Source organism: Eschrichtius robustus, chromosome 7, assembly GCF_028021215.1.
Source record: "Eschrichtius robustus isolate mEscRob2 chromosome 7, mEscRob2.pri, whole genome shotgun sequence".
Classification (NCBI taxonomy): domain Eukaryota; kingdom Metazoa; phylum Chordata; class Mammalia; order Artiodactyla; family Eschrichtiidae; genus Eschrichtius; species Eschrichtius robustus.
The window spans coordinates 9626014-9770192 of NC_090830.1; the positions used below are offsets into that span (position 1 = coordinate 9626014).

At 42.6% G+C, this 144179-nt stretch overlaps 2 protein-coding genes across 3 annotated transcripts; one reads left to right on the forward strand and one right to left on the reverse strand.

The window, feature by feature from the left end:
- Positions 1–1827: 1827 nt before the first annotated feature.
- ERO1B (endoplasmic reticulum oxidoreductase 1 beta) lies at positions 1828–65194 on the forward strand. 2 transcript variants are annotated; one of them, XM_068547563.1, is made up of 17 exons: positions 1828–2120; positions 13852–13971; positions 21247–21330; positions 26044–26085; positions 27667–27749; positions 33448–33521; positions 39228–39348; positions 39486–39532; positions 46769–46780; positions 48688–48714; positions 52260–52352; positions 52466–52712; positions 53854–53923; positions 56133–56219; positions 57226–57359; positions 62152–62208; positions 64863–65194. In XM_068547563.1, exons 1-17 carry the CDS (start codon positions 2019–2021, stop codon positions 64870–64872), a joined length of 1410 nt encoding a protein of 469 aa, XP_068403664.1. In that variant the 5' UTR covers positions 1828–2018; the 3' UTR covers positions 64873–65194. The 2 variants fall into 2 exon arrangements, with proteins under 2 accessions (XP_068403664.1, XP_068403665.1); XM_068547564.1 differs by lacking the exon at positions 46769–46780.
- A 5827-nt stretch (positions 65195–71021) lies between these two features.
- On the reverse strand, positions 71022–118095 carry GPR137B (G protein-coupled receptor 137B). Its single transcript, XM_068547565.1, has 8 exons — positions 117627–118095; positions 97997–98046; positions 89479–89701; positions 86725–86874; positions 84193–84321; positions 75386–75510; positions 73481–73807; positions 71022–73269 (listed from the first exon to the last, which is right to left on the reverse strand). Exons 1-7 carry the CDS (start codon positions 117993–117995, stop codon positions 73696–73698), a joined length of 1158 nt encoding a protein of 385 aa, XP_068403666.1. The 5' UTR covers positions 117996–118095; the 3' UTR covers positions 71022–73269; positions 73481–73695.
- Between the last annotated feature and the right edge of the window lie 26084 nt (positions 118096–144179).

Sequence of the window (144179 nt, forward strand, 5' to 3'; positions counted from 1 at the left end):
GACAGAGTACGTTTATATGAGGGAAAGAAGGAAACGGGAGGATAGAAAATATAGGTTTGGCAAAGAAAAGAAGAGGAGGGATGGAAAAGTAGTTGGAAGAATCAAGGAAAAATTCTTTTTGTTTTTAAGCTAGGGATGAACTAGACATGTTTGGAGGCAGGAGAAAGAGGTGCTGAAAAGGAATAGGACAGAAGGGCTGGCTTCTGGGCATGTGACCTGTGCTCAGAAGGGCACTGCCCTTGGCCTTAATGCTCTGCTGTCGCTGTCTTGAAATTCTTACTATTTTTTGAGCCAGGACCCTGCATTTTCATTTTGCACTATGAAAGTGCGTCATAAGATATATGTAGGCTGATTAATGCCCCCCAAAGGTGCCCACGCCCGAATCCCCAGATCCTGTAAGTATGTTACCCTATGTGGCGAAAAGGACTTTGCAGATGTGATTATGTTAAGGATGCTGAGTTGGGAAGATTATTTTGGATTATCTGGTGGGCCCAATGGAATCACAAGGATCTTTACAAGAGGGAGGCGGTGGAGTTAGGTTTAGAAAGAGAAGGCATGTGACAACAGAAGCAGAGGGAGTGAAATGTGACAATGTGATGCACGGTCATGAGCTAAGGAATGCCTGGCCTCTAGAAGCTGGAAAAGGCAAGAAAACATATTGTCCCCTAGAGAAAGCCTCTAGAAAGAATGTAGCTCTGCTGATCCAGTTTGGACTCCTGACCTCCAGAACTGTAAGATGATAAATTTGTTTTAAGCCACTAAATCTGTGGTAATTTGTTATACAAACGATGGGAAACTAATACACACTGCATAAATGTAAGGTGATGTATTACTAGTTTACTAGAAATCAAGGATATTAATAAAGCTAATAGCAGCTATCATTTATTGAACATTTCTTTTATTCTAGGCACCATACTAAGCCCTTTATGTTTATAATCTTATGCAATCCTAGAACAATGTTTCAGGTGGGTATTAGTGTGCTTACTTTATAGACGGACAAACTGAGGCTCAGAGAGGTTAAGTAACTTGTCTAAAGCCACATAACAAACTAGGATGTTTTAGAGGTGGGAGCTGAACCCAGTTATCACTCCAAAATTTTCTGTGTGTTCATCCCCATTCCCAGATTTTATTATGAACTTGGGTTAAGTCCCATCCTTTAACGTGTTTGTAATTATGTATGTAATTATGTATATAATTATGTTTGTACTTGTCAGCATAGGAGTGGGAGCTGGACGAGGCAGAGGACGACATCCACGTCTGGGGCGTGTAAGATGAAGGAGGAGCCAAAGCCATCTCCACAAGTCGCAGGTGGCTCATCCAGGCACCCGCGGTAGATGTGAGGCTACAGAAAAGGGGGTGAGACAAAGAAAACGCCCGACACTGAAAGTCGAAGAGCCGGTGTTTCTCATTTGCGTAGATCCTGGGCGAATCCTGGAGCCTCGCGGCCGCGCGGTGTCAACAAGCGATGACACAGGGAGGGACCCCTTCGCCCCGTTTCCAGGAGCAACTGCCAAGGGAAGGGGCGCGGCCTGCGGCCGGCTGCGGGGTAGGGCGCTCCATCCCACCGGCCCGCATCGCCTCTTGTTTTGGAGGCCCGCGTGGTCCCCCGTCATTGGCCGCCTTGGAGCCCGAGGCCCCGGGGAGGCGGAGCGGTCTCCGCAGCTGTAGTTCCCGGGTTCCCCTGCCGCCGGCCCCGCCTTCCGGCCTGAGGCGCCCTCCCGGCCGCGTGGGACCACAACTCCCACAAGGCCTCGCGGTCGGAGGGGGCGTGGCCGGGCGCAGGGGAGGCCGGGGGCGGGGCCGCCTGGGGGATGAAGTCTGGGGCACTGGGCTCGCCAGCCTCACTCACAGCTGCTGGGCGCCAGGCAGAGCGTCTCCAGCCTCCGGACGGGCGTGCAGACCTCTGACCCTGGAGTCTCTTGGCCGCCGGGAGTCGTCCGCTTGGGTCGTCGCCCGGGCCGCCCGCCGTTCTCCGGCCCCGAGGGGCCCGGCCGGCAGCTGCGAGGGGAGAGGTCAGCATGAGCCTGGGGGTCCGGCGGGCCGGCCCAGGGCAGGGGGCGGCGGCCGCGGTGCAGCTGCTGGTCACCCTGAGCTTCCTCCCGAGCGTCGTCGAGGCCCAGGTGAGCCCGAGTGATGCCGGCGCGGGGACCCCCGGCCAAAAGCCGGCGGCGGCAGCGGCGGCGACCGGGCCGCGGCTGAGGCGCGGGAGGGCCGCGGCCGGAGCCCGGCGTGGTTTCTGGCGAGCGGAAAAGATGGGGGTGGGGGGGCGGGGAGGGGGGGTTGAAACCGTGATCGTTGAGCCCAGGAAACGCCTGCGAGCCGCTCGCGGCGTGCGGGGATGGCGACACTCCTGGGGTCATGGCAGGAGAAAGAGGAAGATGGTGACGGTCCCCGGAGGTGTTTTCGTTTCTATCTTTCTGATGTTTAAGCGGCTGAGAGTGTGGCGGGAGATGGGACGGGTATGAAAACCTCCGCGGCTGTTATGGGAAGAGAGCACGCAGAGAAATGGGGAAGCCCTCCCCGCGGCGAGCTCAGGGGGGCGGCGGGCAGATGGAGAGGAGGTGACAGACCCCGCGGCCCTGCAACAGCCGTGTGGATCGCGAGGGGGACGAGACTTAACTTCCTCGACTTTCGGACTAGAGAGCCCCTCGCATCTTCCCTCGCTCAGGACCGCCGTATTTTTACCCAGCTTGTACTCTGTCTCCTAAGTGGCATCGCCAGGTGAGCCCAAGTACGAGACCGGGGGTCTGTGTCTGACCTTGTGGCTCCATCAGCAGTGAGGTGCTGGCTGGTAAATTAGGGTTTGGGGGGTCGTCTTTGTGAGGCGTATCTTACGGAAGGGTTCTCAGTATGCTGGAAATCAGAGGGTTAGCTTCCCAGAGCCTTTTGCCTTAAGAAAGGTGTTTGCTTCTTTTTCATACAGGAGAATTTGAATAGACTGCTGCCAGGTGCTCTCTTGCCTGCACCTGCTCCAAAGTGGCAAAACTACTAAAAGCAAAAAAACACAAAAAGGTGTCTCAGGTGGCCCGATAATGAGGGGAGACGTCGATTGAAGCAATTAATGCTGATTGTTAGGTAAAATTGAAGATAACTGAGGGTAACCGTGTAAACATGTTTTTCTCACTTTTTATTCAGACACTGTTTTTCATAGCGTTATGGTGTTCTGAATCCCGGAATGCCCGAATATTCAGTTTCTGTCCCTGTTTGAAGTTTTTTTTAAAGATTTTTTTTTTTTTTGGATGTGGACCATTTTTTAAGTCTTTATTGAATTTCTTACAATGGTGCTTCTGTTTTATGTTTTGGTTTTTTGGCTGCGAGGCATGTGGGATCTTAGCTCCCCGACCAGGGATTGAACCCGCACCCCCTGCACTGGAAGGTGAGGTCTTAACCACTGGACCGCCAGGGAAGTCCCTGAATATTTTTTAAATGAATGATTTGATAAAAATAAAAGGGGCAGACTTTTGGTTTGGGTGGGGAGGGGGGGATATTAAAAATGCAGATTCTCTGGGTCCGTTACCAGATGTTCTGACTTAAGGGATCTGGATGTGAACCAGGAATCAGCATTTTAAACCAGCCTTGCAAGTAACTAATGCAGTTACCCTTGTAACTATCTTTTAACCCCATTTGGAAACACTGAAATAGATAGTGGCAATCTGGGCATATCTACCAGACTTAGGAAAAGTACATTTTCCGAATTGTCTTTGGCAAAATTATTTTCTAGTTATTAGTGGGCCGTTTCTTTTTGAGTAGAATTTACATTTAGCTATTTTTTAAATTTTTGATTTTTCTCATTTTCTCTTTATATAGCATATATTAATTGTATACTTTATCACCAATGTAGAAGCTTCGTTTTAGGTTCCTATCACTAATTATGTGTATTAATGCTTTATAATTCCATGGGTACTTTAAATTTTATTATATCCAAGTGAATATATGTAATTTAAATTTCATTATGTCCAAGTGAATATATATAGTTCAATAGTTAAAGATTTGTGCCTATTCAAGGTAGCATTGTACCAAGCAGTCCTCAAAAATGAATATATATGGTTTTTGTTTCCAGTGGTACTTTCTAATATAGTGTTGGATCATATTTTAGATAGTACTTTAATCTGTAACATGTTTAAAAATACATTATCTCATTTTATTTGACGTATCTGTGGGCTGATTGAGGTAGCTGACGTTCAGAGAGCTTACATGATAAATATCACACTTGTTAAGTAAGTGAACAAGATTAGACTGGAGCCCCAGTAGGCTTCTTTCTGGTTTATACAGTGCATCTCAGTGAGCTTGCTTCTTTGCCGTATAGAAATAGAGCAGGGGGAGACCCAGGAAAATAAAAAGATGGAACCAAGCCAGTTCTTTCTCTTCTCTTTCATACACTAAATTGGAAGAAAACGGTGAAGAATAAAGGGAAGAATTAGATTTTTTTGAAAAGTACTTCTAGTCACAAGAAGTTAGTTAAGGAGATGAATATATTGAATGTTATCTCCTTACATTAAAAGCATGAAATTATTTTTAAGCACATGAAATGATAGGCATTTGTACATCACATACTCCATGTTTTATAAATGAAATGTAAATGTGCTCTGTAGTACGGCAAAACATAGGAACTAAAAACATAGTGCATACAAGTGATATAACAAGTTAATCTTCCTGTAAAGAAATAACTTCAGTCAGATATATTTTTAAATTTTTTAAAATGCATTTCTGAGGTGGCAGGAAATCAAGGAATACATAAAGCCGCCCCGCCCCCCAAGATGGAAAGCCAGAACCTTGAGACTCAAACAGTGCTGCTTCAGTCCCATTACCTTGAGGACCTCCCCCAAACTCTGAACACCTTGAGCTTCTGCTTTAACAACTACATGGAGTGGAGTGAACAAATAAAGCCTGTGTCTGCCCAAAGAGAGGGAAATAAAAGGAGGCCCCACCATAAAGCTTGGGCTCCACAGAGCTACATCTTCAATAACAAGGGTAAATGAGAAGTGAAACCCACCACAAGTAAGGGGAAAGTGAAGAAACTTGCTAGGGGAAGGGGAAAAAAAAACTGCCTTGAAAAATTTGTAACCATGAGCCAGCCCTTCTACAGGGCAAATTCATGCCACCTGGTGCTGGGAAAAGCTTTAAGTGGGAAATTTAATTTGTAGCAGCCTCAGGTTGGTACGCTCCCAGTTTACTGGTAAAAGCAAATATCCATTCCCTCTGGATGGATTTATTTTCAACCCAGGCCCTAAAGAATTCTTGAAGATAAAGTGTCAGGAAGAATAAGCTAATAGTCAAAAATCACAAAACACACAAAGGCACCATGAATGAGATATTAGAAATATAGATTATAGAAATAGACCTGTAATGACCTTAGATTTTGAAAATATCAGACATAATTTAAAATCACTGTGTTTAATGTGTTTAAATAAAGACTTGAAAGTATGAAAAGGAACAAGAAATTTTAAAGAATTACCCAAAAGATTAAAACATAATGAAGTAGAAGTTCTAGAAATGAAATTAAGAAATCAATGGATGGATTAAATAGCTGATTATACCCAGCAGAAAACAATGATTATTGCATCAGACAACCATTTTATGTCCTTTTCTTTCTACTTTACTCTCCAACACCTCCTTTTCCACCCTCACTTTTAGCTTCATACTTCACTAAAAAACTTGGAGTAATCAGAAGAATCCACATCTGTCCACCTACTAGTCTCTGACACACATATTTTGACTTCCTGTAGATTACCATGGATGAACCCTTTGTGCTCTTATCAAAGGTCAATCCCTCTACTTTTATTTTAGTCCCATTCCTTCTTTCCAATTCAAGGACATGGCTCGAGCAAATCTTCCCTTTCTCTCCTGGATCATTGATTTTTCCTTCTCTAATGGACAGTTACTGTCATCGTAAAACATGCTGTTAATTCTACTATTTTAAATTTCTCTCTTGACCCACCCATCTCTTCTGACTCTGCTCAATTTTTCTATAGAAAAATTCCCCTCTATAGAAAAACTCCTCAAAAGAGTTATCTTTATCTTTCCTATTCCAATCATTCAGCCCATTCCAGCCTGACTTTTGGCTCTACCACTTCTCCAAAACTGCTCTTGTCAAGGTCACTAATGTCTTCTTTGCTGCTAAAGCCAGTAGTTTTGGGAAAGCTAAGATTTAAAAACTATCGGCAGATTTTTTTCACAGCTCACCACTCACTGTCCTTGAAATACGTTTTTTGGTTTTTTATTTTTCTTTTTTTGGTTTCCAGGATAGTATACTTTTCTGATTTCTTTCCTGTCTTTCTGCAGGCCAGTCTTTCTTAGAATCCTTTGCTTGTCCCTCCTCTGTCCCTGACCGCTAATGGGTTGAACCTCAGGGTTCAAATCTTGTACTCTTTCGTCTGTCCACCTTTGTCATCTCATTTAATCTCTTGGTTTTAAATACCATCTATATAACTGACTCTCAGAATCTCCAGACTAGGATTCTCGGCTCTAGATCCATACATCCAAGTACCTTTTCAGCCTCTCCACTTGGGTAATTAATAGGTATCACAAACTTGATGTATCAGGAACCAAATTCCTGATTTCTTTTCCCTCTCAAATCTGTTCTTCCCACAGTCTGCTCCCCCTTAAACCTATGCTGCAGCCAAGCTGACGTCCCTGCTGTTCCTCAAACACGGCAAATGTGTTCTTGCATTGAGACTCTTGGACTAGCAGTTTCCTCTGCCTAGCTAGCACTCTTCTCATGTATTCATGTGGTTCACTCACTCACTTTCTTAGGTTTCTGCTACAGTGTCACCTTGTCTGCCATGTCCACTTACCTAAATTGTCGCCTTCCCTGACCGTACAATACAAAAGAGAAACCCTTCATCCTCGCCTTGTACTCCGTGTTCCTTTTAGCCTCTGCTTGAAACTCTTCCAGTGGCTTCCTGCCTCACTCAGTGTGGTGTGATACAGAAACATGCTTGCTCTTTGTCCCCTATTCCTGGCACGAAGCTCCTAAAAGCCTTGGAATTTCCTGAGAAATAGGGGTGCCCCTTTCAGTCGTAGCTGAGTTTATGCTAATGAGGTGACTTAGGTGGGAACCCCTAGAGAGCTTCAGGATGAGCCTGGTGCAGAAAGGCCAAGTGCTTAGAGGATTGGAACTTTCGGCCCTACCCACTGACCTCCAGGTTCCGGTGAGGGGTGCTGTAGATTGAGCTCTGTAAAAACTCTTAGAACAGTGAGATTCGATGAGCTCCCAGGTTGATGAACGCATAGGCTTGCTGGGAGGGTAGCGCAGAGGCACGGAACTTCTGCACGTTGCCCCCTCCACCCATACCCCAATCAGTATCTCTTCCGTTTGGCTCTTCTCTCTTGCCCTGTGCATCTCTTCCGTTTGGCTGTTTCTGAGTTGTACCCTTTGCGGTAAACCAGTAAAAGTAAGTAAAGTCTTTTCCTGAGTTCTCTAGGCCATTCTAGCAAATTATCAAACCTGAGAAGGAAGTTGTGGGAACCCCTCTCTATAACCAGTCAGCAAGTACAGGTGGCTTGGGGCTGGTATCTTAAGTTGGGGCAGTCCTGTGTGTCTACACCCTTACTCTTTGGGGTCTGCTCTAATTCCATGTGGTATCAGAATTGAATTGGGCACGCAGTTAATGTTGGAGAGGTGGAGAATTGGTTGGTGTGAGAAAACACCAGACTCAGAAAAGCCAAAATCTTAATAAAGGTCCTCTAATTCTCCTTTTACCTACTACGTAGTCTTCCTTATTGTTTCTCTGAGCCGTTGGGCAAGCTTACTGCCTCAGGGCCTTTGTATTTAGTATTCCCAATGCCTGGAATGCTTCTTCCTCTCCTGCCCCCCCTCACCCCCCCAAAAAAAGTATGGTTTGCTCCTTCCCCTCTTTAAGTTTTGCTGAAATTTCAGTTGGACCTTCTATAATTATCCCTCTTTAAAAATTTAGCAGCCCCGATTCTGTAACACCTGTCTCAATTCTCTGGTTTTCCTCCGTATCACTTTATTACTATCTGACAGACTCTATACTTTGGTCATTCCTTTTTTTTTCTCTTCTATGAGAATTCTCTTTCTTCTAATATTACATTCCCAGTAATTAGAACAGTGCAGGGCTTATGTTAGGCTCTCAATAAATATGTTGGATAAATGAATAAATGAATGGAAGAGAAGTGCAAATAAGTTTTTCATAATGAAGCCCAGAAAGATAACAGGATGGTAAATGTTTAAGAGAGCTTAAGAGACGTGAATAATAGAGTAAGAAGGTCTAATATGATGACTGGAGTTCCAGAAGGTTAAAATAGAATAGGGAAAAAGCAGTATTTTTACTGCATGTCAATATAAAAAAGACAACCCAATAGAAAAATGGACAAAAGATACAAACAGACATTTTACACAAGAAGAAATACAAATGTTTTATAAAACATTAGAACTTTGTACCTCATTAGTGCAAAAAAAAAATCAGAGACCCTTTCATGCTTACTAGATTGGCAAAAATGAAAGCACAGATTAATATAAAATATTGGTGAGGGTATGATTCAACAGTAACTCCCATCTGCTGTTGGTAGGGTTGTAAACTGGTACAACTGTTTTGGAAATAAGCCTGTCATTCCCTAGTAAAACTGAACATGTACTTCTAGTAATTCTACTCCTAAGCATATAACCTGGAGGAAGTCTTACACACATACACATATCAGGAGATATGTACAAAAATGTTTGTATACATTGTTCTTTAGCTGATTCTGGAAATAACCTAAATATGGATTGTATTAGTTTCCTATTGCTGCTGTAACAAATCTACAAACTCGGTGGCTTAAGATAACACAAAGTTATTATCTTATGGTTCTATGGCCAGAAGTCTGAAAATTGGTCTTAAAGGTGTGTTAAAGGTGTGAACAAGGCTGCATTCTTTCTCCCTTTCTCTAGGGGAGAACTGTTCCTTGCCTTTTCCAAGCTTCTAGAAGCTGCTGTGTTCCTTGGCTTGTGGCCTCTTCCTCCATCTTCAAAGCCAGCAGTGTAGAATCTTCCAGTCTTCCTCTGACTCTGACATTCCTGTCTCCCTCTTATAAAGAACTTTGTATTGGTTCCACCTGAATAATCCAGTGTAATCGCACCATCTTAAATTCCTTGACTTAATCACATCTGCTGAGTCCCTTTTAACATAGTCACAGGTTTCAGAAATTAGAGCATGGACATCTTTGGGGGGCCATCTCTGCTTACTGTATATAATAGATCAACAATAGAACAAATAAATTGTGATATTTTCAGAAAATGTAACATTTACAGCAGTGAAAATAAATGAGCTACTATAAAATTCATCATTTTGGATAAATGCCAAAGTAAAATGTTAGCAAAAGAAGCACATCACGGAAGAATTCACACATTAGATTACGTTCATGTTAAAGTTCAAAAACAGGAAAGGATAACCTAAGTACATTGTTTAGGGATACTTCATATGTGATGAAATTATAAAGAAAAGAAATAAACAAAAGTAAAATTTTTACCTCTAAGAGGAGGGAGATGGATATAATTAAAAAGGGACTTCAAAGATACTGGTGGTATTCAATTTCTATTTATTTATAAATTTTATTTAGATATGATTGACATATAATATTGTATCAATGTTAGATGTACAACATAATGATTTGGTATCTCTAAATATTGTGAAATGATCACCAGAATAAGTCTAGTTAACATCCATCACCATACATTATTAGAAATTTTTTTCTTGTGATGAAAACTTTTAAGATTTACTTTCTTAGGAAGTTTCAAATATATAATACAGTCTTATTAACTGTAGTCACCATGCTGTACATTACATCCCCATGACTTTATAGCTGAAAGCTTATACTTTTTAACCCCCTTCCCACATTTCACTGAACCTCCTACCCCAGCACCTCTGACAGCACTAATCTGTTCTCTGTATGCATGCGCTTAGATTTCTTTTTGTTTTTTGTTGTTGTGTTTTGTTTAGACTCCACATGTAAGTGAGACTGTATGGTATTTATCTTTCTCTCTCTCACTTAGTTCAGTATGCATTATGTCCTCAAGTTCCATCCATGTTGCAAATGGCCAGATTTTATTCTTTTTCATGACTGGATATATTGTATATATATATACCACATTTTCTTTATTCATCCATCAATGAATACTTGGGTCGCTTCAGTACTTGGTTATTGTAAATAATGCTGCAGTGAACGTGGAGCTACATGTATCTTTTCAGGTTAGTATATTTGTTTTCTTCAGTTAAATACCAAGAAGTGAAATTGCTGGATCATGTGGTAGTTCTATTTTTAATTTTTTTCTGGGCCCTCCATACTGTTCTCCACAGTGGCTGCACCAATTTACATTCCCACCAACAGTGCCCAAGGGTTTTCTTTTCTCCACATCCTCGCCAACACTTGTTACTTCTTGTCTTTTTTAATAATAGCCATGCTGACAGGTGTGACGTGATATCTCATTGTGGTTTTGATTTTCATTTCCCTGATGATTGGTAATATTGAGCACCTTTTCGTGTACCCGTTGGCCATACATATGTCTTCTTTGGAAAAAGGTCTATTCAGATTCTCTGCTCATATTTTAATCAGATTATTTTTTGCTGTTGAGTTGTGTGAGTTCTTTATATATTTTCGATATTAACCCCTTACTGCGTATGATTTGCAAATATTTTCTTCCATTCCATAGGTTGTCTTTTCATTTTGTCAGTGGTTTTGCTTTGCTGTGCAGAAGCTTTTTCGTTTGATGTAGTCCCACTAGTTTGTTTTTACTTTTGTTGCCTTTGCTTTTGGTGTCAAATCCAAAAAATCATCACTAAGACTGATGTCAAGGAGCTTAACACTTGTGTTTTCTTCTAGGAGTTTTATGGTGTCAGATCTTATGTTCAAGTCTTTGATCCACTTGAGTTAATTTTTGTGTATGCTGTAAGATAATGGCCCACTTTTCATTCTTGCGCGTGTGGCTGTATGTCTGGTTTTCCCAACACTGTTTATTGAAGAGACTATCCTTTCCCCATTGTGTATTATTGGCTCCGTTGTCATAAATTAATTGACCATATATTTATGGGTTTCTTTCTGGGCTTTTATTCTGTTTTGTTGATTTGTGTGTTTTTGTTTTTCTAGGTTTGTAATATAGTTTGAAATTGGGGCATATGATGCCTCCAGCTTTGTTTTTTCTCAAGATTGCTTTGGCTGTTCTGGGTCTTTTATGACTCCACACAAATTTTTAGGACTGTTTGTTCTATTTCTGTGAAAAATGCTGCTGGAATTTTGATAGGGATTGTATTGAACCTTTATACTGCTTAGAGTACTATGGACATTTTAACAATATTCTTCTAATCCATGAGTATGGACTAGCCTTCCATTTATTGTGTCGTCTTTAATATTTTTCATCAATATATTATAGTTTCCAGGACTTTCACCTCTTGGTTAAATTTTTTCCTAGGTGTTATTTTATTCTTTTTGTTGCAATGGTGAATGAATTGTTTCTTAATTTCTCTTTCTGATAGTTTGTTATTAGTGTATGGAAGCACTACACATGATTTTTGTGTATTGATTTTGTATCCTGGAACTTGTTTATTAGTTCTAACAGTGTTTAGTCTAAAATTCTTTAGGATTTTCTGTGTATTATATCATATCATCTGCAAATAGTGGAAGTTTTACTTTTTCCTCTCCAACTTGGGTGCCTTTTATTTCTTCTTCTTTTCTAATTTCTATTTTTAAAAATTTGGTTATATACAGTGTTTGTCTTAGTAGTAGCCTTTAAGAGTTGGAAATAAGTTCACGGTAATTTTGTATGCCTTCCTCCAACCCCTACACAATTAACATATTTAAAAATACTGTGGTTTACTAACTAAAAGTTAACAATTTAAGAAGAATTTGTAAGAATGAGCAGTCAGTGGGTAAAATATTTTTAAAGCCTAGAAAGATTTTTGGTGTGTATTTTGTTTCCTCTTTTCCCCCCTTTTATTATTTAGGGGCCTAGAATTTGAAGTTTTGTAAGCAGTAAGCTCAGAGCAATGGAATGAAATTTGGTGGAGTTAGTGACAGAATCTTAGTAAGTGGGATAGCAAAGCATAATAGAACTTCAGAGCCACAATTCTTGATAATGATTCCTTTTCTTTATCTCAAGATAATATAGCTGTAACTCTTTATGTTGTAAGGAGTTTGGCAACACATTTATACTCCTAGGGAAAAAGCGTGAGACAGAAACAACTGTGAAGTTTCCATTTTTTGATCATTCTTTGCATATATTCCTCCTGTGGATCACATGAATAACCTTTAACAGGCTGAGTCCCATTTTTGTTTTTAAATTTTAATTTTAATTGCAGTAATTGTAAGTTCCATGCAGTTGTGAGAAATAATACGTAAAAATGTCATTTACCCTTTATCTAGTTTTTTCCAATGGTAACATTTTGTAAACATACAGTATAATATTATAAATAGGACATTGACATTGATACAGTCATGTGTATCTGTTTTACTTGTTTCATTTGTGTACCTATGGATTAGTTCTGTACTCTTTTTTCACATGTATAGGTTTGTGTGTCCACCACCAGTCAAGATACTGAAAAATTTCATCACTGCAAGGATCCTTTCTGTTGCCCTTTTATAACCACACCTACCTCCTTCCTACCCTACTCCCCCCATCAAGCTCCCATCCCCTACTCCAGTCCCTAAGCGCTGGCAACCAGTGAGCTGTTCTCCATTTCTAAACTTTTGTCACTTCAAAAATGTTGTATCAGGCTTCCCTGATGGCTCAGTGGTTAAGAATCTTCCTGCCAATGCAGGGGACATCGATTCGAGCCCTGGTCTGGGAAGATCCACATGCCACGGAGCAGTTAAGCCCGTGCGCCACAACTACTGAGCCTGCACTCTAGAGCCTGCGAGCCACAACTACTGAGCCCGCGTGCCTAGAGCCCATGCTCCGCGACAAGAGAAGCCACCGCAATGAGAAGCCTGTGCACCGCAACCAAGAGTAGCCCCCACTCACCGCAACTAGAGGAAACCCGTGCGTGGCAACAAAGACACAACGCAGCCAAAAATAAAATAAATAAAATAAAATAAAATAGTTATTAAAAAAATGTTATATGAATGAAATCATATGGTATGTAACCTTTTGGGATTGGCGCTTTTTCGCTCAGCTTAATTCCATAAAGATTCATCCAAGTTGTGCATGTTAATGAGTCCCAGTTTCAAATTTAGCTGAAGAATGTTTTATGGAATTTTTAGACTCTGAACTCACTTTGTAAATATCAATTTCTCTTCTTCGATTAATGTATACTTTGAGTAGTGGATAAAAGTATAGATTTTAAAGTGCAATAGACTTGCGACTGAAGTCTCATGTCTACTTTGGAAAAATTATTTTAACCTTGCTAAGCCTTAATTTCCTTACATGTAAAATGAGGATAATGATACCATTTCTTAGGGTATTTAAAGAATAAATGAGTTAACATATGTAGTGGTCTTAGCATCATGCCTGTCACATAAGTGTTCCATAAATGGCAGTCTAAAAGAAAGACAGAGTTACTACAGCAATATTATTACAGCCTGTGATTTCTAGGTTAATCTTGGAAGAAGTTGCCTTAGCATTCCAATGACTATTTGGATTTTATATATGTTTAGTCAAGGGAGAAAGCATTCAATAGCTTTCTTTTTGATCGCTGAACAAGAATGTTTAGTTCTTCAGAATGGGTATATCTAATCCTTGTATTGCTTTTTGTTTAATTGACCATTGTAAAAAAGTGACTGCTTTAAATGTTATATATCTTAATCAGCAAATACTAGCTAAGTTGAATGCATAATTTGTCTTTTTATGTAATAGTACAGATTTGTTAAGATTGAAACATCAGTAGTTTACATCTTTTCAATTATATACATGTTTCCCCCTAGGTCACCGGTGTCCTGGATGACTGCTTGTGTGATGTTGATAGCATCGATAACTTCAACACCTTCAAAATCTTCCCCAAAATAAAAAAGCTGCAAGAACGAGACTATTTCCGTTATTACAAGGTATGGTTATAATTTCAGATTCCATTGGTACTAAAGATTTTTACATAGCTCTCTACAGGTGCGACTCTTGCGACTCTTTTGGAAACCCATTTCTATTCTTTTTTTTTTTTTTTTTAATTAATTAATTAATTTATTTTTGGCTGTGTTGGGTCTTCGTTTCTGTGCAAGGGCTTTCTCCAGTTGCGGCGAGCGGGGGCCACTCTTCATCGCGGTGCGCGGGCCTCTCACTGTCGCGGCCTCTCCTGTTGCGGAGCACAGGCTCCAGACGCGCAGGCTCAGTAGTTGTGGCTCACGGGCCCAGCTGCTCCGCGGCATGTGGGATCTTCCTGGACCGGGGCACGAACCCGTGCCCCCTGCATTGGCAGGCGGATTCCTAACCACTGCGCCACCAGGGAAGCCCCATTTCTATTCTTCTCAGCACTCTGTGTGTACCCTTTACCATTGGAATGTATTAAGTATTGCAGTGAAAACCTATTAGTCTTTTTGAACCCTAAGAATCTGAACTCCCTTCCTGTGTTTGGGGAATTTCTCATTGTTCAATTTGGGTTTTGAGGCAGAGACCCCTTCCTCTATAGAAGTTGAAAATGCCCAGTACTTATTTTATCAGCCTCCCTTGTAACTTAGGTTCTGTCATCTAGACACACCTACCCAGGCTCTGAGTTGTGCTGATGGCGTTGTTGTGTGCTGTCGTTGTGAGTGGTACACGGTTCCACAGCAGCATTTGTTGGGTAGCTCACTGTGACAGGTGGCAAAGCAGCCTGAGGATAGAAGCAGAACACCATCCGTAGTAAGACTGCAGCATTGGTTCTGAAGTCTAACAATAGTCCACTCTAGACCATTTCAAAATAACCAACGGTAGTTTAAAGGCAGTAGAATAACACAAATTCAAAAGAACAATGGTTTAAAAGCTGCTGTTGTGTTCTTGCTCTCAGTATTTGGTTGGGTTTATAATTTCTTTGATTTTCATTTTTAGTTTATTTTAAAAAGTAAGCATGATTTCCTTTTTTATCCTGTTACTGTATGGTTATCTTAGTCCTTTAAATTTTTTTTATACATTTATTTATGTATTTATTTTTGGCCGCGTTGGGTCTTCGTTGCTGTGCGCGGGCTTTCTCTAGTTGCTGCGAGCAGGGGCTACTCTTCGTTGCGGTGCACAGGCTTCTTATTGCAGTGGCTTCTCTCTGCAGAGCACGGGCTCTAGGCGCACGGGCTTCACTAGTTGCGGCACTCGGGCTCAGTAGTTGTGGCTCACGGGCTCTAGAGCACAGGCTCAGTAGTTGTGGTGCATGGGCTTAGTTGCTCCTCGGCATGTGGGATCTTCCCAGACCAGGGATCAAATCCACGTCCCCTGCATTGGCAGGTGGATTCTTAACCACTGCGCCACCAGGGAAGTCACCAGTCCTTTAAATATTTTTGAAGGTTAAAAAGTAAAACTTCCCAAATAGTGTAAGTTGTGCAGAAAGATAACAAAGTCAAGACCTAAAGATTTGGGAACCCATCCCCTTTTCCCATCAGCAACAAGAATATACAAAAAAGTGAATGTTTCTCCTCTATACAAAATCCTTTAGGAATACAGTTTCCATAAACTTATTTCAAAAAGAAATCTATACCTAAGCAAACTATTGTCTAACATTCTAGACATTTTACATACAAACAACACAGGTTCGAATAGCTTCTTCAAATTCCCACTCCTATGTCTATAAGTCTGTCTGCATTTGTAACTGCTTTCTCTTGCTTCCTTTCTACTGCTAGGCTTAACCATTTGAAATTGTTGCTTTTAGAGGTCAGAATGGTTGAATGTTGCCAGTTTCATATGGTTCAGTCTAATACAGTGAAGGAAGTGTTCGTTCTATCAAAGACCATCCCTTCACAGAACGTCCAGATCACATGTCCACTCTATGTCATGGCCCTCACTCTTTCACTCCTCCCTTTTGGGATTATATCTTCTGTTTCTGTATCCCCATAGGTCTGGTCAATAGTAGGCACTCAAATATTTGAATAAATGAATGAATATCTCATTGAATCTTTACACTGAAAGCCTGTTAGGTCAACATTATCCACATTTTCCAAAGAATAAACAATGGTTTAGGTATCCTAAGGTAGGGTACTTTTGTTGGCTTACAAACAAAACAGAAGTTTTATTAAGAAAAGGTGTGGAGCAGCTCACAAAATTGAAAGATAAGCTGAAGAAGCATATTTCAGAAAAGACAGAAATTGTAGCAGGAACTAATGGCCATTCTCTTCATGATACCGCCAAAATTTTGGATCAAATTAACCATTTTCCCATATTTTAATATTACACAAGAGTCAGATTTCTGGGAGAGAGGGTCTAAATTGGTCTAGGCAGGGTCATGTAACCCCACCACTTGACCAAAGGACAATTTGGTTAATAGTCCTGTTTGCATTTGCATATTGTTTCTCCAAGGGAAGTTAGGGGATGTTACAGAAGGAGGAAAAATGAAAGTTGAGTAGGCAAAAATAACAATGTGGTCCTTGGCTAGCCAACATACAATTCATTGTCATACATGCAATTTAAAAAATGTTCCAACCAACGTAATGAAATTACTGTGTATGTAACCGGAATATATTCATACCCCTTCCCAAAGGAGGGTAATGCAATGATCTAGTTAATCCAGTTAGCTTCAAGTCTAGGATATGTGGGTGCTATCTACTCTTCTTGTAGTTCTGTCAACCTATGAATTAAAAAAAAAAAACAAAAAACGGAAATTTGACGTAGAGTACGTTAGTGGTGGAAGAGGAAAGCTAAGAGAAGAGGTTAATTTTAAACACACATGATTCAGCAAGCAAGGAAATACAGGTAGAAGTAACAGTCTACCTTTGTCAACTGGTCACTTGGCTGCTGTAGCTTGTATTTATATTTTCTCTCTTCTATCCGTTACATTTCTTTATTTGCCAAGTATTTATCGAATAATTACTTTGTAACAGAGTGTATTCTAGGTGCTGTGGATACAATAGTGAATAAAACAAAGCCTCTCACCTTATGAAACTTTTTATATGATTAGGGAGACAGACAAACAAGTAAACAATAAAATAGCATTTACTTTATAATCATAGGAAATTACATGGGGAAAAATAAAGTTGGAGATAGAGGATAATGGGAATGGGGAAGGTAGGTAGCACTGTTTTAAAGAAGGTGGTCAGGAAAGGAAGGCATTCTTGCTGTGCCAGTTGAGCAAAGACCTACCTAATGTGAAAGAGTCAACCATGACAAGATCTAGAGAAAGAACATTCCAGGGAAGGGGAGGTGAACTGCAGGTATGAAGGCGCAGAGTGTTTGAAGACCAGTATAGCTGGAGGAAGGTGAATGAGAGGGAGAGTTGGAGAGGTAGGTAGGGGCCAGATTAAAAAAAAAAAAAAAAATAAAAGGGAATTCCCTGGTGGTCCAGTGGTTGGGACTCCACGCTCTGCCTGCCAAGTGCTGGGTTTCCCCTGGTTGGGGAGCTAAGATCCCACAAGCCACTTGGGGTGGCCAAAAACAAACAAAAAAAACCCTATGCTTTCATCTAAGCATTTAAATCAAAATTTGAGAATTAAACAATGACTTAATAAGGCCCTGTAGTTTTTGTGTTTTTTTTTAACCACAGTAAGGCTGTTGGATCCAAAGTGTGATAAGAAGCTATTGGAGGAATTTGTACAAAAGAGACTGTATGGGTGTGAGGCAGGAAACAGAGAAAGCACTTCCAAGGCTATTGCAGTAGTCCAGCTGAAAGATGATATGGATTTGGAATAGGCTAGTAGAGTTGGAAAAGGTGAAAAATGATCGAATTAGTGCCATATATGAAAGGTAACACAGCAAGCTCTTCTGATGAATTGAATGTAAGGTGTGAGGGTAAAAGTGAACTCAAAGATGATGCCTAAGTTTTGAGCATGTTACCAAAAATAAAATGTATATATCATGACCAAGTGGATTTCATTCCAAGAATGTAAAGATGAGGCTTTTAGGTCTTCAACAAGATTCAGTACACATTCCTGATTTTTTTAAAACGTTGACAAAGTAAGAATGAGGGATACTTCCTTAACATGATAATTTCAACCCTAACATCAGCACTGCCAGCGCCTTACTTCTGGGGAAACACTAGAGCAATTCTCCCTTAGGTCAGAAACCATGAGGAGGGGATACCTACTATCTCCTTTACTGTTGGACCATATTGGCCAGTATAGTCAAACAAGAAAAAACAACTAGAGGCATAAAAATTTTAAAAGAATAAATAAAGCTATCTCCATTTATAAATGACAAAGTAGACCTAGAAAACTCTAAATTATTAAATGAACACAAATAATAAAAAATGCATTAAGATAGCAGGTTATAAATTTAATATTGAAAAATCAATATCTGCATAAATACAAACAATAACAAGTTAGAAGATATAATGGAGAAGAAATCCCCATTTACATTAGCAAAAAAAGATAAAATATATAGGAATAAATGTATCAAGAAGTGTGCAAAATCTAAAGGAAGAACGCTTCAAAACCCTCCTGAAAGACATAAAACTAGGCTCGAACAAATGGACAGATGTCTTTCATAGCATAAAGATGTTAATTCTCCCCCAAGTTAATATATAAATTTAATGTGATCCCAATAAAAATACAAGTAGTTTTTTTCTGGAGCCGGACAAGTTGTCACAGGTTAAGTTCCCTGGGAAGCTGACTCTGAGACAGTGATTAGTGTCCAAGAGGTTAATTAGGGACAACTCTTAATTAGGAACCAACAGCATAGGGAAGGAAAAGGAAGGGAGGACATCAGGACTGGGCAAAGGGAGAAGTAAAGCTGTGATGCAGCCTCAGAGAAACCTCAGGTGACCCTTTGGGGGGTAGTTCTTAAGATGGGATAACCCCCCAGAGCTGTCCCTACTTCAGGGGGATGTCTAGGCCTTTATATCCTTACACCAGTCATTGAATGAAGGGCATTGTAGGAAGGGGTGGCACCACCTTGGACAAAGTGGCTCTCTTTAGCTGAAGTTGAATGCCTGCAGTGTTTCCAGGGCTGGGGTAAGAGCCTTTCCTTCCTGAAGGGTGACCTGAGTAGTGTGTTGCAGCGTCTATCACAACCCACTCCTTAACACTGTGTATTAGTTATCTATTGCTACATAACAAAGTAGCCTAAAGTTTAGCAACTTCAGCAAACCGAGAAGGTGGCATTTGAGGAAGACCTAAAGGGAATGAGAAAGCAAGCCATGTGGGTATCTGGAGAAAGAACATTCTAGGCAGAGGGAACAGCAAGAGCAAAGGCCCCGAGACCATGGTGTGCCTCATGTATTTGAGGAACAACAGAAGGGGCAGGAAACTAGGGAACCAGCCCACGGAAGACGTTCTCAGCCATTGAATTGGATTTTGAACTGAGCTGATTTTCAGAGGTATCGTATGTGGGGTGAGAAAGAGAAGAGTCAAGGATGATGCCATGATTTTGGCCTGAAGAACTAGAATAATGGAGTTGCTGTTTACTGAGATGGCAAGAATTACTAGAGGGTAGAGCACAGTTTGGGAGGTGATAATAAGTTTGAGGTGCCTGTGTGTGTCCTGTGGAGATGCCAGGGAGGAAGTGGATTTACAAGCCAGGCGCTCAGGGGAACCTGCAATTCCCAAGCGTGCCAGGCGATCTTAAGCTTCTTTGCCTTCAGACATCCGGATCCCTGTGCCTAGAAATCTCTTCCTCTAGGAAACTTCTAGTCATACCCATTTTATGTGTTACCAAGGAGGCCTTCTTGAGACCCTATAGGCACAGTTGACCACTCTCTCCTCATGTTGCCAGTCTATACCTGTTTTTGCCTCTTCCTTGTAATGTGGTTATTATTACTTCACCTAGCATGTATTTACTGAGGTGTCTATTATGTGTGCTGGGCACTGGGATAAAATAATGAATCAGGCAAAATCCCCATCCTTACAGTCAGGGGTGCAGACAATAAATAATATTCAAGTAGTGATAAGTGCTATAAAAGCATGTAAAACAGCGTGTGGGGTGCGTATCGAGCACTACTTGAGAGAGTCTGGTCAGAAAGGTCTCTGTGCAGAGGTGATATTTGAGAGAGCCCTGGAGGAGGTGAGGGGATCGAGCCATAAAAGACCTGGAGGAGCCACCAGCACAGGCACAGAGAAAGCCACCGTAAAGGCCCTGAGACAGGGAGGAGCTTGTTGTGTCCCCAGCAAGGCCATTGTGCCTGGAGGACTTTGGGAGGAGATAGGTCAGACAGGTGGGCAGGAGACCAGGTGATGGAGTGCCTGTGGATTTACTCTAAAGGTGAGAGGAAGCCACGGGATGGTTTTGAGCAGGGATTGGTATGCTCTGAGTTGTGTTTCAAAGAGATGATTATGGCTACTGTGTAGAGAATAGATGGTGGTAGGAGTAGGGAGACTCGCAGTAGTCGGGGCAGGGGCAGGTGGCGACAGAAGAGGTGGTGAGAAGCAAGTAATGAATTGTTTGCAGGGGATGAAAAGGAGGAAACAAGAATAAAACTTTGATTTTTGGCTTGGGCAATGCATGTGGATGTCCTATTGAATTACCGTCTTCCTGTTAGGTTTAGAATATGAAAATCCAGAGTTTGTAGCATGGTGAAATGTTCTGCATGATCTTGTCTATCTCTACCCTCATTCCCTGTCACTCTCCGCCTTCCCCACTAAAAGTCAGCTAAACTAAGTCAGCGCCTTGTTACCTTTCCACACACACGCTTCCGCCAGCTAAAACACTACCTCCTCAGAGACCTGCATCCACCAGCCCTGTTATTTTCCATCACAGAACTCTGGATTTTTGTTTGTAGCACTTGCCACAATTTGTAATTAAATCAGCATGCAAATATATAATTCCTGTTCCCTCCAGGAAACTGTAAGTTGCAGGGGAAAAGCGCTTTTTCTGCCTCTTTTTCCCCTAGAGCCTACACAGTGCCTGATGCATAGTGGGTGCTCAGGGCACATCTGTTAAGTGAGTGGGTGCCTGGGAGAACTCAGTCAGTGACGTGATGGTAAGAGCTGGGAGACATTAGAGTGTCCCAAAATGCTTTCCAGGCTCTGCAGATGAGCAGTGTGCTTGGACTTTATTCCTTTTTGAAGTGTCAGAGGACTAATAGCAGTCATTTATTTTTAAAAATAAGTGTTATACCTGGGATGTCTGGAAAACTTCAGTCATTTTAACTTCTGAGCTATATAGATGCCTCAGGATAGGATGCTTTTCCTTCACCACTGGGTCCCTGGAGCCCAGCACAGTGATACTTAGCACCGCAGGACTGTGACACACACTAACGCTCATTCATTCTTTCTCTCGAGGTCAACCTGAAGCGACCGTGTCCTTTCTGGGCAGAAGATGGCCATTGTTCAATAAAAGACTGTCATGTAGAGCCTTGTCCAGAGGTAAAATCAATTTTTTAAAAATTGAGAAAAGAAATGCTTTCTCTTAGACTTTTAGATAAGCACGAACTGTGCGTTTTAGGCTAATGTCAAAGCATTTGGACTTGTCATCCAATTCATATGGTCTCAGCTCTCTTCTTTTTAACCAGATTACAGAAGATTTATTCTGTACTTGCCAGCAAAATGGGTTTGAAGACAGTCTTGTATCCAGTGGTGTTGGTGACTGGATGTGGAAATATAGTCTGATTCTAAAATGGAGGCCTGTTCTAGGACTGGATCTGCAGTTGGCTCTTATTTCATGCTTTATTGAATCTGCATCTTGTTTCATGGGCAAAGAAAATGCTACTGGACATTAAGTTTCAAATTTAGAGTGGGAATTAGAGTACAAAAACTTGGGAAATTCAAGGCTTGGAGTTAGATCTTCCCTTGGTCTTGTTACATTGGGTGGGGGAAAAGGGCTGTCCTATTAGTAAGGGAATGCTACATTTTAGACTTTGTTTTTTGACATCTAGCATAATTAATTATATTCCTCTTCAACAGTAATTAGTTATTTCCATTTTACTTTTTGCTTTTCTTACCTAACCAGTAAGTCTAGTTTTTTGCCTTTAAAAACAGGAAAAAAACATCTGAACCAATATCGTTTCTAAACAGAAAATTAAAAAAAAAATTATTTACGTTTTCCTTTAAGAATAAAATGTTTTCACTTTTTAGTTTGAAATAATTTCAGACGTACAGAAAAGTTGCAAGAATAGTACAAACGATTCCCATATACTTTTTATCCAGATTCCCCAAATGTTAATGTTTATCAAGTTTGTTTTATTATTCCCTCTATATGTATATATTAATATTATTATTTTTTGAACCATTTAGGTATGTAACCAACATGATGATCTTTTACCCCTAAATACTCCAGTGTGTATTTCTTTAAAAACAAGATTATTAACCACAACATAATTAGCAAAATTGGGAAATTAACATTTCTGCAATACCAAAGTCTACTCTGTAGACCTTAAGCACACATCGCCAGTTGGCTTAATAAGGTGCTTTCAGAGTAGCAGCAGCAGCAACAAACTTTCTGATCCAGAATCGAGCCTTGCATTTGGATGTCATGTCTCTTTAGTCTTCTTTTAACCTGGAAGAGTCCCTCAGTATTTCTTTGTCTTTTGTTGTCTTGACTTTAATGAACTCCCTCCCGCCCTTCCTTCCTTTTTTCCTCCCTCCCTTCCTTAAAATACACCAGTTATTTTGTAGAATCCCCCTTATTTGGGGTTTTCCTGGTCTTTCCTAATTATTAGATTAAGGTCATGCACTTTGGGCAGGTGCACCATAGAAGTGATGTGTCCTTCTCAATGCCATATCAGGAGGCACATGATGTCATCTTGATCATGTGGTTATGGTGGTGTTTGCCATACTTCTTCATGGTAAAGTGGGAAAATTTTTTGAGACTATGAAAATATCCCATCTTTTATCATATTTTTGCCATCATAAGTTTTAGCATCCATTGATGATTCTTGCCTGAATTAATTATTTATATGGTGGTTGTCAAATAGTGATTTTCTGATTCCATTTCTTCTACATTTATTAGTTGGCATTCTACTGCGAGAGCTTTTTCTTTATTTATTGTATGTTTATGTCAATATATATCGTTACCATCATTATGTTTTTTAGTAACAGCTTTATTGAGACATAATTCACATACCATAAAATTCACTCATTCGAAAGTGCACAATTCAGTGAGTTTTAGTATATTACAGAATTGTGCAACAATCACTACTATCTAGTTGTAATGCATTTTCATCACCCCAAAAAGAAACCCCTGCCCATTAGCGGTCACCCTGTTTCCTACTCCCTCCTGCTGGAAACCACTAATCCACTCTCTGTCTCTACGAATTTGCCTATTATGGACACTTCATGTGAATAAAATCATACAATATATGATCATTTGTGACTGGCTTCTTTTGCTTAGCATAATGTCTTGAAGGTCCATCCATGTTGTAGCATGTATCAGTACTTCATTCTATTGCTGAATAATATTCCATTGTATGGCTATACCTCATCTTGTTTATCCATCAGTTGATGGACATTTGGGTTGTTTCCACTTTTTGGCTACTATGAATAATGAATAAATAACCAGGCACAAATATTTGTGTGGACATATGTTTTCAATTCTCAAGTATACTTTGGAGTGAAATTGCTAGATCATATAGTAACTTTAACTCTTGAGGAACTGCCAAACTCTTACCATTGTGCTGTACAATTTTACATTGCCTCTAGCAATGTATGTATGATGGTTCCAGTTTCTCTACATACTTGTCAACACTTATACTGTCTTGTCTTTTATTGTAGCCATGCTTACAAATGGCATCTCATTTTGGTTTTGATTTGCATTTCCCTGATATCAAGCATCTTTTCAGGTGTTTATTGGCCATTTGTATATATTCGTCAGAAAAATGTCTATTCAAATCCTTTGCCCATTTTTAAATTGAGTTGCCTTTTTATTGCTCAGTTGTGAGAGTTACTTGGTTTTGCACGATATGTGTTTCTAAGTTGTTTTTATGTTAAAATAATCAGTTATTTATTGTCTACAGTGGATTATCCTCTGTAGTCTTAAATTTCTAATAAGAATAAATGAAGGTGTTTATTTGCATGTAAATCCCCAACATAAGAAATCTAATATATGTATTTAAAAATTTCTGTCCCCTTCCCAGTGTCATTCTCTTTCCTTTCTTTCCAGAGATAAAAACTATCCCTTTATGTTGGTTCTTTCAACTAATGTGAGGATATTTGTATTTCTCTCTCTGGGGAAAATTCAGTAGGCGTTTCACATTGAACCCAAACTTGTCATGATACAGAGTTACAATCTGCATTCTGTAACTTGAAGTCTAATGTAATCGTGAGGCTCACTTAATTTTGTAATTTGCAGATTGCTTCATATTGTTAGTGGCAACAACAAGGTTTATTTCATGTTTGATTTTAGTTATTAAGTTTACATTTATCATTACCTTTTAATAAATATTTATTGGCTGCGTCGGGTCTTAGTTGGGGCACGCAGGCTCAGTAGCTGTGGCTTGCGGGCTCTAGAGCGCAGGCTCAGTAGCTGTGGCGCGCAGGCTTAGTTGCTCTGTGGCATGTGGGATCTTAGTTCCCTGACCAGGGATCGAACTGGCGTCCTCTGCATTGCAAGGCGGATTCTTAACTATTGGACCACTAGGGAAGTCCCCTATCATTACTTCTAATAATTCTTTTTTGTGATTTTTATGTTATTCATGATGATCATGTGTGGTGCCTATCCCCATATTTCTCAATAGCCTGTATTAAGATTTGCTTAAGTCAAGTTACTGCATTTACCATCAAACCTTTTAAAAAGCTGCTAGTACTTTGGTTTTAGCATATTTTATACTTGTTAGAGGACAACAGTAATGAGAGGGCATTTCATAAGTATTCCATATTTTAAGTTCAGGGTCTGATAACTGTAACTGCTACATTTGACTTGAGTTTTATAGTTTTCCCTCTTCTGCCTTCTGTTAGTGGTGCTAGAAAACACTGAGATGATAAAATATTGGCAGCAAGTAACGTTTTAACTATATGATATTGGGGGGAAATTTCTTATCATTATTCTTATTTACATTCTTCAGCCTGACAGAAAAATATTTATTCTGAATATTTGACTAAATTTTATCTATGAAACATGAAAAAGTTTTAATGGGTAATTTGCAATTAATTTGATAGCCCATAGATTCAAATGTTGGAAATCAGTTCCCTGGGTTGATTAGAGGATCAGCCTGGGATTGCCTGCTTTCAGATATGATTTTTGCTTAAGATTGTGTTTGATAAACCAGTTGTAATAATTCATAGATTTATTTAAGCCTGAAACTAATTATTGGTTTTACAGAAAAGAAAGACCTACGTGAAGTTCTTACATTGGTAAACCCTAGATTACCTAGATTGGTAAGCCCTAGGTTAATCATATGAGCCAAGGAACCTTTTATTTTTAATCTTATTGAAGTGTGCTTGATCTACAATGTTGTTAATTTCTGCTGCGCAGCAAAGTGACTCAGTTATACGTATATATACTTTTTCATATTCTTTTCCATTTTGTTTTTTCGCAGGATATTGAATATAGTTCCCTGTGCTGTACAGTAGGACCTTGTTGTTTATCCATCCTATATATACTAGTTTGCATCTGCTAACCCCAAACTCCCAGTCCATCCCTCCCCCACCCCCCCTTCCCCTTGGCAACCACAGGTCTGTCAAAGAACTTACTCTTGCTTTCTAGTATTAATTCAAAATTATCTAAATTTCAAATGTCAACTTAGAGCAGAAATTTAAATTAAGCATAATATGTTTCAAATAATTTTTAATTTTTAAAAAGCTTCTGTGGAAAGAAAGTTTATGGAAAAAGTGATTTTGCTAGGTTTTTTTTTAAACCTAAAAATTATATAACCTATTAATTACTGCATTGAGAGTTATTAGAGCTGATTTTGACACTCTTTGCTTCAGTTTTCTATACTATGATTTACAAGTCTGTAAATTGGGATAGTTCTTTACCTTTCACCTCAGGAGGTAGTATGAAAACAGAATTTGAATGAATGTATATTTTCTCCTCATGGACTAAAATAGCCTTTGAATTAGAACAGTGGCATTAAAAATTCGTGAAGAAATCTCAAAAAATATAAAGATCATTTTCTAAATTTTTGTTTTTGTTCTTCTTTTAAGAGTAAAATTCCAGTTGGAATTAAAGCTGGGAGTTCTAATAAGGTGAGTCACTTTTCTTCATTAAATATTTCTGCTTTACATAGTGAAACTTGCCCCTTACTGCTTGGTGTAGTTGCTAAAGAGAACCATGATATGGTTAGTTGGGAATAGACACATTTTTGTCTGAGAATCCCAAATCCTTAATTTTGTAGCAAGCAATGAGGTGTAGTGTATTCTTTACAATTAAACTATATAGCTTCTTTTGAAATACTTTAGTTCTGTTTTTAGAACTTCTAGAATAACTATAAAGTACTGTAGTCAGTGCCAGTTTACCTAATCAACAGGCATTTTGTCAGGCATGTATTTTTACTATTCTGTTTCAGCTGTTTTCAGCTATTTCAGTCATATTCAGGATTATATTGTATAGAGTAAACAATTATCAAGGTATTTTGAGCATAGTACTTTTCAATGGCATTAAAAGGTTATCCTTTTCCTCTTATGGGGTATGTCATAATCTACTTGGCCATTCATATGTTTTTAAATAACAGTGTATTTCTAGTTTTTCACTATCATACATATGTAGTAAAGATCATCCTACCCTCTCTCTCTGCTTCCCTGTGCATCCTCTCTCCATTTTCTTGTGCTCTCTACCTTTGCAGTCTTTTGTTTGCGCTCCCTCTTTTATTTATTTTTGTTTCAGATCTACAATAAATAGTATAAAGACAATTGAAATCCCTTCTGAACTCCTTCCCAATCCCATTATATTTCCTCCCTCCCTAGAGCTAGCCACTTTGCTGAAGTTGATGTCTATCCTTCTGTGATACTTTTTCTTTTTATATTGTATTATACATGTATCCACAAGTAATATATAGATCTGTTATACGAAATTTTAAAAAATTTTTAATATTTTGTATTTCTTCAAGTTAAAAACTTTTTTTTTACTTTATATTTTTATGTAGTATTGTGCTTTTGAAATTTTGTCTCTGCTAATATATGTAGATTTTGTTAATTTTAATAGCTGTAAAATATTCAGTTGTATAGATATTTGTATAATTGTGTGAATACCTATTCCTCTGTTGATGGACATTTCAATTGTTTTCAGGTTTTTGCTATCACAAACAATGACGCACTGGCATCTTTGTCTTTCGTCGAATTGTGCACATATGTAAGAGTTTCTCTAGGTCTATATTTAGAAGTAAGATTGCTGGGCCAAAGGGGATGCCTATCTCAACATTACAAGAGAGTACCAAATAACTTTCTAAAGTGGTTTTTGTTTTTGTTTTTAAATGTTGCTCTGGATATGGATTCAGCAGTGGGACTGCTGGCTCAAGGGTTTATTCATATTTACAGCTCTACATAAATATTGTTAAATTACTTTCCCAAGAGGGTCTTCTCAGTTCACATCATCACCAACATACCAATGCAAATTGCTACATTTTTAATGTCTTTGCTTATTTATTAGGTGGAAATTTGTGACACATTTTCATTTGCATTTCTTCCATGTGTTAGGGATTCTGATGATAGGATGTATCTATATTTAGTATACATCATCATTGACAAATCGACTCTTCTGCCAAAGGAACCTGAAATAAAGACAAAGGTAATAATTGTTACTAAACTTACATATTATGAATTTCTTTTCAGTACTTGAAAGTGGCAAACAATACCAGAGAATTAGAAGATTGTGAACAAGCTAGTAAACTGGGAGCAATTAACAGCACATTAAGGTAAATTTCATTTTAGTAGTATTAAGAAAATATTCCCTTGTTTATTTATGTTAGAAATCTTTGGTTTTCCTTGTGATTTTGATTAAACATTAAAGTTTCAACTAATCTTTGAAAGGAAAAAGTTATTCTTTATCCTAAATTTCATGATAGCTTTGCTTCCTCTTAGCTGATTCGTTCTTAAATTTCTAAGTCATCAGTAATGACTATTAAAAAGGAAAAATTTAGGTGATTTCTCATTTAGCAGGGTTTATGGGTCCATTCTTCCTGATTATTATGGGAAAAGGAACTTGAATCTCTTAGTCTTTTTAAAATAGTAATTCAATCTGTATGTTACATTTTGAATGATAAAGGTTTCTGTTAACATAAACTGTTAACGGTTCATAGATTTTTTTTTTCTGTTGACTTTTCTTCATTTGCTCTAAGTACAAACCTGCTTTTGAAGGCCAACATGAATAATTTGTAAGTGGTCTCAGATTATGCAGTATAAAATGACTGAGCAGATCTGCAGTTGTGAGTGGGGAAGGGAATATTACAGAAATTCTTTTTAATTTCCCTGTTAAGATTTGTCATTATGTACTATAATTGTTAAAGACAATAAAGTTAGTAGTTTTATGTATCTTATTTATTGACGAAAAATTCTAATATAGAAAAGTAGAAAGGATAATATAATAAACACCCATATATCCTCTACTCCAAATGAATAAATGTTAACATTTTCTACCATGTTTATGAGAAAAGAGAAATGCCAAAGATGAATTTGAAATCCCCTATGTTTATTCCCCAATCCTGTTTTCTTCCCTCTTTCCTTAGAGATAACTGAATTTGGTATGTATCCAAGTCCATGTTTTTGTTTTTAATTTATATATATATATAGTTTGTGTATATGATTTTATTTTTCCTTTATGTAAATGATATAATGTGATAATTAACATTCTGCAACTCTCTTTTTACACTGCACATTTTGATTTCTAGATATATCCATGTTAGAATGAGACAAATCTCTATGTTTTTTTAGCCGATAAATGGTTTTCATCATATAAATATGCCATATTTTGCTTATCTGTTCCCCTACTGATGGCCATTTAGGTTGTTTCAAATTTTTTACTTCTACAAATTGTGCCACCTTGAGCATCCTTGATAATGTTTTTTGTATACACTGGAAATAAAATTGCTGAACCCTAGGCTTGCCCTCTTGCAGCTGTTCTTCATATTGCCTGATGGCTTTCTAAAACACTTGTGTGGCTATGTATGGCCTCCAGCACTGAGAATTTGCTTTGTTCTCCACAACCTTGCCAAAAATTGGTAATGTTTGATAAGTGCAAAATAGTATCTCATTTTTGCTTAAGTATATTTTGTTGATTATTAGTGAGTTTGGGCATTTTTTCCTCTGTTTATTGGGCATTCCGGTTTCTTATTCATTCAACAAATGAACGCCTACAATATGCCAGGTGCTATTCTAGGATTATAGTGGTGTAAGTGGGAAACAAATTCCAGCCCTCCTGCAGCTTAATCCTAGTCAGAGATGTGCAAGAAACAAAGTTAGTGCTAAGTAATAAAATGATGATGAGTGCCAGGCAGAAAAATAATGCAGGGAAGAGGGAAAGAGAGGGCTAGGGGTGAAGGTGGTTGCACTGTTTTAAATTGTTGGTCCAAGAAGGCCAACAATTTGCCTGTGATAACAGGCAAAGTGCTCATGAAGGCCTGAGTCATAATATGGCTGCCTGGGCAGGTAGGGGGTGGGGAACAGTAGTCCAGGCATGCATATTGGTTAGTAAAAGGCCCTGAGGCCGGAGCTTGCCTAGACTGCTTGAGGAAGCACAAGGCCAGTGTGGCTGGAGTATAGTGAACAAGGACAAAGCAATAGAAGACAAAATCAGAAGATGCTAGGGATGGGATGGGGCAGGAGTAGGGTGGGGTGGAGATCTTGTAGCATCTTGAAGACACTTATTATGAATATTGCTTTTAAAACTGAGTGGAATGAAAAGTCATTGGAGGATTTTGAGAGAGTGTGTTGGAGAGCCAGGTGTTATGTCGTGGAAGCCTGCTTTATGTGGTTATTGTAGTAATCCTTGTAAGACGTGATGGTGGTTTAGGCTGGGGTCATAGCAGTGGGAATGATGAGAGGTGGTCAGATTCTGGATAGATTTTGAAGGTAGAGCTGAGCGTATTTGCTGAAGGATTGGATTTAGGGTATGAAAACAGACAGGAGCTAAGAATGATTACAAGATTTGGTTGTAAAAAAAAATGGAGCTGCCATTTACTGACCTGGGGACACCTACCGGAGGAGCAAGTTTGATGGGAAATTTTAGTTCAACCTTGGACTTGTTAAGTTTGAGCTGCCTGTGAAATGTCCAGCAGGCAGTTGGATATACAAGTCTCAATTTCAGGGGAGGGGTCTGGGCTGGTGATAAAATGTGGGAGTCATTCAATGAATGTGTGATATTTAAAAACCATAAACCTGAGTGAGATTACCAAGGAGAGAATATAAATAGAGGAGTGATCCAGGGACTGGGCCTTAAGTTATCATAAGATTTTGCGGTAAATTGCCTGTTAATATTCTTTGCTATCTTTTCCTCCATTGGGGAAGGGATGCATTTTTAAATTATTCTGTAGGCATTCTTCATATAATCTGATAATAATTCTTTGTTGCCTGTATGGGTTGTTAGGGCTTGTTTTTTAATTTTGCTTATGGATTTTTGTTGTTAAAAGTTTAAAAAATTAATAACTTCAGTTTAAGTTTAACACACACATAATAAAGTATACAAATCTTAAGTATAAAGGCTAATTTAATTTTACAAAGTGAACCAACTCTTTTAGCCACCATCCAGAACAATATACTTGCTACCCAGAAGATCACATTATGTACTTTCCTAGCCATTACCACCTTCCAGAGTTAATCATGATTTTGAGTTATGTTAGTAAAGATTAGTTTTGCTCATTTATATACATGGAATAATATAGGTGTATTCTTTTGTATCTGGCTTATTTTATGCAACATTATGTTGAATAATATTATGCTGGATGTCTTGGCCATTTCACAAAATATTTAGGTGGATATTTGCTGGTACATTTGGTATGCATTTCTGTGGAGAATATACCTAGGAGTGGAATTAAGAACTGTCAAAATGGTTTTCCAAAATGAGTGTACCAAAATACATTGCCGCTAGTAGTAGTGTACAGGAGTTCCTCATTCCACAACTTCTCCGACAATCGGTAGTGTAATTTTTTTTTTTTTTTTTTTAAAGGTAGAGGAATTGGGGACATTGTAAATTTATTTATTTATTTATTTATTTTCGGCTGTGTTGGGTCTTTGTTTCTGTGCGAGGGCTTTCTCTAGTTGCGGCAAGCGGGGGCCACTCTTCATCGCGGTGCACGGGCCTCTCACTGTCGCGGCCTCTCTTGTTGCGGAGCACAGGCTCCAGACGCGCAAGCTTAGCAGTTGTGGCTCACGGGCCTAGTTGCTCCGCGACATGTGGGATCTTCCCAGACCAGGGCTTGAACCCGTGTCCCCTGCATTGGCAGGCAGATTCTCAACCACTGCGCCACCAGGGAAGCCCTCAGTAGTGTCATTTTTAAACAGCTTTATGGAAGTGTAATTGACACAGTACACTGCGCCTATTCAAAGTGTGCAATGTGATGTTTTGCCAGGTGTACATTCACAAAAATCAGCACAATCAAGATGGTTATGTCTGCACTCCCCAGAGTTTTCTCATGCCCCAGTGTAATCCCTCCATCCCATCCCTTCCTGTCCCTGTTTCCCACTTCAAAGGCGACTACGTTAACTCACAGCACTGTCTTGATAGAAAGCCCTAGGTTAAGCCCAGGAGATTCTTCTGTAAGAAAGCCCTAGGTTAAGCCCAGGAGATTCTTCTGTAAGAAAGCCCTAGGTTAAGCCCAGGAGATTCTTCTGTAAGAAAGCCCTAGGTTAAGCCCAGGAGATTCTTCTGTAAGTACCGTGGCATCCATCTTCAAACTGCCTTTTAGAAAAGCTGGACTAGATGATCTCTAAGGTTCCTTATAACTTGTTTATAAACCAAACTGGGCCAGCTCTATTAGCATTAGATTAACATTCCATATCTTTTCTGCTACCATGGCTTTAGGCAAGGGTTAGATGAAACAATCCAGAAAACTTCATCAAATAAGTGTGCTAAAAGTTCCTCTAAGTTAGTCATATTGCTAATAAGAAAGTAGGCATTTATATCAAAACTGCTTTGTTCTTTACTATTTTCAGCAGAAGACTTATCTGATTAAACATAACTGTAGTTACCATTTTAGCTCTAACTAGAACTTAGGCATTCTTGTTTTATGGCATCATATATTTCAAGTGAGTCACCTATGATATAAAATTTTCCATTAACTTTTATGAAGTTAATTATATATTCCCATAGGAGAAAAAAAAATCCCATGGTAAATTGAACTGGAAATTTTTATTGGTAAAGTTGTCGTAGTGCGACCAGCCTTATATACTTCCTGCAGTCGTTATGCTATGCAGCAGCTCCTCAAATACAAAATAAATTATTGGCTGTGACAGTACCACATTTACGAATACCTGATTTATACTTGGTACATCATTTTTTTTTTGTTTTTTTTTGCCTCATTTTTTTTCCTTTAGTGTAGGGAATAAAGATGGGTATATATGCTACCATCATGTATTTAAGACAGAGAAGGTCTGAATATAGGTTAAAGCGAATATAGGTCAAAGTTTATTTGAATGAGTGTAGTTGTTCCTTTATCAGTTCTACAGGTCAGAAATCTTGATCATAGGACTTCCCTGGTGGTGCGGTGGTTAAGCATCTGCCTGCCAAATGCAGGGGACACGGGTTCGAGCCCTGGTCCGGGAAGATCCCACGTGCCGCGGAGCAACTCGGCCCGTGCGCCACAACTACTGAGCCTGCGCTCTAGAGCCCACGAGCCACAGCTACTGAGCCTGCAAGGCACAACTACTGAAGCCCACGCGCCTAGAGCCTGTGCTGTGCAACAAGAGAAACCACCACAATGAGAAGCCCGTGCACCACAACGAAGAGTAGCCCCCGCTTGCCGCAACTAGAGAAAGCCTGTGCGCAGCAATGAAGACCCAACGCAGCCAAAAATAAATAAATAAAATAAATAAGTTTATTAAAAAAAGAGAAATCTTGATCATAGATTTTGTTAAATGTGACGTAATGTGTAAAATGAATGATATGCTGTGATGAAAGTGACATTGGTGTTACTAGGGGAGTAGCACATTGGATGGAAGATCCTAGAAATGCATTTTTTAGTATTTTGGGTTGTATAAGTAGAGAAGCAATATGAATTAAAAGAATTATGAAAGTAAACTTAATTCCTACTTTAGGAAAAAATAATACATAGTTAACTGCAATTTCTAAGTCAACTAAAAAGGCCAGCCTGAATTTCGTGTTTAACTACATCTTATATATATTTGTAAATTAGTTTTCTGGTCAAAGTAGTTATCATTGAACTAGGGCTAAAATAGTTTTAATATAGTTAAGAAATATAAATCACTCACAGAAATAAATATCTGTCTTTTGTATAACTTGTTTTAATCATTCCTTCGTGTGACTGCTAACTGAATTTGTAACACCATCTAATTAATAAAGACGTGATCTCAGATTATCTATTTTTAGTACACTAGAATACAGTGTTAAAGTTTTCAACTCCAGATTTAATCCTTTTTCTTTTTTATTCCTCCTTCCCATAGTAATCAAAGCAGAGAAGCTTTCATTGACTGGGCAAGATATGATGATTCACAGGATCACTTTTGTGAACTTGATGGTAATAAAAGAAACTATTGTAATTACATTATTTTAACTTTAACCCTTTTAAGACCCTTAAATCAGTGAAGTTACAGTCAGAGTTATAGCTTAAAGACACAGGATGTTGTATGTGGATCTTATTATTCATAATGGTGTTTATTGAGAACCGATGTTCCAGGCCCTGTGCTAAGTGCCTTAAGTACGTTATTTCTTAGCTTTACAACTACCCTAATAGGTGTGTATTATTTTATATCTGGGGAAACTGAGTCTCAAAAAGACAAAGTAACTTGCCCAAGATCGCACAGTAGCAAGAGGCTGAGACAGGATTCAGTCCCAGATCTGACTGAATCCCAAACCTGTCTTCTTTCCACTGTGACACCCCACCTCCTATGGACCTCTAATTCAAGCCACTTAGTTATAGGTCTGTGACCATGTTACAGAAATGTTCACACTCGAATTAGTTGGAGGTCTCAACAAACTAACATAAAGACATCTTCCGATATCGTGGAGGACTCTATAATTTGACTTCCCCACAGCCCTCTTTCCAAGAGTCCCCTGAAATGGAACAAATGGTAGTTCAGTAATAACTACCACTTCTTTTAACAGAAGATAATTGACGTGACTCAAAATTTTTTATCTATGGGAGAATACTCCCAGTAATTGTGTTGAGTAGGCTTAAGTCATTCATTTGGCCTCTCTTTACCTTTTACCTTGGTATTGTTATTTTGTGATGGTAGAAAAGAATTTGGGGTTCAACCATGCATAACTGAAAACAGGAAGCAGAAGTTCTTCTGAATTTTTAAAGCATCTAGCGTGGTTTGCTTTCTAAAGATTTTTAAAAGATTCTTATGTAGAATTGTGTTTTTAATGCAGTCTGTAATGGAATAAATTACAGGTCGCTTCTACAATAGTATGGTAAATTGAGAAGATGCTGGGAGAGGGAGTGTTATTACCATGTTTTATATGGTTTCAGCAAGGAAATTGTTAAGACATCTGAACAAAGTTTTTTTTCGATATGATAATGGGCAATTCATAAATACCCCTATTATGGTATTTAGAATTGGCAACGGTTTTTTCAGAGCAAGCCGTTGTACCTGGGTAAGCACTCACATGGCTGACTACTCTTTCATTTGCTTTATGGTTGTCAATCTAATTATATTTGAGTGTTTAACACTCATAGTCACTTCTTTCCAACTTCTTATGTATTCTTTTATTAAAATATTCTGGATAGTGCTTATTTAACAGGTTTTCAGATTAAAAAATCATTTCTGTGAATATATATTTCTCTTTAGGTATTTAGTAAAAAATACTACTCAATTGTAGAGTTTACTTGCTATGATTAAATTGAGGTGTTCTATTACCTGTCATCAGTATAAATAGTCTTAATTAATTTTTCAATAGTAGCTTCTTAAATCGTAAAAGTGGAAGAGGTGTCCTATAAAAATTTCCATAAAATCATCCTTTAAAATTTTTAGGATTACATATTAAAATAACTAGTTGTTTTTATATTTTTAAAATTAATTAATTAATTTTTGGCTGCATTGGGTCTTCGTTGCTGCGTGCGGGCTTTCTCTAGTTGTGGTGAGCGGGGGCTACTCTTTGTTGTGGTGTGCAGGCTTCTCACTGTGGTGGCTTCTCTTGTTGTGGAGCATGGGCTCTAGGCGCATGGGCTTCAGTAGTTGTGGCACGTGGGCTCAGTAGTTGTGGCTCGTGGGCTGTAGAGCGCAGGCTCAGTAGTTGTGGCGCACGGGCCTAGTTGCTCCGCGGCATGTGAGATCTTCCTGGACCAGGGCTCGAACCCGTGTCCCCTGCACTGGCAGGCGGATTACTAACTGCTGCGCCACGAGGGGAACCCCTGTTTTTATATTTTATGTAATTCTTAAACACGTGAAACCATGCTACTAGTTGGATTACCACGATTCTCCTGGGTAGTAATGTTCATGTGTGTCCCAAAGATTTTTACCTACAGTTTAAAAAAAATACTATCAGAGTAGCTTTGGAGTCATTGTTTAGTTATTTCAGTATTCTAAAATCATTAGATTAGGGACTTCCCTGGTGGTCCAGTGGCTAGGACTCTGTGCTCCCAGTGCAGGGGGCCTGGGTTCGATCACTGGTCAGGGAACTAGATCCCGCATGCTGCAACTAAGACCCGACGCAGCTAAATAAATAAATAAATATTTAAAAATAAAATAAAATCATTAGATTAAAACAAAAAATCTAAAGAATATTCACCCCAGTTTATTGGAATATAGTCAAACACCCCTGCTCTCTGCTGTTTTGTTTTTGGTTTTGTCATTTGAAAGGAAGATGATCCTCATAGATCAAATAATAGGTTTTTAAATAATTCAGTGGTTTAAGGTAAGCTGCTCTCCCTACCTCTATTTTTTTTTTTTTTTGATATTGTTGTTATGCTTGGCTTGCTGCTTCCTTTGCTTCAGGTTTCTGCTCAAATGTCACCTCCTCAGAGAAGCCTGCTGTCATAAAAGAGTAACCACTTTCACGCTCTATCTCTTTGCACTGCTGCCTGCTCCCAGAGTACTAAGAACTATGTGAGAAACATTATTTAGTTTATCTGTGTGTTGTCTGTCTTCATCTAGATTGTGAGCGACTTGAGAGCAAGGACCATGTCTTTTTCTTCACAACTGTATCCCTAGTACCTAGAACACTGCCTGGCCATGGTTCATGCCCAGTAAATATTTGCTCAATGAAGTAGTTAGTTCATAAATAACCTGAACAGTGTGATAGATTTTTACTTTTATTTTTCCCCTTAAAACAGGTTCATTAATACATTAAAAATATTGCTTAAAACACTAGTTTCTAAATCTGGCTGTGTATCAGAATTACTTGGATACTTTATAAACTATAGATTCTCCTTGACTGAGGAAATTATGTTTTAATAGTGAGTTAGTAGCAGTTTGGGGTAGCAGTTGGAGATGGAGGCTTGTAGACTCAATCCTGAGTCCGTAACCTAATATTTTTTGTCTGTGTCCATAAGCAAAAAGCTTGCACGCTAAGTTGTTCTATGCAACCATTACGTATTAAGAGATATATGGGTTAGAAGGTGGGAAGGATGCCTGGCACCGTAGAGCATGCAGTGTGGCCTCGTAACACTAACACTAAGTTAGGACAGTGAAAAGAAAATTCAACTGGGGAAAAAAGGTGTACTTGAGGAGGAGGAAAAAATATTGGTTCAAGTTGGAATTCCCAGAATTAGGTATTTTGATTCAGTAGAAATTCTTTGAATCCTTAGGTGTTGGTTAGCACGGTCAAAAAGAAAGAATAACTTTGGAGCAGGTTTGTAGAGGGAGGAAAAAGAGAAAACTTTTTGAGGGAAGGACTTAGTGTAGGGATCCAAGAGCATTACCTGAACGTATGATACGGCTGTACAAATGGAAAGAAGTTATCGTTTGGGAACAATTTAATTATGATCATGTCACAGGTGGCCCTGGGACTAAGGATGGGTGTGTGTGTTTATAGGGAACCTCAGCCTGTGCATGCTTTCTCCCACATACGTTCCTCACTGTGGGTGTCATGAAATTCTTGTCAGTATAGGTCAGGGGGTGACAAACTTTTTCTTCTGTAAATTGGGCAGACAGTAAATATTTTAGGCTTTGTGAACCATACGGTCTCTCTTGCAACTACTCAACTCTGCCATAATAATGTGAAAGTGGCACATAAGCAAATGAACATGACTTGTGTTCCCATAAAACTTTCTTTACAAAAGTACACAGCAGACCAGACTTGGCCTGTGGGCCATAGTTTGCTGATACGTTCTGTATCAGGTTAACAAAACACCTTTTTCATGATTTGAAAAAGTATAAAAATTTTTAAAACAACTTGATTTGGGAATTAAGGGAATACACACTAAGAGCATTAAGTACGTAAGTTTACTTAAGTACTTTAAAAACTGATATAATTGATTTTACTCATGTGACTTTCTACTCCCTTAGAGTATATTTTAAATCCATGTACTTTAATATTTGAATCCAGGGTTGTTTTTTTTTCTTTGTTGGTTGTTTAGTTTAATTGGGTGAAGAGGTTGATACTAATTCAGTCTTCACATTCATAAATGACTGTATGTAAGTGTAGGCTTATGTGCGTGCACACATGTTCTTTATACACGTGTATATACATGTATATGTCTGGGTACATATTTAATTAGTATTTCTAAAGCTTATATACATAACTGAGTCAATTTTGCAAGTGAACTTAATTGAGAACAACTCAAAGAAATTTAAACTATACAACAGAAATTAGTGAATTGTAAAACTTAAAATTTTACTGTAAAATCCATATTTTATTAACTAAATGATTTGAGTTTTTATTTTTCAATTAAGATTTTTTAAATTATTGTTTTAAGTCCTGATCAATAAATGTCCTTCGACAGTTTCTGTTCATCCATCTGTAAGTTAACGTTTTCTGTGCTTTAACTTATTTAGTGGAATATCTGTGTAATGTTAGTGCTGGAAATAGAGCCAGGATTCTTCAAAATCATGTTTTCATTGTCTGTAAGTTAGATACCACTCATTTAGTAATGATAAGTTATGATTATCTTTGTACTCTTTATACATCACAAAAGTATCGGGTAGTTTTTGAAAGGCATGGATCAGGATGCTGGGCTTTCTTCCCTTAAGGTTATGGACCATCTCAGTCTACGGTCATTGAACGGCCAATGAATATTTTTGACTGATAGGTAATGAAAGCGAGAGGGGCCATATTTTAATGGCCGTGTTTGTCCCTGTTTCAAGTCAGGTGTCTATATACCATTGATTTAATACCGTGACACCAAAAATTAGGAAACATTTACGTAAAAGAATACATCCACGCCAACACACATAGCATTTCAGCTTATAGGTGGTATTAGCATAGATTTGTGAAGCATAGTCATTATAATTTTTCTGTAGATAGCAAAGCGTGTGCTTCCCTTTTCTACCCAGAACGTGACCGTTAAGACCACTTTTCTTTATCTTTTGTATCCCGCAGAGATCTCTATCAAAATGTTGTCCAAATAGTGGAGATCTAGTAAATACTAATTTGAGTTTCAACACAGAAAATGGTTATTTAATTTTAAATGTGTTAATAAATTCTTGAAGTTGTGCCTACTCACCAATATGTTAACCAATTAATATGTTAACCAATATATTAACATTGGTAAAAATAAATTTGTAACTTTTTTTTTTTTTACTACAACATTGTGTAACTCTATGAATGATCGAATTTGAATCACAAAATTACTGCACCATTTACTTCCTAAGTCCAAGCAGAAAGTATCAGGGAAATCTTTTTTTTTTTTTTTTTTAGATACAATATATGCAAACAAAATAAATGTTTCAAGTGTGTGTTTAGGTAGATATATACTTAGGGGGGCAATCACGTAAAATATTAAGAACAGGTTATGATTCTGTTAGGTCTTTTCAGTCCTAGTGGTTAAAACGTAAGAAATGATTAATGCCTCTAATGAGGGTAAAGCCTGTTACATTACGTAAGAGGGCATTGAGCGTCCAAAAGAAAGGGAGCGGTTATTTTTCCTGTCTCAAGTTCAAGTTATTATTAAGTCCTGGGTCAAGGACAGTCACAAGTGTGCTAACCACTCTACCGTTTAAGTTGGAGATGACTTGAAAGCGTAGCATTTCTCTAACCTTTGGATAGTCCTGTTTGCTTTGTAATGGTAAATTTTAGATAAATAGTGAAATGTGGATGGTTTTATGAATTGTTTCTTGTTCAGATGAGAGATCTCCAGCTGCTCAGTATGTAGACCTTTTGTTGAACCCTGAGCGTTACACTGGCTATAAAGGGTCCTCTGCGTGGAGAGTGTGGAACAGCATCTACGAAGAAAACTGTTTCAAGTAACTGGAGGGGGTAGGGGACGGAGGAGGATTGACTAGAGGGAGGGTGAAAGAAGGGGAATACTTGTTTCTCTTGGAAAAAATGACATCAAAACGTCAAACCATTTTACGTTTGAGTTGTGTATTTTCTTTTTCAGGCCTCGATCTGTTTATCGTCCTTTAAATCCTCTGGCACCCAGCCGAGGTGGGTTTTTGGTACATTTTCATGCTTTTAGAAGTTGTTTACAAGATACCTTTGTAATCATATGTTGAGAAAATTTTCAACTATTTTATATTTTTGCTTAATTTGAATGATCAAAAGTATAAGATTAGCTCATAGTTAGGTCTCAAGATTTCCACGTTTTATATAATTACTGTCATTTGTTGACTGCCTGATATGTGCCAGGCCCTAAACTAGGAGCTATATACAAAATAAATTAGAATAATATGAGCAATCCATATATACTAGAGGTTCCTGGGGAACTGGTAAAAATCTGAATGCCCAGGCCCTGTCCCATACCAGTTGTCACGGTCTTTGGAATTCGGACCCAGGCGTTGGTTTTTTTTTTAAGCTCTCCAGATGATTCCAGTATGCAGCCACTTTCAGAACCAGTGGCTCGTAGCGTGCTTCTCCGACTTCAGTACGCATACAAATCGCCTAGGAGCCTTGTTAAATGCAGGTTCTGATTCTGTAAGTCGTGGGTGGGACTCCCAGGTGATGCCCAAGTGCCGATGGATGCACGGCACTCCGATTCAGAAGGCGGCAGAGAAGTACCAGAAAGTTAGGTTGCCACTTTGCCACGTCAGGCTGTTGAGCGCATGAAATGTGGCTGGTGTGAAACTAAATTTTACATTTTATGTCGTTTTAGTTCATTTCCATTTAAAAACTGAAGCAGTATAAAATATTTTTGCCATTAAAGAGAACCTGATTGTTTTGGTAGAACTACTTTAACTCTTGCATCACAAAACAAATTGTTGATGTACTGCAGTGCATGTATACCTTTTACTTTTTAAAATGTGGATATTAGAAAACATTACAAATTTTTATTAGAAAAAGATTTTAATTACATACATGGCTGTTGTTATAGTTCTACGGGACAGCATTGTCGTACATAGTTGGAGGTTATTCAATATAAAATTATTAGGCATATCCTCAATCGGTTCTCAATGAGGACTCAAAGCCTGGGAGCAGCCCTGTGATTGACGTGCCATTCTAATGCTTTCTTTAGACCAGGATTGATTTAGGAGCTTGAATTTCCTGGTCTAGAGCCATCTCTTTAGGCATTTCTCAGAACCGGAGAGACTTAGGACGTTTGAATGAATGGGCTGCTCTCAGATGTGCGCTCACAGTATGGCCGATAGTCCTCCCAAATTCATCCTGAAACTGCTTGGGCAAGATAATCGGGGTGTGAAGAAGGTGTGCATGGCTTCTTACCCTTTGCCTCTTTTACTACTTTTACCTCATAACTTTTCCATTTTCAACTTAAATGTTTTTATTATACAAGGTTTTATAAAAATTGAAACAATGCAAAAGTTACATAAAGTAAAAAGGGAACGCTTCCCCCACCCCTACCTGCCCCCACACACTTTTTCTTTTCCGTAGTACAGAGTTTGGAAGGTATCCTTTCAGACCTTTCCTATGATCACTTACTCTTTTTTTCTTTTTTTTTTTTTTAACATCTTTTTTTTGGCTGTGCTGGGTCATCATTACTGTGCGTGGGCTTTCTCTAGTTGTGGCGAATGGGGGCTACTGTTCGTTGCGGTGCGCGGGCTTCTCACTGTGGTGGCCTCTCGTTGCGGAGCACGGGCTCTAGGCGTGCAGGCTTCAGTAGTTGTGGCTCGCAGGTTCTAGAGCGCAGGCTCAATAGTTGTGGCGCACGGGCTTTGTTGCTCCGCGGCATGTGGGATCTTCCCGACCAGGGCTCGAACCCGTGTCCCCTGCGTTGGCAGGTGGATTCCTAACCACTGTGTCACTAGGGAAGACCTTTTTTTTTTAACATCTTTATTGGAGTATAATTGCTTTACAATGTTGTGTTAGTTTCTACTGTATAACAAAGTGAATCATCTATACGTATACTATATCTCCCCATATCCCCTCCCTCTTGCGTCTCCCTCCCACCCTCCCTATCCCACCCCTTTTAGGTGGTCACAAAGCACTGAGCTGATCTCCCTGTGCTATGCGGCTGCTTCCCACTAGCTATCTATTTTACATTTGGTAGTGTATATATGTCCAGGCTACTCTCTCACTTCGTCCCAGCTTACCCTTCCCCCTCCCCATGGCCTCGAGTCCATTCTCTACTTCTGCGTCTTTATTCCTGTCCTGCCCCTGGGACAGGACCTTTTTTTTTTTCTTTTAGATTCCATATATATGGATCACTTACTCTTAAAGCAGAAAATATAATTGTTCATTTAATAAAAGCATCAAATCCTAAGAAATACTTCACTTCCAATGTTATGATAAACTAGAGACATGAGGCTGTAGGAAAGATGAAGAGAGGAAGGAAAGTGAATAGAGAAAAGGATAGAGGGAGGAAAGAGGAGCAGAGAAAAAACAAGTGTAGAAGAGGGAGACAAAAGACTAGGTAAGGGAGAGAAGGGGTCCTGGGTGATAAGTGGGTACCCCAGGAAGTAATGCAGTAGCTCTCGCTAATGCTGTTTATATGCTTTCTCCACTGAAACTGCCAATTGTCGATTAATGGCTGTTCACTATTTTTTTTTTGAATTTTTGAATTTTATTTTTTTATACAGCAGGTTCTTATTAGTCATCCATTTTATACAAATCAGTGTATGCATGTCAATCCCAATCTCCCAATTCATCACACCACCACCACCACCCGCCGCTGCTTTCCCCCCTTGGTGTCCATACGTTTGTTCTCTACATCTGTGTCTCACTTTCTGCCCTGCAAACTGGTTCATCTGTACCATTTTTCTAGGTTCCACATATATGCGTTAATATACGATATTTGTTTTTTTCTTTCTGACTTACTTCACTCTGTATGACAGTCTCTAGATCCATCCACGTCTTTACAAATGACCCAATTTCGTTCCTTTTTATGGCTGAGTAATATTCCATTGTATATATGTGCAACATCTTCTTTATCCATTCGTCTGTCGACGGGCATTTAGGTTGCTTCCATGACCTGGCTATTGTAAATAGTGCTGCAGTGAACATTGGGCTGCATGTGTCTTTTTGAATTACGGTTTTCTCTGGGTATATGCCCAGTAGTGAGATTGCTGGGTCATATGGTGATTCTATTTTTAGTTTTTTAAGGAACCTCCATACTGTTCTCCATAGTGGCTGTATCAATTTACATTCCCACCAACAGTGCAGGAGGGTTCCCTTTTCTCCACACCCTCTCCAGCATTTGTTGTTTGTAGATTTTTTGATGATGCCCATTCTGACTGGTATGAGGTGATACTTCATTTTAGTTTTGATTTGCATTTCTCTAATAATTAGTGATGTTGAGCAGCTTTTCATGTGCTTCTTGGCCATCTGTATGTCTTCTTTGGAGAAATGTCTATTTAGGTCTTCTGCCCATTTTTGGATTGGGTTGTTGGTTTTTTTAATATTGAGCTGCATGAGCTGTTTATATATTTGGGAGATTAATCCTTTGTCCGTTGATTCGTTTGCAAATATTTTCTCCCATTCTGAGGGTTGTCTTTTTGTCTTGTTTATGGTTTCCTTTGCTGTGCAGAAGGTTTTAAGTTTCATTAGGTCCCATTTGTTTGTTTTTGTTTTTATTTCCATTACTCTAGGAGGTGGATCAAAAAAGATCTTGCTGTGATTTACGTCAAAGAGTGTAATTCCTGTGTTTTCCTCTAAGAGTTTTATAGTGTCCGGTCTTACATTTAGGTCTCTAATCCATTTTGGGTTTATTTTTGTATATGGTGTTAAGGAGTGTTCTAATTTCATTCTTTTACATGTAGCTGTCCAGTTTTCCCAGCACCACTTATTGAAGAGACTGTCTTTTCTCCATTGTATATCGTTGCCTCCTTTGTCATAGATTAGTTGACCATAGGTGCGTGGGTTAATCTCTGGGCTTTCTATCTTGTTCCATTGATCTATATTTCTGTTTTTGTGCCGGTACCATATTGTCTTGATTACTGTAGCTTTGTAGTATAGTCTGAAGTCAGGGAGTCTGATTCCTCCAGCTCCACTTATTTCCCTCAAGGCTGCTTTGGCTATTTGGGGTCTTTTGTGTCTCCATACAAATTTTAAGACTTTTTGTTCTGGTTCTATACAAAATGCCGTTGGTAATTTGATAGGGATTGCCTTGAATCTGTAGATTGCTTTGGGTAGCATAGTCATTTTCACAACATTGATTCTTCCAATCCAAGAACATGGTATATCTTTCCATCTGTTTGTATCATCTTTAATTTCTTTCATCAGTGTCTTATAGTTTTCTGCATACAGGTCTTTTGTCTCCCTAGGTAGGTTTATTCCTAGGTATTCTTTTTGTTGCAGTGGTAAATGGGAGTGTTTCCTTAATTTCTCTTTCAGATTTTTCATCATTAGCATATAGGAATGCAAGAGATTTCTGTGCATTAATTTTGTATCGTGCAACTTTACCAAATTCATTGATTAGCTCTAGTAGTTTTCTGGTGGCATCTTTAGGATTCTCTATGTGTAGTATCATGTCATCTGCAAACAGTGACAGTTTTACTTCTTCTTTTCCAATTTGTATTCCTTTTATTTCTTTTTCTTCTCTGATAGCTGTGGCTAGGACTTCCAAAACTTTGTTGAATAATAGTGGTGAGAGTGGACATCCTTGTCTCGTTCCTGATCTTAGAGGAAATGCTTTCAGGTTTTCACTGTTGAGAATGATGTTTGCTGTGGGTTTGTTGTGTATGGCCTTTATTATGTTGAGGTAGGTTCCCTCTGTTCTCACTTTCTGGAGATTTTTTATCATAAAAGGGTGTTGAATTTTGTCAGAAGCTTGTTCTGCATCTATTGAGATGATCATACGGTTTTTATTCTTCAGTGTGTTAATATGGTGTATCACATTGATTGATTTGCGTATATTGAAGAATCCTTGCATCCCTGGGATAAATCCCACTTGATCAAGGTGTATGATCCTTTTAATTTGTTGTTGGATTCTGTTATTTTTGTTGAGGATTTTTGCATCTATATTCATCAGTGATATTGGTCTGTAATTTTCTTTTTTTTGTGGTATCTTTGTCTGGTTTTGGTATAAGGGTGATGGTGGCCTCATCGAATGAGTTTGGGAGTGTTCCTTCCTCTGCAATTTTTGGAAGAGTGAGAGGGATGGGTGTTAGCTCTTCTCTAAATGTGTGATAGAATTCACTTGTGAAGCCATCTGGTCCTGGGCTTTTGTTTGTTGGAAGATTCTTAATCACAGTTTCAATTTTATTACTTGTGATTGGTCTGTTCATATTTTCTGTTTCTTCTTGGTTCAGTCTGGGAAGGTTATACCTTTCTAAGAATTTGTCCGTTTCTTCCAGGTTGTCCATTTTACTGGCATAGAGTTGCTTGTAGTAGTCTCTTAGGATGCTTTGTATTTCTGCAGTGTCTGTTGTAACTTCTCCTTTTTCTTTTCTAATTTTATTGATTTGAGTCCTCTCCCTCTTTTTCTTGTTGAGTCTGGCTAATGGTTTATCAGTTTTGTTTATCTTCTCAAAGAACCAACTTTTAGTTTTATTGATCTTTGCTATTATTTTCTTTGTTTCTATTTCATTGATTTCCGCTCTGATCTTTATGATTTCTTTCCTTCTGCTAACTTAGGGTTTTGTTTGTTCTTCTTTCTCTAGTTCCTTTAGGTGTAAGTTTAGATTGTTTATTGGAGATTTTTCTTGTCCCTTGAGGTAGGCTTGTATAGCTATAAACTTCCCTCTTAGAACTGCTTTTGCTGCATCCCATAGGTTTTGGATCATCGTGTTTTCATTGTCGTTTGTCTCTAGGTAGTTTTTGATTTCCTCTTTGATTTCTTCAATGATCTCTTGGTTATTTAGTAACATATTGTTTAGCCTCCATGTGTTTGTGTTTTTTACATTTTTTTCCCTGTAATTCATTTCTAATCTCATAGCGTTGTGGTCAGAAAAGACGCTTGATATGACTTCAATTTTCTTAAATTTACTGAGGCTTGATTTGTGACCCAAGATGTGATCTATCCTGGAGAATGTTCTATACGCACTTGAGAAGAAAGTGTAATCTGCTGTTTTTGGATGGAATGTCCTATAAATATCAATTAAATCTATCTGGTCTATTGTGTCATTTAAAGCTTGTGTTTCCTTATTAATTTTCTGTTTGGATGATCTGTCCATTGGTGTAAGTGAGGTGTTAAAGTCCCCCGCTATGATTGTGTTACTGTCGATTTCCTCTTTTATAGCTGTTAGCAGTTGCCTTATGTATTGAGGTGCTCCTATGTTGGGTGCATAAATATTTACAATTGTTATATCTTCTTCTTGGCTTGATCCCTTGATCATTATGTAATGTCCTTCCTTGTCTCTTGTAACATTCTTTATTTTAAAGTCTGTTTTATCTGAGTATTGCTACTTCAGCTTTCTTTTGATTTCCATTTGCATGGAATATCTTTTTCTATCCCCTCACTTTCAGTCTGTATGTGTCCCTAGGTCTGAAGTGGGTCTCTTGTAGACAGCATGTATATGGGTCTCGTTTTTGTGTCCATTCAGCAAGCCTGTGTCTTCTGGTTGGAACATTTAATCCATTCACGTTTAAGGTAATTATCAATATGTATGTTCCTAGTACCATTTTCTTAATTGTTTTGGGTTTGTTTTTGTAGGTCCTTTTCTCCTCTGTGTTTCCCACTTAGAGAAGTTCCTTTAGCATTTGTTGTAGAGCTGGTTTGGTGGTTAATATTCTTAACTGTGTTTCTTCCACACTATTCCTGGCTTCCACAGCTAGCTTTCCAACATCTTTTTTCCAAAAATGAAATTTTCTGTCAGTATTCCACATGTAAAGCTAATCAAGACAGGGCTGCTGTGGAGCCTGAAAGGCCCAGCCTTCTGGACTCTTCCCCACGTCTAGGCAGCCCTATAGCCCCTGCGGGGATGCTTGCACTGACTAGAGTTTGGGAAGTGCTTTTATTAAGGTGAATATGTGCTGAGGAGCAGTAACTTAAAAAAGAAAAGTACTCCAGTCTGGAAACACATGTTCAGAGAGAAGTGTGCATAATGACTAAAGGAGTGACTGTATATTTGTTAATTATTGAAACTAGTGGTCTTTATGATTGTTTAGTTACTCTCTGATACTATTTATTGCATAAAACATGTGTGAAAATCTTTTACTCTTTGGCCTATATTCTGATTAAGAAGTCTTATTTGCAGGGTAACTACACACTGAGCAAGGTTCATGGTATAATAGTGTAACACATACTAAGTTTTAATCCCATAAATAAATAGGATTGGAATCTGAACTGTGTAAGACATTTTCTAAAATCCTGTCTATTATTTTCTCTTTTAGGAGAAGATGATGGTAAGTTAAAAGTCTCATTTTATGTTTGCTTCAAATGTAGAAGAAATGCCTTTAATGATCAAAATTGGATTTTTTCCTGTTTTTAATTCAAAAGAAAGTATCCTTTTTTTTTTTTTTTTTTTTTTTCAGAAAATAGCTACCAATCAATGGTGACCAAAAAAATAAGAGTGTTTTTTATAATTTAAAGTTACCCTATGTTAAGGACTTCCCTGGTGGCACAGTGGTTAAGAATCTGCCTGCCAGTGCAGGGGACACGGGTTCGATCCCTGGTCCGCGAAGATCCCACATGCCGTGGAGCAACCAAGCCCGCACCACAACTACTGAGCCCGTGCTCTAGAGCCCACAAGGCACAACTACTGAAGCCCGCGTGCCTGAATCCCGTGCTCCACAACGAGAAGCCACCGCAATGAGAAGCCCGTGCACCGCAACAAAGAGTAGCCTCCGCTCGCTGCAACTAGAGAAAGCCCGCACACAGCAACCAAGACCCAACACAGTCAAAAATAAATAAATAAATAAATAAATTTATTTTAAAAAATAAATAAAGTTACCCTATGTGTCAAGGGCACTGTGATGGGCATTGTAAAGGATAGAAAGATGTATAAAACATGCCTTCCCTCTAGGAGCTAAAAATATGTATAGTAGGAATGATAAGCACTGTACTTAAGTGATAATAAAGAAGTATTACATACATAGTACAACAGTAGGTGGTGTAGCTCTTCAGAGGTAGAACAGATCCTGCCTCACTGGGAAAATTTACTGGAGGAGGTGGCATTTGAGATGGACTTGAATGATGGACTGATTTAAAGCCAGTAGAATTGGATAGTGTGTGCTACTTGGATGACAGCATGGACCAAGGGGTTGAGAAAGGAAAAACAAGGCATGTTAGGGGAGAGTAGGAAAGACTTCATATATGGGGTAATTTAAAATTAGAAAGATGAGTAGAGGCCAGATTATTGAGGACCTTAGGAGCTAGACGTTTCCTGTTAGCATTTGGGGCTTTTTGAGTGAACAAGTGAGATAATGATGTTTTGTGTAAGAGTATCATCTCAGTTAAGAGTATGTTGAATGAATGATTCTCTAGGAAGATGTTTGTGTTGTTTTGCTAAGGGTGAAGACTCTCAGGAGGCAAAGTACTTCTCCACCATTTAATTTATCCCCTAGACTCCTTGCTCAGCTCGCCTATGTGTTGAGTTTTTATCATCATGCTTTGCTTTTTGCAATTAAAATAAAATAAGGATGAGTAAATTAGGAAGTATGTTAACTGTTTTTATCTTTATTGACTGCCATTTTTCTTTTCACTCAGAACAATATTGGGCTAGAAATAGTTCTTTTAGCATAGTACACAAGGAAGGCCCCTTCATATTCTGGTCGTTAACTTTTCTGAAGAATTATTTTGAAAATTAGGGAACTTTTTTATTATCTCTTAAAACTTAGTAGTTTTAAATAATTGAGGAAATATACTTAGGTTTATCGCTCAGGAAAAATGGAATTAATTTGATTTTCATATTAATTATAATTCACTTTTTTCCTGGAAGTTTTGAATAATGCTGTGGTTATCATCAAAAGCAAATTTAAGATTGTTTCTCCTCATACTTATGGGTATTTAAGCCTTCAAGTGAATAAGGTTTACATAATATTTTGACTGGAAGTTTTCTCAAAAATTTTACAAGTCAAAATGTCATTTGTAAGAACTTCTTCCTAAAACTACTTCAGTTACTTTTGGACTTTATTTTCTAGAACCATATGCCTGTTTTTCCATTACACATGAGCAGTGGACATATTCCTTAATCTGTCATGAGAAATATTTTATAGACTAAATTTATTCTTATTTATGAATGACCATTTAAACATTTTAACCCAATTCTGTGTGTGTGTATAATTTTGATTGTTTTTGTTTTGTTTTTTAGGAGAATCGTTCTACACGTGGCTAGAAGGTAAATTTAATGTCTGCATTTTAAATTTATTGGCGTCTTGCAAAAAATGAATTGATTTATTTAATATATATTTGTAAGTTTTAGGATTCATTAAATCTTGACAGTGTTTGAAAGAAAATAACATGTTCTAGGTTATTATAGTTTAGGATAAAATTATTTGAAAATTTTGAGGATATTGGTCAGCTAAAAACCAGTGTTATGGACATATACAGGGCAGATGCGGTCATCAGGGTTCCAGAACTGGTTCCCAGTCTTATTTCCATTCTGTATGTAATACTCATCCAAACTACTTTTCTAGTAACCACTATTGCAGGTCTGTTTTTTTAAGTAGAGGCATTCTTTTTGGAAGGAAGTACTTTTTTTTATATATGAAATTAAGGGAAGATGAATTTGAATTCAGAAGATTTTAAACATGTTTACACGTGTAGTCTAAACTTGTCTAACTAAAGGATAAAGTAATATAGATCCCAATATATCAGATACCTTCGCATTCTTATATTTTCTAGTGTTGAAGTTATGAAACGTTATTAATGGAAAGCTGAAACATTCTAGGCTTTTAACAACTTTGGTTAATAACTGGATATATGATGCTTTTAAGAAATTTAGCAAATTGCCATTAATTTATGAAACCAAAAGTTCAAATATATTAATGAAAGATAAGCAAGTTGAATGACACTGGAAAATGGATATTTCATAGCCATAACCTTATAGGAACTCTACTGAGTTAAACTAAGCACTTAATTCCATTTTATCTTTGTTAATCAGTCGTGTTAACTTATGAATGTGATTTCTCTTTATTTTTTAATGAACTTTTTTTTTTTTTTTTTTTTTTTTGGCTGTGTTGGGCCTTCGTTGCTGCACACGGGCTTTCTCTAGTTGCGGCGAGCAGGGGCTACTCTTCGTTGCGGTGCGCGGGCTTCTCATTGCGGTGGCGTCTCTTGTGGAGCACGGGCCCTAGGCATGCAGGCTTCAGTAGTTGTGCACGCGGGCTCAGTAGTTGTGGCTCGCGGGCTCTAGAGCTCAGGCTCAGTAGTTGTGGCACGTGGGCTTAGTTGCTCCGTGACATGTGGGATTTTCCCAGACCAGGGATCGAACCTGTGTCCCCCGCATTGGCAGGCAGATTCTTACCTACTGCGCCACCAGGGAAGCCCAATGAACTATTTTTGATGTGCAAATACTGCTAGGAATTATATTGATAAATGGCCAGTGTGGGAAGAGATGATCATCTTTGTTTAATTAGCTTTATTTTAAGAGCACAAATTGTGAAAAGTAGTATTTAGGTTAAAAGAGGTGGTCAGAGACTCTGCATATTGATAATGGAGGATGAGAATGGAATTTATGGGCAGTATCGGATTCTAGGGTATACTATATCAACCACTCTCCTAGTATCCTATTGATGGGAGTCCCTGAATACTGATAGATGGTCCAGCGAGCACTCCTATTTATGGGCAACTGGCTCAACTTTTCTGAGATTGAGTTTCCTGATCTGGGGCACGAGAGTGGCACTAGCCATCCAGCTTACCTACACTGTGAGTGTAGATGACGCCTGTGAAAACTGCTTTGAAAATCACTAAGCAATGTACAAATGCCAAATAACAGTGTTACAGTGTATCTAGCCCTTTTGTGAGAGAAAAAGTTATATATTGGTGTCCTGTAGTTCAGTTGATGAAAATGAATTTGAATGAAATTAAATCCAAAAGAGGAAGAGGAGAACCACTTTCTAAATTGAATAGTTGGATTTGCCAGGCATTAGGGCTGGCAGCAGACGGCAGGCGGGGAGCACCTCTCCAGCACTTTCTGCTAAGAGTGTTGTGTGTCTTCCTGGTGCATTCACTTGGCTCATCTTTTATTATTAAAATTTTGCTTGAAGTTACTGAATTTTCACAGTTTACAGGAGTACATATCTACTCCTTCCTTCCCTCTTACCACCCATCCCCTTTCAGGTAAGGGGCTTTGTGGGCTTTGCAAATTAGAATTCCCTCCTAGTTTTCATGTTCTCATTTTTAGGCATATGAATTTTCATGAGCTTTGCTTTGCCTATTTTCCCTTCTCTTGTCTTTAGATATTTCACTGCTTAGAGAAGTAGGTTGGAAGGAAGAGAAAGTGAACTTCAAATCTGATCATTTTGGTACTTGATAACAGATTTGATTAAAAGTTTTACTAGAGAAGTTAATACCTAATGTTTTATCAAAGTTATTCATATTGTTTATATCCATTGTTACCATAAACATTCAAATTTGGCCATATACTTTTACGAAGAAGCCACAAAATAGAACTGAATTTCTACCTTTTGGTCTCTATCCATGATGATGAGAATATTCTAGGAAGAATTCTGAATTAGGGAATGAGATCTCAAAATAATTATTTTTTCCTACTAGAAGCTACTTGCTTCAGAGCCATCTATGGTAGAACATAAAGGGGGAGAGTAAGTTGAAGATCTAAAAGATCCTGAAAGGATGCAAAGTAAGCCACATACATACTCTTAAATTTTTAAAATCCTTCAGCATATAAATGAGATTATTTCTTAGTTTCCACTGTTGAAGCCCATTTTTCCCCATAGGGAGAGTAAAAAAACCAAAAAGCAAGAAAGACAAAAACAAACTCTGTTGGGTGGTAGGAAAGGGGAAAAGCTAATTGTTCTGCATCTAGTGTGGATTCTTAAAACTTTTTGCATTTTTATTTATTTTTAAATTTTTCTATAAATATTTTCTAAAAATATTTCTTTTTTCACTGTGGTAAAATATACACAGTATAAAATTTACCTTCTTAAGCATTTCAAAATTTATGTAATAGCATTAAGTTCATTCACAATGTGTATTACTCTTATAATAAGAGAAAATATTTTTAAATGGAGGCGGGGGTTGGATAGGATGGCGAAATTATCTTGACCTCTGTTTTGAGCAAAAGCCTGTGTGGCTTAAGAAGGCTACATAAAATAAATTTCCATCATATTCCTGAACTCCATCTTGATATGGTTTTTCCAAGTTTTGGCTCCTTACCTGTGGAACCTACAGTTAAGTAGAATTAGAGAATTCCAGGGCAAAGGATTAGTAAGACACACTAAAGAATCTGGAGGAAGGAGAGAAATAGAATTCAGTCTCTTCTTCCTCCACTAACAAGTAGGTTGAAATAAAGAACATCTATAGGGAAGGGAAAAGGAGAAAACAGCTATGGTTATACCGAAGCAGTGACTTTATATCTGCTTTAGTTCAGCCTAAACCACAAAAAATCTGTGCTGTTGCCTTCTGGGTAACATGAGGACTTTTCCAAGTGCATCCATAGTGTTTGGACCTCCAGTAGCCCAGACATTTGTATCTTATTCTGCACTAAGTTATCATACTCAGTTAACTCCATTCTGAAGTCAGAATCTTATTTTATCTTCTAGTGACAGTATCTCAATCTAATTATTTTATATTAGTCCTTGATTTGTTTTTAATGTCCTCAAATCTTAACTTTAAATATAAGCCCGTGTACCTAATCCTCTTGATTCAGTATTTTTGTTATCTAAATGGATGTGATTTCTTTTTCACTATTTTTCTGAATAGGTTTGTGTTTGGAGAAAAGAGTCTTCTATAAGCTTATATCGGGACTTCATGCTAGTATCAATTTACATCTATGCGCAAATTATCTTTTGGAAGGTAATCAGATTTTTTTCTATTAGTATAAAAATTGTTGGGGAAAAATACATATTCTCTATAGAGCAAAAATCCTGTTTATTAAGAGTGTATAATATATTTCTCTTTCTCTTTAGAAACCTGGGGTAAACCTACCTGGGGACCTAATATGAAAGAATTTAAACGCCGCTTCGACCCTGTGGAAACCAAGGGAGAAGGCCCAAGAAGGCTAAAGAATCTGTACTTTTTATACTTAATTGAGCTTCGAGCTTTATCAAAGGTGGCCCCGTACTTTGAGCGCTCAATTGTCGATCTTTACACTGGAAATGTTAAAGAGGATGCCGACACAAAAACCCTTCTACTGAATATCTTTCAAGATACAAAGTAAGAATTGAATTGTCAGTGATCTGAAATTCTCCACTCTGTAGTTGATTGAGGTAGTTCTTGAAATACTGATACAACAAAAACTGACTCCTGAAAGTTAGTTAGGAAAAGGGAGAATTAGAACTGAGAAGGAAAGTGTTCCATAGAATGGCAGCGTTTTAAAAATATTTCTAAAAATGTTGACTGAAAAGCGTCTATAAAGCTTTGTTGCATAAACTTTCACACTTGAGAATAGGCTGTATTTTTAAACATGACTTTAAATTTTATGTAGTACCAAAATTTAATGCTACTTTAATGTTCTTTCTACCAATTTTGTATTCTTCCAGTTGCTACTTAAATTCAGATGGTAATATGTGCTAGCATAAGGATAGATTACCTAAGATGACATTAGCCTTACGTTCTACAGTATAACCCTAAAAAAAACATCCTGGGTGTATAAAACTGCACTTTACTGATTGTTAAAAATGAGCACAGAGGAGAGTTGGGTTAAGAAATGTCTAAGGTAAATTATGCATTAAATTTTTTTTTTAAAATTATTTATTTATTTATTTATGGCTGTGTTGGGTCTTCGTTTCTGTGCTAGGGCTTTCTCTAGTTGCGGCAAGTGGGGGCCACTCTTCATCGCGGTGCGCGGGCCTCTCACTATCGTGGCCTCTCTTGTTGCGGAGCACAGGCTCCAGACGCGCAGGCTCAGTAATTGTGGCTCACGGGCCCAGTTGCTCCGCGGCATGTGGGATCTTCCCAGACCGGGGCTCGAACCCGTGTCCCCTGCATTGGCAGGCAGACTCTCAACCACTGCGCCACCAGGGAAGCCCCTGCGCCACCAGGGAAGCCCTAAATTTTTTAAAATGTTTTAAAATGTTTAGAGTTTTGTACATTTTTTCACACAAATTGTTTTTAGTTAATTTTTTAGGTTATTTTTGTCACGTAATTTCTTCAAAACATTACGCTCTCATAAATTACAAAGCCCTCTTTATCTTGCTTTACTCTTTGATTGAATACTTTAAACTGTTTGCCACCTTCCCACATTACCAAACCTTACACATGAGTAAATTCTGAATTTTAAATATTTGTAGGGATAGAAAATTCTACCAGAGCTTGAATTTTCCATCTGTAGCTTATAATATTTTCATTTCATCAGGTCCTTTCCCATGCACTTTGACGAGAAATCCATGTTTGCAGGTGACAAAAAGGGGGCCAAATCGTTAAAGGTAAAAAGTTCTTGACTGGGGGACCGGGTGGGGAACAGTTTACTGGTTGTGTTTTAATCCTGTTCATCTAAACTTTCTTTCTCAGTTCTCCATCTTGTTGGTCTGATTGGATTTTACTATAAATGATACAGAAAGCTCTTTCTCAATTCCTTTCTCCTTTCTAGTTTGCCCAACTGCTTAGTGAATCCTCAGTCATACCTCTAATGACACCTTTGTAAATGTCTTTTCAAAAGGCATCATTTTGAAAGTTTTCTTACTTTCTTTTCTTTCATTTACTTATTGCTGTTTTGATGCGTCTTAAAAAAAATCATGCACTGTTAGACACTTTGAAGGCAGTAAATAGTATATTTTCTAATGTTTATTTTACAAAATGTTACAGTTTTGAAACTAGTATGTTTTTGTCCTAATGGACTAACATATAAGGCAAAAATTACCTGTTGACCTGTGATGTCAGAAGGAGACTATATTTTAGGAACATTATGCAACTTCATGTTACAAGCACTTGGTTCTCATTTGCTTGCAGTAATTAAGGAATACACTGTACCCTTACAGTGTTCATAAAAGTATTTGAAATTGACTGGCAAATAGTCTTCTACCACAGCTCCACAATTTTTTATATACGATTCTGAAATCCAAAAAGCTCCAAAAACTGGAACATTTTTCTTATGTTTGGTACAAATTAATTTATTAGCAAAACCTAACCTGAACTGGTGTAAGGATATTTGTAGTGTTTTTTAAAAAATTCTGCTTTGTATGAATATTCTTACATTTTGCTGCAAAAACAATCATGTATTTGATTACAGGGTGTTGCCATACACTCTGGTGGGGTGTTTCATAATATGTAGTGTTATGTACTATGTTACTAAAATCTCAAAACTTCTGAATTCTGAAACACATTTGGCCCCGAGATGTTTTAGATGTTGGATATGCTGCAAGAATGAATACACTAGTAAGAGTTCCTTGGTATTTCTGAAATGAAGTAATTTAGCCACAACTATATTTTAGTTTTGGAAGGTTGTTTTGTTTTATGGTTGTTTTAGAGGTATATTAGTATTACAGTATTTAACATAATGCTAATTCATTTTTGTAATGCTTCCTATTTTCTTAGTGTTTATACAAATATTATACTTCTGATCAAGACAACTATAATTACGTATCTTTTTATAGATGAGGAAGGTAAGACTGAGAACAGAGTAAGGTTTCACAGCTAGCTTTCAAGTTATAAAATGCTGGAAATTTGGTTTCCTATTTTTCAAAGGTGTAGAAAGGAGAATATAAGTCCGTTTTTCCATCTGCTCCAAAGAACATGAATTACATGAGAATGGAGAGCAAAGGAGTTTTTGTGTTCTGTTTATGTTGTCTTTCTTTTGGCCAAGGTATTGATTCCTCCAAACGCTTTAAGTTTTCAGGTGACTCACTCCAGCTCTTTGCAATAAACTGTTTACCTCGGTGCAATAAAATGATTTTTATTTTCTATGTTTGCCCTGTGAAAAAGATGAGGGAACTTTCTCTTAGCTAGTTTTGTCCTCAGAGAAGGTGAGACTCACCTTAGAGTCACAGAAACCCATGCACAGATGCCCATCTTAACTGTGTGGGAAGCTAATACAGCAAAAGTCGAGGATCCAGTAAGCAAGCATCCCTGGAGAAGTTGCCTTAGCAAATGTGGGGGACTGTGAGATCACAGACCCCTTGTATAGCCCTGTGATCATTGGTGCTGATGGAGTATATGCTATAAACATGGTGTGGTCCTAAGGAGGGAGATGGACACTGATTATTGTTCTAGGACCAGCTTTCTGATTTAGACTCACACAAAGCAATGCATCAAAAATAAATGAAACATAATATAGATGTATTTACCACTGGTTGTACACAGATATCAAATGGAAGCAGCAGTTAAGCGCCTTCAAAGTAAAAACCGTGTATTATTTACTTTGGTGTCCCCTGTAGGGTACATGTTGGTGCTTTGCGTGGAGTGGCCCCTGAATCAAAAGTTTGTTGAATTAATATGTAGAATGAATTTTATAAACTGTCATTAATGTTAGCTGTTTTATGTGCCATGTTGTGCTATAGAAATTCAAATACTTCTCTTCTTCATTGTTGAAAAACACAACTCATTCATTAATAAGCTTCAAAACTTTTATTATAATTCAGACAAATGCAGTTTAATTTTAAATGTCTAATTAGAATGAACATATTTTCTGCTTGTTAGGAGGAATTCCGGTTACATTTCAAGAATATCTCCCGTATAATGGACTGTGTTGGATGTGACAAATGCAGGTTATGGGGGAAATTACAGGTTTGTGTGTTGTCTTCTGTTTTGAAACTATTACTAACCTTAAGTTTCTCCACTGAGAAGTTGTTTTTATTTACTAAAATGTCCTCATTGTTCATTGAATTAGAGATCCAAAGTGTGGTTTTTCTGTTTTATTTATAAAAACAATTAATATTAGACTCTGTGTTATATGTGTATGTATTAGGATGTTTTTCCTATTATTGTAGGTTAATGATTTTAGGTTTATTGTATCTGTTTCTGTAGGTACAATCTCAGATTCATTTTTGAAGTTGCTGGTTACAAATAGAGTGTATTGATATTTTATATACCTATATAAAAGGTAAAATATAATTATATAAGAAATTTAATTATCAAATTTTGGTCACTGAATTTGTATCAATGATCAAAAGAAGGAGGCCCCCTAGTCACAAAATAGGAAAGTTCTGCCCAGCAGGCCCATTTCCCTAAATATTTCAGTGTAAAAAGGATTGTGTGATTATTTTCTCTTATCTTTTTACAAAGATGATATTAAGTCATAGAAAGTCAAGAGACAGAATTTTTTTAATGGAGGATACAATGAAATCAGATTTTTCTTTTTCTCTGTTGCTAATAATTGAGAAATTATTAAGTGTAGGTATCACTATACCTATAAACTTATGCTGATTTCTAAGTTTTGAATTGCTATGGGCTGTAAAGAATGCTTTCAAAGTTACATATTGAACATTGTAATCCTAATGTGATATTGTCTACATTAAAAAAAAAAAAGGCATTTTAGTAATTTGGAATAGTAGGATATGTATCCAAAAAGTGTTAAACTATTCAGATTTCCTTAACAGCTTAGATAAATTTATCATACGCATAATCTGTGAGGAAGTAGAAACTGTATTTTACATAGTTGAACATTTTGGTGAAAAGTTCAGTTCATATGAATTTCCTGACTTCTCATCACAGTGACTGAGTATTCCTTTAAACCTTTATAGCAGTTATTATTATATGAATTTAATTGAAAGTTTATCACTATTTTCTTTAGACTCAGGGTTTAGGAACTGCCCTGAAGATATTATTCTCAGAAAAAGAAATCCAAAAGCTTCCAGAGAACAGCCCATCTAAAGGCTTCCAACTCACTCGACAGGAAATAGTTGCTCTTTTAAATGCTTTTGGAAGGTAAGAACTGTTTTCATAGTGAAGAGTTTTGATTCCCCTGCTGGTTTCAACAAACTGCAAAGATCATCTTCTTTGCTAAAGTAGTCTGTTTTGTTTTGTTTTGTTGACAAAGAGGGAGCATTATTGTCATATAGCATCGCACCTGCACTCACAAGCCAGTTTCTCTACAGGTTACAGGAAAAAGTAATAGTTTCAAATTGCCAGCATTTCCCAGTTTGCCTTCTCAATTTTGTGGGGAAATAGTCTCCTAATAAAATTCTCTTCAGCTGGTTTTAACTTGTTCAAGTACAATAGCAGGAGTAAGGAGAGTTTGGCTCAGAAGGTGAGGAAAGAAAAAGACATTAAACCTTTCAGCTGCTCTGTGTCTTAATCTGAGGAGGCATTTTTCTTTCACTCATTTTTCCCCCATTGTTTTCTGTGTACATACATACAGTTTGCTTTTTGTTTATACCACAGATGGTTTCAAAAATAATTTGAATTTGCCTATAGAGATACATGCAGTACCAACTAAGTGAAGAATACAGAAGAGAAGGAAAAGAATCAGAGAAAGTCAGAGAAAACAATACTATACTGCCCTGGGAAAAAAGGCAAAGTCAAATCAAGGAAGAATTTTAAAAATAATAGTAAATAAAGAACAAAGTAATACAGAGATTCTTATGTTTTCTTAACATGCATTTTTAAGTTAAAAAGAGGCAGTTAAATTAAAAATAAATTAATTGCCCCTTCCCCATCTTAGTAGCAAAGATTTCATCTGTTGCTCCCCTGTATTTAAAGATGACCATGTAGGTTGAGATTTCAAACACAAGATAGACATAGAATGTCCACTGGTAATTGGTATTTCATGAAAAATTCAGTCCACCCACTTATGAGGCCTGTAGTAAGATAAAATAGGAGAAGCTGAATTAAATTTAAATTATTTGAAATTTAAATGAAACAAGATTTTAATCAATTTAAACACTTTTAATTGAAGAATAGTTGATGTGTATGTTACAGGTGTACAGTATAGTGATTCACAGTTTTTATTTATTTATTTATTTATTTATTTATTGGCTGTATTGGGTCTTCGTTTCTGCGCGAGGGCTTTCTCTAGTTGCGGCAAGCGGGGGCCACTCTTCATCGCGGTGCGCGGGCCTCTCACTATCGCGGCCTCTCTTGTTGCGGAGCACAGCCTCCAGACGCGCAGGCTCAGTAGTTGTGGCTCACGGGCCCAGCTGCTCCGCGGCATGTGGGATCTTCCCAGACCAGGGCTCGAACCCGTGTCCCCTGCATTGGCAGGCAGATTCTCAACCACTGCGCCACCAGGGAAGCCCTGATTCACAGTTTTTAAAGGTTATACTCCTTTTATAGTTATTATAAAATGTTGGCTATATCCCCTGTGTTGTACAATGTATCCTTGTAGCTTATTTTATACATAGTAGTTTGTACCTCTTAACCCCCCTACCCCTATGTTGCCTCTCCCCAGTGGTAACCACTAGTTCTCTATATCTGGGAATCTGCTTCTTAAAACATATTTAAATCTAAATAAAATTAAATTGAGAAAGAAGCAGATGTTAACTTCCTCAAAATTTCTCTGTGTCTCACAAGGAATTATTCACAAATGCAACCCTTCCAGCTCAGTTCTCTAGCTAGAGCCTGCTATTACCTTTTATTGCTCTCTAGAGAGTACTGGACTCAGAATCAGGTCCTAGCGTTCTGGAATCCTGGCCCTGCCATTTACTGGCAGCATGAGCTCAGGTACATCACTCCTTGGAAACTCTCCCAGCTTGTTTCCTTTCTCTGTATAATGAAGAGGAGTAAAAACCTTTCTCACGGAGATAACATGAAGATAAAAGAGGTCCTGTGTGACACTTTTAAATCACAAGATGCTACCTGAAGTCCATGGCAATGGTGGGCGTGGGGATGGTGATTTACAAACACCATTGGGTGTTTAGTGCCCTAATATTTTCAGTACTTAAAAAATTGTCTTATTGTTTTTATGGCTAGACTAGATGTGAGAAACCTTTCTTTTCTTAAGGGTAATGACACTCAGGGTGGGATGGTTACACAAACAAGGTACAGCCTAATTTAATCTCCCTTTTCCTCCCCACGGAAAACAAATAGCAGCCATCTGCTTTTAAAATCTCTTTTAAAATATTCATCTTTCTTTCCCCCTAATTATTAAAGTAATTCATGGTCATTATAGAAAATCTGGAAAAACATGTGAAAGTGTAATTTAGAAAATAAATTTAAAAATCGCTCATATCCCTACCACCTAGGACGATTTCAACATTTGGCGTATTTTTAATGTGTATTTTCCCACTACTTATACGTAAAAAATTTACGTACGTGTGTGTGTGTGTGTACATATTTACAGAGTTGAAACCATACATTTTGTATGCTTTCTTATCCTGTTTTACTTGGCATTACATTGTAATCATTTCCCAATATTATTAAAATTTTTTTCATAAGTTATTTTTTTCTTTTTTATTGAGGTATAATTGACGTACAGCATTGCATTAGTTTCAGGTGTCCAACGTCATGACTCAATATTTGTATATGTTGCAAAATGATCACCACAGTAAGTCTAGGTAGCATCCATCACCACACGTAGTTACAGAGTTTTTCTTCTTGTGATGAGAACTTTTGAGATTTACTCTTTTAGCAACTTTTAAATACATAAGCACTATTTTTAATATAGGCCAATATTCTATTACATGGACATAGCACAATTTAGTCATTCTTTTATTTCTTAGTTGAGTTTAACTGTTTCCTTCATATGTATTCTATACATTTCTTACTTTTTCCTTAAAAAATATTACAGTTGTTCTTAATAATTGTTAATGAGATCTGTTCATTGTATCTTCCACCTGATTATCAGTCCATTTAAATAGTAAATGATTTTGGCTTCACTAACACACAAAATTATCGTGTTGCACTTTGGGAGGGTTTGTGCATTCGTTCGTGTTAAGTGAATTGGTAGTTTTCTTGGTCTGACAACCTATATAATACAAGTCTGCCTCAGTTAGGGCAGCCAGGACAGCATTGCTTTGTCATGTGATGCTAGTGGGCGGAGACATACAGTGAGCTTCGTCTTGGTTCTGGCCAAGGAAGGCTGGGAAATGTGGTTTCTTTATCTTGAATACTCTGCAAATGTCTTTCCTACACTAACAGCCATTTTTTGATAGTTTCAACATTTATATCAAATGGCTTATTTTCCAGGGAACAAATTAATATACCTGTTGGCTATTAAAATATATTTTAGTATCCCTCTAAAAGTACCGGTAAAGCAGTAGGTAAATGCAGGTACGCTCTGTGCCTTTCTGTGTCTGTCGGAGAATAATAATAGGGAACGTGGAAAATCTCTTGTGTAATAAATTGTGAGGTCTGGAATGCATCTTCACAGAGACTCTGGTCCCATATAGTGCTGGCGAGTTTGTACTCCCCGCGTAAAAGGTAACCTACAGTTAGTTTGTACGATAACCTTCGAGTTTTCTGACCCTCTCCATTTTGTATCTGAATCAGACTTTGAGCGTACTTTTTCATTGTTTTTTTCAGCCGCTGCTCTTTACGAAGCTCTCTCTTCTTTAGTTATGGACCTTGGTTTCTACTGTATCTTCCTATGTATTTTGATAGGTTTTTTTTTTAAAACAGGTACTTTGAGGTACACAGCATATGATTTTACACATTTTGTTTAATAATCATATTGTCATATTGTTTTTTCGTAATAAGTAAACACTGTTTCAGTCCTCTAATATTCTGAGGATTAGAGTAAGAATTCATTTTCTGTTAATCCTACAACTTGTAAGAATATAAAGAAAATGGTTTTGAGACCATAAAGGACATAGATTTTTTTGAGAGGACATATGGTCTTGGGATCTGATGATCTGGTTAGAACCCACCTACTCTACTAGCTGAGCAACCCTGGGAAAATTACTTGATTTATTTGAGCCTCAGTTTTCCTAAAATGTAAAATCAGGGTTAATTTTATCTACCTTGTGGAATTTTTTTTAAACAATTAATGAGATGATATCTGTGAAGAGCTTAGAACATTGCCTACCATACATTATGCTCTCAATATAAGAAAAGCTCTTAAGTTCTTGAAGAAATGGGCTCAGTACTGCATTCTACATTATCTTAAGCTATAGAAAGAAAAACATTAGATTTTTATTGTATCAACCCTGAATTGTACCTAAGGATAATTGAGCTTACAGAATTCTTTTTTTATGATTTCCATTCTAGAGTTTTACTTCTGGGTCTGGGCTCAGAAGCATTTCATTCATTTATTCACTCAATAATAATTTATTGAACACTATAAATATGGGTGGATGGGGCGGGCACAGGGATTCATCAATAGACAGAATAAATAGAATCTGTATCTTTGTGTTAAAACAAATTAGTGTTTGGGTTAAAACAAATCCATGTTTGGGGAACAACAAGAAAGAAGCGGATTTGGAGAGTAGTGTGCAAAATGAATTTATAAGGCCAAATGTAAATGATTTGAGATTCTTTATTGCAATGAATTATCATACCACTGTTCCCATCATTAATCTAGAATCTGTTGATAATACGAAGCAACTGGCTTCCTTTGCCCCTTCTAAACCAAGACTAACGAACTACAGCTCTGTGTTTTGTCAGTCTTTAATCATTATAGCATACACATTTAAAAATGGAAGCTTCACTGGCCAGTGTTGTTTACGTCATGTTATTTTCGATTTTGCTTTCAAATTGTAGCCCATATAACAGCATCAATAATTTGAAATGTGTACACATCATATTAGCTGTGCTAATATGCTTTTTTTTTTCTCTCTTGTAGGCTTTCTACAAGTATAAAAGAGTTACAGAATTTCAAAGTCTTATTACAACACAGTAGGTAATAGAGGCTTTTATATGTCTAATTAGAGACATAAAGTGACTGTGTGAAGCCTTTTTAGTCTTGGACATTTCAGCAGAAGGAGACTAACCTTCAGACTTCAAGAATTCTGAACTCTTAAAGAGAAAATTCAAATGTTCACTTGAATATTTATGCTTCTTAATAGATTATCAATTAGAGATATTTGTAAATGAAATATACTTTTAAAACATGTAAACTGCACTAATTCTGTATTTAATTCCACGTGTTTCCATCTGTTGAATATTCTGCTCTTCCATTTGTTTAGAATTGGCTTTGTGCTTATTCTGTTCTTTATTTCCAGCTGTCAAACTTAAATGACTATGTTTCCATCTGAATAATACTGTTAACTAGTCTGTTATGGAAAAGGAGAACTAGGGAGCAAATGTTGCTTAGGGCAGGTATCAGTGAAAAAAATTTGTCAGTGATTTTTAAATGTATTTTTAGCCTTGCCTAGTTCTGTGTGTCACCTTCTGTAATATGGAAGTGTCAGCGTGATCAATGACCCTTTCAATGTATAGTTATAGTAGTTACTTAAGAATCCCCAAGACTTAAGTTTCATTGGTTTTTATTGAAGATTTTAGGTTGTGGTTGTGGTGTTTTGCTTTGGTCTAAAGGACCTGCTTCGGCAAAGGTGAATAAGTAATATCCCCTATGCTACCCAGCCAGATTTCATGTGCCTGCAGTGGGCTGGCTCAAGAGGATTCTTTACTTAGAACGTGTAAATCAGTTTCTATTGATTGTGTGTTTCTTTGCCCCTACTCCAATTTTAGAAATTTTTGTTTAAGAAAACAAACCAAAAAAAAAATTGCATAAATACTTATTTAACAGTTTCCATCTTATAAAATTTGAATGGAATTATATGGATTTATAACACCAAATGAAAACATTATATACACAAAACTTACCATTTTAAAGTAAGCATTTTTAAAGGATTTTATTTCAGAATACAGTCTATGCAATCCTCTCTCAATCTGATTTTCTTTGGTAGGGTATTTAAGTAGATAAATTAGTTCATACCTTCTCTAAGCTTCCCCTTTCCCCACCTTTTCTTTTTTAGTTCTTTGTATATAAATGGTACTTCATGTGACTTGTACCAACAGATGACTTCATAAGTCCTAAACTGTCATTTTCTAAACCTGGGATTTAAATATCCTTAATATTTAAAATATTGATTATTTTAAAAGGTGTTAGTATATATAATGTGATTAATTTGGAAGGTTGCATCTGTGTAGAAGTAATGCGGGTATCAGTCTTTCATGAAGTAAATAAGTGCTCTTAAACCCATATCTTATCCTGCCAAAGTCTGAACGTGTTCATTGATGATTTTTAGTGGCATATTTTAACTTGTATTTAGTTGGCTTATCCCTCTTTTAAAAATACTTAGCTGTCCCTTGGAGGGCTATGGTTTGAGGGAGTAAGATCTCACTATTTAATTATTTTCTTACCCCGTTTCTAACCTTTATAGACCTAGAGTTTTCATGTTGTTGTTGATAGTGGTGGTATTTTTTTTTAAGTTGAATAAAACAGGCTGACTTGGTTGGAGCCTCCTCCACTTTTTCTTTTCATTTTTAGGGATGCAAGTATTGTCTGGTGGGAGAGGGGGACCTTCAGGTAAATTTGTCTAAAAAGTGAATATCTAAGTAATCTTGCTGGTAAATTAATAAGAATTATTCTTAGTGTTTTTCAGAGTCTAAGAAAATGTGAATGTTTTGCACTTTGTCTATTATTACTGTAAGTTTAAAAATCTTTTTGGTAGTGTTACTTCACCGTTCCCTCAGTTAAAGATAAAGGCTATTATTTAAGCTCTATTTCCTGGAGAAAATCTTTGGTCGTTTCCATTTCTTGCTTCTTTCCTTTACTGTGATTTGTTTCAAGCTTAGTTAAAATTGTGTATTAGAGTGAGTTCTAGGAATTAAAAGATCTAGTTAGGGTAAAAAGTTCTTTTAAAGGTTTTAACAGGTCTTTCACTACCAAGAAAATAAACAAATGAAGTATTCTTAAGCTGAAATCTATTTGATTAACTTTATTTTACCATAAATTAGATTGTGATGGGCAGCCTACATTTTCGTGTATGTGTGTGCTTTTTAAATGAATGTGTAAGTGATAGGAATCTTTGTTTTGTGAGCCTGGTGATGTTTTATGGTCCTTGTGATATAAACTTTTTTTCCAACTCACATACCTTTTTGTTGTCAAGTGATACTAGAGTACCGACTGCATTGTGAAAATGCTTGCCTGGCAATAATACCTCTTGGCATTTTGTCTTTAATCTCATCACCTAATTTAGAAGTCCAACACTTGATAATATAACTTGACAGAAATGATTGTACCAGCTGATAAAGTAATGAAAATGCAGAAAAGGAAAATATTCCTTCCTTCAATGGCATGAGTTTATTTTTTTTTCTTAAGTGGCATCTATGTAAGTTAGAAATACTGTATATTAAAACTGGTAAATTTAAATGTTTCTCTTGTGTTGATTCTTAGATTATGAGGAGGATCAGACAGAATATTAGTAATGGTTTTTACAGTTTTGAAATCCGATAAATCCAACGTTTTATTTTGACATTTTAACATTGTGAATTACTCAATACTTGTGATCTCTGTACGTATGTGAAACACTGTGCCATGTTTTCCAGCTCTATCTAGGCGCCACTGTATATAAGAAGGGACAGCTCTTTTGATATCTGTCAGCATTGCCTTCATCTGGAAATTTGGGAACAGTTCACAGTAAACCTCTCAGCAGTTTGCACACTGAAGTACCTGCAGAAACCATAGCTATCCACCAAAATACAGACGGGGTGCATGGAACCATGGAAATTATTTGGTAAAACAAAACAACATAGACACACACCAAATTTATGTGTACTCTATTTTAAGTAACATCTACAGGTGCAGCTTTGATTTTGAACAGAATTCCAAATAATTTGCTGTTGTACCCACCAGATTATAGAAAATGTGAATTAAATGTTTCTGCCATCTTCCTATCTTGTTCTTTTTTTTCTTTAACCCCCTTTTAAATGTTTCCTCTTATGAGATGAAAACTTGGTTATAATTTGTGGCGAAGGGAGAAACTAAGTAGTCTGTGGTTGTTTCTTTTTAAAATCATCATTGCACTCATTGGCAGCCACTGTTGAAGGGCTTTGCATGGATTATTTATCTTCTCAGCAACCCTAGCGGGTAAGTACAATTACTTCTCTGTTTTTAAATACGAAAACTGAGGATAAGAGAGGCTAAGTAACTTATCCATAGTCACAAATTCTAGGTTGTGGGACTAGAATTTGAAACTAGAAAGCCTGACTCTATAGAGTCTCGGCTCAGAAGGTGGTGTATTTGTGTTAGTTTATAAATTGGCTTATTACCATTCAACTAAAAACTGGGGACTTCTGGCATCTTTTGATTGGTATTGAGTCATAAAGCTTTTTAAATATATTTTATTTTTTGAAAAGGTAACAACATTCATATGGTTCAAAAACCAAAAAATATACAAAGCTCTACAGTGGAACGTCATCCTTCTTGGGCCCAACTTTCTGTACTGGGCATCCTTCCCCTGCCCTCACCATCAGTAACCTCTGTGCTTGGTTTCTTATGTTTCCGTCCATACATTTTTAAGGCATATACCAACAAATACAAAAAGTCTTATTTTTTCTCTCATTTTTACCCAAAGAGTGGCATCATGTACATACTGTTTGCTTTTTTTTTTCCTCCACTTAGTTTTTCTTGGCAGTCTTCCCATGTCAATAGATAGCTTAATCACTTTTTTTTTTTTGGTAACTGCTTGGTATCCCATTATATGACTATGCAATCGTTTAATTAGCCAATCTCCTATTAATGGGCATTTGGATTGTTTCCAGACATTGTATTTATGCCATTCTTGTAGTCTAAATTCCCCCAAGTGGAATTTTTGGGTCAAAGACCATGTGCATTCATAATTTTGAAAGATATTAGAATATTGCTCTCCACAGGGGACGGCTGCCAATTCACACGCCCACCTTCAGTTGAAGGCAGTATCTGCTCCTCCACAGCCTTAACCAATACCGGTGTTTTTTTTTTTTTTAAATATACTTATTTTATTTATTTTATTTTTTGGTTGCCTTGGGTCTTTGTTGCTGCACGTGGGCTTTCTCTAGTTGCAAGAGGGGGCTACTCTTTGTTGCGGTGCGCGAGCTTCTCATTGCAGTGGCTTCTCTTGTTGCGGAGCACTGGCTCTAGGCATGCGGGCTTCAGTAGTTGTGGCACATGGGCTCAGTAGTTGTGGCTCACGGGCTCTAGAGTGCAGGCTCAGTAGTTGTGGCGCACGGGCTTAGCTGCTCCGCGGCATGTAGGATCTTCCCTGACTAGGGCTCGAACCCATGTCCCCTGCATTGGCAGGCGGATTCTTAACCACTGTGCCACCAGGGAAGCCCCTACCGGTGTTATTAAACTGGATTTTTGCTATTCTGATAAGGTGCAAAATTATGTATCAGTGTATTTTAGTTTGTATTTTTCTTACCATGAGTAAGGCTGACTACCTTTAATATGTTCAAGAGCCGTATTTCCTTTTGTGTTCATAACTTTTACCCATCTTTCTACTGCACTGTTGATCTTATCAATTTCTAGGAGTGCTTTATTTATTAGAGATGTTCATACTTTGACTGTAATAAGCTGTACTTTTTTTTTTTTCCAGTCTGTCTTTTTTTTTTAATTATTTATTTTTATTTATTTATGGCTGTGCTGGGTCTTCGTTTCTGTGCGGGGGCTTTCTCTAGTTGCAGCAAGCGGGGGCCACTCTTCATCGCGGTGCGCGGGCCTCTCACTATCACGGCTTCTCTTGTTGCGGAGCACAGGCTCCAGACGCGCAGGCTCAGTAACTGTGGCTCAAGGGCCTAGCTGCTCTGTGGCATGTGGGATCTTCCCAGACCAGGGCTCGAACCCGTGTCCCCTGCATTGGCAGGCAGATTCGTAACCACTGCGCCACCAGGGAAGCCCTCCAGTCTGTCTTTTGACTTTGCTCATGGTGGTTTAGCCATGGAGATTTGTCTTTATGCAGTCTAATGTATCAATGTTTTAGTGGCGTCCGGACTTTAAGTGATAATTAAGAAGGCCCTCTTCACTCCACAGCAATAATTCCCCTATATTTTCTTCTAGAACTTTTATGACTTTATTTTTTTAGATCTAAATTGTGACCCCTTGGAGTGTACCCCGGCATAAAGTGCAAGTTCAGGACCCAGGCTGATTTCTTCCCAGACGACGACCCATTGACTCCAGTACCGTTTATCGAGCAGCTCATCTTCTTTCCTCATTAGTTTGAGTTGCTGCGTGCATCTCATCTCAGATCCTGGCTTCTCTGTTTCATGGATCTGTTCAGTCCTGTACCTGTACCACAGTTTTAACTACTCAGGGCCGATGTTTTAATACCTGGTACATTGGCCCCCTCTTACCTCCCCTGCCCCCTTTCAAAATTTTAAAATGATTTTTTTAGCTGTTCTTGTTTGTTCCATAGGAGCTTTAAGAAAAAAATCCTTTAACACATGAATCATGCTAAAAACTCTGCCCACCTCAGTGTTTTCTCTGGAGGGTTGCCCTTTTAACCACATAATGTCACTGTTCTTTTAATTTGATACTTCACCTGATAAAAATCTACTTTTTATTATCTGTTGTTAATCATTTCAGTACTCTAGTTGCCAGCGCCCAGACAGGTGAGAGCAAAGAGACAGAACGTGAGGTGCCTGTGTAGACAGAATTTCATCTCAGTGCTTCTGTTTTAAGACTTAGTTCTCAAATCATTCTTAGAAGCTATCTTGCTATATAATCCTTATTTCCTCTTTTACTCCATTATGGATCCTTTGTCCAAAAGTTGGATGTCTGTCAAAGATTCATAACAAAACAGGCAGGGGCCCTTAAATGAGTATTAATCTTCTAAAATTAATATGCAGTGGATAAAAGTGCAAGTGCCAAGAAGTCACCTTAAAAAAGCCCCGGTGATATCTACCAGAAGAAACAGGATTTGAGTACTCACTCACTGCTCTAGGAGCTGGGCATATAGCAGCGAACAAAACACAGACAGATACCCCTGCCATCGTGTAACTTATGAATTCTGCAACCTCACTAGGTTGTATCTAGTTGATAGCGAGAATGCACCTAGAGGAAGAATACGGCTGACCCTTGAACAACATGGGTTTGAACTGCACGGGTCTACTTAACATGCAGATTTTCTTCAATATATATATACATATTACAGTACTGTGCGATGCGTGGTTGGTTGAATCTGCAGATTTAGAACCGGAGATACGGAGAGCTGATTATAAAGTTATATGTGGATTTCTGACTACTTGGGGGTCAGCCCCCCTAACCTTCACGATGTTCAGTAATCAACTGTGTATCAGTCGAAGAGGAATAGGTAACACAGAAACCTGTCTAGTGGAGAAGGTCCCCTCGATGTGAATGAATCTTAGTTGTCTGCTTGACAGTGCCATCAAGTTGTCACAGGCCGATTAAAATCAATTAAAATCATCTACCTACCACCACTTGGTCAGGGCAGAGTCTGCATTCACCATGCATCATTCTGATATCATTTAACTTTTCGTGCGGATTTCCTTCACAGAATATATCTCCAAATGGGTAAGTGTTCTGCTGTCCTTTAACAGGTTTTCAGGCTGCAGACCCGAAGCCCAGACTCTGGGCTAGTGAATGCACCAAGGGGATAGCACACCAAGGGTATACAGTAGCACAAATTGAATGGCGCTGGTAAAGCATTATTTGGTTATCCTAAACTCACCCTTTCTATACCTCAATCAGTGCCTTCAAGGAGCACGTATGACTTGGGACTGCAAAGAAACGGGAGGGACAGTTGTAGGTTAGCAAGGGTCCTGGGAAATTGAGGGTCAGAGTCAAGAAAGGTCAGAGTGACAGGGCTCAGCAGAGAAGAGAGAGGGATTCTGAAGCTCACACAGGCTGAGAAGAAACAGGTCATGGGTCCAGCTGGATGGAGAGCAGGCAGCTCATCTCTAGTTCTGACTAGGCTCTTAAAGTTCAGAGACAGAAAGCATATTCTGGAGATAGAAGACTCTAATATTCTGAGTGGTAGGGCACCAAGCTCCAAAAGGACAGATCAGGTTTGGAGGCTAAAGAATGAGAATGCTGGCAAGGTATGATTAGTCTCTAGGAAAATAGCGGGTGGGTCCCAGCGACAGGTCAAGGGATAGAGATAGAGGTATGGAATCCAGCTTTAGAGGAACCAGGTAGATACCATTAGGAGCTGCTGAGTCAACGGGTTTGGACCTGAGGACTTTGAAACCCCTACTTGATGACTTGGCAGCCAGTCTCAGAACCCCACACTGAATGAACCCACATCAGTGCCCAGGCCCAGAGGAGCTGAGCGACAGGTACGGGGAATGAACACAGAGATCTAGGTTGGAGGCACACGAACATCAGCTGACTTTTAAGGTACTCTGACCCTTTGGTGCAAGGGCTCTTCATAAATACATAACCTGCTAAGCGCCAAGAGTAGGGTTAATGTAAGGGTGGTGCTGTGTCCACAGACTGGGTCCACAGACACAAGTACTGAGCCCAGGGTCTAGCACATAGTAGGTGCTCAGTAAACACTGACTGAATTCCACTTCCTTATCCTCATGGTCCCTTTAAAAAAATGTTTCCTCACTTTAATCAGTTTGTTTATAGTCTTTGAGAAGAATTCCACTATTTAGCTTGATCCTTTCCAAAAGCTCCTCCATCTGGACTATGAAGTCTTAAGTAGCATTATGCATAGTTAGAAGTGCTTCCAATTAAAAAGAATTCTCACCTATATGGAATAAAAATTAGAAATGCATATTAGATGTGTCTTTGATCAGCCCTATACTTCATCATGCAGTAATCTAAAGACACGAGAGCAAGTTTTTTTTTTTTTTAAAAAAACAAAGTTTCTTTATTTGGAAATCTTGATAGTTTCAAATATTTAGACCCATTTAGTTCTAATATAAGTTCATCTTTATGGTTAAAAAGTAAAAGCAATATTCTTGTAATACTATGTAAATGTAAATGAGGACCTTTTTCTCAAAGCACTTCTCACGCTCTAGGGTTTACTAACGCTTATTCCTTTCCTCTTAATAGGGGTTAATTGTTCAAGGCCAACAAAGAGCAGTTCTTCTGGATTTTGGTAAGGGAGAAAATTGGGGGATGCATTAGCAAGTGTGCCTGATGTAAGCAGCTGAACACAATAACCAGCATCGTCATTAGCAATGTGCCCGACACATTCAGGAAGGAACTGGCATAGCTCAATGTGACTGGTGTGTGTATACTGTAAGAATCAAAACCTCCTAGAGTCCACAGCTCTGTGTGTTAACACTCCGGATGTTTTAATCATCAGCTCAATTAAATGGGTTAATTGTAGAAAGGAAAAGGAGCCACTGAAGGATATCTTACAGGCAGACCTCATTTTACTGTGCTTCACTTTATTGCACTTCAGATGCTGCATTTTCTACAAATTGAAGGTCTGAGGCAACCCTGCATTGCACAAGTCTGTCGGCGCCATTTTTTCAACAGCATTTGCTCACTTTGTGACTCTGTGTCACATTTTGGTAATTCTCCCAATATTTCCAACTTTTTTCATTATTACTATATTTGTTAAGGTGATCCATGATCTTTGATGTTACTATGACTTGCTGAAGGCTCAGGTAATGGTTGACATTTTTTAGCGGTATTTTTAAATTAAGGTACGTACATTGCTTTTTAAGATATAACGCTACTGCACACTTAATAGACTACAGTGTAGTGGAAACATAACTTTTATATGTACTGGGAAACCAAAAAAATTCATGTGATTCACTTTATTGCAATGTTTTGCTTTATTGAAATGATCTGGAACCAAACTGCAGTTATCTCCAAGGTCTGCCTGTACACAAATCAGTTGGAATTCTTTAGACAATTAACTAACTCCAAAATTAACTGTTATGCATATTTCCAGTGGATACACAGGAACATTTACATGCAGCCTTTTAGTGTTGAATCAGCCTTAGCTAAATGATGGTACAAAATTTTCAGTGATATTGCCATACTTCCCCATACTTTTTTAACATTCGAATTATGGGAGTTTTAATTTCATCATGTTGCCTTAAAACAAGAGGACAGTTGGGTATTTTAGAACCAGTAATCACCATTCCTTGCCTTCTCTTGGCCTTTAGTATTTCACCTAGGAGTAGCTTTGTTCGTGTACTTGGCAACACAAGTGAATTAGGAAGTTAAAGGAAATTTTAATTTTCCTTTCCACACCATACACGCAACATTTCAGAGTATACGTGATCATTTACTATGAGAGAGAGTTTGTTACAATCATAGTTTTTCATATTCTAGATGTGTTTACATTACTTGTACTTTAAGGCATTACTTTTCAAAAAGGGAAGAAGAGAAAAATAGGCACTTAGAACATTTTTATCCTTTCTGATAAAAAAATAATAGTTCAAATAATACTAGCAGCTTAATCATAAAAATAGATTACGGTTTTTATCAGTTAATACTGAGTATTTCAATTTTCTTGCTAATAATAAAAGAATAATAAGATATTTGTATGTCATAGGATGAGTATAATGATTGCATGATGTTTTGACCTAATATTGAAGAACTGCAGTACTTCCTGAAAGCATGATTTAAAGGATTTTTAAGCATTTGCTGAGTCTGCCTTTAAATTCTTCTACGTATCACTTAACAAAGATAGTATGACAAGTAGGGTGTTCTTAAAGCTATTTAGAATAACAACTTATAATATTTTAAGGTAACCTGAATAATCAGTGCAAATTTTGCTTCAGTGTAGAATTTTCCCTGGCAGTAACTGTTTTAAATACGTGACCCAAATTCTTCCATATACTGAAAAGCAAGAATGTTGTTTTGTGTGATTATGCAGGGTGAAGGTGTTGGTACACATAAAAAAACCAATCATGACCCACTGAAAACTTGAGATCCTGATTTTTAAATACCATCAATATAAGAGAAGCAGACTTGATCGCTGTGAAATCAGTGCCCGGAGACAAGTTATTCCTGAAGGCCAAACTGGGAAGGAAGACATCAGAAATGGGTTTCATTACATGGGCAGAACTTACTAATATAAGTTCCTTTTCACCTGCCCCTCCCTCTGTCCCGAGATGTAAGATTTCCTAGGCAGAGCAGAAAGATACTTCCTCTCTGGTAACAATACTTTCTCTAGTACCCTAGCCTCCCTGACAGAGCCATGTACAGTCTCCTATTATAGGCAGTTTTATAACTGCAGGCCACACACTTATATATATATATATATATATATATATATATAGACTTGGAGATTTTAGAATGGCATTTATGGTTGGGGAACTAGTATTTCATGACGTGTTTCACTTAAATGAAAGACAACTTATAAGCAACTGTCTGGAATGCCCTTTTACATGGCTGAGAGGCAGGACTCATGCTATAGGATACTGCAGTGCTACTACCATTTTAAACATGCAGCTTCCAGTGGGCTGCTTTTGGAGCTACTTAAAAATAAAAAGTATTATTTTAAATATGGTTGGAAACTATACGAAAACTGTTAGGATTCCACATAGTCTTTTGGCTCAAGGACTCAGGGTTACCTGTTATTAAACCCCTTTTGAGAACCTCTTCGTTGTTCAGTAATGAATGTTCAGTGAGCTGGGAAAGGTGCAGTCTTGCTGAAGTCCTGAGGCGATGGGTATTAGATTCACTGGGCTAACAAACTGTGCAAAAATCTCTGAATACAGCAGAGGAAGTTTAATAGTGTAAGTCAATTCTGTCAATGTTTTTATTAACATCAACTTATCACTGAAGGTATACATTAGTGCCCTGTTGAAAGGAGTACTAAATTTTGGCAAAATTTAGGAGATTCTCTGAGGAACCAACCGTCTATGCCTCCACAACTCTAAGGAGCCGATTTACCTACTGTGTAGTCTGCTGACGTTCTGCTACATTGTAACTTTCAACACTGGCGCTGCAATCGGCTTTCTAGATGTCAACTGTACTTAGAGTCTACCAGAATCTGAGCGATCTGAAGAGGTAAGGATTTGAGGAATGCTTTAGTCCAAAAGCCTTTAAAACAAAAAAAAAACAAACAAAAAAAACCCATCAGACCATGTACTGTATACTTTTAAAGTGAATTATGCATAAAAGTCTGTGCAAACTACAACATATATTGCAGTAACATTCTCAAAAAATCCTAGTATATTTTAGCATTATTAAGTTATATAAAATACATCTTTATAAAAGTACGGAATTTTTTTGAAGTTTAAATTATACTCACTGAAACAGGCAGCCAGGCTCACTTTTTAGTACTAAAATAAGGTTTTTATCAATCTAAATTATTGCTTAGTCCTATGGAGCCATCAGAAACCTGTAACAAAGAAAAATCGAGTCCTATTTCTTAAGGAAACGTGCCCTAAAAATTCAGCTGTCATTAAATTAGTCTTTCTGAAGATTTTCAACTGAGGCGTCGTCCATATAACTTGTTAACTGATGCTACCCATGGCTTGGTTTGTCAGGATCCAAAATTGAGTCTGGTTGTAAAGTTCCTACTTGAGCCAGGAAGCTGTTAGTTTGTTGTCCCCAATCATAGCAGTCTGGAGCAAAACTTGAAAAGAAAAAGAGAGATTTCAGTGACGTGAAACATTATGCTGACTGTTGATGACATGCCAATTTTAGGTAGACAGAACTGGGGTTTTGTATAAACTAGACAATCCCAAAGCTGTTCAAAGTAGCTTCTTGAAAGCCCGTTTTCCCACTAACAAGTGCTATACGCAGTGGCTAGAAGACCACCCACAAAAGTCACCTGAACTCTATAGAGCCCAGAAGTGTAGTAATACTGCAGCCAATCACTATGTATAACAAAACGCTTTAGCAACAAATTGTATCTGAATCCTAATGGAGAGTATAGCTCACTACCTGTGTGTCTTTGGACAAATAACTTCTGTGCCTCGATTTAAAACATTTTTTTTCTGTGCCTCAATTTTATTATCTGTTAGAATGGGAGTAATATTGGTAACTACCTTGTTGGGCTTCTGTGAGTTAATACCTGTAAAATGTTTATAACAGAATCTTACTATACAGTTAGCTCTCCATAATGTACATTATTGTTGTTCTATCATCATCATTTTCCTCTGTGTAATGGAAAGGGGATCTTTTCTTCTTCCACAGAGGTAGTGAGGGCGCCCTCAGCTGTGTCTCTTCCGGCACGTGAGAGGTTAGGGCTGCTCCAGCAGGTTACAGAGGGACATACCTAGCGAACAGGCAATGCCGTGGGGGACTGGATAAGAGAACAGTTTTAGGGAAGAGAGGTGGGACACCTTTTGACCTCAGAGTCCTGGAGTTCACTGACTCCTTTCCCAATGATCTGTGTTCTTTACACCTGCTGGCGGGGTGGGCTGCTCTGCTCTCTGTTCTCCCCAGCACTCTCTTTTATTCTATCATCTGACCAGGATTTCTCTGCTCCCTGATCCACTGAGAAAGCAAGGTATTCTCCCAGCTTTTCCTGTCCCTATAACAAGGACTCCTTTCAGACCTCTTTTAAGGTTTTCTAAGGATTTTACTGTAGTAATAAAGAGCAGAAAAGCAAGCATATCTTTATCATTTTGCCCCAGGGGGAAAAAGAATTTACCTTAATATGTTAACGGTAGGTCTTAAAATTCACAAAGGATTACATAAGAGAAGCTTTCACTTCTAAAAACCACTCAGCCTGAAGCTGCCCTTTCACAGGAACAGTCCCGGGGTCCTGGGAGGACAGCAGAGTGAAGAGAGGAGCTTGGCAAGCACTAGGTCAGCCCTTTCTGCTCCCCTCGCCCCTGCTGGCCTTGAAGTCCCAGATTCACAGGCTGAAAGAGGGGACAGGCTGATCGCTGAGCAGTGGAGTGTGGCTGAAGCGTCCCTGGGCTGAGGAGTGGGAAGGGAATCCAGTAGCTACCCCACCTCCTGTTTGCAGACCACGACCGTGGCCTTGGCAGAGGTCGCGAAGTGCACGATCTCAGGAGGTGGGTCTCGACTCTGGCTGCAGTTAGTCTTACTACTCAGATGCTTCCCCTCCTTTTTCTGTTGGCCTCACCCTACGTCCAGCTCTGGGGTTTTATGTAGGCATTTCCGTTTAGTCTGAATCCATTTCATTGGCTTGGCCCTCAGCCTCCTAACCACGCCCCTCCAGCATGAACTAGGGTCTTACCTTCCCTGAAGTCCCTGAGGGGCAATGTTCCAGGCAAGGTCATCGTCACTGTCATATCTTCGAGGGTTGTCAAAGAAATAAGATCTGGGACCAAATCCATGGCTGGGGACCATTCCAGGGTTGGTCTAGAAAGACAGTGTAATGGTTCAGTGTATTTTCAGACACTGTGCCTTGCACGAGGCAAAGAGAAATAACATCTCTTTCTTGCAGGAGACTAAAGATGCTCTGTTCACCTGGATGGAGGCATTTGTTCAGCTGGAGTGTTCATTTCAGTTACTTTTTTATTTAAGCGGTATTAACTTTTTCTCTTATCAGTACGGACAAAATCTTCTTTCAGAGTTCTGCTTGCAGCAGTGAATTATCACCGTTTTAATCTCATAGAAAAACCAGACAATACCCAAATCGGCCAAACTAGACAGTCCCAAATTAGATATAAACCTGTATAATGATGTGGGCATTCACAACAAATTAAAATAATGAAATGATGAAATTTTGAGAGAGTTTCTTATCCAGTTTCTATAATCTGCTTCTCCTGTTTCTGTCCCCAAGCTGAGTTCACCTCTCAAAAAAAATTACAGTTGTCCACAGGGGATTGGTTCTAGGACCCCCCCCCCCCCAACAGATACCAAAATCCGAGGATGCTCAAGTCCCTTATATAAAATGATATAGTACAGTCAGTCCTCTGTATATGCGGATTCCGCCTTTGTGGATTCAACCTGGCATAAAATCCCACGTTTGTTTGACATCTTTGTACATATCATTAGTGGTCTTTTTTTTTTTTTTTTTTTTTTTTGGCCACACGGTGCAGCATGTGGGATCTTAGTTCCCCGATCAGGAACTGAACCCACACTCCCTTCAGTGGAAGCATGGAGTCTTAACCACTGGACCACCACGGAAGTCCCTAGTGGTCTATTTAAAAGTTAACCAATAGAGTATGAAAAAAGGTTATTATAGGATGGGTATCTATATGTGAATTTCTGCTTTTCTAAGACTCATCTAGCCAAACATAGGAAGCAAAGCGGAACTTATATAAGGTGGGACACCTTCAAATTTACTATTTATAGCAGTTCAAGAATGTCTATACAAAGAATGAAGTTGGACCCTTACCTCACACATATACAAAAAGTAACTCAAAATGGATCAAAGACCTAAACGAAAAAGTAAAAATTATAAAACTCTTAGAAGAAAATATAGGGGCAAATCTTCATGACCTACAATTTAGCAAAGGATTCTTAGATATGACACCAAAAACATGAGCGACAAACCAAAAAAACAGATAAACTGGACTTCAAAATTAAAAACGTTTTTCTGTCAAAAGATACCATCAAGTGAAAAGACAGCCACAGAATGAGAAAATATTTGCAAATCATATATCTTTACAAGGGACTGATATCGAAAATATATAAAGGACTCTTACAACTCAATAGTAAATAATAGACAATTTAAAAGTGGGCAGGGAATTCCCTGGTGGTCCACTGGTTAGGACTGCGCTCACTGCTAAGCACCCAGGTTCAATCCCTGGTTGGGGAACTAAGATCCCGCCAGCCACGCAGTGCAGCCAATGAAGAATAATTTAAAAATTTTTTAAAAGTGGGCAAAAGATCTGAATAGACATTTTTCCAAGCAAGATATACAAATGGCCGGTAAGTACATAAATGCTTGACATCATTAGTCATCACAGAGATACAAATCAAAAGCCACAATGAAAAAAAAAGAAGCCACAATGAGATCTCTATCAGGGCATCTTGACTCAAAGAGTTAGATAACAGCAAGTGCTGGGGGAGGATGGCTACTGGGAATGCGAAGCGGTGCACTCTCCGTGGGAAGCGGTCTGGCAGTTTCTCAAAAAGTTAAACCTAGAGTGACCAAGTGACCCAGCAACTGCACTCCTAGATGTATACCCAAGAGACATGAAGACATATGTACAGAAACTTGTACATGAATGTTCACAGCAGCATTATTCATAAGTAGCCAAAAGACGTAAACAACCCGAATATCCATCAGTGGATGGATAAATAAGATGTGGCACATCCATACAAAGAAATATTAATTGGCCATAAAAAGGAACAAAGTACTAATACATACTACAATTTGGATGAACCTTGAAAACATTATGCTAAGTAGAAGAAGCCAGTGACAGAAAATGGCATACTGTATGATCCCATTCATATCAAAGTCCAGAATAGGGAAATCTATATTCACAGAAAGTAGATTAGTAGTCGCTTGGGGGCAGGGGGATGGGGAGTGACAGATAAAGAGTACGGAGTTTCCTTCTGAGGTGATAAAAATGTTCTAAAAACTGTGGTGATGATTGCACATACCTGAATATACCAAAAACCACTGAATTATACAAGTGAAATGGGTGAATTGTTTGGTATGGGAATTATATCTCAATAAAGCTATTAAAAAAAAATATATATATATATATATATATGAAATGGAGAGAGATTCTCAAACTTTACAGTGCATTCAAATCACTTGGGTACTTATTAAATTATTTAAACTGTGGATTCCCAGAACCTATCCCAGAGATTCTGAACTGGGTCCAGAACACGGCCCAAGCATCAGTACTTACACCAAGCACCCCTCGGGATTCTGACGTGGATGGCAAAGAGCCACACCTCGAGTATCCTGTTACACCAGCTCTAGTGACGCCAAGTGTGGAGGCTTGTTTATACCAACTGTATTTTGGATACAAATGGTAGTTAACATTTTTTAAAAATGCCCCACCTACAGTATGTGCCCTTTTAAAGTCAATGAGTATGAGTTAAATTATAAATCTCCCCCCAAAAGAATATTTGACCTTTTCCTCCAAGCAATTACAGAAGTTACAGACAGTAATAGGATTATTATTGAGTCATTAGGAATTTAATTTCTTCTCCAAACGTTATTATGCCAAGTAAAGCCACAGTGCAGCACAGAATTAAAATCATGGACTTCGTATGCTAAGTGAAATAAACAAGTCACAAAAAGAAACAAAAGAAAAATAAATAAAATAAAATCATGGACTTAGGAGCCAGGCTGCCTTGGTTTGAATCCAAGCTCTGCCTCCTACTAGCCGTGGGGATCTTGAGCCTGAGTTTCCTCATCTCAAAATGAGTATAATACTAGATTTTACCTTACAGAGCTATTGTGAGGATTAAAGAATTTAATATATTTAAAGTGCTTAGAACAGTGCCTAGCATCTATAAATGCTATATAACTGTTAGCTATTTTTAGCAAGTTCTGTATGTAATAATGGCATTAACCCTGGTTGTCTTGCCCAAGGGTATTTTATGAACACTGGTGCTTCACCAAGCCAGATCTGACACTCAGATTACCTGCTAATGAGACTTAACTTCCTGAGCATGATATAAAAATGGGAAAGAGTTTTCTATTTATGATTTTGTATCATGAATTCACTCCCTCAGGATGAATTAGGAGATAATGTCCTTTAAGGCATAAAGAATCATTTTAATTCACTAACATGCTACTGTAGATGAGCAGTTATCAGTGTGGTCCACGGACTGCTGGAGGCCCCCCCCCCCAGATGCTTTCAAGGATTGACAAGGTCATACCTATTTACATAATTAGCATATTAAGATTCTATTTGCCTTTTCCATTGTGTTCACATTGGCACCAATGGCGCAAAAGCAGTAAAAGTGCTGGTGCTTTAGCAGATTTCAAAGCAGTGGCACCAACTGCGCTAGTAGTTACCAGGTTCTTCCCCCACTACACAATCACAGTTAGAAAAAGGTTCACTTAAGAAGGTTTTAACGAAGCAGGAAAAACTGACCAATTTTATTGTAAGGAAAAGAACCTGTACAACTCTGAGCTGTAGCTACTTTTTTCATGCAACTTGAAAACTCATGACAACCATGATTTTTCAGACGTGGGCATCTGGCAGACATTGTCTCAAAAGTGAATGAACGGGCTTCCCTGGTGGCGCAGTGGTTGAGAGTCTGCCTGCCAATGCAGGGGACATGGGTTCGAGCCCTGGTCTGGGAAGATCCCACATGCCGCGGAGCAGCTGGACCCGTGAGCCACAATTGCTGAGCCTGCGCGTCTGGAGCCTGTGCTCTGCAACAAGAGAGGCCGCGATAGTGAGAGGCCAGCGCACCGCAATGAAGAGTGGCCCCCGCTTGCCACAACTAGAGAAAGCCCTCGCACAGAAACGAAGACCCAACACAGCCACAAATAAATAAATAAATAAATAAATTTAAAAAAAGGAAAAATTATAAAATTCAAAAAAAAGTGAATGAACTAAGCTGTCAATTCAAGGAAAACATATGACAGTATTTGTTGTCACTTTGTCACTGATCAAATTTGAGCACTGAAGCAAAAATTAAAGCTTTGGAAAACTTGTATTCCCCACCATGAGCTTGGCAGCTTCCCAATATTTAAAGATTTTTCTGATGATCAGTGGTAATATTAATGAATGAGAGATATATTTTTTGATATTGTATAATAAAAACTTAACTTTTGGAAGATCTGTATAACTCAATAAACCAGAATTTTCCAAATGACCAATGCATGGTATTAAATACAAAACCATGCATGGGTAAAAGATCCATTCAAAGTGCAAGGTAAACCAATGGATGTTAATAACACAACCTGAAAAGTTCAGTGATATGGTTTTAGATTCCATATTGCAGCTAAGTTTTAAGAAATCACAACTTGTTGAGTTTGAGTGTATATTAAAGAATATTCACAATTATGCTAATAAAAAAGCTATTAAAATACTCATTTTTGCAACTATGTATCTCTGCGAAGCTGGATCTTCTTCATATACTTCGACCAAAACAACATATCACTACAGACTGAATGCAGAAGCAGATATGAGAATCCAGCTGTCTTCTATTAACCCAGACATTAAGAAGAGTCACAGAATTTTAAAACAATGCTACTCTTCTCACTAATTTGTTCTGGAAAATATAGTTCTTTTTCATAAAAAAATTTTATGGTAACATGCTATGGGTTTATTATTTACAATGAATTAATAAATGAGCATTTAAAGTTTTTCTCACACACATACACACCTCCAAACAAACTTTCTGGAGTCCTCAATAATTTATCAGTGTAACCCCAAATAGCCAAAGCAACCTTGAGCAAAAAGAACAAAGCCGGCAGCATCATGTCCCCTGATTTCAAACTATATTATGAAGGTATATCAAAACAGTAAGATATTGGCATAGAAACAGATCAATAGAACAGTACAGAGAGCCCAGAAAGAAACCTAAGAATATATGGTCAATTAATTTACAACAAAGCAGCCAAGAACATACAATGGGGAAAGGACAGTCTCTTAAATAAATGGTGCTGGGAAAACTGGACCACTATCTTACACCATGCACCAAAATTAACTCAAGAGGGATGAAAGGGACTTCTCTGGTGGCACAGTGGTTAAGAATCCTCCTGCCAATGCAGGGGACATGGGTTTGAGCCCTGGTCCGGGAAGATCCCACATGCCGTGGAGCAACTAAGCCCGTGCGCCGCAACTACTGAGCCTGCGCTCTAGAGCCTGCGCGCCACAACTACTGAAGCCCATGCGCCTAGAGCCCGTGCTCCACAACAAGAGAAGCCACTGCAATGAGAAGCCTGTGCACCGCAACGAAGAGTAGCCCCCGCTCACCGCAACTAGAGAAAGCCCACACGCAGCAATGAAGACCCAACAAAGCCAAAAATAAATAAATAAATAAATAAATATTTTTTAAAAAAAGGGATGAAAGACTTGAAACCATAAAACTCCTAGAAAAAACACAGGCAATAACGTCCTTGACATCAGTCTTGACGATTTTTGGATCTGACTCCAAAAGCAAAGGAAACAAAAGCAAAAATATACAAGTGAGACTACATGAAACTAAAAAGCTTCTTCACACCAGAGGACACCATCAACAAAATGAAAAGGCAACCTACTGAATGGTAGAAAATATTGGCAAATCCTAGATCTGGTAAGGGGTTGATATACAAAATATGTAAAGAACTCATACAACTCAACAGCAAAACAGAAAACAAAAACAAAAAAAACACCACAATCTGATTTTAAAATGGGCAGAGGATCTGAACATTTTTCCAAAGAAGATGGCCAACTGGTTACATGAAAAGATGCTCAATGTCATTAATGATCAGGGAAATAAAAATCAAAACCACAATCAGTATCACTGCATCCCTGTCAGAATGGCTATAATCAAAAAAAAAAAAAAAAAAAGTGTTGGCGAGGATGCGGAGGAAAGGGAATCCTTGAATCCATGTGCACTGCTGGTGGGAATGTAAATTGGTGCAGCCACTATGGAGGTTCCTCAAAAAATTAAAAACAACTACCACGATCCAGCAATTTCTCTTCTGCATATTTATCTGAAGAAAACGAAAACACTAATTCAAAAAGATACATATACCCCCACGTTCACTGCAGCATTATTTACAATAGCCAAGATGTGGGAACAACCCAAGTGTCCACCAATGCATGAATGGATAAAGAAAATGTGATACACACACACTAGAAAATATTCAGCCATAAAAAGAATGAAATCTCCTGATAAACCATAATGGAAAAGAATATGAAAAAGAATACATATATGTATAACTGAGTCACTGCTGTACAGCAGAAATTAACACAACATTGTAAATCAACTATACTTCAAGAAAATTTTAAAAAAAGAAAAAAGAATGAAATCTCGCCATTTGCAAAAATATGGCTGGACCTTGAGGGCATTATGTTGTGAAATAAGTCAATTAGAAAAAGACAAAAAGAAAAAGGTAAATACCATATGATCTCACTTATATGTGGAATCTAAAATCAAACAAATCCCAAGCTCACAAATATAGAGAACAGACTGGTGGTTGCCTGAGGTGGGAGGTGGGGGGTGGGTGAAATGGGTGAAGAAAGTCGAAAGATACAAACTTCCAGTTATAAAATGAATAAGTCATGGGGATTCATGTACAACATGGTGACTATAGTTAATACTGTATTGCATATTTGAAATTAGTTATAAGACTGGATCTTGAAAGTTCCTACTGCAAGAAAAAAAACTGATAAGCTATGTGTGGTGACACATTAGTTGGACGTATTGTGGTGATCATTTTGCAATGTATATAAATATCAAATCGTTACACTGTAAACCTAAAACGAATATAATGCTATATCAATTATACCTCAATAAAAACAAACAAAACAACAAATAATAATGTATCAGTGTAAAGTGTCCTGACGCCAAAAAGTTTGGGAACCACTGCTCTAGATAATACCCTAAACAGTAAATATATTCAAACACAATAGCCAAGTAACTCTATATACATACACAGAGAGTGTGTTAAGGCTGACATGTTTCCCTGGACAATGAGACCTAAGAGTACAAATGAGACCATCCCTATTATTCTGTATTCACTTAATAAAATAGTACTTTGAAACTCAACCAGGATGATTCTTTATACTATTTCTTTTTTTTTTCTTTCTTTCATTTTAATCAACAGAGATGTGATGGAAAGAACATTAAATATCAAGAGAAAAAAAAAATAGTACTTTGAACAACGGTCTTTCACCCCTTAGGACTCAGATGTGCACTCTCTCCTTCAGGCTGCCTTGGGTTTAGGGAGTGTAGTTCCTAAGCCTCTGTCACACTAGGAAGTGGTGAGAAGGCCCATGGAGCCGAGGAGAAGCACAGTGAGCTCAGGGATACTTGTTAAGAGGCTCTTTCCAGAAAGCTTCAACTGTCTGTCTTCAGAGAAGGAAAGAAAACAAGGCACTAGACTCTAGCCTGGAGTCCCCTGCCCACCTTCCCCATGTTTCTCTGCCACTGATGGGGAAGCATTTGGGTCTGACTTTACAGAAGCCTCCAGGTGTTCCCAATGCCAGTAAAGGTCAAACAGAGCACAGAACTGCTGTCCTGAAGCTAAAAACAATAAATAGGCGAGGAAACTGACTCTCAGATCTAGAAAACAGTGCCCACACACTCTGTCTTCAAGGGCCCATTGGTCAGGCTGTGCTTCTCCACTACCCACCCTGCTCCAGTATTACTTTCTGGGTTTTTTTTTTCCTATTCCTGGCTCACTAGTGACTATCCAGAGATGAATAAGAAAACAAAACAAAACAAAACAAAAAACAAGATAAAACAGAAAACAGGTTGGTTACTGTATCTGTGCTTTCCCTGCCACCCACACTGCTTACATTGGCCAAAAACCATTCACTATACTTTTCTGTGGGCTTCACAGATGAGTGATTCCAAATCCTACCACTAGTTCCTATGGGTGGAATAATTCAGGGAGCAAAGCTTCCAGGAGCCTCTTCACTCTACCGGGTTTGGCATTTTCTGTCCCGCCCCCATAAAGACGTTTATATGAAGCTGGTTGAGCAGAAACATGACCAAACTGGGGGAGTGACTTTAGCATTCTTCACAATAAGGTTGTGTCTCCCTATCACTCCACCCCCTAATCACCATCCAGCACAACACAGGGGTGAAGAGCTGAATTACCATTCTCTATTTCCCTTTGCTAAAATAAAGCTTCTATCTTTGGTTCACAGCAAGTCAAGGCTCAAATCCCAGTGAGTTGGCTGTTTCATTAGAAAACAAAGTTCATCACTGTCTCCAGGCCTCAAGATGCAACTTAAATTTTTTTTTTTTTTTTGTAAAATAAAGCTAAACTGAAAAACAAATTGCCCTCAAAAGATACTTAAGGGAAAAGAAAGTCTCAATTAAATAGACAAGGAACTTTTCATATCAGAATAGGATGGAAGAGGCTCTCTGTTGAAAAATCTAAGAAAAAATTCCAACTGTATGCTTTGTGATTAGAATTAGGAGATGTTTTCTGCAAATACAAAGTGGTTTACTTACAAGGTCCTTCGCAGAATTTCTAACTCGAAAGAAGTAGACTACTAAGGTGGTAGGTAAGAGTTCCCACACAAAGAGGACCACTCCGAATACTATGTATCCGGCATCTCCCAGCTGATTCTTCAAATCTGCCTGTTGAAAAGAGAAGAAAATAAGATAGTCACTAGGTTGAGGGCAGAGGAAATAAGTTTGATTCGATTCTTTCTAACATGACAGAGACTAAATCTAATACAGTGTAATTCTTTCCCCAAAAAATGTGCATGTTGAAATCAGATACTACTAATGGTCCAGGCCTCAGGTGGGGAGTTATTTAAACCAGACAGGATAGATAATTATCTTCTTCAAAATATTCAAAGACAGACACTGCCAACCTCTGATGTTTTATTCCTTCACCCTCCAAGAATCTCCCTTACATCCAAATTAAGTCTCTAAGCTGATTTCCTTTTCTTCAACAACTGAGTAATGAGAATGTTGTGTTGCCTTCTCCCGATTCTCGAGAGCAGTGGAATATGTGTTACCCTTGGGCTCTTCCTTGGGATAAATGTGTCAGCTTTTAAACTTCTCTTCACATTAACCACATCCTATGATTTACCCTTTAAAGCTTTACTGCAGGCTAGATTGCCTAGAAAAAAATTCTCTGAGTCCAGGATGTTTACCTGCCGGACCAGTGAGACGGCTGAGCGGATGTGGTGTAGCAGAGCTCTCCTCTCTGTAGGGCAGACGGAAGGTGTGTGAGGTTGTTTCTGGGCAAGTCGATCAGAAAGGCCGTCATTTCAAAGGAAGACTGCGCCAACATCAAACCATAAAGGGCCGATCCCCTGAACGGAATCCTTTTGCCTTCTCTACTACATCGTGTGTAAAGTACAGTAACCGAAACCAATCATGCTCTGCTTCGGAAAGATTACTCTCACACTCTGCATCTCAAATTCTACTTACATGTCTCAAAAGTGTGTTGTGTGTGCTTCTTCCATTCTACATAAATAACCCGCAACTTGGGGCCGTCTGTTTTGCTTGCTCCTAGATTATTTTGGTTGCAACACATAGACCTAGATATGTATAAATAAATAGATATACCCAAAACAACAGAATTTTTAAAATTGTGATATTTTAAGTTCATTATTAATTATAAGCTCTTAATTGAAAGAAACGTTGAAATAATTATTTTGTTTTAAAACCAGATCTCTGTTGTTTAATGGGGACAGAGTCTCATTTTGGGAAGATGAAGAAGTTCTGGAGATGGATGGTGGTGATGGCTGCACAACAGTGTCAATGTACTGAATGCCTCTGAACTGGACACTTACAAATGATTAAAACGGTCGACTGTATTGTATATTTTACCACAATAAAAATCCTCTATGTATTATGAATAAGTTTCTAATTTATCATTGTTGAACGTTTAGATCTTTATGTATTTGATTTCTCACAACAGGACACAGCTTCAGCAGTGCTTTGCCCACCTTCCCCCCATCCTATATTTGTGCTGTTCGTTTGGGTGACGGGCGGCGGTGGTTATTGTGGTGGTTTTTATCCTTTCTAATTATAACATCTTGCATGTGCCTCTTCTGGATTTCATCCTGTCCTCACAGTTTTAACTTATCATGGTCATTTTATTCTTTCCTCCAGTCTTAATTCAGTGCAATTCACTGCAAGGTTTGAGCACTGCTGGGATTTTAGAAGTGGATTTGTCTAGAGTTGGGTATTCAGTGTTTTTCCAGGAAAATCTCAGGAGCGTTTGCCATTCAATCCAATAGACTCCTACTATAGATGTTTCTATTTCTTTATTGTAATGGCTTATCTGTGTGGCTCTTTTCCTCAGCAGACACAAACTCCTACTGGGAGGCTTAGGTCTGTTCTTTTTTGTGTCCCCAGCACTTTGCCCAGGGCTGGAGACAAAGAATCGATATTTCTCAAATGAGAGAACACTAATTCTCATTCTTTTTTATTTTGAGCTTTTGTGAACATGGATGCCAGATTATATTTCACTACCTTTGTTCATTTGTTTTATAATTTATGAATTTCTAGAATACATTATAAAAAAGAGTTTCATATTGAGATATAAAATGGGCTCTTACTAACACCTTAATATTCTTGGTCACTTTTGTCTAAATTTCCTCAAATGCTGTTAGTTTACACGCTCCATTAAAAAAAACTTCATAATTTTATGTATTTTCTGAAACCTGGATACAATTTGTTTTTACCTTTGCAAATTTCACCCTTTAATAACATCATATTACATTTATATGAAAGCACTTAAAAAATTTAAGTACTGCTTGACAAAAGCCCCAGAAAGTAGAAAGAAGTGTGTGTGTGTGTGTGTGTGTGTGCGCTTCCTAGTTTTCTCAGAAGACATGTGAGCTGGAACAAGGCAGGAACTATGATCCCACTGTACAGGTGAGGGTGCAGACACCACCCAGGTAAGTGACTCTCAAGGTCACCCAGCTATTTGGCAGCAGAATCAAGGAGCTTACACCTCTCTGCCACATGGGATGCTGCAAAGAGCCGCCGATCAGGTGGCCCCCGTCGGCGCCCACTCACCTGGTCTGACACATTGTACCAGTCGTAATCAAAGGAATGGACATTCTTGCTCTGAGAAAACGACAGGATGAACAGGTTGTAGCAGGCTCGGGAGGCGTAGAGCAGGATGACGGTCACACCGACGGCGGTCACCTGACACACGGAGGAGCCCTGGAAGAGCAGGAGCCATGAGGGGGGGCACCCGTTCCGGGCCCAGGACCCCAGCCCCCTCCCAGAACACGGGCTGTGTTCGGACCTGCTAAAGCTTCGAGCTCAGAGGCACTGCCGTCTCCTCCGAGCTTCTCCTCCACCCTCAGACCTTAAACCCAACTGCAAACCTCACCTCACGCCACACCCATCCCAAACTTCAAATTATCTTCATAGAGGTGCTTCCAAACCTGGGACTTGATCTGGAGATGCCTGAAAATATGAGCCATTTGCCTAAGGCCTAGGTTTGGAAGAACAAGAAAGTCAGATGGCTTATTTGGTTAAATCTCTGAACGCCGCTGCTCAGCTCCAAGGACCCTGTCATCTTATGAGCCCAGCGCCCGGCCCCTGGCTTGAGGACAACAAAACCACCTCAGAGGGATGGCGGCTGGCAGACAGCGCTGCTGTGGGCAGTGGGTCTGGGCGGTGAGCACTTCCTCAAGACCCAGCATCTTCTAGGCGGGAGTGCTGGAGTCCCCATGTGACTCAGGGCTTGCAATTCTGTGCAGATGGGTCATCTGTGCCCCCATTCACGAAGCTATCAATTTCCAAAGTCAGTTAAATGACCCCTGGCTAGAAACGGTTGACTAAAAACCTGACATTGATTTTTGAGTTTTGTGTTTGAAAGTCATTAACTAAATCTAAGCTAGTATTTTATTCTGCCAGTGGTAGTTTATTAGCTTGTTTGCCATAGGGGGTCATCTAAACGGTACTTTGACAATCTAAAATGTGACCCCTCCTATAAAAATCACAATCCTGTCTTTAAAAAGCCTTTGCTAGCCCTTATACAGGAGACACTATGAATAATAAAGTCAAGGCAAAGTTACGTCTAAAATTTGACGACATAATCAAAAAACGACGCTGCCACGGTAACTTCTGGGATTCTGCAAGAGTTCAGTCACATCACAGGACGCCTGATGAAGGCTTTGTATTTCTGAAGTTGGAGGCGCAGACTTTAATCTACTGATCACTCCTGAAGACACAGGATCGTGGAAGGCACGGCTGCTCAAGTCTTCAGACCAAAGATGTTACAGCCACACGGGCCGCGAGGCAAGGAAGGCAAAGGGGGTGCCACGGGGCACAGCATCACTGAATTTCCGAAGCAGAGGAGCTGTGAAATCACTCAACTGCTTTACACATGAGAAAGCCCAGGCTCCATGGGGCGACAGGCTGGTAGGCCTGGGGTCACGCGGCCAGCCGGAGCCCAGGGCGTCTCTCCTGACCTCCACACGCCACGAGGCTTCTCAGGGAGGGAGAGGCGGGGACCAGGCTGGTGAGGGGCACCTCAGAACCCCTGTTCCAGGCAGTGGACCTGCCCCTCTTTGTAACTCTGGGGGAAGAAAAGGAGAAGACAGGAACCCTAGGGTGGGGGGCACAGCAGCTAAACAAGAGGACGGGCAGGAGCTGCCCTCTCCCAGTGTACGGTCAGGCCACTCAGGGTGGCTGTTCTCTTGTCCTCTGTCCATCCCCTGCCTGACCAGGGCCTGCTTCACCTACACCTACTCACAGGACCGACCTGCCTACATACTTGCCCCAGGGCCCAGCTGGTGATTGTTCTTATCAAGGGGGCAGTGAGGGGCGGGCCCCTCTGCTGGTTTCCCTGGTAACTAAGGAGCCCACCGGATGTCAATCCCCCCCCTTAACTGGTAATCTCCCCTTCCCCCGCCCCGGGAGCGAAGACTGCCACCAAGTCCCGTCTGCCGTCCACCGCACACGGTGGAGTGTTTCTCCAGGACCTTGCTTCACATGTGTAAGCTCCCCCATCTATTAAACCAGTGACATCTCTGTTGCTGACTCCGGGCTCTTTCTTTGGTCTTGAAGCTGGTTATGCACAGGGATTGCAGGTCTGTGGGCTGCAGCCCAACACACAGCCTGTCTGGCTCCATCTCTGCACTGTCACCATCAGAGGCCTGATGTCCTGAACCCCGGGAGCAGTTCCCACTCTTAAGGGGGACGCTCTCATGGGCACAGCCAAGGCAGGGGTGAGCCTGGATCTGAGTCTCCCTTCACTACGACAGGGTGGTGGAGAGGACAGACCCCAGACCCCGGAGCCAGGCTGCGGAGACCGAGTCTTGGCTCTGCGTCTCCTGGCTGTGTAACCCGGGGCGAGCCTCTGACCTCTTTTCGCCTCAGTTTCCCTATCTATCAAGTGAGTGATACCTACTCCCATGGAGTTGTGAAGGTTACAGTCGTTTCCACATGCAGAGTGCTTATAAAAGTGCCGGGAACGCAGGGAACATTAGCTGTGTGTTTCTATTAATATTAGTGGCACAATCAATGCCACTGGTCCTTTAAAATGTCACTTAAACCGCTGTATCCATAAACCAGAGTCTTGGCTCTCTGCCAGTAACTCTGCACACCCCCGTACACCGCGAGCCACCCAGAGCCAACTCTCCTCACATACAAAATTCAAGGAACTACACGGCTCCCTCTTCTGGCAACCACAACCAGGCTCATCATTTGCAGGAGGTCAGGTGTGAGAGGCACTGGGTGAGTTCTGTTTGCAAACCAGGGAACTCTTCTGAGAACCAGTTTAGCAGCGGGATCTCGGCCATATGTCCACCTTACCTTAGACTCCAAGTAAATGTTGGCTAAGGACATCTTGGAGATTTTGTAGAGACAGATGGACAGGGAGACGGCACACAGCACGAAGAGCGAGTCGTTGATGGCCACACGCACGGAGACGATCCCTTTCCTCTCCCAGGTGCCTGTCTTCACCAGCACTGCACAGGTTAAATTCACCAGCAGGAAAATGAGGCTGATGAAGAGTGAGGCCAGGTAGAGGGGTAACCTGGGAAGGACCAGAGAGAGACTGAAGGCACCCTTCCACGCATGCTGCCTGTACATTCTGGATCAATCCACAAGGAAACTGTGATTTTTTTTTTTTTTTTTTTTTTGGTTAAATGCTAGAAGCAGAACATGCCAAAGTTAACACTTAAGAGCTCAGAGTTTGGGGCTGGTAGATGCAAACTACTGCATTTAGAATGGATAAACAACAAAGTCCTACTGTAGAGCACAGGGAACTATATTCAATATCCTGTGATAAACCATAATGGGAAAGAATATAAAAAGAATGTCTATATGTGTAACTGAGTCACTTTGCTGTACAGCTGAGATTGGCGCAACATTGTACATCAACTATATTTCAATTAAAAAAAATAAAAAAAATAAAAAAATAAAAAAAAAAGAGCTCGGTCTTTGGAGGGTTCCCGGATCTAAAAGACGAATCAACTACAACCTGTGCTCTCAGGAAGGTCCTTTACCTGAGCCCCGCTTCCCCTGTCCCTGGGAGGCTGTGAGGATCAGAGGAGCTGTATGTACACGGGCTGATGCACCCGCTACTCCCAAGGATGCAGAGAGCAGAGCCGGGCTCAGAGGCAGGGCCGGGTTTCGGGGAGAGCGGGAAGCATCCTGCGCTCTGAGAACCTGGGCAAGATCGCCCTGGGTGAGCCTTAGCGTCACCATCCGAAAGCAGACTAAATAATACCCACCTTGCTGGCTGTTTTTGCAGATCAAGTGAGATCATGCTTAAAAAGGATTTTAGGGAATTCCCTGGCTGTCCAGTGGTTAGGGCTCTGCGCTTTCATTGCCGAGGGCCAGGGTTCCATCCCTAGTCGGGGAACTAAGATCCTGCAAGCGGCGCACCCGAAAAAGAAAGGGGGTTTTACCGCCACCCCCAAAGTCATCGAGTCCGGGCAGCACCCCCTTTCGCGTGGGAACACTCACTAGCGGACAGTCTGCAGTGAGTAAGCCTCAGCCTCAGCACTTTCCCCGGGGCGGAAGGGGACAGGCTATGCCACTGGCCGTTTTTAACTTGTGGTTTCTCAGAGCTACACGCCGCCTACGTGACCTGTGCAAGGTCTAGAGAGAGGCTTCTCAGATTTACCAAAACCGAAATCAGTTCAAGTTTCTCTCTAGGACTGTCCATATCGTGTTTACTTCAGGTAAATATCACTCAAGAGGCAAATAAGGAACAGACTGGTTTGGCTCAAAAACAGACCATTTAAGTTGAATATGTCCGCAAGTCCCAAAGCAGAAAACCAGCAACTAAAAGCGGGCTTGAAGTTAGAAGGTAGTGTTGGGGTCTTCCAAAGCCATCACAGACTGGCGCACAGAAACCTGGATCCTGGTCCCAGCTCCAGACATCACGCCACTGACAGGAGCCGGTGCAGCGACTGGTGGCAGGGGCAGCACAGCAATGGGGCAGCTGCAGTTTGCTTTCCTGCCGTCAGATGTCAGGGTGATGGAATAAACCCCCCCGCTTAGCCAAGCTAATCTGAATGGGATTTTATGTCTTGCAGTGAATGATTTACTACCCACTGGCAAAGGCTCTCACGTAATTTTCAGAACCCACATTCTGCCAAAGGAACCTGGCCTACCCCACTCCTCCTCAGCCTTCAGATCTTAGCTCAAACATCACTGCTTCCAAGAAGCCTTTCCTGACACCTCCTGCACACCCAGCCCTCACCAGATGCACGCGATCAGGTCTCCCTGAGGTCTGCTTCCCGGTCCCCTGCACTTGAACTTCGCAGACTTATCACCAGTTTATAATGAAGCGTATGGTCAGTGGTCTGACCACCTGCTGCTTCTACCCGGGCAGTGCGCTCCATGAGGGTCGAGATTTTGGCTCTTTCCTTCACCCCCTCTACCCACACTGTATACCATAGGAGCTCAATAAATATGTCAAGGAGGAAGAGAGGGAAGGAGTCAGCCAGATGAAGATGTGCACTCTGAATCCAAAAAGCATCAGTTAGCTAACTAAACGAGGGCTGCCCTTTCTTTCCTAAACACACTGCTGCAGCAGATACTAGATCCTCCCCCTTCTTGTGGAAACAATCTAAACTTGAGGGATTGTCTCTTTCAAAGTTAGAAAGAACTGCGGGTTCTTCCCAACCGAGCCTTGGGCTGGGGGCCGAGGTAACAAGATGGAGAAGAGGTGGCCCGGGTCCCCTGCTCAGGGTGGCCGGGAAGATACTGGAGGGATGGACGAAGCACATGGAAGAGAGAGTATGATCGGTACAAAGTCAGAAATGCAGGAAAGAGTGTGCTTGGTTTGGGCTGAAGAGTGTTTGTAGCACTGAGCACCAGCCCTGCAGGGGAGACAGACGGGGGTGGGAGAGAGACCGGAGCGGGGGGCAGGACAGCCGGGGAACACTCGAGGTTGATAAGCAAAGGAGTGACCGACGTGGCCATCTTTGTCTTTGAGAAAGACGGGCTGGCAGAGCAGGGAAGGGGTGAAGAGCCTGCAGTCAGCAGAGACAACGGCCCTGGGGAGCTGAGCAGGGAGGCATGCCAGAGGCAGGGGGACGGGGGGCCGTGGGGATGGACACAGGGCGATGCCATTAAAGGAGATGAGAGATGTGCACAGGGGTGGTGAGAGCTGCCACCCACTGGCCCAGGGCAAGGTCCAGCGTGACCCTCGCCCCTGGAGTTGTGCCACCTGAGGCTGGCGGTGGGCAGCTCTTTGAAGGCTCAGAGATCCATCTTCACGTGTAGTCACGCATTCAAAGCTTTTCACGCAGAAACAGGTTTGGGGCGGGGGGGGGGGGAATGCACGTGAATTAGTTGCCAAGGACAGGTTCTTTTATAGGACGTGATCACTGGTCCAGGCCCTTGCAATCCACCTCATCTGCTCTGTACCACGTTCTTACGGTGATGGGGGAAATCAGGGGCATGGAGAGAGAGACAACGGCAGGACCAATTGGGAGTCACCAAAAATCTGCATTCTGGTTCCTCGAAAGCCCTATTTTTTTTATTGTTTTATTATTACCTGCTGTGCTTTTGTGAAGAACACAATTTGGAAACATCCAGAACCCTCTGGAATCAGCCCTACTGTTCCCGGCCCCTTGGTGGTGTGTGCACACACTTTGTATCCACGGGACGGCGATAAGCCTCCGGAAAAAGCACAATCTGGACATTCAGCTTTTCCAGAGGACTCCTCCTGGGTATTGTTTTAAATACTATGGTGGATATAAATTCTTACTACTCTTTCTTTACTACAATAAATAATACAGGAGCCCTAGAGGGCACTGGGGACAGGGCAAGCAAAAGTCAACCAGGCCCAGCTCCCCACCCAGACACACTGCTGGTGTGTGCCCCCGGCCACCCTCTCTGTCTTGAATGGTCACACGACAGCCTCCGAGCCTCCGTCCCCCCCATGCCCTCCCCAGCTCTGCTCTCATCTGCTGGGCATGACCCAGAGCGCTTGGGTCACAGAGCCACGACACCAGGCGGGTCCTCGGCCGTTCGGGGCTGCCATGTCCTCCTCTGTAAAACGGAGCTGACCCTTCCTTCCTGCCTCAAAGAGCCGCCGTGAGAATTCAAGGGACCCTGAGCTTCTCCTCTGACATCACCCAGGGAGCAGCGAGGCCTCACCCTCGTCAAGAGCAACTTCTAGAAAAAGGCGTCACCTCCTGCCCCATCACCTCCTCCGCAGGTGCCCCTGCGGCCTCGAGTCCTCCCACCGCCTACTCACTGACCTCAAAGGCGTGACCCTCGCCCCATCCTTCCCCCGCCTGAGCCTGTCCCTGGAGGCCCCTGGTCCCTCTTCCCCCTCGTCTTCCCCCGGGGTGACAGCATCTATGGCTCCTGCCCTGCACCCTCTTCCTCGGGAAATACGTTCCCTCCTCCGGCCTCAGTTACAGCTCCTGTACGACCACGTTCAAAAGTGCTTGTCTCACCAACCGGACCATCCCCTTAGTGGACGACGCTCAGAATTACCTCCAGCCTGCATTCCAAGATGTCAACAGTGGCCGCGCGGGAAAGACCCTCCTCCTGAGGCCTGATGTCACCACGGAGGACGTGTGTCAGCTCTGTGCCGAGAAGTTCCAGGGGGCCGACCCCGAGGAGTACGGGGGAAGAAGAGCTCACTGCCTCCCAGGAGACACACGAGGCTTCCCAGTGGTGCATCCGAAGAGGGGAGTTAGGAACCTGGCCTCTGGCTTCCACGTGCCTGTGCTTGAAAAGCAGTCACCTCCTTGGGGACCGCTCGGTTCAGTGACGGAGCCATCCACAGGCCAACGTGGCCAAGGGCACCTTTAGCCACGACGCCCAAGCAGGGTAGCTGAGGTTCATGAAACAGTAGGATCCATCCTTCGGAGCTGGAGAATTGCATCTGATGGTTCAGGTGTCCCGAGATCGTTTGCTGCCTACCCCCAGCCAGGTTCTGGGTTGGCTCACGTGTATGTATATGTACTAAATAAACATTTAAGGTACAAGCTCCTGAGTTCAACAGCAGGCTTTTGAGAAGACTGTCCGATGCGGTGCATGAAGGACCTCTCAGTTCAGTGAGTGTCTCCATCCATTCCTCCCTCCCTTCCTTCCTTTCTTCTTTTCTTAATGAAGAGCCTTTGTGTTTTTATATATTTCATAGAAATTTTTATAGCAGTTGCAGGTAAACTGTCAGGATTGGTTTTTAAAATATTTTTGTAACTTTAAGGTGTTCTATAATTATGCATGTGATTTTAACATTTAATATGCAAAAAGAAACCTCTTGCTGGATTTGAGAGTACTGCATTTTAAAGGTCTCTCTTCTGTGAGCGGATGTTTGGGCAACTTTGTGGGGAGACACTGCTGGGTTTCTTACAGCCATGTATTACTGACACTGGCCACAGAATGCCTTTGGAAATCCGACGTACTGTCATTACCTTGTTCACGCTCAGTGGTGTCGCGTTGTTTTGTGTTTTCACCACGTGATGCTGAGGATCAGGAAAGAAATGAATGTAGAGAGAGGTCGAGAGGGAAATACAGACTCCAACAGAGGGCTAAGGGGTGGAGTCTGCTGGTTCAGGCTCCTTGAAGGAAGTGGGAAAAGGAGATAGAAGGTACCACCTATGCTGAAAATACTGTGAATATGCAGTGAGATTTGCAGAATCTGTCCCATGTTATTTGCTTTCGGAAGCAATTTTGAAAACCCCACGAGGAAAAAAACATAAGAACGATGCTTTTTTTTTTTTTCCTTTTCCACATAAATCAAAACTAACAGCATCAAATTATTTTGGGCAGAAACCACGTAATGTGAGTTTCATTGAGTTAAATAAATGCCATTTGGAAAGGAGTTTGCAAATGCACCAAAAAGCCCACCTGTGTTGTAGAATATGTGGTGAAGTTAAATTTCTGTTTTACGAAACCTCCTTGGGCGGGGGGCAGTTTGCACAGAGGATGAGGGTCTCGTATCAACGTAACACAGGTAGTTACAAAAACATGTTATTGTACTGTGTAAAGATGCATAGTCATCTAATTTGGTTGGCTTTGTACCTTGTCCCTTTTTAAGCTTTTGCTGTACATCTAGAACCCTCAACACATACTGTGTTGTACTTCCTTTTGTAAATGATTTTTTGAATGGAATTTTGCACATAATACATTGTAATACTGTATGATAATCATCTGTGAAAATAATCCTTGAAATATTTTTTTTAAAAAAAGCGCTTGTCTCGAGCCACTGCCTCTGTCCAAGTCGACTCACGTTCCAAACAGCCTCCATTGAGGCCCACGTGCAAGCTTAAACTTCTAATGTTCCTCCTCCTGCACGTTCCCAAGTTTTCCTAATACAGCTGTCCCTCGGTATCTGCAAGGGACAGCTTCCAGGATCACCAGCCAATACCAAAATCCAAGGATGCTCAAGTCCATTACAGAGAATAGTGTAGTACATGTCACATAAGGGATTGTCAGCCCCCTCCCACCCTCCAGATCTGCAGGTGCGGAATCTGTGGATACGGAGGGCTGACTGTAAACTATTGCTACTTTAAACTGTCCTTCTTAGAAGCAACATCATTCCATGGTAGACTCTGAAGTCCCAAATAGTCTGGCAGAAACATGAACTGAACTCCTCAAAAGTAGTGAAGGGACAGACACAGAGAACAGACTTGTGATTGTCAAGGTGGGGTGGGGGAGGGATGGGTTGGGAGTTTGGGACTAGCAGATGTGAGCTATTATATACAGAACAGATAAACAACAAGGTCCTACTGTACAGCACAAGGAACTATTTTCAATATCCTGTGATAAACCATAATGCAGATGAATATGAAAAAGAATGTGTATATGTATAACGGAGTCACTTTGCTGTACAGCAGAAATTAACACATCGTAAATCAAATATACCTCAATAAAATTTTTTTTAGAAAGCAGTGAAGGGCTTCCCTGGTGGCACAGTGGTTAAGAATCCGCCTGCCAATGCAGGGGACGCAGGTTCGAGCCCTGGTCTGGGAAGATCCCACATGCCACGGAGCAACTAAGCCCGTGCGCCACAACTACTGAGCCTGTGCTCTAGAGCCCGCGAGCTACAACTACTGAGCCCACGTGCCACAACTACTGAAGCCCGCACGCCTAGAGCCCGAGCTCCGCAACAAGAGAAGCCACCGCAATGAGAAGCCCGCGCACCGCAATGAAGAGTAGCCCCTGCTCGCCGCAACTAGAGAAAGCCCGCGTGCAGCAATGAGAACCCAACGCAGCCAAAAATAAATAAGTAAAATTTTTTTAAAAAGCATTGAAGGGAAACAGCAAGATCAGATGAAAAACAAAAACAAACACACAGCACACAAGTCTCATCACTTGTATCTTGGCCCATGTACTATCGCCTAACTTTCTGAACTTCAGCTTCCTGGGATACAAAAGGAGGATCAAAACATACACTTTCAGAATTTTAAATAAAAGTCTTTGTAAATTTAAGATGATATATGTTTAAATAAAATATGTATACATTTTTACATGTTTGTAAAGTAACAAAATAACTAAAATTTCATTTTGACTCTAGAAGATAAGTGGCCAAAGCCACCTTTCCAGAAATGTTTACCCAGGCAGCCAAGCTCTCCCAGGCAGGGACATCAGGACACCTTGACTCATGCGGTGCCCATCTCACACCTTCTGAACACCTTGTCTCCCTTCCCCCTCTGCCCAAGGCTGACCATTCTTGAATTTTGTTTTATGTTTTTTTCTATATAGCAGGTTCTTATTAGTTCTCTATTTTATACACATTAGTGTATACATGTCAATCCCAATCTCCCAATTCATCCCACCACCACCACCCCACCCCCTGCTTTCCCACCTTGGTATCTATACATTTGTTCTCTACATCTCAAGGCTGACCATTCTTTTTTTTTTTTTTAAGTCTTTATTGAATTTGTTACAATATTGCTCCTGTTTTATGTTTTGGTCTTTTGACATGAGGCATGTGGGATCCCAGCTCCCCAACCAGGGAGCGAACCCACACCCCCTGCATTGGAAGGCGAAGTCCTAACTACTAGACCACCAGGGAAGTCCCCCAAGGCTGACCATTCTTGAAGCCACTGGGGTTCTTTGCTGCTGGGAAGTCAATAGGCCTCTTTGAAAGCTTGGGGAAAGCGATGGACCCACCCCGCCCCCCCAGGAAAAACATGTATATCTACCTCCTGCCATCAATTCGGCATGTGATTGAAAGCCTCCCCTTCCAGATTACGAGTCTCTCCTGCTCAGCCCTGCATGGGCCTCGCTGGTGAGTTCCAGAAACAGAGCCTGCCAGCAGTCGCCAGGCAGGGACTGGGGGTCAGGCCACCAGGGGGAGGGGGCAGGGCCTCGGGGACAAGGCTCTACCAGAGCTGCACCTGCACCCAGAGGGTAGGGAGGGGGACGTCTGGCCACGCGGGCATCTTTAGGGACCTTGCCTTCCTTCTGCTGAGGCCCTTGACCTCGCAAGTGCCTCGGAAAGGTTTAGACGCAGCGTGCGCGACGTAGACTTAATTCCCCTCTCCGTTCTCCCTGGCTACGAAAGGTAACAGACTCTCTTGTTTCTTTTTTTTTTTTTTTGGCCATGCCACACGGCATGTGGGATCTTAGTTCCCCGACCACGGATCAAACCCACGCCCCCTGCAGTGGAAGCTGGGAGTCTTAACCACTGGGCCGCCAGGGAAGTCCCTACCGGACTCTTGTTTCTTCTAATCAAGGCCAATATGCTGCAAGGCCTGCTAAGCGGTGATTCAGTGAGCAGTGAACGCGACACCCAGCAAGCAGGCCGGTTTCGGGCAGCTCACAGAGGAGTGATGTGTGCAAACCTCGAGGTCACCTGCTGTCACACAGAGATATGTCCCAGGGGAGGGGGGGAGGGTGAACTTACCGGTATTTGAGTAATTCTGGAGAATATTTTGACTTGGCTTTAAAAATCACCTGCAATGACAAAAAAACACGGCAAGTTGGGTACACAATCTGCTGACACTGACAAACTGATATCATTGCTTAGAACTCCCCATTCCCTTGGTGCCTGGGCGCTGAGGCACGGCCTCTGAGATTGAGACATCTGCTTTGTGAGAAAGTTTGTGAAGCTAAACATTGTTTAGGCTGTGCATACAATTTAAATTTAATTTGAAATTTAATGGTTAAAATGTTTTGTTTTTTTAAGGTATTACTGGTCTACCACTAGCCGGTACCTCCCTTATTTTAAGATTTATATTTGAGGGACTTCCCTGGAGGTCCAGTGGTTAAGACTCCGTGCTTCCAATGCAGGGGGCGTGGGTTCAATCCCTGGTAGGGGAACTAAGATCCCACATGCTGCACAGTGTGGCCAAAAAAAAAAAAAATTTTGTATTTGAGCCCATACTTCCCCCAGAGATAAACAGTTCACTCTCACACTTTATTAGGACTTTCACTGGCACCAAAAGAATGTGGTTTGAATGTACGTGTGTCCATTGACTCAGGCCTCAAACTCTGCAGCCCACTGGACTACAGGAGTGTCAACCTCGATGACATGCTGCCTGTTGGAATTTCCCCAGATTTTCGCAGCCTGCACAGTCTGTTAACAGGCCCACGCGGGGGGCAGAGGCTGGCCTGGCAGAGCCTGTGAGAAGGCGAAGGGGAGACGGAAAGCAGGTGTCAGCTCAGGCTCCAGCCCCACGAGACCCGCGGCTCTTCCCACGGTGCGGGTGTGTGCTCGCGGGAGCCCCGAGGGCGGTCACCGGTCAGGCTCTGGCTTGGGGCGCAGTGGAGCAGCAGGGCAGGGGCCCGTACACTTGCTCTCCCGACCCCCGGTGTTCGCGCGCGGTGGCCCCCAGTGTTTGCGAGCGGTGGCGGCAGCACGGGGAGAAGGAAAGGAAGGGTGTGGAAGGGGAGAGGAGTGAGGACAGTTTTTCAGAGATGCTCCTGCTGTGGATGGCGACGGTCAGACGACCTGCACTCCCTGCATCCGGCTCTCCCTCTGCACGGAGCTCCCAAACATGCCCTGGGCACCCCGCCTTTCCTCCTGCTGGCCCTGAGGGCTGCGATGTCCCTCTGGGAACCCACCGTCCTCCGCCATGCGCTGTTCCCCTCTCCTCAGCCCTCCGGGCCCTTGGTACTTCCCTTGGGATTTACTCAGCCCCCAAACGCCTGTCTAAGGGGGAGAAACCCTGCCTGAGCGGTAAGGAGAGAAGGACAAGGGGAAAACAGGGTGGGGAGTAAGGGCACGGTCCTGGCGACAGGGGAGGAGGGGACAGGCAGCCCTGGAACCCACGGGGGCTCACGGGGGGTTCCATACTGTCGCCCTCCTGTCTGAGGAGCGAGCAGTGAGAAATCAGTCTGCTGGAGGGTTATGCGAACATAATGCTGGGAAAGCCTTCAGTGGATCCAAGTGCCCTGCCGTGTCTGCAGATGCAGACAGATGTCACGAGGGGCAGCGAGCCTCCAAGTGACCCTAGGGGCCGATTCCCACAAAACACATGCAATAGACGCAGTCATTCCCCCGGGAACCTTTTCAAAGACACTCTTCTGAGGACCCTCAGTAGTAATTCTCAGACTTATCCGTGCATAGGAATCACCCAGGGAACCTGCTAAAGATGCAAATCCCAGATCCCCACCCTCCGAGGTGCCAAGCTGATGGGTCTGGGCTGGGGCCCAGGGATCTGCATTTTAATAGACTGCCCACCCCGAGCGAGTGATTCGGATTCGGGTTTGGCTAGCACAAAGACCACCTCGTAGGAAATACGAAAGAGATGAAACTGCCTGACCTAATATTCTTGAGTAGCTTTGCAATCATTCATTTCAAACACACTGAAACAGTTGTTCACAGCAATGAGAAGACACCACAAGAATCCAGGTACAGTGCCAAGAACAGATATCAGGGGACGCTCCAAGTCCACGGACAGCACCCCACGACGTTCACGCTCACGCCTGCCTCAAACTTACAACAACGTGCCACCAACTGAGGACTCTAATCCTCAGAATCAACATCTGGGCGAGGGGGGAACCGCAGACATTCCTACAGACTTTACAACGAGCAAACCCACGCCCCGCTTTTTAAAAACACATTTTCAGAGCTTCACAGGGGAGCATTCCAAACTTACGGAGGAATTATTTTGTTTGTGACATGAGTTTTGTCTCTGTCCTAAATCCTTTTGGGAAGGAGGTAGGAAGTAGGGGTTCACACCACAAATAAAGTACCTGGTAAAAACACAAAGAGATGGCGTGAGTACACTGCCCTTACGTCAAAGGGGCCCCGAGCTCAGCTTTCTCTGACAAGCTCCCGTGGGATTTTAGGCAAGTCACATCACCTTTGGTATTTCTCTGCAGTCCATGAGAAGGAGAAAAGTTATAAAACAACCTCCCGTAGGAATAAGACATAGATTAATACATCACTCCAAAGTTCTGTTACTGATAATACTGAATAATACTGATTCATGCAACCTATAACAATGCTCTCAGAAAAATGCTCTTATGATACATAGTACTTGAGGATCTTGCTTTTAAATAATCAAGAGAATTCTTGGGGCTTCCCTGGTGGCACAGTGGTTAAGAATCCGCCTGCCAATGCAGGGACATGGGTTCGAGCCCTGGTCCGGGAAGATCCCACATGCCGCGGAGCAACTAAGCCCGTGCGCCACAACTACGGAGCCTGCGTGCCGCAACTACTGAAGCCCGTGCTCCGCAACAAGAGAAGTCACCGCAATGAGAAGCCCGCGCACAGCAACGAAGACCCAGCGCAGCCAAAAATAAATATTAAAAAAAAAAGAGAGAATTCTTCACAGATATCAAAGTGAGGAGATGAAACTACAGTATTTTTTAACCATGTTTAAATTGAAGTATAGCTAATTTACAATGTTGTGTTAGTTTCAGGTGTACAGCAAAGGGATTAAGTTATACATACACACACGTGTGTGTATATATATACATGCATATATATATTCTTTTTCAGATTCTTTTCCATTATAGGTTATTACAAGATGTGAATATAGTTCCCTGTGCTATACAGTAGGTCCTTGTTGTTTATCTATTTTACATATAGTAGCTTGTATGTGTTAATCCCAAACTCCTAACTGATCCCCCCCTTTCCCCTTCAGTAACCATAAGTTTGTTTTCTATGTCTGTGGTCTATTTCTGTTTTGTAAATAAGTTAAATTGTACCATTTTTTTAGATTCCACACATAAGTGATATCATATGATACTGAAACTACAGTATTTTTTAAAAAGTGTTTGAACTTGTCGACGAAATATACAAATATCGTTTTAATATTTCGCCACCCTTGTGGGGCTTACTTGGTGGCAGGTAACTCAGTTGACTCTCATACGCCAGGGCCATCGCTGGGCTCCCAGAAACCACCCACAGGTCGTCCCGTGCTATGGACTCAGCTCGGTGCAAAGTGCTGTCACGGATGCAAGAAAAATTTGACCCGTTCTGCCTTCAACAGGGTTATGGTCCCTACTGGTGAGGGAAAACCTGGACTGGGAAAATGACAAGAGGAAATGCAACCCAGAAAGGCCATGGGCTCAGGTGGTCTGGGCACCGGGGGCTGATCTGCAGGTCGGGGGCTCGGCCGCGTGACGGGCACATCAACTCTTCCTGCTCCTCAGCCACATCCTGCCTCGTCTCACCCAGGCGGCTCCTGGTCCCACCAGGACGGCACGAGAGCACAGGCACGGATCAGGGTCGACCCGTGGCCCACGGGGCACCCAGCTCACTGCCACCACTCGGCCAGCGCTGGGTCCTCAGGGCCCGGGACCTGCAGATCCACACCCCCAGCCAAGAGCTGCAGAAGCAGTGAACCCTCCCAAGCGGAAGCGTAGCCCAACTGTGGCACCATCCTCCTCCATAAATGAAATAAGAGACGTTTCTTTACTTCCCACGGTCCCTGCAGCCCCGAATGCACATGCCAGATGGACGATGAACTGAAAGGAGGCAGGGGTGGGAGGCCAGCCTGGACCCCAGAAGCCCCTTCCTGGAACACAGCGAAGGTCAGTGTTCCCAGCCATGACTATCAAATATCTGGTCCAGGACTCGAGCTTTATAAACAATCACATGCTTTGCCCCATAATTCTCCTTGTAAGAACTGACTCTGAGGCTGGGTTTCTCAAGGTGCGCCCACAGAACTGGGAATTCATAAAGGTGACTGGAAATAGGTGTTAGGTCAGCAAACAAATTTAGAAACTGCTAGGCTACCCAGCTTTTCCCTGCAAAAATTCCCAGAGCCTTTAAAAGACTAATTATTCTATGCTGTAAATCTTCAAGGGAAATGCAAGGTATGCAGCAATTTTCCAAACTTATTTGGCCACTGAAGGTGTTCCTAATGAGTGTTCCAGGGAACAGAGTTTGGGAGACACTGCCCTTAAGGTGCTAAGCACAGGTGGAATGTTCACTGCAGCCTTAATAATAGCAATAATAATAATCACAACAACAAGAAAAAATGACAACTTTAAAATCATACTCAGCCTTCACCCCCATGAACACCAATCAAGCAAGGCATTGAGCACGAGGGGTTCCCCAGGTCAAGCATTCTACCCCAAAAGGAACCCAAAGCCCCATCCTGTAAAAGATGGGGAAACCCCACAAAACTTAGATCCTCATTAAGTCCACATCGTAGCCTGGAGGAGAAAAGTCATCATCAGGTAAGGGGACAGTCTGACGTGAAATAAACCATTTGATCTTCTCTAAGCTGAAAGCCAGGGTGACAGATAATGACATCAAAATAAAAGCCTCAACCATGATTTGTAAAAGCTCTGTCCACTCTTTACAATTTGTGGCAATTACGGTTGACCCCTGAACGACGAGGGGGTCAGGGGCTCCTCCCTGACCCTCCATGCAGGTGAAAATCCAAGTAGAATTTATCATGGGCCTTCAGCATAAAGGCGGCTTCCCTGTATCCACAGATTCAACCAACCGCAGATCATGTAGTTCTGTAGTATCCACTGTGGAAAAAAAATCCACATCTAAGTGGACCCATGTTGTTCAAGGGTCAACTGCTTATGTCTTGAATTCACCTGGGCCTTTGCAAGTTGTGCTTAGAAACTCTGCCCTGTCCTTCAAGTTAATCCTTAAACCTAAGTTGCTTAAAGTTGTATTTAAATTCCTGGGATTTTAAACTGACACAGTATACATTTAATTGCAGCGTCATTTTTGCCCTCATTAAAGAAAGTACATAAATGTCTGGACCAAGTTTTCAAAAAAAAATTCTAAACTCTCCTACTCACCCCTCCCCCACTCCTGTCTGTGTTCCAAGGAAATTCATTAAAGATTGATTAGTGCCCAGAAGTGGAGCTAACCCTCCGGGGCTGACTCCTGCTCTCTTATCGCGCTGCCCATCTCCTGGAGTCTGCGCTGGCTCCCACGGACCGGCTGGGAGGAGGGCAGGGCTCCTGAGGGGGAGGCAGACAAGCATGAATTACTCCTTCATATTTTACAGCCACCGCTACTGACGGTGCGGGCTCTGCCTGCTCCCTGCAGAACGAGACCTACCAGATGGGAGGGACCTGTGAGTGGCTGGGGAACAAGTGAGGCCAGACAAAAATTCAAATTCTCCCCACATTCAGACTGGTGGTATTTGTGATGGGTCAACTGACACTGAGCACCAGACCTGGAATTGAGAATTGTGAAAATAAGGAAACGCTGGTCCCTGACTTCCAGAAACTACAACCAGATACAGACATGGTGTGAGGGGGGTGTGAGGTGTGAGGAGGTGAGACAGCCTGAAGGGAACCTGGACCCCCTGGGGTGGGCCAGGTGGGCAGCAGGCTAGGCTGGGGTACAAGTCCAGGCAGCAGCCTGAAGTCAGGTAAGGCACATGCACTTCCCTGTAAGAGAATCAGAAGGCTTTCAGGACAATCCACACAATCTGAAATCAGAGCTGTGCTTTTAGAGGGGGACAGGGGTGGGGACCAGAGACAAAGGGCTTGGACTAGGGGTTCAGAAAGAAGGTGAAAACAGGTGTATGTTTACAGGCAAATCAAAGACAGAATGTAGCTTAGCAGTTGCCTGGGTCTGGGGGGTTGGGGAGAAGTGTGGGTGACTGCTAAGGGCTCCAGGGTTTCTTCTGGGGGTGACAAAAAAATGTTCTCAACTTTTATAACCCAGAAACAGACTCACAGACATAGAGAACAGACCTGTGGTTGCCAAGGGGGGGTGAGGGTGAGGGAGGGATGGAGTGGGAGTTTGGGGTTAGCAGATGCAAACTATTATCTATAGGATGGATAAACAACAAGGTCTTACTGTACAGCACGGGAACTATATTCAATATCCTGTGATAAACCATAATGGAAGAATATGAAAAAGAATGTGTATATATGTATAACTGAATCACTGTGCTGTATGGCAGAAATGAACACAACCGTATAAATCAATTATACTTCAAAAAAAAAATGTTCTGAAATTGATGGTGGTGATGGTTGGGCAAGTCTGTGGATGTAGAGCTTTAAATGGAGAACAGTACAGAGTGTGAACTGGTCTCAATCAACATAAAGGAGCAGAACAGCAGGCAAGGAGCTGGCCCAGGGGTGCGGGTGGCACGTAGGCGGGCAAAGGAGGAGAGAGAGGCCTGGGTGAGGGACCATCAGGGTGCCAGATGCTGCTCAGAAGTAGGACAGGATAACCGTGGGGAGCTGGGCAGATGGGGAGGGGCCTGGAGGGGAAGTGGGGGGAGGCAGGAGGAAGTGGGAACGGGGCGTCTATTCTAGAGCATCAGCTACTCTTTAAAAATGTGTTTGTGAAATGAGAGAGAGATTATTCAAGGGCACTAGGACCTGGTTTAAGATCAGGAGCCTGGGCCCCGGGACCCACCGGGATGGCAGAGCAGAGGGAGGGAGAGGCGGGAGGCAGGGGTGCGGCCAAGAGAGAGGAGCAGAGCAGCAGTTTCCATGGAAACTCCCATCCTGTTGTGGGACTAAAGCATGCTCCCCTCACCCATTCCTGTCTGGTCTCAGCATCACTTCCACGGCCTTGCGGAGTCCTACCTAGAACTGACGCCCAGGACAGGAAAGCCAGGTGACTTTCTGAAGGTTTAATTCCGGTTTGGGGAAGTGGGGGGACGTCCCCACCCCCAAGCTGGCCCCAGGGAGGGAGGCTGGGCTGGGGAGAGCCCTCCTCTGTTCCCAGCTCCCCTCCCACCTCGCCCACACTCCCCACCTGTGGGGCTCTGTGCCCTCTGGGCAACCCCAGGCCCTTCCCGCCACCTCCCGGATGACGCAGGAGGGCCCAGAGAGCCGCCTATGACGTACACGCGTGACAGAAGTACAAAGGTTCTAAAAGCAGCTGCTGCCCTCGGCCTCCCTCCCCTCATAAATCACAGCCCCTGAACAGCTCACCCATTCTGTTCCCACCCTTTGAAGTCCTGCCTGCCTGTTTTTCCCTCCTACCAACCCCAGCTGGCCTTTGCTGCTTTACAGTCATTTCTCCTAACGAAGCACGCTGGCTGCTTCTGGCAGAAACACCCCAGGCTCTTCCGTGTGGGGATGACAGTGACCCTTGTGCATTCCGCGAAACTAAACAAAAGTAACCTCTTCTGTCCCCAGAGGCAGCGTCCGTTACAGCTCAATGAAGCGCTATGCCTCCAGACCTGCACTTTATTCACAATTTCTCTATGTGGCCGTTTTGCTTTATAAATTCCACACCCATCCCCACCCGCCCCAGAGCACGACCCGTGTCGCCGAGTCTCCGCTTTGGTGCCACCTCTTCCTGAAGTGCTGCCCCCTTAGAAGCGAACAGGCAGGTGGACACTTCACAACCCTCCTATCCTGAACAGGCTCCAGACCCCAGGCCCAGGCTGCACACCTGGTCCTCTGTCTGTGGTCCCGCCCGGGGGCTGAGGCCCCTGGAGACCCTCACAGTAACCAAGAGGGTCTGTAACTCTGTGTGCACCAAGCACAGACCCATGTCTAAACCAATCTCTGCCTCCTCCCCCTCTCTCTCTCACATACTATTTTTAAATGTATGTATGCAAATTCGTTTGAAAATGTTACACTTTCATAGTAGGTTTAAACTTTACTATAAACTATGTCACGTATACACAAAGAAATAAAGTAACCAAAATTCACTACCCACCATGCAGTTCAGTCACCTTTGACACTGCCCTGTTTGCTCCAGTTCATTTTATTTCTAATAAATAAAAAGACACCATTGAAGCCCCCAGCGTCTCTCTCCTTGGTTCTGATCCCTCCCTCCTCCGCAGAGGGAATGGCCACCTGACTTTGGTGTTCTGATAGCCAGCAGGCTTCTACTTTTACGAGGATAAACAATATATAGTCCCATCTTGCATGGTTTCTCACTTTGTTTGAGTCAATGCCTTCCATACCCTTCTGCAACTTGTCTGTTCACCTGTCACGAGGTATTTGCAATGTATCGATGCTGAGACACTTGGCTCTCATTCATGCGTTCTCACTAAGGCTGGGTATTCCACCGTCTGCAGGTCACAGCTGTGTGTCCATCACCAGCAGAGAGACGCCTAAAGATGGTTAAGAGTGTGGACTCTGGGGAATTCCCTGGCGGTCCAGTGGTTAGGACTCAGCTCACTGCCATGGCCCTGGTTCGATCCCTGGTCAGGAAACTAAGATCCTGCAACCCATGCTGGGCGGGTTATGCGTGCATGCATGCAGGCATAAATAAATAAATAAATGTATGTATGTATGTATGTATATGCATATATGATAAAAACTTGAAAAAAAAAAAAGAGTGTGGACTCCGGAGCTGGCTCCCCTGGGCCTGAATCTTGGCTCCACAAATAATCAGCTGTGTGACTTCAGAAAAGTTACCTAACCTCTCTGTGCTTCAAGTACCTCATCTGTAAAATGAGACTAATAACAGTCCCCATCTCATCAGTTTTTGTGAAGATTAGGTGAATTACCACAGATAGAGCACTCAGCCAAATGCCTGTCACCTACCAGGCACTATCTCAGCGTTTATGTGTTTGCTGGCCCCGCTGCTGCTATATTATTACTACCAGTCCCTGCAAATGCTCTCAAACCACGATTCTAAATGCACAGCTACTAAACTGTGATCATAAATGCTCTCTTGACCATAAAAGGAACTTTCGTACTCAAGAAGGTTAGGAACCACTGACACATTCACGATTTGCGTTTGTGATCCCTCTGTGTTGGCCACTTCCTGATGTATTGGGGAAATTATGCAAACCCTGAGGCCCTGGTCTCCCTGGGTGGCAGTCATTAGTCTGTGTTTCCAAATGCTAAGCATCCTCATTCACCAGAGCAGGGTGACTCGACCTGCAGTTTTTTAATTTTTGGAGCCCGCTGAATTCAAATGCAGGATGTCTCCCTTTGCATAGCAATCCCTGAAGAAGAGCAAGGTCAACTCTCTAAGACAGCAAGGGCGGGGCGATGTCTCTATGTCTGCAGACACTGGCCCTGTTTTTAAAGCCAAAGAATACATAAAATAGATAACCAACAAGGACCTACTGTACAGCTCAGGGAACTCTACTCCCTATAAGGGAAAGGAAGCTGAAAGAGAACAGATTTATGGATATGTATAACTGAATCACTTGGCTGGACACCTGAAACTAACACAACACTGTGAATCAACTATGCTTCAGTGAAAAATAAAATTTCCTCAAAAAAAGCCACGGAACCCCATGAAAGAAAAAGGAGTACGCTGTCCATGCCAAGTCATTCTGGGGGCAGCAGCCTGGAGCCAAGGCATGCTCTGTGTCCCCACCTGGGCAGGTGTGACAGGCCCCCAGGGAGGTGACCGGCTCCCAAGGTCAGGTCTTCAGCTTGTCATCTCCTGTCTTTGAACTTGGCAAGTGCGTGGTTCAAGGAGCGAGTCCTACTCACTGCCTGGCCTCACGCTGACCGTTGGGACAGAGGACACCCAGCACTTAGGCGAGCGGCTTTCATACGTGATCTCGGGACCAACAATGATTCTGCCTCTCCTCTGAACTCCTGTAAAGCCCAGAACTCCCTGGAAGCACCCTGAGCCTTCTCCCGCTCTCCTGAGAGCTCTGCTGCCCTGTGCTGTCCTGTCCAGCTGAGCCAGCACCGGAGAGCCCACCGCAGGCGCGTGTGTGTGTGTGTGTCTGTGTGTGTCTGTGTCCTATCCCCACAGTCAGCCTGGGAGCCCCACGAAGGCAGGAGCTCAGCCTCACACTTCTCTGCCTTGTAGTCTCAGGACCCCTTTGCAAATGATGAAGGGATGAGGTCTCGCGGGATACAGGCGTCTCCACCTGCCCCCTCCCTTCCTGAAGGCTCCTCTCCTGCTCCAGTTCCCAGGGGTCCAGCCAAGCCCCTCTCTCCTCCGCCCCCCAGCGGTTCACCAGAGCCTCCGTGTCCCTATCAACTGAACTGCAGCTCCATCCAACATCACCAACACCCGCCCGGCCACCCCGCAGGCTCTTGGCTCCACACTGGTCAAGTCAGCCCCACAGGTACCACCCACGACGGGCAGCAGCACCCGGGAGGGCGTGCCTGTCCAAAGGCCCTCAAGGTCACCTGACGACACACTGAACGCTGGCCTTCAGGCGCCCTGATTTTTCCTGTGTCATCTCTTGCTACCCGAGCGTCTGGGTTCAGGGGCGCGCAGCTGTCCAGACTGCCATGAATCTGCCTTTTTTTTTTTTTGGCCGCGCTCGGCTGATGGGATCTTAGTTCCCCGACCAGGGATTGAATCCAGGCCCACGGCAGTGAAAGCGCCAAGCCCTAACCACTGGACCACCAGGGAATTCCCTGAACCTGCTTTTTTGCTCACCCCTGATAAACTCTCTTTACGCTCCTGGGCCTCAGGGTCCCCCTGTAAGATAAGAGCGTCAGTACAAATGTTTATCACGGTGACTTCTGCTTTCAAAACTATGACACGAAGTTCCCAGAGGGATCCCAGCGCCACAGGGATCGCTAAAGCCTTGCTTCTAAGTGGGGGTGGGCCTGACTTGTAGGGGAGGAGGGGAGGGACGTGGGCCCAGCCGCCCCCAGGGCAGCCCGGGTCACCTCACTGGTGCAGGTGGAGGTGAACAACGCCCATCAGCCTCCCTGGCAGGCGTCTCCCTCTGCGGGCTCATGAATGGGAACGGCTGTGGCCACACAAGTTACCATGATCGGTATGATGTTTCTGAACTGCTCCTGCCACGATGGCAGTTCACAGTTTACCTGCCAGGGCCCTGCCCATAATTGTTCTAAACGGGCTTAAATAAGGTAACACACCATAGCACGGAAGATACATTTCTCCACCTAGGAAGCTTAGCTGGGTTACCAGCCAGACGGGCCCCAAGGCTTCAGGCTTTCCTGTGGCTGCAGCATCGGGCCACGGCTCGCCACTGGACCCCAATCCTCTGGGCAAATGATGTACGTACTACAGAATAGGTAGTGAAGATGCCTCAGGGTTTTTTTTCCCTCCAGAAAATAACTTTCTGCCTCGGAAGGAAGGACAATTCTGAGGTTTCCTGGAACTCTTGCCCTTGCTGGGAGCAGTGTGGTATTTTTTATGAACTACATGCTTGTGTCCGCCCCAAATTCACATGTTGAAATCCTAACCCCCACTGTGATGGTATTAGGAGGTCAGGCCTCTGAGCACTTAGGGTCAAGAGGGTGGAGTCCTCGTGGGTGGGATTGGTGCTCTTATCAAAGGGACCCCAAGGAGCCTCCCTCTGTTCCATACCACGTGAGGACGCGAAGGGAAGCCGGCTGTCTGCAAGCAGGAAGAGGCCCTCGCCAGAGCCCGACCCTACTGACACCCTGCCCTCAGGCGACCAGCCTCCTGAGAGAGCGAAGTGTCTAGTGTTAGTCAGAACGGCCATCATGAAAAAGTCTACAAACAATAAATGCTGGAGAGGGTGTGGAGAAAAGGGAACCCTCCTACACTGTTGGTGGGAATGTAAACTGGTACAGCCACTATGGAGAACAGTATGGAGGTTCCTTAAAAAACTAAAAATAGAGCTACCACACAATCCAGCAATCCCACTCCTGGGCATATATCCAGAGAAAACTATAATTTGAAAAGGTACATGCACCCCAATGTTCATAGCAGCACTATTTACAATAGCCAAGACATAGAAGTAACCTGAATGTCCATCAACAGAGGAATGGATAAAGAAGATGTAGTACATATATACAATGGAATAGTACTCAGCCATAAAAAAGAATGAAATAATGCCATTTGCAGCAACATGGATGGACCCAGAGATTACCATACTAAGGAAAGTCAGTCAGACAGAGAAAGACAAATATGATATCACTCATATGTGAAATCTAAAAAAAATGATACAGAAGAACTTATTTACAAAACAGAAACAGACTCACAGGCATAGAAAACAAACTTATGGTTACCAAAGGGGAGAGGTGGAGGCAGGGATAAATTAGGAGTTTGGGACTGACATATACACACCACTATAGATAAAACAGATAACCAACAAGGACCTACTGTATAGCACAGGGGACTCAATATCCTGTAATAATCTTAAATGTGAAAAGAATTTGAAAAAGAACAGATATATGTATATGCATAACTGAATCACTCTGCTGCACACCTGAAACTAACAACACTGTAAATCAACTATACTCCAATATAAAATAAAATTTTTTTAAAGAAAGAAAAGAAAGCAATGGACTGTTAAAAAAAAAAAAAGAAAGAAAGAAAAGGAAAAAGAAATTCCTGGTGTTGAAGCTGTTCAGTCTGTCGTGTTTCATTGTAGCAGCCAGACTCAGACAAGGTCAGAGAATGCTCCTGTATCCTGTCCAAGAGGACTGCCGGCAGTACCTCCTCCAGGGGAAGGAACGTGGTGACAGAAACTGCTCTCGGGGAGCGAGACGCGGGTCTGCTGCTGTGCTGCCCCCAGCTCACTGAAGGACACTGGATGGAGACACCTGGGATAATGACCAGGACGGTGAGGGACAAACCCACATCCCATCAGAAGCAATGAAGGGAACTGAGAATGTCCCACCCCGAGCAGGGAGGACCCAAGAGGAAGCAACATATGCCGCCAAGTCTGTCGTGGGAGGGGTGACACCACTCCGCATGGCCCCAAGGGTCGGGGCCAGCCCTCCCCCAGCTTCACTTTTCCATCCTGGTGGTGGCCTGGACCCCAAGAGGCTGCCGTGAACAAAGCAGGGCGAAAGGATTTGACTTACACTTAAATAGTAGCAAAGCCATTGGTTCTGTTTAAAGCGTGTGTCCTAGAGGGAGAATTACAGAGATGACGGAGTGAATTAAGCCCCCAATCTTCTTATCAGAAACATCTCGCACCTGGTGTCACCACAGTAAGGACTGTCACTAAGTCACATGGGCCACTGGCACCATGGAGACAGAATTTACGTGGTCTCTTCTTCTCCCTGTTCAACGCCAAGTTCCCTGAAAGCAGGAACTACGTGTGACCTTCGCCCTATCTACACAGCCTCCAGGGAATAACAGGCACTCAGAAGCACGTGCTGAAGCAACCTTAGTGTCCCTCTGCAGATGAGTGGGTAAGCGAACTGTGGAACACACTTGTGATGGAACATCAGCCAGCCTTAAAAAGGAATGAGCTAGTGACACACTCTACGACACGGATGAACCTCGAAAACATCATGCTAAGTGAAAGAAGCCAGACACGAAAGGCCACTTAGTGTATGATTCCTTTGATGTGAAGTATCCAGAACAGGCCAATCCACAGAAAGCAGATCGGTGTTCACCAGGGACTGGGGTGAGGGGGTAAAAGGGACTGACTGCTTAATGGGCGTGGAGGGTCTTTTTAGAGTGATGAAAATGTTCTGGAACTGAACAGAGGTGATCGTTGCATAATAATGTGAATGTACTAAATGCCACTAAGTCATACATATTAAAATGGTTAATTTTACGGGATGTGAATTTCACCCCAATTTTAAGAACATACTTGTCAAGTGAGTGAAATGTGTCTCCAAGTTCACGTCCGTAGACTGTGCGACTGAAAGCTGGGAGTGGACCAGGACCTCTGTGTGGACGTTGCTGCCGTCTCATCAGGACAGGGCTGTGGTCCCGCCAGGGCTGGGCCCACAGGAGCCAGCCGGGCTCACATTCGGCCCACGTCCCTCCCTGTCTGCCCCCGGTCACACACAACCAACAGACCGTCACATGGCCTGATGGGCAACGTGACCTCTGACGGCTCTTAGGTCTGGGGAGCGAGGAGAGCAGCGTGTGCAGACATTTACCCTGTGCTTTACACACTATGTAGCCTGACAGGTGTGTCTTAAAGGGGGGGAGCAGGTGACATCACAAGATGTCCAGCCCAAGGCCCCTCGTCTGTGTCTCCCCAGCTCCCCCGCGCCCCGCAGGCCGGGACAGGTCCCCCCTCCCCCGGGTGCTGTGGGTGGCATGTGGCTCCCAGCACTGCCGCCTCCATTTGTCTCTCTTTCCCTATAGTCTGTGGCCCCTCAGGGCACAAATTTCAGCTTACTGTCTCTGAGCCCAGACACCTGTGTGCAGGTGATTGATGAGATCTGTTCGCTAAGTGAACGACACACTTTAACCACAAGCTGAGAAGCCACGGCCTGTTTCCAATGTGCCCGAAGGCCCTGTCACAGTAAAAATAACAGCAAGGTGGGATGGGAGCTTGGTGACACATGCCGGCTTTGTCCTAACCTTGTGCCGAGGACCAAGTTCATCCTGTAGCCTGTTACCGTATGGCCTGTGAGCTAAGAATCGTTTTTATCTTTTTAAAGAGATGTCTAAAAAAGAAAAAACAATATGCAACAGAGACCATACGCGACGCACAAGGCTTAAAATACTGACTCGGGCACCGTCTGGACTTCCTTTCCTGCGTCCTCCACGCCCAAGTTTGAGGAAATAACCCACTCAGAGTAAAACCACTCGGACCTCCTCTGTCCTCAGAGGTTAACAGGCTCTAAACTTTAGCCACAGGATGAATCAAAAGTAAAATATTTACAAGCCTCTGCGGACCTCCGGGGGTGCCTACGTGCCAGGTATGGTCACCTGTGTGCTGAGGCCATTTCCGTCCTGAGATAACCGACCTGCCAGACCCATAACAGGGAAGAGGCTTCTCTCCTCTCCCTGGAACTGCAAGGCGATCAGGAATCAGTGGATGAAAACAGATCCTGGGATCACACACTATGATGTTTCCAAAAACCTGACACTCTTAGGGATGTCATTCGGATGAGTGGCATCAATTTCATCAGTGCTCTTCTCCAATCAGCCCACCCCTCACTGCTCCACCCGGCACCTCCGAGCTGACGTCTCTGGGGGCTGGCAGATGGGGGCACATCACAGCCCTCTGGCGGGAGGGGCACTGCCGCACACAACCCACCCGAGCAATGAAAAGGGCCTTAGGATGACGCGCTCTTTCTGCCTCCCTGCGAGTCCCCGCTCGTCTGACCCAGGGAAAGGCAGGGGAGCAAAAGGATGCAGAAAAAACCTATAGGCGTGAGGGTGTGTGGGACCAGACCCAGGCTCCAGTGGGAATGGGAGCCACAGGTCTGGGTTCACGGCACAGGGACAACACAGGGACAACGCTGACCGTTCTCAGCTCAGCCTCTGCTGTTGAGAATTCGCGGCTTCCTGGGCAATGGGCTGGAGCTCAGGTATGCTGAGAAGAGGCTAACTGTTCCCACGAGTGTGGAGGCCGTGAAGGAAATTTGGTTCCCCTGATGTTGGCAGGCGAGCCCTTTGTCACTGAAGCCACAAGAGTGGAGGACAGAGAGAACAAAGAGGTAGAGCTTCGAGGACCGATTTTGGGAAATCGGGCTATAAAATTGGAAAGCTTCTTCTTGGGGGGCAGTTTTTAGAAGTAAAATTAGGAAGTGACTTCCTGGGGAGTGCTGGTGGTAGATGGTAGACTGAACGCTAATAAAAAAACTTCTCCTGGTCCTGCGTGTGTGCACACACACACACACACACACACAGAGCTCTGGTGGCTGGGAGTCCACTGAGTGACCACAGGGAGCCGTTGCCAGGGGCCGGGCAGCCACGGTATGGTGCAGAGGTGAGGATTCCCGGCCCCTGTGCGACTGTGTGCTCCTAGATTTGAAATAAGGTACTTGGGGACCAGCAAAGGTTTGCCTTGTGTGTTCCTAAGCTTCTTACTTCTTCATAATCATCAAGAGGCCTAGAAGCTTCCCTCTTCACAACTCCTAGATTAGGGCCTGGCACACAACAGATTCGGTAAACATTTCTTGATTAAATTGACTGCCAAGAGCCACAGCAAGATCCACTTATGCCTGAGGTCACCACCTCCCTTTTCCTGGTGGGGTGGAGACAGGGTCCCTGGATTAGTTCTTCAGCTGCCTCCTCGTTCCCGGTCAGCAGAGACGAGGACCAGGCTGCGTTCTGAGTTGCGGGGTGTTGTGTGCAGCAAGCACTCTTCCTGGCTCTGCGTGCCTGGCTGGGGGACCCAGCACAAGTCACCAGAATCTTCGAGGCCTCGGCTGCCTCATCTGCAGAATGAAGGGCGGACCCCCCAGTCCCTTCGACTCTCAGCGTGGGGAGCTACAGCTGTGAGGAACTGGTGACCTCCATCACCAGTTGCGGGGAGTGCAACGGGAGGCCCAGGGCCACTGCCATTTGACAAACATAAAAGTTGCAGGTTGGTGGGAAAAATTATTTCAGTGACACAGTGGGCTGATAACGGGCCGAGCCAGTGCTGGGGCCTGACGTTCAGGACTGTGGTTTGGCCAGAGCCTGGGCTCCGACGATTAGGAGATGATGCAGAAAGAGCACCTTAACTGAGGGAGAGGAGGGGCCGAAGGACGCAGCACAGACGGCACCTCCTTTAACCTGCTCCAACCCTGGGGAGAGCACTAGGGCTGCCCTTGTCCTGCAGCAGGTGGGTAACTGGCCCTGGGAGACACGTGAGGGGCCGACCCAGCTCTGCCCACAGGGTCCCTGCTCCTTCCACTCCCGGAGCTGCCCGGATTCACAGGCCTTTGCTGGCCCACCACGAGCCCCAGGCGCCCACAGTAACCCCCCTGCAGCTTCCCCGCCGCGCTCTAAGGCGCGGTAGGTGCTGGCTCCTGCGTCAGTGTCCATTAATCACACCACCTCTTCCCCACCAAGAGGCCTCACTTCTCCTTTTCCTTCCTCAAACCAGCCTGTAGTGGCAGGAATCTGTCCCAGGGCTCAAGACAAGGCTGAACCAGGGGACAGCTGAGCCCGCCGCATTCGGTCACACCCAGGAACCCCAGGAGTCTGAGGGCCAGACCCCAAATTAGGAGAGAGAACAGCTGGGGAAGACGGCTGCCCAGGCGCCGCTGAACTCATCCCTCCCGGCCCTTCCCCCAACTCCCCCCCCCCGCCTCCCCCCCCCCAGACCCTCCACCCCAGCTCTGCAGACAGACCTGCCTCGTGCAGGGCTGCCCTGGCCCAGAAGCTGGCAGCCTTGGCCTTGAAGCCTCTGCTGTACAGCCTGGTCTGGAGGCGGGGGGGTGGGTGGGGGGGACGGACTCCTCGCTCCAGGGCTCATTGGTCGTGTGACCTTGAGTGAGTCATACAACCTCCCTGACCCCCCTCCGAAAAATGGGGACACCATCCGTACTTCCTTCAGAGGGTTGTTGGGAAGAATAAATAAGACAAACCACTTAGAACCGTGCCTAGCACATAGCACATGTTTCTTCATTGTTAGCCACTACCCGCCACCCTCGGAAATCGGATTTATGTGTTCTAAGAGGGGGCCCAGGCCGCAGTAATCCTTAAAGGTCCCCCGGCCATTCCAGTGGTTGAGAACCCTGCCTAAGAGAAGGCATGTGGGAGGGGGGAGAGGAGAGGGGAGAGGGGCGTCTGAGCGGGGAGTCAAAGGGCGACCCCTTTATAACACCCCAGAAGTATCAGAGTATTTGCCAGGAAGCCAGAGAATGGCTTCTCTGCCAGGGTCTGAGATGCCACCAGTTAGTACCACTTTCCCCTGCCAGCCACCCTGGAGATATAAAGAAAACAAGTCCTGACAGTTACAAAGAAGCTAGAGTGGTGGCTTGCGGCCTCTTGGCTTGCAAGGCTGTCGGCCTGGTCACTCTTTCCCTCGCTCAGCATTTACTCCCCAGCCAGCAGATGGTGCAGAAAATGTGAAGCCCTGCCCCTCATCCAGCTCTGAGTGCAGAATTTGCACGCGAGTGCCAGAGAGCCATGGCAGTGCTCTACGCTGTCCTTTTTTTCTCAGAAAGGGACCAGAATAAAGATCTCAATATGCAATCAGATCATCGTCACAGTTCTTGAAGGAACATCAACCTACCTGACTTACGTATCTTGCTGCAATCAGCCCTTTCCATCCAATGAACAAGCCGGAGTGTCTGCAACGTAGCTGACTGCCTGAACTGGTTTTCGGGTTTAAAAGTTGTATTTGGACAGATGATACACATTACTTGTGGACTGGAAAATATGCTGATACACTGGACCGAGGAGAAGGCTTTGAGTATAGATCCCTTTTGATAAGATTATAATAGCTACTAAAGAGTACATAATGTTAGTTTTTAGCCAAAGGTATTTCCTCCAAATTTTCAGTCAGGGGCTCCCACTACACCAGGGCAATCCGTTTTCTAACTTTTCTTTTCTTCCTTTTTAAAAAATTTTTTTAAATCAACAGCATTTTCTTTTAATAAATAAAGACACTATTAAAAGGAATGGAATGCTTGCTGGCACAAAGCCTCTACCTAAGCTACAGCTCTTAAATTCCCCTTACCAGGTGACGTGGTTGGTGCCTTCCCCCTGGGCAGGGTCCTAGTGAAAATGGACATTTTAGTGCTTGGAAAGCTAATGAGAAGCAGAGATGACGATGATGATGACGACGGTATTGTGCTATTACACCTTTATGCAATGCTTTACACAGTATTTGCAAAGTACTTTCCAATTACTGTACTTCATTAAGCCAACCGTCACAGCAGCCAAGTCAATTCGCACGTTCTCCCATTAGCTTATTAACAATCTGCCTCATAAAACGACTCCCGTGTGCCTGTAAAAGGGCCCCAGCAAACTTTTACGGCTTTTTCTCGGCAACCCTGACCTCCCACCCCCCCATCAGCTCAGGAGCTGGGTGTTGCCGCGACTGCTGTTTAGCAATCCTGTGGAATGAGTTAGCAAGCTGCACTTCAGTAGGGCTCCCACTCTGGAGGCTCAGAACATCCCATCCAAACCAGGGCAGTCCCACCCTGCCTCGCAAAGCCAGTGTCTGGCCCAAACCTGGAGGCCAACGTGCAGGTGATCTTTCCGGGCTGGGGGTTACATCCTTTGGGATGAGGGGATAGAGGGAAAACTCCAGGGTTCGAGTGTCCCTGGGGGGCACACCTCCCATCAGTTCGATTCTCCTGCGTGCACGGAGATGCTCCCCGCGCACGCAGGACCATACCCACTGGCTGATGCTGAGCTGAGGGCAGAGGCTGCGGGTGGCCTCCAGCCCTCACTTTCCTGTCCCTGCTCCTTCGCCTCCCTTGGGAATGGGAGGGCGTTACCTGGGACAAAGGCCTGCAGGTAGGACAGAGCTCGGACCACCCCAGAACCAATGCTTCTTCCCCGGACCCTCTCAGGCCGGTGGCTCTGTGACCCGCCCCGGCGGCTGCCATCGCCCCCTCCAGGTGAGCGCCCTCCAGGTGCCTCCCGCCCGCGGTGGCGGCCTCCCGCGACTCACCTGCGTGAAATACAAGTTCATCAGCGTGAGGGTGAAGAATTGGAGGCACACGGGGAAGCAGTAGAGCAGCCAGAAGACGAAGGGGCTGAGCGCATTGGCCGCCACGAAGTCTTTGAAGTAGAAGGAGAAGAGAACCGTCCGCAGGGAGGCCCAGAAGAGGCAGAGGAAGAGGAAGACGCTCTGGTAGCTGAGCCGCTTGTGGCGGTAGCGCAGCACCAGCCAGAGCTGCACGTAGATGAACAAGAACAGCAGCGAATAGAACACGGTGTAGACGATAGTGAGGCCGAGCTTCACGTAAGGGGGTACGGCCGGGGTCAGCGTAGGCGGTAGCGAGTCGTTGCGTAGGGGGTCCCACGGCGGGGCCTCCATCGGGCCGGGGGCGCTACGGCACGGCCGGGGCGCTCGGGCTTCATCGGGGCTCGCGGCGGCCGCCGCCGCCCCCGCGGGGGTCTCCGAGCATCGCGCTCCACCCAGAGCCCGGCGACTGGAGGAAAGAAAATAAGCCGCACTTCCTCCCCCGGCACCACATGATTCACTGGGGCGGCCTTTTGTCTGCGATTGGCAGCGCCGCGCCCGCCGCCCCCGCGCGCCCGCCAGCCCCGCGCGCCCGGGCTGTGCACCGCGCGCCCCTAGGAGTCCCGCCCCCCGCGCCGCGCCGCGCGCCCCCACGTCTCCCACTGCCCCGCGCCGCACGCCCCCCGGAGCCCCGCCCCTGCCGCGCGCCCCCGCCCCGCCCCCTGCCCTGCGCGGCCCCTGCGCCGCACGTCCCCACCCCGCCCCCTGCCCCGCGCCGCACGCCCCCCGGAGCCCCGCCCCCTGCCGCGCGCCCCCGCGCCGCTTGGTCCCCCGACGCCCCCCGAGCCGCCCGATGGGTGCCGCGTCTCCCCCTTCTCCTGGGACGGAGCCCCACGCCTCGCGCTCTTTGCGGATGATTACTTGTTGTTTTGCAGAAGTTAGCTATTTTATTTCAACAGCGACAAACGTTGCAATCTTTTTAAACATTAAAAATAAACTTTACGACTCTGTGGTTATGAACTAATTGGCGTTTTTCCTTGAAAATGTCATGCTGGGGTGATGTTTATTTCTAAATCCAGAAATGCCAAAGACAGGGTTTGTGTTTTTGAGGTTGTGTGTGTACGCAGGGTGAGGAAAAGAATGGTCCCTATGGCTGCCGCCTGGTCTCGGTGGTAAGCGGGGCTGTTTTCTCCCGGAAATCCTCACAGTGCGCCCCACACGGTGCTCCCTCGGTGGGCTGGGGGATGCTCGCCCCTCACCTCCCAGGAAAGCAGCTGGTGCGGCGGGCAGCGCGGGGGCGGGGCAGCGGAGGGAGCCCGCGGGACCTCGGAGAGCGGGTGGCCACTCTCGGCGTGCTGCCTCCCGTTCCAATCCGGCCCATCCAGCAGGACGGCCTGCCCATCAGACAGACAAGCTCTCTCGTTTGCTGTGGCTGAGGGGTCGCTCTTCCGAGGCTTTGACTGAGTTTACGCCCCGGGGATCTTCTCTAGCATCACCTTGGCGGGGGGTGGGGTGGGGGAGGAGGGTGGGGTGGGGGAGGGGTGGGCGGGAATTGTAGAGTGCTGTGGGCAGAGAGGGCTGGCCAAGCTGCCGTCTGGGAGCGCTTCTAGGCAAGCAGTTCGGGTAAACAAAAGAAAGGGACCCGAAATCTCCAAGACTCCAGTAGTAGCTTGTGATTTATTTTTTCACCTGAAGTTAATAGTCAACTTCGTGCCTAATTGTGTGCTCTCTTTCCTTAAACGAATCCGTCCTCCCCCACGGTGGAGCCTGGACCAGTGCTGCTTTTCCAACAAATTATTTAGTGCTTACACCTTCCTAATACACTTCAGGTGCTTCATCAGGGCCAGGTGTGCCTTTGGTGTCACGCTCCTTTCTAGTTCCTCAATCCTTTCCCTCTCTCACTTGCCCCTCATTGTTCTGAGGAAAGTCCAAACTCCTACCCTGGCTGACCTCCCAGACTTGTCTCTTGAGGTGTTAACGAGTGTTAACACCGCTTAACTCCCGTTGCCAAGGAAACTCTTTCAACCCCTTCTTCCAACAATTGGCCAAATCCCATTCATTTGTAAGGGGGTTACTTTCTCCAGAAAGACTTCCCAGACCACACCATCGTCCACTCAGTATTAGGTTAGGTGCACCACCTGTGTGCTTACAGAGCCTCCTTGCATAATTGTCACTCACCCCACTTGTTTATAAGTTTCCTTAGTATGGAAACATGCCTTGCTTATATTGGTCTTCCCTGTGCTTGCCTGGACAATCAAAAAAATATCTGTTTATATTTTATTTTACTGAAAGAATACAGTGTCATCAAAGGCCCGTGCTCTGATATTTCTCCTCCACCATGCAAGACCTCTAGTCACAAGACAACCTTATGATCCTGGATGGCTGCTGGCTCTGCAACCATTGCATCCACCTAATGCCAGGATGGCATTAGGAGGAACAGGGAAGGACTAAAGGGCACTTGTTCTCTCTAGTTCAAGGAGCCTTCCCAGAAATAGCACACAATGCATCTGCTACTCATTGGTAGAACTTAGTTACCTACAAGAGAGACTGGGAAATGTAATTTTTATTCCATATGTCAATATGCACAGCTGAAAGTCAAGGTTCTGTTATTATGGATGAAGGGGAGATGGATTTGGGGAGGAACTAGCAGTCTTCACCATACTTCCAAAGCAGCCCCCCAAAATGTCAAATGTCGACAATAGTCTGTCCCTTGACCACCCAGCATCAAATGTGCTTCTCACTATTCTTACAATTCTGAAAATAAAAACTATATAAAATAAAAATGCTCCCACTTAATATAATGCAATATTCCTTATAGAACTGAAAAATACCTTCACTCCTTCCTCCAAAGGGGGTCACACTGAAGGATCATTTTCTGTGTCCAGCTTGAAGTCCAGGATCTCTGGGTGATAGTAATTCCTCCTTTAATTCTGCCACAGTCCCATCTCAATATTCTGATCACAAAGATTAAATTGTTATGCTATCTTTCACTAATTTATCCTACATAAAATAGAAGAAAGTTAAAAGTAAAGGATAATTAGTTAAAATCGATATAAATATACATATAACACAGCAAGGAAGAAAATATAAGTAGACGTTAGAGTTCTTATTTTTGCAGTTGGTCGCAAGGCTTTAATTGATATATCATTATATCAGTTTATGACTCCACTCTTTAATGCACATTACAAATCCCCCTTTCCCTTTATCAAGAATCTTAGCTAATCAGGGGATGACCCTTAGGTCTGAGGGGTCTGAGTATGTTAATTTTTTTAACAAAAAATTGTTTTTCACTGGACATGCCAGTAACATGAGGCACCACCATGGCTGGATTCTATCTATTGGCCTCTTATTTTTTTAAATAAATTTATTTATTTATTTATTTTTGGCTGTGTTGGGTCTTCGTTGCTGCACGCGGGCTTTCTCTAGTTGCAGTGAGCGGGGGCTACTCTTCGATGTGGTGCACAGGCTTCTCATTTCGGTGGCTTCTCTTGTTGCAGAGTGTGGGCTCTAGGTGCAAGGGCTTCAGTAGTTGTGGCACTCGGGCTCAGTAGTTGTGGCGCACGGGCTTAGTTGCTCCGTGGCATGTGGGATCTTCCTGGACCAGGGCTCGAACCCATGTCCCCTGCATTGGCAGGAGGATTCTTAACCACTGCGCCACCAGGGAAGTCCCATATTGGCCTCTTTTGCCCATCATATGACAGCTACCCTGCATCCCCTGATTGTCACAACCATCATGCTCTTTTTGCACTCTTACCCACTGGCACAGGGAGTCTGAAATAGCCAGGGTCTCAATTTCAATCTTAAGGGAACTATGCTTGATTTCCCCTGGTGGAAGAATTCCTTGCTAATTGCTAAGACCTTCAAACTAGCAGAGCCCAGAGGTAAAGGGAACAGAAACAAAAAAATTTGCAAGTGGGTCATTGGGTGTATTCATGAGAGATGCCATCCTCTTGGATCTATAGCCATGTATCCTGGCTGCAGGAGAAGCAACACCATACACTGGCCTTGAGTTCAGAAGATATTCTATGTGCTATAGGACAGTCATACTGTCTTTACAGATGTGTCTTTCAGCAGGCGCTATAACTAAGTCAACAATTAGTCGTTCCACTATTCTATAAGGCCAGCTGCTACTGAGGGACAAAAATTAACCCACTACATTTCTTTTTCTGGTGTAAAGTGAGACCTTGGTCAGAAGTGATACTGTATAGGATACCATGATGATGAACAAGGCATTTGGAAAGCCCAAGGATCATAGCTGGGTAAAAAAAGTAAATCCAAGTTCAGAAGCATTGTCTATTCCCGTGAGGACAAATTGCTGATCCCCTCCATGAATAAAGAAGTCCAATCTATATAATCTGCTTCCAGGTGGCTGAATCTGGTACCTTTAGGAAGAACTCATAGTTGGTTAGTAAATGCTGGTAAGGAGTCAGGTTAGCCTTGAGAGGGGAAGTCTAGATTGTTAAAAACATGGGTGGTCTCAGTCTCTGCCTGCACGGTCACTGTGTCCATAAATCCATTGAATAAGCAGTGGGCCAGCTGGGGAGAGAAGTTGACTTACATCCATGGGGCATGTTAACCTGTCCTCCTGAATATTGAGACTCTCCAGTGTAGTTGGGTCTTTTGCTGAAGCTGACTTGGTGGCTTAATGGATCAAAATAACATCCAGCTCAAGACAGACAGCTCAGACTGCATGGGTCATGCATTCAATCTCTTCTATGGTGCAGTAGCGAGCCAAGGAAAATAGCTGTTTGACAAAGAAGGTGTGTGTTTGCTCCAAACACTAATAGCTGACACTGTGATTCTCCTAACACGGCTTGTCACAAGCACCATACATCTCTCCAATCTGCCGTTGGAGCACCAATTGGATCCACGGAGTTGTAGGTGGCAGGACAGATTGCACCACAGCCTGAGCCACACGGAAAGTCTCTTCTGCCTCTGGGCCTCTCCTCAAAATTAGCACCCATTGAGTCACCCAGTCTGAGAAGCACAGGCGAATGGGACAAATGTTGCTTCCATAAAGAGGGCCATCAAGCATTGTATCTCTCTTTCCTGTAGGAAGTGGCATAAGGTGCAACAGTTCATCCTTCACTTTGGAGGAGACATCTCAACCTAGACCACTGGACCTTCTAAAAAGCTTCCCTAAGGTCACAAGCCTCTGTAGATTAGTGAGAGATATTTCCCACACAACAATTTGCATGTTTCTTACTAATGTTATCAGAATAGCTACTATTCCTGCTCTTCAGATCTTCAAAACATATCATCAGTGTAGTAGTCACTGTGTCCTAAAGATGATGGAGGTGATGAAGATTTCTAAAGATCACATTGGCATAATCAAGTTGCCGTCGAAAGCAAGATGGGTAGTCATCCTTGCCAGATGAGACAAAGCAGCGTTTGGAGTTTTTTGCTCATTGGGAACGAGAAAAAAGCACTTTCCTCCAGGGGCTGTGTGGTTTGCTGTATTGAAGTCACCACCTTATGAAGTTTATGATAAGCCATCATCACTATCCCAGACCTGTCCATCTTCTACATCAGTAGGACAGTACAATTGGGATGTTGCAGGAATTTGCCACTTCCGTAGCATTCAAGTTCAGGTCTAAGCATTGGATATGGGTATAATGTTGTCTGTTGATGACTTAAGTCAGACCCAGAGAGTTTTGGTTTGCTTCTGTCATATGAATCATATAGGGCCATAGAGGGCTGCTCATCTATTTTGGTTCCAGGGGCCCATGATCAATTTGTTTCTGCCAAAGACATCTGATGCGCAGACCGTTCTGAGTCCCAGGCTGACCCTGCGAATGGTCATGGTCACCATGTCTTCTACCAAGATGACCTTGCCTCTTCTGTTGATTGTGCCACTGCTGGCCTCTGGCGCCTGGGATCCTGGCAAACATGACAGAGTCTGTTTAACTCCAGCAGCTCTCAACAGCATCCCTGATGTACATAAAATAGCCATGACAGTGCTTTTGAGAGGTGGTGGCCTTTCCCTCACCAAATGTATTTCTCAATGCCTTGATGAAGGAAGTATCTTCCGGTCCCTTTCAGGGGACAGAGTTAGGGGATTGGTGGGTGGGTCATACACAATATATTCACACCAACCTTCCCACTTCCTTGGATCCCTTCTCTTACATGACGCCAAAGAAATGCAGGCATCTCAACTTCTCTTGGTATATGGATTACCAGGTTTCATAGCAAGAAGCAAACGGTTAGAACCACTCCTCCCGCTCCAGGAAGCACATTGAGCTGGAATCTCTTGGAAAGGAAACATCCTGTTCTTCCCTCCCTGGTTTAGCACCCTCAGAATTAATTTCCATGTGTTTTACCGATAAAAAGAGCAAAACTGTGCAATTACTTTGGTGTATCAATCTCCTCCAGCCAGGTCTGGCTTTACAACATGAGGGATATGTTGGTACCTAGCTCTGGTTTTGGTCTGAAGACACTGAGAAGAGGGGAGGTCCAAAGGGTGTAGAATTCCGTTTGCAAAATGACTTCCTCAGGCAAGATTACACTAGGTCATCAAGGAAGTGAGGAAGAGCTTCTTTATACAGAAGGAGGGGTTACTGCGGAAGCTGTGTGTTCTTAGTCCTCAGGCCACCTGTCCCCATTCAGAATCTCCCAGTTCTCACTCTTTCCAGTCGGTCCCCTAACTATCTGTGGGAGAAAAGAGGAGGTCGTGACTTTAACAGATATGGTAAATCAGGAACCCAGAGAATCTCCCTTTTGGTTTAGTTGCGGTTGCAAAAGATAAGATATGCTTTCAGCATAGTCAGTGAAAGTCCCTGGTTCTCAGACTGCCTTGAACTACAATTTAAGACTCTGCCAATCGCTTCTTAAGCTTTCCTGCCTTAGCATCAACCTCTCCACCCCACAGTTTTTGAATCCGTTGTGCCTTTCATGCTGTTCTCTGGCAGTAACCACTTGGTTTCTCAATGCCTTAACTTCAGTGGGACCTTCACTGTGCTGGGTGACCTTCATGCAAGCCACTACAAGTGACAGTGTGCCGTGAACTGTCTTAATACTACTTGAATTTTCACTGTCCTTAGATCCAACCAGACCAGACAATCAATCTCAAATCCTCCCCTATTCCCTGAGGGTATTTTGCTGCCACCTCTCCTGATTGTCAGTTTCTGTATTTCTCAGGATTCTTGATTGCAAGCAAAGGAAATAAATTTTGTTTAATTTCTTTTACCCCAGTCTCTGCCTTCGTCTTCACATGGTGTTCTCTCTGTGTCCAAATTTCCTCTTTTGATACAGACTCCAGTCGTATTGGATTAGGACCCCCCTACTGACCTCATCTTTTGTTATTATTATTAAACTTTGGTAAATTTAAGCAGAAAAAGAATGTATTAAAAGGTACTTTATGTAGCTCACGAAATCCTCAGGCGTTCTGGAGGAGTTTGGAGGCTAAGAAGAATGACACCCAAAATAGTGCTGCAGAACTGGCTCTGTAACAACACTACTGCTGCCACCCCTGGCTCGGATGTGGTAGTTTTGCACCACAGACCTCCCCAGTGCTGGACACTGGAAATTGCCTATATCATTAGGAGCGAAGACAGTTGCAAACAATAGAAATCCTGGCTAATAATAGGTTAAACATAAGTGCTTATTTTTCTCATTTATCTAGGAATTAGTAGTTGCAAACATGGATTCAACTATCTAAAAAATCTGCCAGGGATCCATCCTGGCTCTTTCGGTCTGCTTCACCACCCTTAGTGTACTGGCTTTAATCTCCAGAGTTGTTCCCTTGTGGTTGCAAGATGGCTGCTGCAGCCCTAGATACTGCATATACATTCAAGGCAGAAATTGAGAGAAGACAGAAAGGGTGATTCCTGTATCAGGAAGGCAAAAGTTTTCCAGAAATCTCAAGACAAACCTCCATCTGTATCTTCCCAGCCAGAAGTGTGCCATATAACCATCTAGAGATACAAAAGAAGTTAGGAATGCATGACCAGCCTGGATGGTAGGGGCAGGCTAGGAAAAGGTAAAGGGTGGTAAAGGGTGTTGGGTGAGTGAATCCCTCTCTGGAATAGAATCTGTAGTTCATGCTGCTTTGAATCAAGAGCTTCCAATTCAAAGTCTGGGGCAGAGCCATCTAATTGGCTGAGACTAGACCATGTGCCCACAACCCAGCAGCAATAGCGGCTGAGAACGTGAGAACCTAGCATCTTCAGCTTCCATGGTGGGTGCTTCTACTTCCTAGAGTAGGAAATTCCCCAATGTGGGAAGGGAGTTCAGATTCTGGGGAGACAAAATGGTGACAAATAGCTTCCCATACTGTTATAGATTTCCCCAGATGATTATATGCATATAGTTAAAAGTTTAGAGGTAAATTTTTGGAAAAGGGATATAACATTTGCAAGAAATTTATCTTTTTTTAAGTTATCTGCCAGCTACCCTCAGAAATTCTTTCAAATATTTAAGGGATGAGAAGAAGGCAGGCCAAAGAAGGAATTTCTGTTTTGCCCCTTGGCTGGTCACTGAGATCCAACTATCACTACGCATCTCTCCCAGCTCTGAATTTCCTGTCCTGAGCACTCAGGTAGCCAGGAACCCCCAGCTGTGTGGTTGCCCAGAGCCTACTGACCCCAGCATGCCCAGCCTCCAGACCTTTACCACACCTCCACCCAGGCTCCACGCCAGGTTAAACGTGTCTGTCTGTGTTCCACTTCAGAGAACTAGAATTTCCAAGGTGGTAAGTAGCTCATTTCGATAAACAAATCCTTGCTGGTATTTTCCTGGAAAAGAGCACTCCTGGGTACTGCTGATTTCAGCTAGAGAAATGTAGGATAGTTAGAAACAACAGAACGAACCACAGCCTGCTCAGTCTAGGATGTTAAGAAAGGCCCCTAAAAGGGACACACAAACCAGGAGTCTCAGTCAACTAAAGAGGGCAAGCTCCCGGACAACAGAAACTCTGCTTATTTGCATTAATGGATGTACGTTGTGAGATGAAACTGTTCAGCTGTTACAGTAGCCACAGAATTTTTTTACATTTTTTATATTCAACCCCTGAAAACTTTGTGTCATGTGGCTTTCAGCCTCCAGATTCCACTCCTAACAAGACTGGTTTTATTGGTTTGGTTTTGTTTTAGCTCTAAGTGATGTGTCCTGCTTTGCCAAATGTAAAGTGACAGAAAAACATGACAATCTCTTCATTTCCGTGATCAACACATATTTAGGTGTGTTTGATTCATTATCGAATGAGCAACTGATTCGCTGGCTATAGTTTTTGTTCTCAGCGATTCAGGACAAAGTCAACATCGCTTGTGGGTTGTTTTTTTTTGGTCTAAATTGCAGTCTTAAACTTTGAAAGCTAAGGGTGTCAAAGGTTTCAGGAATGCTAAGAGATTCAAGGGGTGAGATAGCATAAGTGATAAGGGTTTTGCAAGCTAAGATGATTCTTGTGGGAAAGTTCCTGTTTCAACAAATACATCTTACATATCTATTTTCATTGATCTCATTTTTGTAATTCCTAAATGTAGACCATGAAGCATATCAGAGTTTTAAAACAACTTTGTTGGATCATAAAATTCACCCATTTCAAGTGTAAAATTCAGTGATTTTTAGTAACTTCACCTCGTGGGGCAACTATCACCATAAATCTGTGTTGGATTTCAACACAGATTTCATCCCCACCCCCATAATAAGCATATCAGATTTCAATTCGGTCAGGTATGGGATTATTTACAGCAAACTATAAATCTACGACAATCCTTAATGCTGTCTAAGCAAACAGGCAGGTGGTGCAGCCCTCCTAGGGTTGCTCAGATGTGCTCTTTTAATGATTCAATAACCTCATTAAAATTTTGGTATTAAGTGGATCTGGGGGTAAAAAGGGAACTTAGTGTAAATTGAAGCCCGCAGTGGTCAAGAGCATGGAATATTACCTATTTACCCGAAAGCAGAATGGAATGTTTCCTACCAACAAATCCCCCAAAGCGCAGTCACCTCATACTCTGCTCCAGGGAAAGTATTGTCAGTGGTTTGCTCAAGTTTCTGGGCAGGAAACTAGATCCAGTTCTTTCCAGGAGTTTTTTGTTTGTTTGTTTGTTTCATTTTGGCCACGAAGCATGTGGGATCTTAGTTCCCCGACCAGGGATCGAACCTGTGTCCCCTGCATTGCAAGAGTGGAGTCTTAACCACTGGACCGCCAGGGGAGTCCTTTCCGGGAATTCTTGAAAAGGCATTTAAGCTGCTGGCTATTGCTCCGTGTTCTTCTTATAGGTTCCCATTTTCATCTCCAGAAGTAGTACTTCAAGTAGCTAGAGCCCAAGAGGACACTGATTCTAGCCGTGGAACTTCATTGTGTCTCAAGGTCTGAGAATGACCACATCTTATTTTCAGGGGTGTGTGCACCACAGGGAAATGAGCCATTATGATGGCACCGTTGGTCTCCCGGCACACACGTGGTCAGCCACCGAGAGTGGTCGGAACTTCCAGGTCCAGTGAACTATGAAGGTAGGCTGACTGATACCCCCCAGTGCAAGACCAAAAGAATGAAGGTGAGAGGTGTGTTGAAAATCCTTCTGAGAAAGCAGTTCAAGAGGCCGCACCACATCCAATTTTGTGAGTCCTGAAGCTTCTTCTTCATTGTTAGAGACCCTCTTTAGGAAAAGAAAAACAGAACTACAAATGCAAAACTAGGTACCAAAATGAATCATTTCTTTAGAATAACACATCACACATTTAAAGAAGCTGGCCAGTCCTACAAACACCACAAAATCCAGAAGAGTCGTGCAATATTTTTACTTATTCATTGTCTGAGGCATCTCTAAATTCCCTTTTCCCTACACTTCTTTGGTCTTCATACTCCTCTTCGTGTAAGAGTGATTCTGCAATTAATTTTCTATAGAGAGAATAGACAGAGAAATCTTTTCTCCAGCACGATTGATCAAACACTTATTATTGGGGCTTCCCTGGTGGCGCAGTGGTTGAGAATCCGCCTGCCAATGCAGGGGACACGGGTTCGAGCCCTGGTCTGGGAAGATCCCACGTGCCACGGAGCAACTAGGCCCGTGAGCCACAACTACTGAGCCTGCGCGTCTGGAGCCTGTGCTCCGCAACAAGAGAGGCCGCGATAGTGAGAGGCCCGCGCACCGCGATGAAGAGTGGCCCCCGCTTGCCGCAACTAGAGAAAGCCCTCGCACAGAAACGAAGACCCAACACAGCCAAAAATAAATAAATAAATAAATAAATAATTTTAAAAAAAAAAACCCACTTATTATTGAAGTTCAGGAGAGTTTCAGGCTCAGAACTCGTTATTGTTAGTCATGGGGATTTTTAGGATTGTTGTCAGCTTGGGAAAACCTCAATGAGCTTTTTTCACTTATGATCCATAGCTTTCAGGATATCTCAAGTTTTCTTGTGGGGTGATTCATCTTAAGGAGTCTTTGAGTTGGTGACACTCCTTACCCAGTTTATTGTGAATTCCGGGTCATGGTATATTAAGAGTTTTGAGGTGCCTCGGTATTTCAGGCCAGTGTGCTGAAAGGGAAGACAAAGGCCTCCCTAAGAAAAAATGCCTACCAGCTCCTGCAGCCTGGACTCGCCACACCCAGAGCCTCATTTGCAGTTTTCCTCTGTGAGGCAGTGCATAGAGATTGCTTTGTGTTTCGAAAGGGAAGAATGAGTTCCCTGCCCACGGTGCCAGGGAGCAGCCTCCTGCCTCCTCTGGTCCTCTGTCTGGAGGCCAGGGAAAGGGGAGGAAGAGGACACAGGGAAAGCAGACCAGGTGGGAGGGCCAGGCTCTGGGGGTCCTGGTGGTCTGGACGGGTAGGATCTCAGAGATCCCTGGGAATGGACCTGTAGGCGAAAGTGGGGTCCCGGGTCTGGCTGCTCGCCGGTCAAAAGCCAATAAAGAGGCAAGGTTGGTGGAAAGGAAAGTTTGCTTTATTTTGGATGCCAGCAACTGGCAGGGGGAGGGGTGGGGGGAGGGGGACGCTTGTCCCAAAGGCCGACTTCCCACCCCCGCCAATGGTGGGCAAGAGCTTGTATAGACAGAAGGAGGGGGCTCCACGCAGAACGGCACAGTCAGCTCTGATGGTCATCTTGAAATTGGTCCTGCGGTGGTCTGCTCAGCACCATCTTGGCTGTTTCAGGTACAGTTAATCTTCAGTTCCAGGGTCGGTTTGCTCCCATTTCCTTGAGGCCAATTCTTGGAATTGTGGCAGCTTATGTCATGGCTACAGTCTGGTCATCATGCAGTTAACGTCTTCCACCTGGTGGCGGTTTCAGTATCTATAAGACAGCTCACAGGATATGGCTCAGAATATTATCTATAGCCCTTGAGGAGGGACTAAAAGTCCTTGACTTCGCTTACTGACTGAACTATTTTTATTTTGTCCTGTCTGACTGCTTTTCTTTGCTTTTGCATTTTCTCACTTCTCTGATTAAACTTATTCTTTGGCTGAAGTTTTTCCACACACAAAAGGCAGGTGGGGAACACGGGGTGGGGGGGAAGGACCATAATGTCCTGCTCCATTTCAGCCAACCTTTCCAGAGTAGACAGAGAGTCCCAGAGCATCCAGAAGCAGATCCTTCACAAAGTGCTTGCTAATAGTGCTCTCCAAATGTGAAAACAGCACCTGGGATAATAACTGCAACAGTAGTCACGTTTGATATCTCATCTTGGACTGAGAATAAGGAAACTAACGGTATTAGTTTGTGAGGGCTGTCATAACAAGGTACCACAGACAGGAGGCTTAAATGACAGAAATTTATTGCTCAGTTCTGGAGGCTGGAAAGTCCAAGGTCAGGGTGCCAGTGTGGTGAGGTTCTGGAGAGGCTCTCCTTCTGGTTTGTACGTGGTCGTCTTCTCTGTGTCCTCACACGGTGGAGAGACAGCTGTCTCTTCTGATAAGGGCACTAATCCCATCAGGAGGGCCCCACCAGCCCAGGGCACACAGTGAGCTGAGTAGGTGCCCAAGCTGGAGACGTAGGGCCCTTGAGCAGGAGGCAGGCCACTGGCACACCCGGTGCCAAGCTCCTGGGGCAAGAAATAGGTCACTCTGGGCTCTGCCTGGGATGGCCCCGTGCTGTGCCTCATTGATTTAAACACAGCCTTGCTGACAACCATGGCTCTTCCCATCCAGACTAAGTGATCAACCTCATAGGGCTGTTGTGAACATGAAATAAAATAACGCATAGGAGCACTTAGACCTGGATCTGGAAGAGCCCACCCATTGGGAGTGGTGAGAGGTGCTGATGCTGACCGTTTAGTGATGGTGGTGGTAGACCGGGAGCCATCTTCACCTTGGCAGTGAGGGGGGGTTCGCTGGCCCGTCCGCCTCCTCTTGTCTGGTTCCCCATTGTAACAAAAGTGGCTCAGCAGCAGGTGGCCCTGAGATGAGTAGGCACTTAGGAGATGTGTCATCTCCCTGCTCCAGGACTGAGAGTCACGAGGTCAGGATGGAAGAAGAAGGAAGCGTCTAGAGTTAGCTCAGGAAACAAGTGGGAACTAGGAGTGTGAACAGAAAAAGACAGATTTGGTAGACAGCAGAGTAGAGGGGTCAGTAATCACAGGTCGTGATGGCTGTGACAGGGGACAGCAGGCAGCTCTGGGATTATCCTGAGGAGGTCAGAACATGAGGAGGTGGGGTGGGGAGGGCTAGGGATGGAATTAAATAGGCTCGAGGAAAACCAGACCAACCAACCAACCACAAACACTTTTGGGTTTTTTTACTCCCTAAATTTTATTTATTTATTTTTTTATCCAGCAGGTTCTTATTAGTTCTCTATTTTATACATATTAGTGTATATATGTCAATCCCAATCTCCCAATTCATCACACCACCACCACCGCCCCTCCCCCCTTGGTGTCCATGCGCACAAACACTTTCAAGGTGTTCGAATGAAACACTTTCACGCCTAGTATTTCATGCATTCCTAAGCATGCCCCTATTAATTTATAACATGGTTCTCTCTGGCTAATGAGTGACGAAAGGCTCAGAGAGGTTAGGGGGCTTCCTTAAAGGCACACAGCACACAGAGGGCAAAGCCGGCCCGGGAAGCCCCGGGTCTAGCTCTGAGCCACCGCATAAGGCTGCCCAGAGAGCACAGAGATGACTCACCCCCGCCAACCCAGGGTGAGACCACAGCCGATTCCACAGGATGTGTGGCCACGGCAGTGACCTTTGGAGCTGGTGACTTTATGAACTGTAACGTCCCCTGTTCTTTAATGTGCAGCCAGGAGCTGGACTCTGGTCAGCCCAGCAAGGGCAGCGAGCCCAGGTCAGCGGGCAGCCAGCTCGGTTCCGCTTCAGTACGAGCTGCCCAGTGACTGCTCTGCAAAGGCATCGTAACCGCAAGCTTCTTTACGGGCTTGGTCCGGGTCTGGATTCCACCTGACTCTGCCATTGCACAGAGACCTGGTGCTAGCCCGGGGTTGCTGTCTGTCAGCTTGACCGGACTCCAGGGAGTGAGAGACAAACCACCAGGGACAGAAGAGAGCACGCGGACATCCCCACGGATGCTGATGCAACACGACACAGGCGTAGGTCTCGAGGAACCCAAGACAGACACACTTGCACACCCATGTGACACTGGGAGCCCAGCAGAGGCAGGCTTAGCTTCTGGTGGAGAATCTGAGCTGTGTCACTGGAGCGGGAGTCTTGTTGGCTGTCGGCAGGCACTGCGCAGTGAGGGCGGCTGTTCTGGTGGGAAGCCTGTCTGGGGCCCCTGGAGCATCCCTGCACCACCAGGGCTGCAGGGAGAGGGAGGCTGGAGCCCGGCCAGCAGCCACTGGCCAGGCAGCACGTGGGATCTTAGTTCCCCAACTAGGGATCGAACCCATGCCTCTGTAGTGGAAGCGTGGAGTCAACCCCTGGACTGCCAGGGAAAGTCCCGAGGATCTTATTCTTTAGAGACTGTGTTTGCCAGCACCCTCTGAGCTGTAAACTTTGCACACATCTCATTTAACTTAAGCACAAGGAGGTGAGCTCAAGGAGTCAAAGCTCAGGGCAGGCAGCGGTGGGGCTGGCCTCAGAGGGGCTGGGGTGAAGGCAGGACTCCAGACAGGCATCTGCTCTGTCTCTCCTCCTGCAGGGTCTTGGCTTTTCAGGCAAGGCCATGGCTGTCATGCAGCTCTGTACATAGCCCTTCAGGGAGCTGGCCAGGAGGGCGCTTCCACCCCCAGGCATGGCTCAGAGCTCCTGGAGCAGGTGCTGAGCGGCCTGCCCCAGGGTGCGCACTCCTTCTGCCCCACTTGCGGGTGGAAACGCCTTCACAGGTGGCTGGTGCACCTTTGTGTCCTCGTGATGGCAGAGGCCTGGCTCTAAAAACCAAACACAAGTCTTCTCTACTTTAATATGTTCAGGAAATGAAGGGCTAAACAAGGTGTCTTCATTTGCACAGGTTACCTCACAAAGTCCCACAGAGTTGGTGGCTTAAACAATAGAAATCCGTTGTCCCACAGTTCTGGAGGCTGAAAGTCCCAGATCAAGGTATTGGCGGGGTTGGTTTCTTCTGAGGCCTCTCTACCTGGCATTTCGACGGCCGTCTTCTCCCTGTGTCTTCACACGGTCCTCCCTCTGGGTGTCGGTGTCCTAACCTCCTCTTCTTATAGGGACACCAGTCAGACTGGATAATTTAATGACCTTCCTTTATCATAATTACCTGTCTAAAGACCATATCTCCAAATTAGTCACTTTCTGAGGTACGGGGGTGGTTAGGGCCTCAACATCTGAATTTCAGGGAGACGAATTCAGCCAATGACACAGAACTAACTGGTCATCTGAGGTGAGTTGTGGATAGGAGGTAAGAGTGATAATAATTTCTAGTGGTCCCTGGGTTTTGTCTTTGTGCTAGACTCTAAGACCTTTTCGTGACGTCACACATTTTGTCCTTGTAACAACCCATGAGTAGAGATGTCCCAATAAACTGCTTACCTCCATTACAAAAAAAAAAAAAAAAAGCTGAACAAAACCAAGGCCCAGATGTCAGGGTTGGTATTGAATAGGAGCAGGAAAGATGCAGGCAGTGACCTGGAACAGTCCGGGTCAGCATGTGTGTCCATCCATCTTTAATGCATATCGTGAAGTCACGTTCCTTCTTGTCCAATTTTTTGTTACGATACCCGTTAGTCAAATTCATCAACAGATATTGATTGCAGATTCACTCCGTATTGGGCCCAGAGCAAGGTAGTTGGGAAATTTGTAGGTGTAAGACTTGTTACTGTGGAGAAAATCTTTCCGTGTTTACTCATATGTGGATAAAGAAGCTCTGGAACGCGACAAAAGAGACGCATGGTAGTGTTAGCAGTGGGGGAACTGGGCAGGTGGGGACAGAGGAGTGAAGGCGGATTGTCACTTTGTACCTTTTTGTATATTTTGATATTTTTTGAACCATGTATCTGTATGGCCTATTCACAAAAATGAAGTTAAAAAAAAAAAGACAGAGTGAAACATGAGCCCGGGGAATTCCCTGGTAGTCCAGTGCTTTCACTGCTGGGGGCCTGGGTTCAATTCCTGGTCAGGGAACTAAGATCCCACAAGCCAGGCACGGTGTGACCAAAAAAAAAAAAAAAAAAAAATCAGGCTTTAACTTTGACAACACAGGCTTTAACTTTAACAACATAGTAAGTCTAAAATTATCCCACTGTCTTCACTGAACAGCCTCTGAGAATAAGTAGGACTAGACCTTGTTATCCTTGTTTTGCAAGTAAAACAAATAGGCCAGGAGAGGGTGTGGACATGACCACTCAGCCAGAGGGTCACTGAGCCTAAATCAGGGCCTAGTTCTCTGATTCCTAATTTGGGACCCTCTTCACTACACACATGGTTGGTCCTTAGAAAATGAGGACAGTGGACATTACTATTATCAATCATTCAACAAATATGTTTTGAGTCTCTGCTGAATTAAATGCACATGGTCCCTGACTTTTGGGGGCTTACATTCTAGTGGAAAACAAGTAGATACTCAAATGAGCATATAATTACACATCATAGTAAGTTTTTAAAAGAGAGTAAAGAAATGCCATAAGAAAACAAAAGAGTATACCTATGTCCAGTGCTATTGTGTTAAATATTCATAAATTACTAATAAGTACAAAATAAAACTGACTTTTTCTGCCTGGAAAAGAAATTCTCCCAGTAAACGTGTTTGGGTGTATTAAGTGTCACTGTCTACTGACACACTAAAAGCCCCTTCCTTAAAACCAGATTGTCACTGACGGGATGTCACCCCCATTGACGCCTGGACACAGATCCCAGCCCCTCTGAGGTCGATAGGGGGACCCCATGAGCCACTTGGGACAACCAGGAGCTTGTCAGGTAAACAGCCAAAGGGAAAAAACAATCAGGACATACCATAGGGCAGGAAAAAAACCTTTCTTCTACCCTTCATAGGTCCTCAGATGATGCCGTGTAATACAAACACAGATTAACAAGACAAAGCAAAACAAGCTTATTAGACTTATGGTTACCAGGGGGGAAAGGGGTTGGTGGGGAGGGATAAATTGTGAGATTGGGATTGACATATACACACTACTGTATATAAAATAGATGAATAACAAGGACCTGCTGTATAGCACAGGGAACTCTACTCAATAGTCTGTAATGACCTATACGGGAAAAAAAACTAAAAAAGAGTGGATATCTGTATATGTATAACTGATTCACTTTTCTGTACAGCAGAAACTAACACAACATTGTAAATCAACTATACTCCAATAAAAATTAATTAAAAATAGCAAATGTGCATAGAGTTAAAAAATCATGTTTATTAACATGTTTGTCTCATATATGTAAATGGGAAAAAATAACTCAAAAAGAGGTGGCTTAGAACTCTGGTTTATATAACACCTTCAACAAAAAACAATAAATTTATAGAGAAATGAAGAGAGAGAGAGAGAGAGAGAGAGAGAGAATAACCAGGGCTGACACTTGAGTCTGGGTGGCTAGGGAACAGAATGTCTTTGGTGGGTGCTCTGCTGGCCCATCACCTACCCCACGTGTAGTATTGTGCTCAGCTTGGCACTGGGTAATTTGGGAGGAAAAACAAAGTAGGAAACATGCTCCTAGACCTCAAGAACCTTACCACCTGGCTGCAGAGGTGAAAGTAATCTGTGAAACAATCAGAGAGGCTTAGAGAGTGGGAGGACTGGGGAAGGAAGAATGAGGGAATTAGCAAATCACACTGGGTGTGATTTGTTCAGTGCATGGAGACATGGGGAAGGCCTGAGGGGTGGGGAATTGAGGTGCGGTGGATCTGGTTATGCAGAGAGGCAGGATGAGGTCCCGGGGTCAGGAGCGACTTTGAATCCCGGGTCCTCCATGCGCCAGCTGGGTGACGTCGGAAAGTTAGTTTTTCTCTCTGACCCTCAGTTTCCTAATCTGGAAACTAAATCTTACGTTTTTTACCCCTTATGTGGTTGTACTGTAAATGAAGTAAGATATATGCAGGACTTTGGAGAGTGAAACGCCCTTGACTCATAGTCATCTAGGACCTGGAGGTGGACCTTCTCCACGGGCAGCATTTGGTGAATTTCCATTGTCTGCTGCAGCCGCCAGCTCAATCTCCTGGTGAAGAATCAGCTTGGGAGCTATAGGCATCAGTCCAGATCTGTGTCCCCTGATTAACGGTCTTGAGTCAATGATAGGTGGGGTTTGTGGAAACCATGATCTGGGTTTGTAAAGGGAAATCAGTCTCTCTCTCTCTCTTTCTCCCCCTCCATCCCCCTCCCTTCCCCTCCCCTTCTTCCCCCTCCCCCTCCTTTCTCTTCCTCCTTCTCTTCATCTTCTTCCTCCCCCCTTCTCTCCCTCTCTCCCCCCTTCCCCCATCCTCCTTTCCTCCTGGGCAGTAGCTCCTTCAGTACAGCCATCTTTCAGAGAACTCTGAGCAAGATCTCTCTCACACAGATTAATCAAATATATCATTTACTTCAACTCATAACACATGAAAATAGTGAAAAACAAGAGTGCAACTACAGTTCTTTCTTCCAGGGAAGCTCCTCAAATGACTTGGGCATTTATATAAGCAGCAGTCATCTGGCGGCAGGTCACGGTCACGGGTGAGTGCAGGGGAGGCTGTGATTACTAGCCCAGTGAGAGGATTCAGCCACCGCTTTGATACCTTGGAAAATGTGGATCCACTTATCCTTAAAAGCCTGGAACAGCCTTTAAACGCAATGTTTCCTCTTTCTGAATTTTTGAGTTGAAAGAGATCTAAATACCCTTCGTTTTACACATGAATAAGGCTCCTGGGCCTTACAGAGTCACATGGCCAGTTAGTGGCAGATCTAGAAAAAACACAGAACTAAGTATCCTGATGTAGACAAGATCTCTTTCAGCTCCACTGCTCTGCCTTTCTTGTGTGAGCTATGAATTAGCAAGCTCTTGTGGGCTGAGATCCATCAGGAGGTGGACAGAGCCTCTCGGCCTGGGGAGGACAGAGCGACACGCCCCCGCTCCCTCCCTGCCTGCTTCCCCTCTGGGACACTCAGCAGGGGGCAGGAGAGGAGCCCCTCCAGCAAGCCCAGAGGCAGCGAAACAAGCCAGGCTGTTCTTGCAATGACCTAGGGAGTAGGGATGAGTTCCTGAGCCAGGAGGAGGAGATGTCAGAAGACCCAAAAGGTGAGAGGAAACCCCAGGGAGAGGATGTTATAGAAATAGCCAGAGGAGGAAATGTGCAGGACGGACTGGAAAACAGGATTGCCCAGTGATGCAGAGCAGAAGCCAGACAGGATCAGGAGGCAGCCCGTGAGATTCGGACACCAGGAAGGGCTGACAGCCTAATGGGACCAGTTCTAGGGCAGTTGTGGGCAGAAGCTAGGCTGCAAGTGTGACGGAGAAAAAGGGAAGGGAGATGAGGGGAGAGGAAGCAAGCCTTGGTTTCCTTACCTGACCAGTAATAACATGTGTTATGAGACTGTGGATTCACCAGCTTTCAGAGGAGATGATGAAAACTTTCTGGAGACGGATGGTGGTGATGGTTGCGTAACAATGTGAATGTACTGAATGCCACTAAACCAAAAATGGTTAAAATGGTAAAGCTTATGTTATGTATATTTTACTACAATTTTTTAAAAGTTCTAAAAAACAGTTTACGGAAAACTATAGCATTCTGTGCAAATTTTGTTTATGTAAAATATCTCAGTAGTAAGTTGGACTATGGATTACATATGGAAATGATAGTATTTAGGATATATTGGGTTAAATAAACTATATTATTAAAATTATTGCCACATTTCTTTTTTACTTTTTAAAAATGAAGCTGCTCAGAAAAACTTTAAATTACATATGGGGCGAAACTTTGCGGCTTGAATTATATTTCTACCGGACTGCCTACTCTGGACTCTCAGAGAACGTGGAAACTTATGTGAATTCACTCTGTGTTTGTGTGTGTGTGTGTGTGTGTGTGTGTGTGTGTGTGTGTGTGTGTTATAAGCCTCATGATTGGCACTGCCCTAAGGGGCCACAGATAAGGGGCCAATCAAACTGTAGCCATAGGTGTCCTGAGCAGGATAATTGAGTGTAGGACATCAGTCACAGAAAGGACTTCATTTAGAAAAAGAGTTAAATTAATATTACTCAGCCATAAAAAAATAATGAAATTTTGCCATTTGCATCAACATGGATGAACTTGAAGGGTATTATGGTAACTGAAATAAATCATAGAAAGACAAATACTGTATGACATCACTTACATGTGGAATCTAAAAAATACAACATACTAGTGAATGTAACAAAAAAGCAGAAGACTCACAGATATAGAGAGCAAACTAGTGGTGATCAGTGGGGAGCAGGGAGGGGTAATATAGAGGTAGGGGAGTAGGAGGTACAAACTGTTAGGTACAAAACAGGCTGCAAGGATATATTATACAACACGGGGAATAGAGCCAATATTTTATAATAACTATAAATGGAGTATAACCTTTTAAAATTCTGAATCACTATATGGTACACCTGTAACTTATACGATATTGTACATCAACTGTACTTCAATTAAAAAAAAAAAAGAGTCAAATTCACTTGATCTAACATTTGGCTCTGCCCTGCTGGGCTTTCCCCTTGTACAGTCCAAAGCTCCACGTCTTGGCGGGGGGGGGGTGGGGGGCCGGCTCTGATGCTCTGGCTTCTATCACAATCTCTGGCCCCAGATCCATTCACTCACATGCAATCTAAGGAGTCAAGTCTGCTGAGGCTGGAGGGGCTTCAGATTTTCCAAGATGTTTCCCATAAGCAATAGTCATCAAGTGAGGTGGGAAAACATCCATTTGGCAGACGGAAACACTGAGGCCCAGAAGGCAAAAGCCTTTGTGTTAAAGAATACTGTGCACTCTGTCTGAAAGACTCTTACTTCAATCTACATCAAATTAAAAAAAAAAAATAAAATGTTCTGACTCCAGGAATGATGTCTTTGAGGAATTATGATTCACCCTTGGAAATTTCTGAGGAAATTAGTTGGTAGAGACCAAAAGGCAAATGTGAGAAGAATATAATTAAAGAGACCACTGATGGAGCTAAAATGCTTATTTACCTCAGGCGTCTTTCAAAGAGAAAAGTCAAAGGAACCAAGCAGTCAGTTGAACATTAAAAAAAGAAAAAAAAGAAACAAGTCAAAGAAAAACTACCATGCTAGAGTAAGTAGATACATCAAAAAGTCAGAAAGATAATTAAAGATGAGAATCTAATTACAGAGCATATGGGTTTAGACTAAAAATCAAAAGCTCTGCAGACACATTTGGAAAGAGAGGAAGGAAAAAAATGTCCAGTTTAGAGAAGGAAGTCCCACCAGTCCATCTCCCTGAACCTCAATTTCCTCATCTATAATGCTCTCCAAGGCCCCTTTCAAACCCACATTTAGGATTCTATAAGATAAATAGCTAGGGACTTCCCTGGTGGCCCAGTGGTTAAGAATCCGCCTGCCAGTGCAGGGGACACGGGTTCGATTCCTGGTCCAGGAAGATCCCACATGCCGCAGAGCAACTAAGGCCGTGTGCCACAACTGCTGAGCCTGTAAGCCACAACTACTGAAGCCTGTGCACCTAGAGCCCGTGCTCCGCAACAAGAGAAGCCACTGCAATGAGAAGCCCGCGCGCCGCAACGAAGAGTAGCCCCCGCTCGCCACAACTAGAGAAAGCCCACGTGCAGCAATGAAGACCCAATGCAGCCAAAAGTAAATAAATAAATAAATAAATTTTAAAAAGATAAATAGCTAAATGAAAATGTTTTATTTTTAACTTAAAAATTACATAGGTAATTTTTTATAGAAAAAGTAAAAATTACGTCTGAGCAAGAAAAGAAAGTCAAAATCATCAATCTTACCACCTAGAGAAAGCTGCTGTGACTATTTTAATGTATACTCTCCCAGATTCATATATGTATAGATAATTTTGTATGAATTTTGGTATTACTCTTTTTTCAGTCACCAAAATATTTTGAGGATATTTTCTTGTCATAGTTTTATTTCCATGCCATTGTCTGTGATGGCTGCCATGTATTATAGTTTAAACAAAGGTATCAGACAAAGGTATAATGTTAGTTGCAGGTGTGTTTTAGTGCAAATGTGGGTGTGTCCAGATTGGAAAAGATGAAGAAATTTGAGGGAAAAAAATGTATGTTGCCTTCTAATTTACAAAGGACTTTTTACATAAAAGCTTTATAATCTACAAAGGGTTTTTACATCTTCTCTATGACTGCCCAGCTAGTACAGTGTCTAATAATAGGAACCATCAATAAATATGATCAAATAACTGAAAAAATAAATATGCATTATTTTATGTATTCCTCATAAAACTGGGATGAGATAGGCACCATCATCATCATTTTACAGATGTTTCAGGTTGCCTCTGTTAAGTTGGTAAACTCCATTATGATTTATGTAGCGTTCTGCACAAACCCAACTCATTTGAGCTTCATAACTGCTCTGTAACTAAGTAGGATTTTAGTCCCATTAAAGAAAGATGGAGGGCTTCCCTGGTGGCGCAGCGGTTGAGAATCCGCCTGCCAATGCAGGGCACACGGGTTCGAGCCCTGGTCTGGGAAGATCGCACATGCCACGGAGCAACTAGGCCCGTGCACCACAACTACTGAGCCTGCGCGTCTGGAGCCTGTGCTCCGCAACAGGAGAGGCCGCGATAGTGAGAGGCCCGCGCACCGCGATGAAGAGTGGCCCCCGCTTGCCGCAACTAGAGAAAGCCCTCGCACAGAAACGGAGACCCAACACAGCCATAAATAAATAAGTAAATAAATAAATATTTAAAAAAAAAAAAAAAGAAAGATGGATACTGCGGCTCAAGTAGTCGGGGCCAGGTAGTCAATAAGTGAAAGAGCTTGACCTTGACTCCAAACCCAGGACATTTTCCATTGCTTCCCACCTGTGAAAGGTTCTACAGTTTGGAATACTGGAAGTTGCTAGTTACACCAGCCAAGGCTACAACCCTTGGGACTATTTCCCCCCCTAAACATCTTACTGAGGATTTTCTGCTGTAGACCTTCGCCAGAAATGGTCTGTGCTGATAAGGAAACTTCACTTTTTTGAGGGTGAACCCTGCCGACTGTGAAACAGTAAAACGCAGGAGGAAAGTGGAGAAAAGGCAGACTTTGGCGCCATCTTCTGGGAGCTGCTGTTCTTACATGCCATGCATGAATTGAATAAAATTGACAAAATAGAAATTTTGTACTTTGTTCTCTGATACGCGGTCGATTTTGAAAATCCCTTGTAAGAAGAAACATGGAAATCATAAATCTACTAAAACGTTAGTTAAATACTAACTTCTCCCCTACCTAAAACATTGATCAAATCTGCAATCAGATCGAATTTTAACTCTACTGACTTTTCCCTCCCACCCTCCCCTAAAATACTAATATCCAGTAGAATAGCAACGACTAGAGAAGGGAGAATGGTAAAAGCAAAGGCTGTGCAAAGCCACTGACCTGGAGAAACTGAGGCCTGATTCTAGGTGCAACGCCAGCACAGCCCGCTCTCTCAGGGGAACGAAACGTACTTCCAGCAACTTCTAAAACCGGGTAACCGCAGCAGAACGGAATCAGGGAAAGAGGCGCCCCCGGCAGCGACTCGGCTGGAGAGCTTCCCGCGCTGCTGTCCCGGGCCGGAGCCGGACCTGCCGGGTCCTTCCTTCGCGGCTGCTCTGGCCGAGTTACCTCTGCGGAGCCCGACCGGCCAACGCCTTGTGGGGGGCCCGGGGGCTCACACGGTGTGGAGTGGAGACGGGGCCGCCCGCACAAAGCCTGGGTGACCTGCTCGTACTGCCACCTCAACCGCAGGCAGCCTGAACCGGCCCTCCGTGGAGCTGGACGGAGGGAGGGAGGGAGGGAGGGAGGGAGGGAGGAAAGCATCCGGGGACCCGCTGAGAACACCTGAGCTGCGTGGGAGCGATTCACAGTCACGTGAGCACCTACCAGCTGCTGCTGCTGCCGGAAGCCGGGCTGGGTCCCGAGCTGTCCATTTGTCCAGGGGTACAAATGACCCCGACAGAAAGCAGGCAGCGGTCATTATCATAAGATAGAACGTGCCCGGAGACCTCGGAGAAGAGGCTCCCTTTTGCCGGGCCAGCGGGGGGTGGACGGGGTGGGAGGGCGCCGGGGAGTGCTCGGGTGGCCAGACAGGGCCTGGAAATGGGAGAGTAGGTGTGAGGGCTGGTGTGAGATCAGAAACAGTCATACCCACACCTCAACCACACACTCACACCCACGTTAACAAAGGCGGCCCTCCAATCCCTGTCCGCCCCTCAGGCTTCCCAGGGGAGCCACATGAAATCTCCAGGAGCAAGTCACACACGTACTCATGAGGCTGAAATTCATGAAGATTTTCTCCAAAACTGACCACGGCAGAGGACTGGCTCTCTCCACTTTTCCACACTGTGGACTTGGTTTTGGCTTTGCTGGGACCAGGCTGTGCGAGGCTGGGGGGCTGTACAGTGTCATTGGCTTGGGCCAATGGGGCAGCTTTGCCTTGATTCTGGAACCAGGGGGCCTGGTGGTGAATTACAGGCCTGGCAGCTATGTCTATGTTTCCTGGGGTCTCCAGTCCTTCCTGGAGATGGGATGGCGGTCACTGAATTTGGTCCATGGTGGAGTTTGTACATCTGCGCTGCAGGAACTCTCCAACTAGGGGACACTCTGCCAGTGAGCTCTGCTGTCACCCTCATGCCCCTTATCCCCGCTCCTCCCTCTGAGATGACTGTTAACCTTGGTGGGAGTTTCCCCACAAACAACTGTGAGTGATTCCTTTTGAGTGTTTAGAACATGAGAAGCAAGGAAATGATTTCAGGTGTTCAAAAGTGAACTGCAGGGCTTCCCTGGTGGCGCAGTGGTTGAGAGTCTGCCTGCCAATGCAGGGGACACGGGTTCGAGCCCTGGTCTGGGAAGATCCCACATGCCGCGGAGCAAGTAGGCCCGTGAGCCACAATTACTGAGCCTGCGCGTCTGGAGCCTGTGCTCCGCAACAAGAGAGGCCACGATAGTGAGAGGCCCGAGCACCGCGATGAAGAGTGGTCCCCGCTTGCCGCAACTAGAGGAAGCCCTCGCACAGAAACGAAAACCCACCCAACACAGCCATAAATAAATAAATAAATAAATACTTTAAAAAAATAAATAAAAATTTAAAAAAAAGTGAACTGCAGGTTCCATTTTGATGTTAAAGGCTTCACTGAGGTCAATAATAGGTTCTATCATTAGGAGGAAAGCAAAATCCTACCTTCTTAGGCCTGTAAAAGTTCTACCCATTGGCAGCACGATAACAGTGATTTTATCTGGGCCTCATGCCAGGGGCCCTTAAATAGATCATGTGGGGACCCACTGCTGTCAGTGCAGTGCTGGTTCCCAAAGTATGCTTTGGGGTTTTCTTGGAATCCTCTGTGGATGTTAGTTGGAGAACAGGAGGTCAGTCTCTCAACAGAGATTTTATTCTCTCCTCACTTCTGTTTTCAATCCATAAATTGGATCAGAAATAGAAATCAGGTTTGTTCATTCATTTGACATTTATTTAATACTTGCCCTGAGCACGCCTTATCTTAAGCATTGGAAATGCATGTGTGATTAGAACCTGGTCCCAGCCCTATGGGATAAGCTATATCCTAAAAGTGTATTTGACATGAACCCAGAGCTCCTCAGTGCCCAGGTCCCTCTCTCACTCATTTTCCATCACTTGCGCTTAGCACAGTGTCTGAGATTTAAGTGAAGCTCAGGTAGGGTTTATTGAACGACTAATTGGCCAGTGATTAAGAACCTACTTGCAACAGTGGCAGTGAATCCGCTTGAGAAGAGAAATGGCAACTCTAGGGTAAGTAACACACAGATAAAGGAATGATCACTACTGCTTATTAAGGAATAAAATAAAATAACATGGGCACAGGGGAAAGAACATTTAGTTCTGCCTAGGAGAACTGGGATGTTGAAAAGGGAAAACTCACCGTGTTTCTCTTCTACGTACCACTCTCCTCTCAATACTTCTGGCTACCAAATATGAGGGGGATTTTCTTACACCAAACAATTCTCCAACACCTGCAGGGTGTCCTACAATTCAACTCAATTCTGACACTATCTCCGGGAGATGGCATCAGATCCCACAGTTTAAGGGCTC

Bases quoted from the DNA above. Each gene is read 5' to 3' on its own strand.
- ERO1B (XM_068547563.1), top strand. From the start codon at position 2,019: ATGAGCCTGGGGGTCCGGCGGGCCGGCCCAGGGCAGGGGGCGGCGGCC. The intron at 21,331-26,043 runs GTAAAATCAATT...TCTTCTTTTAAG, and splicing joins ATGTAGAGCCTTGTCCAGAG to AGTAAAATTCCAGTTGGAAT. The intron at 52,713-53,853 runs GTAAGAATTGAA...TCATTTCATCAG, and splicing joins AATATCTTTCAAGATACAAA to GTCCTTTCCCATGCACTTTG.
- GPR137B (XM_068547565.1), bottom strand. From the start codon at position 117,995: ATGGAGGCCCCGCCGTGGGACCCCCTACGCAACGACTCGCTACCGCCT. The intron at 98,047-117,626 runs GTGAGTCGCGGG...TTGTCATTGCAG, and splicing joins TGAACTTGTATTTCACGCAG to GTGATTTTTAAAGCCAAGTC. The intron at 86,875-89,478 runs GTAAGGTGGACA...CTGCTCTTCCAG, and splicing joins ACATTTACTTGGAGTCTAAG to GGCTCCTCCGTGTGTCAGGT.